The 128,584-nt window shown below is 42.9% G+C and overlaps 3 protein-coding genes and 1 pseudogene across 4 annotated transcripts; 3 read left to right on the forward strand and 1 right to left on the reverse strand.

Moving 5' to 3' along the window:
• The first annotated feature begins 3,639 nt into the window (after positions 1 to 3,639).
• On the forward strand, positions 3,640 to 21,981 carry LOC125880898 (uncharacterized). Its single transcript, XM_049563721.1, has 13 exons — positions 3,640 to 3,787; positions 9,721 to 9,923; positions 11,529 to 11,666; positions 12,606 to 12,723; positions 12,985 to 13,171; positions 15,060 to 15,201; positions 15,358 to 15,513; positions 15,840 to 15,895; positions 17,575 to 17,750; positions 17,884 to 18,284; positions 20,223 to 20,319; positions 20,556 to 20,793; positions 21,064 to 21,981. Exons 1-13 carry the CDS (start codon positions 3,665 to 3,667, stop codon positions 21,300 to 21,302), a joined length of 2,274 nt encoding a protein of 757 aa, XP_049419678.1. The 5' UTR covers positions 3,640 to 3,664; the 3' UTR covers positions 21,303 to 21,981.
• A 45,056-nt stretch (positions 21,982 to 67,037) lies between these two features.
• Positions 67,038 to 79,645, forward strand: LOC125880816 (uncharacterized). The gene is made up of 13 exons (XM_049563563.1): positions 67,038 to 67,194; positions 67,959 to 68,149; positions 68,313 to 68,477; positions 71,495 to 71,630; positions 73,153 to 74,395; positions 74,497 to 74,641; positions 75,014 to 75,157; positions 75,339 to 75,397; positions 75,539 to 75,726; positions 77,002 to 77,396; positions 77,495 to 77,591; positions 77,857 to 78,031; positions 78,981 to 79,645. Exons 1-13 carry the CDS (start codon positions 67,054 to 67,056, stop codon positions 79,115 to 79,117), a joined length of 3,216 nt encoding a protein of 1,071 aa, XP_049419520.1. The 5' UTR covers positions 67,038 to 67,053; the 3' UTR covers positions 79,118 to 79,645.
• Positions 79,646 to 90,325: 10,680 nt separating this feature from the next.
• Positions 90,326 to 99,241, forward strand: LOC125880889 (NLR family CARD domain-containing protein 3-like; annotated as a pseudogene).
• A 1,864-nt stretch (positions 99,242 to 101,105) lies between these two features.
• Positions 101,106 to 120,698, reverse strand: LOC125881149 (annexin A2-like). Of its 2 annotated transcripts, none has more exons than XM_049564178.1 (13): positions 120,525 to 120,698; positions 114,547 to 114,608; positions 112,582 to 112,675; positions 110,437 to 110,531; positions 110,148 to 110,261; positions 109,919 to 110,009; positions 107,897 to 107,976; positions 107,357 to 107,416; positions 107,025 to 107,118; positions 106,617 to 106,712; positions 104,664 to 104,722; positions 103,847 to 103,969; positions 101,106 to 101,339 (listed from the first exon to the last, which is right to left on the reverse strand). In XM_049564178.1, exons 2-13 carry the CDS (start codon positions 114,595 to 114,597, stop codon positions 101,280 to 101,282), a joined length of 1,017 nt encoding a protein of 338 aa, XP_049420135.1. In that variant the 5' UTR covers positions 114,598 to 114,608; positions 120,525 to 120,698; the 3' UTR covers positions 101,106 to 101,279. The 2 variants fall into 2 exon arrangements, with proteins under 2 accessions (XP_049420135.1, XP_049420143.1); XM_049564186.1 differs by lacking the exon at positions 120,525 to 120,698 and adding an exon at positions 117,295 to 117,398.
• Between the last annotated feature and the right edge of the window lie 7,886 nt (positions 120,699 to 128,584).

The following is a 128,584-nucleotide window of genomic DNA, read 5'->3' on the forward strand; positions in this document are numbered from 1 at the left end:
TGCAGATTAAATAGTCAACTGAACCCATTAAGAAGAGCAATGTATTCAGACAGAGTGTTTGTGAAGTTGATAGTACGATTGCTTTATTGAAAGTACAGTAGATTGACCACGTCAGTGAGTAGAAAAACGTGGGACAGACAGAATGACTGACTGACAGAATGACACACTGACAGTTTCCGTGATTATGTACAGCATACCATACCATGACTTAGTCATACCAAACATTAGAAACAACACCAACATTGGTCCACAGGGGGAGCCACAGCGATCGGTCGCATTTTAGCCATTTGGAAGCATTTTTCTGTTGTTATAGCGCCACCCAGTTGCCAATTAGAGTTAAATTTCTCCAGTCACCTTGAGGCGTCCTGTTCTACATATCTACCAAGTTTAGTAAAAATCCATATGGCGGTTAGGCCTAGATAAGAAATGAGCTCTCTAGCGCCCCCATTTTGTTTGATGGGCTCAATAATGGAGGGGTCCCCTCAGATTATGTGTGGTCATATGCCTACAAAGTTGCGTGGTGATGGGTGAAACCCTTGAGATGTTCTACACCTTTATGTGATGAGCCACGCCCTCCGCAATATTCATTGCCTTATAGAAGCTCAGTTTTAGGAAGTTTTCCAACTTTTGCCAAGAGGGAACTTTAGATATTGCTCCCTAGATTATGTTCACCCAGTTTCATGCAGATCGCTCAAACTTCCTAGGAAGAGATCCATTTGAAGTGTTTTTCAAAAAAATCAAAATGGTGGAAAATCTATATAAGCGGAAGTTATGGGTTCTTGAGGCAAATGTGTTCCTCATGAGGAGAGGCATCTCTGTGCAAAGTTTCATGTCTCTACCACATATGGGGCATGAGATATGCCCATTCAAAGTTTGACATTTCAATGGGTTGCTATAGCGCCCCCCTTTGGCCAGTTGATGTAATATTGCTTCATTGGCATCCTCCCATGACCCTCTACCACTGTGCCAAATTTCACATGGATTGACCAAGTCAGGAGAGAAACCTGGAACACACACAGACAGACACAGTTTTCGTCATAGTAAGATATTTTTTACATTTATACATTTTTAAGACATTTTTCTTTTGAAGGTAATAAGAACTTTTTTTTCTTGGACATTTAATATTTATCATTGGAAACATTCCACATTCACAAGAGGAGATGGGTGGACTCCAAAGCAACAATATGGCATCAGAAATAAGAGGCCTTAAGGAAAGGAGCAATTGAAATTAATTTTGTGTTTGATCATTTTTTATGGATGTTTACAGCTACATTTAATTATTGAGTTTGTTATATTTAATCATTGTTTTATGTTTTTCAATTTTCTTAAATTAAGTAATTTATTGATCTAATATTTTGACTTTGCCTCTGTGTCATCAGGACTGTGTTGGTGCGGTTTGATCAGATTTGATTGACAGTAACATTTCCCCTTCAGGCAACAGTTGAGCTCAGTTGTCATCACAGCGCACCAAATCTGTCACGTTGAACCGACAAAAACTCCTTCATAGATAATATTTTGTTTCTGTAGGAACACGTCTCCCCTATAGACAGAGAGAGAGAACAGATTCTCAGGTTCTTCAAGAGAATTCACAGAAATCAATACATTATATTAACATTAATACATGTTATTTTTGTCCCGTCTTCTGCAACCAGTGGAGGCACCATTTACTCAAATGCAATTCTTTAGGTGAAATGGTAAAGGTAAAAAAGGTAAAAGGTAAAATGCTGATAATACATTTATATATCAGTGATAATATGAATGCATATTGACAGTTTAACTGATTTGGGTCTCTCTCCTGCGTAACACTTAATGTACAGAGCATTATTACAGTGTGTGTGTGTGTGTGTGTGTGTGTGTGTGTGTTGGTGTAATGTGCCTTCACTGCACGGGCTGTAAACTGTACAAGGCACATGTTGGAGACAGGATGAGTAGCTGTGATATGTTTCTATACATGTGACTTTCTGACAGGTGCCGTCACTGTCATGGCTTTGACTGGGTTTTGTTTTCTAGAGGAGGAGATCAGCCCGGTTTAATTATGCTTAATACATTTTGTGTGTTTGGTGCAGCGTCTTTGTGCTGTTCTCCCCGAGTATATAAAAATGTAAATATTATAAAAAGCCATTTATTTAGTTCTGGTTGGTGTGGTAGTGTCTCTGGTTCTCCTACAGTCATTAGCACAAAAAGACCACAAAGAAAAGAAGGGAAGTGCAAAGAGACACAAAACAACCATGAAATGACCAAAGAAGAAAAGTAAAACAAACAAACAAACAAACAAACAAACAAACAAAAGAAACAACAAAGAACAGACAACAATACCAAACATACACGTTCAGCATCTGTATCTCTCTCACGTTAAACTCCAAAACAAAACACTCATTTCGACTGTAACCAGTAATCATACCCAACGTGTCACCGCAGTCCACCTGACCCTCTGTAACAGAACGGGACAGAACCTCAATTCATTTTTCCTCTTTTCTTCATAGAGTCTCTCCCCATATGTTTTCAAACTGAGCTAATTTGTTCTTTTCCGAGGTTTGTTGTTTTCTCCATATTCAAATAATAGCACGTTTCTTTTTTCCAACGAATGAGTGTAGGAGGGTGAGTGGATCTCTGATCCTGGAGTCAAAGTTTCTTTAATACAACTGAAGAAAAAAGAGCAATCCATACCTCACAGTGTCATGTAACATGTCTTGTAATATACAGATTGAGAGATTGAAGTTAAACTTTACACCCAATATATCTCAGAATCAGAATATCTTTATTGTCATTGCACAAGTCCAACCAAAATGAGGTAGAGCTCAGTGCTATTTGACAAACAGCAAATGAGAACAAACAAGATAAACAACAGGCACAATGTCAGTTAAATAAATACAAAAGAAAAAGTTTAAAGCTGTACACTCACACACACACACACACACACACACACACACACACACACACACACACACACACACACACACACACACACACACACACGATAGATATTGCACAACAGGATTGATTGCACCAGCTAGCAGAAGAATTAAATGTTCAAGTTATTTCAGGTTTGTGCATAGTTCAGTGCGATGACAGCTCTGGGGTAGAAGCTGCTTTTCAGTCTATTAGTTTTTGATTTGATTGTCCTGTAACGTGAATCAAAGGTGAGTTGCAGATACTTTTTACTCTTTAACACAAAGCTCCATCTCTGTAGGGATCCTTTCATCATGTTGTCAGACACTTAGAATAACAACCTGAGCCTGTCAGTGACAGAAACAAACACTGTTAGTGGACGGACACTGACAGCACAAAATTGTCCGTTGCAGCCTGTTTTCACTGCTGCCGGCTGCAGCGCTCTCTCTCAGCACTGGACCAGTTTCAAACTGTTGTTCCCATCAGTCACTGGGACACAGAAACATGACAAAATAGAATTCAGGTGGAAAATACTTTCACTATCCTCGTCCTAAACTGAAAGCTGATCCGACTCTGATAAAGTTCTTCACAAACAAATGTAAACTTATCTCATAATAAGATCTCAACGATGCCTGCTGCTTTTTAAAATAGCGTCAGAAGTTGTTGTGGATCCGGTTGGTCCTGTTGGGTGAATTCTTCAGGAGCCGCCTCTCACATCTGTGAGACTGAAACTGACTGAACGAGCGTCTGTAGCAGCAGATAAACTCGAGACATCATGGAGGCAGGTGCAGTCGCCCTGCTGCTCTTCGCACTGTTGGGGAGTTCAGCGACTCTCAGCTTTTATGGAGACAGCATCACGTTCATGCCTCCACACAGGAATAAGGATGGGACGTATGGGGTGAGCCATGTTTATCATCTCCTTCAAATGTTCATGAATGTTTTATCAAAGAGAGCAGCAACACTGGAAGCACACCAGACGACTGACAGTAAACCAGTGTGATACGTTCACTGGACCAACAAGGATTTAACTCATTTTTATTTCAGAATCAAGTCACACTGTTTGACAAACAAACAAACAATCAGCCTTATTAAACTTTGTCAGAATCAGCACTTTTCCTGACTTAGTATATTTATATTTACTCATGTGCTGTACTGAAGTACAACTTTTACCAGCACTTTTACTTTGCTCGAGTATTATTTTGTTTAGATTATTTTTGTGGGCTTTTGCCTTTAATGACAGGACAGAGAGTGAAATGGGGAGACAGAGAGAGACTGGGGACTGGCATGCAGCATGGGGCCCCATGTACAGAGGCAGTGCCTCTGTACATGGGGCCCCGACACTATCCACTACGCTACTGACGCCCTGCTCGAGTATTTTAATCTCCACTTTATACAATTACTCCACTTCACAGGGAAACATTGTTCTTCAACACAATCTGATAAATTTACTACTTACAAATTAAGGTTTTTGTTCACAAACTATAGAAATATGAAAGTGCAGCTGAAACGATTTGTTGATTGATTAGAAAATTAACTGGCAGCTATTTTTATAATCATTTGTCATTTTCATGCAGTACATCATCACGTGTTGCAGACAGCTGACAGCAACCATCATGTTCTGCATGTTTCTCCCTGTTAAAGGGTTTTTTGGGGAGTTTCCCCTGATCAGCTGTGAGGGTCCACAGGACAGAGGGATGCCGTGTGCTGTAAAGCCTCTGAGGCAAACTGTGATTTGTGATTTGGGCTTTATAAAGAAAACTGGACTGAGCTGAAACCTGAGCTCCAGCCTCATCAATATGAGGATTTTCTGCTTTTCCTTTAAATTTGTACGTTTTCACTTTTGAATCATTGAATTAATTTTTTTTTCTGCACTGAGAACTTTTAGATTTAATACTTAAATACATTTTCCTGGTGAAACTTATAAACTTTTAGTAACATTTTCAACGCAGGACTTTCACTAGTAACAGAGCATTTTTTACAGTGTGGTATTGGTACCTTTACTTAACTGGAGGATCTGAACATTTGAATAACTGAATAACCATTCACACAGTCTTTGGGCTGTGGGAGGAAGCTGGAGCACTTGGAGGAAACCCACGCTGACACAGGGAGAACATGCAGACTCTGCACAGAAGGGGTTTGGACCCCCCACCCCAGGTCTCAACTAGAAACCCTCTTGCTTTGAGGCAACAGTGCTAACCACAACACTTCATGCCAGCGTCATCTTAAAGTAGAATAACGACACATAAACCCAGCGTCTGCAAAATATGATCATTTTAACGTCCTCACACCGTGAACTTCTGACGTCACCAGACATTTAAAGTATCCTCACTGCGATTTTCATTCCAACCAAAGTTTCACGTCTGTCCCACCCAAGAGTCCAACGTCTCACTGACGCCGTATTGACATCCGTTGTGTCAGCTGGGTATAAATCTCATGGGATAAGGGCAGTGAAGACATGAACACAAGCGGTACTCACAGATCCTTCACTCTCTGCTGAACAGCCTCGTCCTGCAGTTAAAACAGCCACAGAGCTGACAGAACAATGAGCGAGGTTCAGGAGGAAGAAACCATTCAACCAGTCTAAAATGAAGCCTATTAAGTACTGTAAAACTTCACTTTAACACTCAGTCAGTTTTACCAGCCTGGTGTGGCTCCACATTTTGACAATTAAACGCCTGTCTCTATTAGAATCCTGGTCTGGTTGCCAAATGGTTTGTTACCTCCGCCAAGGAGGTCATGTTTTCACCAGCGTTGATCTGTTTGTCTGCAAAATAACTCAAAAAGTTCTGAATGGATTTTGATGACATTTTCAGGAAAGGTTGATAATGGGTCAAGGAACAGATGATGGTGGTGATCGGTTGAAGCGAAGTGGATAAAATAATAAAATGGCGGGAAATCCGAGCTGCTTGGCGGAGGTCTGCGCTCTCCGAGCGCTCTAGTTTTTATAGAAATTCTTCAGATGTGCAAAAGCAGGTTGTTGTCAGTTCCTCGTTCCTAAAAATATTCATATAAATTAATCCTAAAAATTAATCCAAGTTGTGAGGATTGTTTAAACAGGATAAAGTGGGGTTGTGTTGGTATGTCGGGTGCCGTAACTCTCTCTCTGTAAGGCTCTGATGCTCCGTCAATTGAATGATTTATAACTGATATATTATCTGAAGTCTAATTTTTACACAAGTAATATTCATACTGGTTTAAATATACAATTTAACTGTATTTCCTGATCTTTGCTGAGCAACAGTTTTGTGTGAAAGGAATTAAAGGCCTGTCCCAAATATAGGCCTGTTGATATAAATAATATATATTATATTAATATATAATATTATATTAATAGATATGAAATAATAAAAAATGCAGAATACAGATGGAAAATTGTATGAAAACTCTCTGTCTCTGAAAATATCAGGTTAACTCATCTGTAAAGTGACATTTACAGGAAATAATCTGATACAAATTCACTTCCTGCAGTTGTTGCATTGACTACTTAACTGGCGAGGCAGCTTTATTTGTGTAGCACACAAAGAGCTTTACAGAGCAGTGGAACATAAAACATAATAAAGGATCCAGATTTACAATAAAAGACTGAAGAGGAAAGGTACAAAAGGTGAAATGAATAGTTAAATGATTTACAATTTTTAAACAATCATTATTTAAATCATTAAAATGATTTAAAAATTAGTTTAAAAATTAATTGCAGTCATTCCAGGGTGGAGCAGGTGGTGTTAGAAAGGAACGTTTTCAGCTTTGGCCTTGGTGTGTTCAGAGTCGGGGCTGTCTGACATCACCTGGAGGTTATTCCAGGTTTGTGCTGCTTCAACATGTTTTGTTTGGACTCTTGGGACGGTCAGTCAGCTGACCACAGATGTCCTCAGATGTCCTCGGGGTCCGAGAAGGTTTATATGCATGTCAGAGATATATTTGGGTGCTGAGCCACAGAGTGATTATGAAATCAGTTCTCTGAGTGACAGGTAGTCAGTGTAAGGATTTTAGATCTGGAGTAATGTGGTTATATTTCTCAGCTGTCGTCAGGACCTGAGCAGCAGCATCCTGAAAAAGCTGAAGTTCATGAACAACTCATTTAAAAGGCAGTCGCAGTAATCTGATCTACTGGGGCCTTGTCTCTTTGACATTATTCCACTTCAGTTCACTAAGCTTTGTTTGGCACGACATTTCACGATTACAATTTAAGACAGTGAATCCAGAAACAATTAACAACAATGTATTAATACAAAACGATAGAAAACTCATCAGCTCAAGGAATACATGAGATGGAAGAGTGTGAGCTGTGAGGAGACGCTGTGGCTGTGACATCACTGACATATCTTGCTGATGTGACATCATGTCAGTCTGGTCAGAGAGTGAATCAAAATTTCATCAAAATCTTGTGAAGAACTTTGTTGTGATGTCTTCATATGTGCTGCACTGTGGCAGGAAGTGTTGCTCTGTCTCCACCTGTCTCTGAGGACAGAGAGGACACAGCCTGTCCTCTGCCTGTGTCTGTCTGTCTCTACGTCCAGGCTGTGACATCACTGAGTCTGTGCATAGTCAGAGTCTTTCTCAGTTTCTGATGTGTCACAGCGGTCAGATAGTTTGCCATTGTGTTCTGTCTGTTTAGGGACAAACAGCATTGAAGTGTGTTTGGGTTTTTGTGGTAGATGTCCAACAGCTGATGGAGTTTTCTTTTTCTGTAGCGATAGTTTAGTTGGGCTGGATTGTGTGAGGGTTGTCCTGATGTGCTGACAGAGGAGGTGAGCCTTAGGACCAGCTGACTGAGAGGACTCCTCTCTGTGATCCTCCGACTCTAACAGTTGCACAGTTTATCAGTTGTTCTGTTATTGTTGAATATAATATGAACGATTATAAACAAAATGCATCAGTTAGTCAGGGGTCGTCAGTTTACGTAAGGAAACATGTCTCTGCTGTAGAACACGTACATGTTAAACCATGACGGCTGGATGAAAACATGCTTCTTGGCGTTTGAAAAACCTGCGTGTCGCTCATTCCTGCAGACTGATTCATGACATGCCTTTACAAAACTTTGTGGAATTTTTCCAACCTGCCAAGACAAACACACCAAAACAAAAATCCAGACGGACGAACACGATGTTCTTTTTCATCCTGTTTTCTAAAAACAATAAACTGGTGCAACCAAAAAAAAAAAAAAAATGAAGGCAACATTTTGCATGCATCTTTTTAAATATGTAACTGTCATTATTTACACTTGAACTATTATTTCATTTACATATCTTCATCTGCACCTTTAAGCTGCTGTTTTATGTCCCCTTCACCTCAAGTGGGAGTAACTATAGTTCCTACACGACATTGTTTTGCGGGGACACGTGTTAGTGTAACAGACTCAGGGTAACTTGTGCTGCAGTCAGGAGTGAAGCTGGATGTTCATAATCTTTTGGGGTAAATTAAAAACAAGAGAAACTGCAGCCTGTTTATGACCCACGAGTCACAGGGATTGGAGAACAAGAACACAGGCTGACAAATAGCTCCAACTCTGGCATCATTGTGAGTCTTTTAAACTCTGACACACTCGTTTAGTTTAGTGCAACCACCTAGAAAAGACTGAGCAGCTGAAACACTTTGTTGTGGTGATAGTTGGTGGTCAAATTATTTTATTCAGTCTCATCTAACTTATTTATTTTCACTCCATCCAACTCAAAAAAGTGCATAAAAACTGTTACCTTATTTCAATCAGGACAGACTTGTTCTGAGAGAAAAGAATATTTATTTAAACGTGCACATACGTGTGAGAAATGCACTGCATTACACGCTGGTCACAAGCTGGGAGAAAACACTTGCCCCACTGCAAATACTTATAAACTAACAATACAATGCAAACACTCAGGGGATAAACAAAAACCATCATGCAATCACCACTGTGACATCATTCAGAGACATAATCCCCTGAGCTCTGACAGCTCTGTGTGTCTCACTGATGCTGGTCAAGTGTTCAAAGTGTCCTTCACTAAAAGAGTTCGTACAGCTGAGCTCAGACAGTGGGAGGACATCTTGGACGACCAGCAGCGGCGACGGTGCAGCACAGCTCAGATCTGCTGAGTCTGGTGGTTCAGTCTCTGTTAGAGATACTAACTGTTGGAGCTCGGTGCCAGGTGAGATCAGTTGGTTTTGAATTGAAGATGAAATCATGGCTTAAATCAACCCCATCATGTCCCGTCACACATGAACTCACACACTAACATCTAACAGCATGAAATCTTGTGTTATCTTACTGTTGTAGTTTTATTGTTGATGCTGTGTTTATGTTTCGATAACTTGATGTTGTGTTGTCTTGCTGTTGTTACTGCTGAAGCCGTTGTGTCATGAATATGTTCGTTTTTGCAATAGAGAAATTATTCTCTGTTTCCTGCCCAGGGACGACAGGTGAAGATGAGCTCATAGCTCATAAACTGTGCACTGTCCCTGTTGAATAAATAAAATAAATAAATGTGAAAGTCTTTGGCGATTAGACCCCAGAGACAGAACTGTGAATGGATACAGCATGAAGAAGTCTCCCCGGTTTAACTGAAGGCTGAGCTTCATTGTTTTTTAAGTATTATTAAGGAATAAATAACACATTTCAGTCACTTTTGTCCAATGAGGATCTTTTAACCACAAACACTTTGTTTACCACCGTCTGTGCACAAACAAACATGCACACGTCTGTTCCTCGTCCCCAGATGACATGGTCCAATTGCAGAATAACCAAAAACAGAACATTTGGGACTTACTTTAAGTTCTTTGGGGCAATTTTTAGACAATAGAAATACTATTTTTGCACAATTTTAATGTTTTTTTTAAAATGTTCTTTAAACCCTGCAGGTGACTTTTTATCACAGACAGAACGGCAGACGCAGCTGTGGAGACCAGTCATCCTTCACATGTGGCAGTGGAGTGTGCACGAGCTTTGACAAGTCCAGCGTCCTGCAAACAGACCACGATACCACCGGCAAGGGCAGGTGGTGCCAGTCTGAAGGTCACACCACAGCGACCATCTTAACCAATAAGAGCTCCTTTTCTCTGAGGTCAGTCACATCACAGGAGGCTGATGACAAAATGACATCAGATATATGCAGACGTATCTACAGAGTGTAATTCAGTAAAGCAAACCTCAGTACAAACATGAAACATGGAGCCTCAGGCAGTGCAGCGGCGCTGGGGCCTGTAGAGAGAGCGGATCCTCCATCAGTGTGTTGCACAGAGAGCGGGCCAGTGCGACTGATTCAGATTTCCTCTGTTCAAAGAAAAACCCACGTTAAGTTAAAAGTGATGCCATTTGCTGTACACGCCCTCGAACAGTCAAAGTCATCTCCAGTGTGGCTTTCATCTTTTCTGTAAAATAGTAGCAACCTATAAAAAATGATTTGCTTATTCTGCATACACTGTAAAAACTTTTCTATATGTTCTTTGAATGAAGCGAAGCTGCTGATCCAACACATTGTTGGTAAAATATATATGTGTGCCTAATGGTGTGTGTGTGTGTGTGTGTGTGTGTGTGTGTGTGTGTGTGTGTGTGTGTGCTTCATAACCAACAGTGTGCACTGGGGCCCGTCATATTAGTGTCATATTAGCCCACATGAGGGCCCCTAACATTAGGCTCGTTGGAGATGAGCAAGGCCTGCGCAGATTCCATCACCAATGGGTCTGATAATATTTCAATAATCAATCGGACAAGATGTGAGTGTTTCTGTGACTTCCTGTACGGCCTGAAGGCTGCTGGAAACTGTCCAACCTGACAGCAGCTTTTTGTCACCGTCTCCTGCTGCAGCCGCCTGATCTCGTCCACTTGCAGGCGAGGCGCAGTTCATCTCCAACGAGCCTATTAGCGCGCACCGGAGCCCGTCGTACTAGCATCATATTAGCCAACACTGGGGCCCGTCGTATTAGCGTCATATTGCCGTGCAATGGTGCACCTAACATTAGCGTGCACTGGCGCCCGTCATAATAGCGTGCACTGGCGCCCGTCATAATAGCGTGCACTGGCGCCCGTCATAATAGCGTGCACTGGTGCCCGTCATAATAGCGTGCATTGACGCCTGTGGTAATCCCACGCCACAGTGGAGCCTAACTGTGTTGTTGAAATGGCTGTAAAAACACTGAGAAGAGACTACGAGACTTAACGCTGAATTAAACAGAGGTCACAACACAATAACATGATCCACATCTGAAACACACAGCAGGTTAAACCGGTGTGATAACCTTTATTCATACAGCACTTTTCAAAAAGTTACAAAGCTCATGACCGTGGGTGAACTGTGTTGTTGTTGTTTTGTTTTCTCCTACGGTCCTGAGCTCTGGGTAGTGACTGAAAGAATGAGACCAAACAGCTGAAATGAATTTCCTCCGTAGGGCTCAGCCTTAGAGGTAGGGGGAGGAGCTCGGACATCTGGAGGGAGCTCGGAGTAGAGCCGCTGCTCCTTCGCATCAAAAGGGTCCAGTTTGGTTTGTGTATCTGATTAGCTGAAGGCTTGAGTGGAATGATGGCTGAGGTGGGCTGGGAATGGTGAAGCAGAGCAGGCTGAGGGGCTGGAGACAGAGGCAGAAGATGAGGATGAAGCTGGACGTGGGGGGGCATGTTGGGGTCAGTATATTAATGAGTGATAATAACACCTTCATCTTCCTCCTCTCAGTGATTCGGGCTGCTGCTGGGGGTCAAATGTCGACGGGAAAACAAACTGGACGGCTCACGCAGAGTTGGACCTGGGAAGCCGATCTGACTCACACGCCCTCAACGGCTGTCCTGTGACGACCACAGTGTCCTCTTTACGGTACAAACGGCTTCTTTTCACACTAGGATAAAGATGTGACGTCACATATCGGAGCACAAACGGTCAGTCGGTGCACATGAAGGAACACTGAAGATGATATTTAACTCTTGCTGTTTCTTAATTCAACACTCTGTTCTGTTTGCAGATCATTAATAGACTGATAACATTATACAGATCTGGAAATAACATAAACGTCACCTCTGAGAAGTTGAACTCAAGTTACATTATAAATATTTAAAGGGTTAGTTCAGAATTTTTGAAGTGGTGTCATATGAGGTACTTAAATATAGTCAGTGTATTACCTTCAGGCGGTTGGTGAGGCTCCAGTTCAGAATAGCAGGGAAGCTCAGCATTACTTTGCTGTGGACGGGGTTGAGATCAGAGGAGTATTCCAGGTAGGAGGTTCAACAAACTCTGAGTCTAATCCTGAACTCTGACTTGACTTACCCTGAGCTGGGCAGCTCTGAGTATCCAGTTCCAGAACAGCTGATTTGAATTAGTTCAGTCAACTCTGAGTATGTTCACTCTGAGTTAAGCACGTGCACAAACACAATAAAAAGCCATCAACTTATTTTACACCTGTGGAATTGGACATGATCAGTGCAGAGGAAAAGCTTTTTTTGGTCAGAGACAGCCTCTGTAAATGAGTATTAAATTAAAAAAGCTTTTCTTCTGCACTGATGATTAGAACCTCAGTTTTGTCCCTGTTGAGTTGCAGGAAATTTTGGGACATCCATGTATTCATTTGGTCGATGCAGCGGGACAGTTTCTCAGTTGGGCTTTTATCATGTGATGAGAATAAGATATACAGCTGAGTATCATCAGCACAGGATTGGAAATTGATTTCATGCTCTCTGATGATATTTCCCAGAGGCAACATGTACAGATTATGTGTTTAGTTTTTATCTAATCCAAATATTAAACTGTGTTTTCACGCAGGGCGCCTCAGAACTGCTTTACAAGGCTTCATCTGCTGGCACACGATCCAGACGGAGATCACGTGAGATGTCGTTTTGCATCAGACGCCACACCTCCTGCAAACTTCACTGTGGACGAGGTAAAGACACAACAGGAGCTCGTGTTTGATTATATTGTGACTTTACTGTGCATGTTCACATTGTAGTGGTTATTCTGGGTATATTTACAGTAGGTATATATATCGACCTTCTTTTATAAAGACATAGCTCAAAAAGTCTTCTGTTTTTTTTACCTACTGATGTTCAGACACAATTCTCGCTGAGTCTTTCCCCTGTAGGTCAGACTGCAAACAGACAAAAGCATTTGACTCATCTTCACTACCCTCTCCGTGTCCTCTCAGACTACCTGCACACTGAGAACTTCAGGTCAAGTGGCCGTTGGCGTCCACGTGTTTGAGGTGATGCTGGAGGACTTTTCCAGGAAAAACATCACTTTGACCTACGCTGATGGAACATCAGTGTTTCGGGAGGCCTCCGACATGAATTCACCTCCTCTCTGCAAAGTGAAGCTGCAGTTCTCCATGGAGAGTGAGTGCATGTGCATCAGAGAGACACACCTGATCGTCTGACCCTGAATAACATGATCGATTTGTTACAGCAGAGGTCTATAAATGTTATCCTGGTCTTCTTTACATTTTCAGTTACACTTTAAAATGTTTAAAACCTGTCTGATAATAGAAGAATACATTTAGGATTTCATGAGGATAAAGGTCATTAAGTTGTGATAATAAGTAACTGAGCAGTTTATTTTATATTTTGGTCATTTAAAACACAGCGATACTGTAAAGTAACACAGTTACATCATCAGTGTCATTATATCCTGATATTCTTTCTCAAATGACGACATCATTCTCTCAATCATATTATTTTTTCACACAATGTTTCGTGTATAAATATGCACCCGACTGATGATGTTTCGCCCTTAACCTACAGTTATGTAATGAACGTAAGTAAAGTTACTGAGGTTAGGTTTGGGAACAGAAACATGGTGAGGACGAACCTTAAAATGACTCAAAGTTCACACAGATCTGATCACGTGACTCCAGGAGAAAGTCCCATCCACCTCCCCAACGTGCCTCCTTACAGGCGCCCAGGACTGCTTCCTGTTTACTGCCGTCAGCGGATTTTGGTGTGTTGCTTTTCATAGGAGAACAATGTAAAACAATTATGAGAACAGCCTGAAAATTAGACATATAATACGTATCTGACTGTCTCATCAGGAGGTGGAGGGGATGGTGGATAGTGTGACACCTGCCAAGCTTCAGAGCACTGTTCAGCACCAACAAACAGCAGAACTGTTTTAGTGACTCATCGCTGTGTTTCCAGCAGCTTTTTAAGCACCAGACGTGGCTGTCTTTTAGGGACCGTTGCTGCTTTTCCTGCTGTGATAGTGCCACAAAAACTAATTGTTTTTTACTGAGACATTACTGTTTTTCCAGCTGGGATTGTGCACCCATAACCAGGTATTTTAAGGCAAAACATGATCTTGTGCCTAAACATAACCACACATTAACCACGGCGTTGTTAAAGGGATAGTGCACCCAAAAATGAAAATTCAGCCATTATCTACTCACCCATATGCCGAGGGAGGCTCAGGTGAAGTTTTAGAGTCCTCACATCACTTGCAGAGATCCAAGGGGAGAGGAGGTAGCAACACAACTCCACCTAATGGAGGCTGATGGCGCCCCAGATTCAAACGTCCAAAAACACATCATTGAAACCACAAAATATCTCCATACTGCTCGTCCGTAGTGATCCAAGTGTCCTGAAGCCCCGACATAAAAAGTTGTTTGGAAAAACCTCATTTGGACTCTGTTTTTAGCCTCATTGTAGCCTGTAGCTCTGACTGCCTCTCTGGGCACGTCGTCGCGCTTGGAATCTAAAACTTCACCTGAGCCTCCCTCGGCATATGGGTGAGTAGATAATGGCTGAATTTTCATTTTTGGGAGCACTATCCCTTTAACACAGAAATTTTCGTAATAACGTGCAAATGTAACGGATCCTTGGTTTGCAGAAACATTAATGCCAACATTTACTCTGGTGACTGGTAGGTTGAAAAGACTTGAAGACTTGACAGACAGTCATTACAATTTAGGGTATTGAGACAAATTCTTGTTTCCTAATATCCCAATCAAACCTGGTGACAGTTGTTTGTGGCAGATTAAACATGATAAAGTGCCATTTATGGCGGCCTTAACATTTAGGAAAACACGATTCAGTGCTACATAGGCTGCTCTACATGCTAGAAACCTGTGCCCTATTTATTTTCCTGTCCCCTGTCGCTCAGTTCGCTGGAGTCCACCGCTGCCTCGATGGCATGAATGCCTTTAAAAAAGGCAGACATGTTGTTTTTCTGGAGACATGCGGTGATGACTGAGCGCTGGTTAAAAACTGACCTCTTGTTTCTGTGTCACAGTCCTTCCTCCTATACCGAGCTGTGAGGCTGGTCACGTCCAGCCCATGTTCTTGTCCAGGACTCCGTCACATGGCGCTGTTCTTTACGCCTCTGTGGGTCAGAACTTCCAGCTTCATGCCCAAGCACAGGCTCACCATGCCAGGTAGGGACTGCTTACATGTGTTAACCATGTCACTAACTAAAGAAAGACCCTGAGAACTCTTCACCTCTGATTGCCTCGAAGGAGACGGCGATACTTTGGTGCCCACGGAGGATAATTATTTCACATTTCTTCCCTTTTGTCTTTATTTTCCTGAAGCATACACGACTTCCAGGTCAGCGGGCCGCAGAACATGAGCAAAGAGTTCAGAGATGAGAAGTTTGGAAAAGCTGAAGTGATTCTGAGCTGGACGCCACAGCACAGCGACGTGTACAGATTTGTGCCAGTCTGCTTCACCGCAGAGACAAATGAAAGGTGAACGCTTTTATTTAACTGGAAGAATGTGAGTTATAACTTCCTGTTTACTGCTTTGTGTGATGTCAGCGGAGCGTAGATCTGTTGTCTCTGTGGATATGGTGGAGGACTAACAAAGAGGGAGATTATATGTGTCTGTGTCTTATATGTTTCTGTCTCGTCTTCTCTGTTAAATCTAAATATTAAAATAAAAGCACATGCACAATAAACAGTTAATGTTCTACAGTTTATCGCTGCATCAGATGTTATCAGTAACGTTATGTTCTTCTTCTTCTTCTTTTAGCATTTTGCACTGAAACTTTTTTATTTTTTATTTTGTCATTCAGCCAATCAGACATGAGGTGTGTTGTCGTCATGGTGACCCAAGCTGCTCTCGTTCAAGGTTTGTAGATCGTCAGTTATCTCTGATGAAGACTCTCGTTGGGAAAAGATCATGGTCAAAAGAGATGTTGACTGTTGCTAGGAGACGGGATGTGAGCCATATCAAATCAGTGCATTTCAACAAATAAGTGTCGTTTAACTCTAACACATAAATTCGTCAGCAATTCGTGCCGACAGCGCCGACCTCTGAGGGGCCAGAGTCAGAAACTGAGGGAGCTGTCACAGGTTGTTACAGAGAGGCAGGTAATCCTAACAGCAGCACATCAGGGCTGTTTATATGTGACACATGTTAATACCTAAATCTCTGTCTGTTTTGTGTCTGCAGCCGATCCTGTTGATCAAATGCAGAGACGTTAAAGTCTTGTTGTTTGTGCTAACAGCTGTCTGAAGCCACGATGACAGACATTCAACTGACTGGCAGTTCAAGTGAACAAAATAATCACAAAGATAAACAAGTTGTTGTCCTGCTGCATTTCCCCAGTGCTGCTGCGACTGGCTGCACATCATGCTGACATGAAAGGATGGCTTTTGTCTTCTGTGCCTGATGCGGGAAGTCACCGCCCAAGCACCAGTATTCAGCGACTTCAGAGTGCGACTAGGTTGCACCAATTGAGTATCTGACCAAATGTCTCCCCGTCTGTTCCTGAGATATGATGCTGAATAATGGCCAAAAAGCAGAACTTAATGAGATTGATCTTGATATTGATATTTGAACGTGTAAAAAAGCAGACAGACAGACAGACAGACAGACAGACACATTTACAGATAATTTAAAGCAACTGTCAAGTTCATTTAATTTACATATTCAAAAAGGAGTGGGAGGAAGGATACACTTATTAAACCTCACCCCTTCTCCATAAGTCAAAGACATTGAGTGAAATTAAACAGACAGCTTCCTTATTAAACCTTTGTAAACATAGCATTATTATTATCTTTTAACTTTATATGTGTATATGATATTATTACCAAATATCTATCTTACAAAAACCTGTCATAGTATATGATATAAATGACCAATTATCTGTGACAGACATATTTAGAGCAGTCTTAATGTATGATATATACATATACCAATTATAACAGTGAAGCTGACCTTTGAACTTTTGGATATAAAATGTCTTATCTTATGTTTAGTGTACGAATCCTTGAGGCCAAAATAACTGAGAATGAGATGGATGCAAGGTCACAGTGACTTCTGACCTTTAACCACCTACATCTATTCAGTGTATTGTTGAGTCCAAGAAGACGTTTGTGCCAAATTTGAAGAAACTCCCTCAAGGCATTCTTGAGATTGTGCACAAGACTGGGATGGACAGACGCCCTGAAAACATATCGCCTCTATGAATATTGCCGGCGTGGAGACAGAAGAAGTCTGTGATTCGAAATGTAGCTGTAGTTTCATTGCCCTGTGTACTGCACTGTAAACAGACGGATGATGATGAAGTCTCTCTTATCTCCTCTACATGATCATGCAGATGTAAATACATGCAGAACACAACGCCATCAGTACACGATCCTCCTCAGGGTTGTATGTAGCTAATTTATCTAATTCAGCAACGACATCAACCAAAGTTGTTTCACTTATTCCTCAAAGTTTAACATTTGTTCTGTGAGATAATAAAGAAAACAGTCTGCGCTGTCTTTGTTGATGAAGAAGTTAACACAGATTGTGATTTACAGGTAAGGCCACAGTCAAATGCTCCCCCAACAAGATGATGGTGATCCTCGACGAAGCTTCCATGCCCGGCATTGACGTGAACTTCCTGAAGCTGAGAGACCCGACGTGCTCTCTCACCTCCAATGGCACCCACATCACGGGCACCATGTCGTTCAGCACCTGCGGCACAAGACTGGAGGTGTGGCGAAACATTTACATGATCCTCCATTATCCTCCGGTGTTTTCTGACTCATCAAATCACAGCTGGTTATAGCGGGGTTAAAAAATCTGCATCTCAGCCTCTAACGGGTTTGTATGTCTCTTAAACACAGGACAAAGGGGACGTTTTGTCTTTCACCAATGAGATCATCTCCTTTGAGCTGCCCAACGAGGTCATAGTCCGAAGGAAGTCTGTTAAGATCGACATCGCCTGCCAGTTTCCCAAAACCATCAGCATCTCCAGCTACTACAATCTCCACAAGTCTGACTACATTTTCACCGAGTCCAGCTTCGGCAGCTTCGGCTACACTTTTGAGGTCTACTCCGACGGCAACTTCACCAACAAGGTGCCGGCCAGCGCCTATCCGGTGGAGGTCATGCTGCTGGAGACCATTTATATGGGCATTCAGGCTGAATCAGATCTACCGAATGTGAATCTGTTTGTGGAGTCATGCAAAGCCACTCCTGATGACAACCCTGAAAACACCCTCAACTATGACCTCATCAAGAACGGGTGAGTGCTGATGTTTGCAGGGATCACAAACATTTTTGGCTTTTAGTTTGAAAACGTTAAAATTATCAGCACAATGTACGTGTCTGGATTTGTCGCATTTGTACGTTATTCTGTAGTGCTGAGACTTTCAACAACACTGTGGTTAACGCGTGGTTATGGTTCTGAAAAGATCGTGTGTTAGCTTCAAATACCTGTTTTTGTGGGCGCAATCCTCGCTGGGAGACGCAGCGATGACTCACCAAAAAACAATCAGTTTTGTTGTTTGGTCTGAAGATTGGCAGGCATCATCCACCATCCACCGTCCCCCTCCACCTCCTGAAGTCAGCTCAGACACTACGTCACTTTAGAAATGTAGATATGATACGCACTTGGGCAGAGACTTGCAGCGCCAGAAACCAATGAAAAAAGGCGTCCTTTAACGTTGGCATGATACGGGGCCGGTTGCTGTTATAGTTTAACACCACCTGGCAGCGTCCGGGGGAAACGCGGCGGGACAAGGACGAAAGTTTTCCTCCAGGTGCTCTGACATGTTCTCCCTGTGTCAGCATGGGTTTCCTCCAGGTGCTCTGACATGTTCTCCCTGTGTCAGCATGGGTTTCCTCCAGGTGCTCTGACATGTTCTCCCTGTGTCAGCGTGGGTTTCCTCCAGGTGCTCTGACATGTTCTCCCTGTGTCAGCGTGGGTTTCCTCCAGGTGCTCTGACATGTTCTCCCTGTGTCAGCATGGGTTTCCTCCAGGTGCTCTGACATGTTCTCCCTGTGTCAGCGTGGGTTTCCTCCAGGTGCTCCCACATGTTCTCCCTATGTCAGCGTGGGTTTCCTCCAGGTGCTCTGACATGTTCTCCCTGTGTCAGCGTGGGTTTCCTCCAGGTGCTCTGACATGTTCTCCCTGTGTCAGCGTGGGTTTCCTCCAGGTGCTCCGACATGTTCTCCCTGTGTCAGTGTGGGTTTCCTCCAGGTGCTCCCACATGTTCTCCCTGTGTCAGCGTGGGTTTCCTCCAGGTGCTCTGACATGTTCTCCCTGTGTCAGCGTGGGTTTCCTCCAGGTGCTCCGACATGTTCTCCCTGTGTCAGCGTGGGTTTCCTCCAGGTGCTCTGACATGTTCTCCCTGTGTCAGTGTGGGTTTCCTCCAGGTGCTCTGACATGTTCTCCCTGTGTCAGCGTGGGTTTCCTCCAGGTGCTCTGACATGTTCTCCCTGTGTCAGTGTGGGTTTCCTCCAGGTGCTCTGACATGTTCTCCCTGTGTCAGCGTGGGTTTCCTCCAGGTGCTCTGACATGTTCTCCCTGTGTCAGCGTGGGTTTCCTCCAGGTGCTCTGACATGTTCTCCCTGTGTCAGCGTGGGTTTCCTCCAGGTGCTCTGACATGTTCTCCCTGTGTCAGTGTGGGTTTCCTCCAGGTGCTCCAGCTTCCTCCCACAGTCCAAAGACATGCAGGTTAATTGGTGACTCTAAATTGTCCGTAGGTGTGAATGTGAATGTGAATGGTTGTCTGTGTGTCTGTGTCAGTCCTGTGATAGTCTGGCGACCTGTCCAGGGTGAACTCTCCGGCCCAGTGAAAATGAATGAACGAATGAATGAATGAACACAGGATAAAAGAACAGGGTTTGGCTTTGAAATCTCACAGGAAGTGAACACCAGCCTCCTGGGTGAAAGTCAGCGGTTGTTGGACCCATCCACCCCTCACAGCCGCCCCACTCAGACTTTTGCCGCCTTAACTTTAGTTGTTGTCCCGCCACGTTTCCCCCTGACGGCCACGTGTCATGCCAACGTGAAAAGATGACGTTCGTTCGTTGGTGTCTGACACATGAAGTCACTGCACCAGAGGAAGCTTGCCTCCACCGCTGAGTGTGCTCGGCCCGGCACTGATAATAACCGTCATACTTGTCATAAACAGTTCCCTGATCATGTGTGTGAGACGTGTTAATATTTCCCTCACAGGTGTCTGCAGGATGAAACGATTAAAGTCCATCCATCCGATCCAACTTCTTACAACTTTGAGGTTCAAGCCTTTAAATTTACGGGAAACTATGACCAGGTATTGATTAAATCATACTAATACACACACACACACACACACACACACACACACACACACACAGGGGCACCTGACTGTAACACATCACGTGTCACCAGCTCGTCACACACACACGCCATCAGATGCCTCTGTTGTTGTTTCTACCTGCTGTTCACTCACCTGGCAGCCAATCAGAAAAGGTCTCCTGTTATAAAAGGGTCACATGACGTCCCTGTGACCTACCTGTCCCCTTCCAGGTGTACATCACCTGCTCCGTCATCCTGTGCGAGCCTGGCAGTGCGTTCTCCAGATGTGCTCAGGGTTGTCTGCAGAGTCCGTCCCGCAGACGCAGACGATCGCTGAGCAGGGAGACCAGCGGGCACTACATTACCCAGGGTCCTTTGCAGTTTGTCAAGCCACCTGTTCCCGTCGCAGCTGCGGACGACAACGAGCTCGATGCTGTGATGAAGAACATTGACCCGCCCACTGCTGCAGGTGCACACGTGATTTCATATGTGCTTTCTTGTCCTTCCTTCTCTCTGTCTTCTTTCCTTTCTTTCTTCGTTTGTCAGTTTGTTTGTTATGTTGTTTGTTCCCTTTTTCTTTCCTTCTTTGTTTATTTGTTTGTTTCTTCCTTTCTGTCTTTCTGCCTTTTTTCTCTCTCCTTCCTTCATTTGTTTCCTTCCTCCCTTCCTTCCTTCCTTCATTTGTTTCCTTCCTTCCTTCCTTCCTTCTAAACTAAGAACCTGTCCCATTGTCTTCCAGTCGACCCTCCACCAGTGATTCCAGTCACCAAAGCCGGAGGAGGAGGAGGAGGAGGAGGAGGAGGAGGAGGAGAAAGGTGGGGGGTGGTGGAGGTCCTGAGCACCAACATGAGCACTGTGGGATTTTGCAGCGCCTTCATCGTGTCGCTGGTGCTGATGGCCGTGGCCGTTCGTCACTTCAGCAGGAAGAGAAAAGCTGAAGACCAGAGTTCGCTCCTGGTGTCAGGCTGGGAGAACTAAACACACAGCGTCAGCACTTATCACCCTCCTCTTCCTCCTCCTCCTCCTCCTCCTCCTCCTGCTCTCACCAGGAGTTCAAAGTTTCCTTATTAACATGTTTTCCACCTCCACGACCCAGCCACTGAAATAAATACACCTTTCTGCAAACCACAACATGTTACGTTTATATGTTTCATATTTAATATTCCATTTTATGTTACAGCTCTGTGGTTAACGTAACGAACAGTCATGTTCTGGTGAAAAGAACATCATGTGTTGGCTTGAAACATCTAACACAACTGGAAATGTCCCGCCATCCACCGTCCTCTCCTCCTGATGACACACTCAGCTCAGACACGAGATCTGAAATATATGAAATGTAAAAATGAAACATATCTGTGGTTTGCAGAAACGTACAGTGCAAACGTTTTGTTCAGGTGACTGGGCTGTTGGAGCTGCAGTGGGAGGACGGCAACACAGAGAGGACATTTAGCATTAAAAATGACATTCAGTAACGCTGAAAGATGCTCGTATGATATGATTATGGGGTCACATGTCATTATCTGTCTACGCTCTTGTTTCTGGCCTCTCCAGTAGAATAAAGGCACAGGCCATCAGGATCAGCTTAACCTTTAAATGAAGTACATCGTTTGAGCTCTGTTTCGTACATATAAAAGCTTTTGTTGAATGCTTCTCTGAACTTTGGTCTCTATTTGTGGCTGTTGGCTCACCTAACACGTTTCAGACGAGTTATAAGAACACAAAGAGTTATAGCTGCTGCTGTCTAAACGTCTCTGTCTGGTTCTGCAGGATTTTTTTCGATGCTTTTGTTCTGCTGTGAACATGTAAAAGGTTCCCGGCAATCGGCTTCAGTTTGTTTGGTTAAAGGAGCAACATGAAGAATTAAGAGGAATTCAAATTACCGCCTAATAAAATAGCTGTCCTCCTCTCACCGCTCCCTTTACTAACGTGTTAGCGAAAACAAAACAAAAACAGAAAACTGAAGTAAAATATTCTGTTTCAAATAAAGTGGAAAAATAATACATTTCAAATCCAACAAAAATCTAATTTTATAGAAATTTTCATTAAAGTGAAAAACTGTTAATGGCTTCTAAACAAAGCTGTGATATCAAAGTAAAATACTCTCAAATTCACAGAAAGTTTAATTAAAGGTTTTCTCCTTAAATATTGGGCTCAAACACTTTGGATGAGGTGCAACAGTCCAATGACTGACAGCAGCAGCTTGTAAACAAAACTGTGACATTAAAGTAAAATTATCTTAATTTATAGTGGAAAAATAAATTTGACGCATTTTCTACAACGACTCAACAAGAAGCAGCTCAACAGATTTACTTCTTTTTAGATTTAATAAGAGTTCAGTCGGCAAAAATACTGTTTGATATTTGGCTGCAGGACGGACAAACTCCCAGCATCTCTGAAACTGAGTGAAGCAGAGAAAACCTTTATTCAAGCTTTAAAGAAGTGTGGAGCAAATCGTCTTTTAGAGAAGTGACCTCACACAAACTGTTGTCCTCTTCATGTCTGCTATCTCTCTGTGGAATTAAACATATATCATATTTGTTGGTCTTACCAAACTTGGCATCTTAAAAAAGTTTTTAAATTCTGTCCTGCCTGAATTCTTCACAGTGCTCCTTTAAGTAAGTAAAGTAACAGTAATTGGACAGCGGGTGAGTTTTGGATTTTTATTTTCAGCCCTTTAAGGACCCAACATGTCATTTTAGAACATATAAAATCAGGTGTATTCATATATGTAACTGAGGAGCCAGATGTTTAACCTCTGGACTTAAAACTGATGTAAACAGACATTTAATTTGACCAGATCAGTTTCAGCTGTCGTGTAGACTTCAGGTTCATTTATTTAAAGGCAGCAGCTCTACATGTTTAAACATGTGCTGGAGTGGAGACTCTGGTTCAAAACATGAACCCAAATACGTTTCATCTGTTACGGGTCAAAACGCTGCAGTTAGACGCACAGCTCAGGGCCCAGTGTTCTGAAGTTATGATTTTAGCAGCGGGAAAAAGGATTCTGAAATCAGAAAAGATCATGTAGCCCGGTGTCAGTTTTGATCTGGATCAAACCTTCAGTTTTTGGGATGCCTTTGATCCAAAACATCTGATGACCCTGACCCCGGCAGACGGCTCGACGATCCAGGCTGGATTTCAGGAACAAAATATAATAAAAATAGATATTTAAGACTTCCTGTAAAGTGTAGGTTTTTTTTTTGTTTTTTTTTTAAATGATGTCCCAAATAGCTGTCAAAATGATTTAAAGTTATGATCTCAAAGACGTGTGTTTTGTTTCCTTTGGCAGCAGCTACAGTGATCAGCAGGAGGTGCAGAGTGTCTGTTGGCACACTGACCACTCTCTGATGCGTCGTCTCATTTACAGCTCTGACTATACAGATCTTGTTATCTTATCTTTTATGTGATTCAGCTTTGAAAAACAGGTAGCAAAGTGAAATCCTGAACAGGAAAACATGGGAATTCCAAACCTGGATTACATGTTTTTGAGCAGCTGTGCCCTGATGAGATGAACGAGTCAAACTTTTCACAGACTGTTTGAAACTCAGCGATCGATCCTGATCAACAGAACAATATCTGTAATGGTGAAATAATATATATATATATGTGTGTCATTTAGTAAATGGGATTTTATTTACAATACAATGGGGAAATTATATCAACTTTATTAACCACATAAGCACAAAGCTGTGTGTGGTTTGTCTCTGACTTTATTTCTTTCTCTGACTGGCTGGTTCTGAGGATGATCGGCTCAGGTCACACACACAGTCACAGTCTTCAGAGAGGCGTCTTGTCTTGTCTTTTGTTGTTCTGCTGAGTTTTTATTTTGTTGTAAATATTGTTTTGTTATTGTATTATTATTTTTCCAATAGCTCTTAATTGTATGGCAATAATACTAGGTGAGAGGGAAACAGCATTTCAGTTCTCTGTATGTCGTGCACATAGCTGTAGCAGATTGACAATAAAAAACTCTTGCACTTGAACTCAACATGGGGGGACTATTTTAATAACACCTTCTGTAACCCCGCCGTCTGAGGGAACTCCCACCACGTGACACTTCTGGAAACTGACATTTTGAAACAAAAATCTCAGGCAGGTTTTTTTAAGTTGACCAAAAGGCATTTTAAGGAGGCAGCGTGTGAGTGAGGGCGAACACTTTACAAAAACAGATGACGGTGCTAAAGGCCACGTAACACTCATACAACACTCTGGTTTCCCACTGTGCCTCCTGAACACAGTGTGCAGGTGTGACGTGTTACCTGCTGGAGGCACCGCAGCCACATGACACCTGTAAATAACCATGACTCAGAGTCACGAGTCTGACCCACTTTGAATTATTATTCTTTTCTTTCTTCTTTTTATGAAGACAAATAACACACACAACATATGGCAACACACAGCACAGTACACACATGTCTGGGGGTCATGTAGTGTTGGCTGCTGACTTGCTATTAGCACTTTATTCTCCAAAACAAGTATCATAACATACACACATGTACAATACACACACTCACGTTTAAAGAGGTGGGTGAGCGGCCAAAACAAGTCACAGCATCAAGTTTAGGAAATTAAAATTATGACGTTAATAGTTCATAGTTTTAATGATTGCAACAGTGATGGAAGGTAAAATTCATATCAATGTATGATGCATCATTTTTCATCAGTTAAAAGACACAAACAATCAACAGAGACAAAGCTACAGAGACAATGCAGAGTGAAAGACTGGAGCGCAGTAAAATGGGATATGAGCTTTAAATCAGTGGTTGCAGTGTGTCCTTCCATCAGATTAAGTAAATAAACTAAGTAACTAAGTTATTTATTTCATTATGGTAAATCAAATGACTGCAGGTCGGAGGGATGTCAGTGAGTCCAAAGCAGAGCTGAGAGGAGAGTGAGTATTGAACTTCAGTGCCGTGCTCAGACATTTTATGGAGCAGGTGCTCAAATGAAACTAAAGGGCATCACCTCCACAGAGGTTTCTGTGTGTCAGCCGGCACCAGAGGAGCTACTGAGGCCTCAGCGCATGGTAGACATGGTACATTTGTGCACAGTAATGAGCAGGGAAATGTCTGTCTGAGGCGTCTAATGATCTATACTATCGACACCCACAAGCTGCTACACACACACACACACACTCTACATTGATCATTTATTCATAACAGGCAACAACAAAGGAAACAGTGCAACATTAATAATAAATAAATAAAATAATAAACCAAACCATCTTCCCTCCTAATGACACACAGGACCCAACTCCGAGACGGTGTGATTTTACACCAGACTAACTTGCTTGTTGTTAATTAATGATGGGTTATTATAAGTTAGTCTGGCTGTATTGAGGTGTTTTAATAGTGATTCAGTTTCACAGCAGTCACAAACATATTGTCCATGACGGCAGACGAGGGAGACGTGATGCTGCTCTGCAGGGCGCTCGAGCTGTGTTGGTTAACTGTGGTGACTGTGACGGGGGAAGTCAAAGAGAGGAGGGGAAGGTTCGGTCATACAGCTCATGTTCAAATGAGAATTGATGCCATGTGCCTGTGGAGCTGTGCCGCCCCCTGGTGGCCTAAACAAAACTGTTGCAGCTTTAAACTGAATTTAGAGCGTCTGCAGTTTGTTTGTGGTATCAAAAGTTTTATTTGTGAAACATTCTGTCATAACTGTAAAATACTTCTGTTTTAATGACGGACATGAGGAGCTAAATGAAACCAGTGTTAAAAAGAATATCTTAAATGTGAGAATAAGGTTGGTGTTGTGTCAAAGACTGTTTCCTCCCACCTAAACCTAAACCAAACTTTACCTTTGACCCTGTCTACATTAGCAGGACGGGGAACAGACAGTGCTGTTTTTTGATCCCAGTTCATCACCGGTTGTGTTTCCACTTTGAAAACATGCTGACAGAGCTGAGTGCTTCACAAACAGTGACGATTTTGATACGTGTGTCCTGCTTCCCTTCATGTCAATCACCTGACACACGACGAGGAAACTATTTACCGTAACACGTGTCAGCCAAAGTGCAAAATATCCTGTCGCGTGCTCAGATATCTGCTTGAAACTTGAGACTTCCTGCTCGAAGAATCAGATCTTCAGCTACGTGACACCTGACTGCTCCAAGATGGGTTTTTGTTTTCTATCTTCTATCTTTGAATCGACCACAGTTTGAGGCAGCGAAGGTTCCTGACCTTGTACATCTCAGCCTCCTGAATCTGCAGACATTCACTTGTAACGACAGTAAATAGTGACAACCTTCTCATTAAGTGAAATCATGCTATTTTTATTCTCTCTTTGGCCGAGAAACTCCAGCCCTGCCTGCACAAGGTCGCACAAGACATTCAGGTTGTATGATCACAGAAAAATCTGTGTGTTAGTAAATCAAAAGACATTTCTGACCACATCCAACACACTGTTTTACACATGAGCATCCAAGAGTGCAATGAAAGTTTCGTGTGACTCGTGTGAGAGAATCCTGATCTCAGTTCTTAGGGAGAAAATGTAATTTAGCAGGAGTGGTGCAACCCTGGTTTAGCTCCGCCCTTTTTGGCCCCAAACAGTGTTAAATCTTTTGTTTTATAATGAATAACTCCAGTGTTACGGTTTGTAGTAATATGTGGAACCCAAACGCAGACTCAAAAGGCAGAATAAGAGCTCAGTGAGTTTATTGTAGGGCTCAGTGCTGGCAGGAGGCTGAATGGTCAGGGCTGAGCTGATGGAGACTGTAGACGGGCAGGTTGGAGCAGAATGGCAGAGTGCAGGCAGACTGAGGAGACAGGGTGGTTTCTTCCTCTCTGAATTGGTCGTTGGAGCGTGCCGACATGAAGAGTAGACGCTGGTGAAATCTGAGCAAAAGAAAGACCCACACTATACTCTAATGAGTGGAGGTGAAGCTTGGGTTGTTGCACTGAGGATGATGAGGAGGAGATGAGTTGCAGGTGTGAAGCTCAGACAGGTGCTTGATTGCAGTAGCCACGCCCTCCGGAGACAGAAGAGTGAGGGGGAGCAAAGGAACACTGAGGCTGAAACCAAATCAAGATTCTCCACGCTGAATCCTCTGACACTCTGTATGGCAGGTAAAGAGTGCCACATGTCAAACATTTGTGTGGTTCACAAGCCGTTTGTTCCAGAGACTTTGTTTGTAATCAGCTGTGTAGATCTGGATGTAACTGATGATTTCCACACAGTCGCTTGTTATTAAAGGGATACTCTGCAGATTTTCAACCTGCTGTGCATCATAACAATGTGGGTCTATGTGTAAAAATACAGTTAACTTCCCTCTGTACCTTGCGAGCACCCAGATCTGTCTGCAGAAACTTTTGCTGGCTCCAGGGCTTCAGCTCGAACTACCAGTCGTTCTCACACTTCTCTCAGACTGAGACAGAATCCAACTGTAAAACTCAGCAGTGTTGATCTCATTTTACACAAGATTTTGTTACTATATATAAACATGTTTAAGTGCACTGTTTAGCTGTATTGCAAGAGTTTGTGAACAGGAAGTTGGCACCACGCTGTTTCCTGTATTGTGAAAACGAAGGCTGAATCCAGACGTCCACCTGCTGGACGTGGGGACTGAGCCCTCACAGACTTAAGTCGTATGTACTGTGACGAGTTCGCCGTCATGATGTAAAGGGCAGAGACTGCGAGCTGCTGACAGACTGTTTCACTTGTTGCCATGGAAACGTTTGTACGATAATTACAGTCATTTACATGGTGAACGCTGCCGTCATATTCTGTCTGCTGTCTCTGCAGATAACAAGATATGAATCTCATGTACAGGGTCGTTTTATGAGTGAACAAAATACAGGTCTGTCTCACATACAGAGATGTTTGTGACTAAATAAATCAGGTCGGCATCAGAAAATCTGTTGTCGTCGTTTATAGGTCAAGACTTTCTATTTGACATTTCACAGCACCACCTACAGGTGCAATAACACACTGCATCTTGATTCCTATCTATAGTCTAAATTTCTACATATTTCTGTATCATGGTGTTGTTAAATATTATTTCTGGCCGACACCATTCACGTATCATTTTAATAAGCCACAGTAACTGTTTTACATAAAAACCCATAACATCTGTATTGCAATGAATTGTGAACAATTAAACCAGTGAAGTCAGCTGAGGTCTGCACCCCAAGCAGACTCTGGAAGTCTGCAGAGAGTCTGCTTCAGGATTCCCTCAGCATTCCCAGACTTTTCGGGAACACACCTGCAAAGTCCACAAGTCTGCGAGTGCGATGACGTCCACACACTTGGTTTCAGCTTTACTTCACAGTCAGAGCTGTGACATCTGGATTAGTTCAGAATTCACAGGTGCTCCTTTGGCTGCAGAAAGAGCTCATCAAGAGCTTTCACTTACTCATTTTCACCCACAGTGTCACATCTACAGCCATGTTAGCAGCTCTGTCAGGCTCTACTTAAGTACACGTGGTTTGAACTAAATCCTAACGTCATAATGCTAACCTCCCCGCAAGCGGTCATCACAACGTTCACAGTGTCCTTTGTCTTCTCTCTTGAGATAAACTACTGTAAGAGCTCTGCAGTTTAACCTGCACAAACAGGAAGGCAGATGTGACGGTTGAAATGCAGTTTGAGTGGTAAAAATGTGATGAAGAGCTGAGGGATCATCCTGAGGGGAACATGAACCATATTTAATGACATCCATCAGTGTGTACTCTAAGGTTTTTGACTGACCCACTGACTGACATCGTCAGCTCGTCCTCACTAACAGGTGTGACAGGAAACACTGACCTGCTGAACTCATTCACAGCAGAATAAATGCTAATAAAAAGCGCCACTGTCAGAATGATGATTTCATTAATAAGTTTTTGACCTTTGTAGCAAAGCATCTCTTCACTTCACTGCTCTGTGCAGGTTAACACTCAGCTTCCCTCCAGCTCCACCTCAGAACCAGTAATGTAATCTCATATTTTTTGAACATGCTGATCATTTGTTCAGAACAATGTGTCTTTGTCTAACGCTGATTTAAGGTTCCTGCTCGTCCACATGCTTTTAGCTCACTCGCAACAAAGAACAACTGCAACAATGGAATTAGACAATATAAATCTTGGCTGCAGTCGTATTCAAACTCCATCCCAGAACACACCTTCTTCCTGCTCACTTCATCAGTGTGAAGTGTCTCAGAGTAGAGGAGAGAGTAACCCAGTTCAAGCTGTGCCTAGTTCACAGGATTATTAACAAATCAGTTCCAAAATATTTGTGGGACTATTTTGTTAGGGTTGGGGACGCTCATGGGTGTTCCACTAGGGGCAGCTCTACTGATTTGGTGCCTTGGCGTCTTCTATACCCTCCTAGACTCAGCAGCAGTCGTTGTGGAATGAGTTACCTACAAATATCAAATTAGCCAGTTCCTTGGCAAGTTTTAAACCAAACTAAAAAGCTGGATGATGAATAATCTGTCCTGACTACAAATCAGCCATGATAGTCTAGAGTTTAGCTAAATCATGAATTTTTGATGTGCTGTTCCTTAATATGTCTTCTCTCTATGCTGTGATGTTTATGTCTTGTCTGTCTTATGTATTGGCTGTTGTACTGTCACTGTTTCCTGCCCATACATGTTCTATGTCCAAAGGACCACAATGGAAACAAGCCTTCGGGCTTTATTGTGTTTTATCCTTTTGGTTTTACCAATAAAAATTTCAATCAATCAATCAGAAAAAAAAGTCGAGCAGTTTGACAACTTGATTGTATGTTTCCACCATGACATAGTAAATGCGAGATGTCTAACTGCTGTTGGAGACAAACAAACAGCAATACCACCAATGTTTGTACAGCTGGGATTGTTCCCCTAAAACTGTGTTTTTTTTAAGTCAAAATGTTTTTTTTCCAGACCATAACCAAGTGGTTTTTGTGCCTAACCCTGACCACGTGTGAACCACAGCCTTGTTGAAACATTTAAGTTTCAGCATAACGTCTCACTGTATCTGCTACATGTGCAAATGGTTTGCAGAAACTTGCAATGCCAACATTTTTGTTTTGATTGATTTGATTGGGTTGTGAAAATGAATCATCCTCGCATTCATCATCATCCTCACTGTGACCTCGTCACATGTCCACGTTTGCTCATGGACTTCCCATGTCCACATATGACGTCCAAGGTACCCTGGGTGTGTTGGTTGTTGACGTTCTGGGACGCCGTGTCAACTTCAGCCTGTTACATGCATTGTCTGTTTTCAAAATACACTTCTGTTTTCACAGGAAATGTACAGTTTGATACAGTCTCTTTCAAAATAAAAGCACTACGTCGGTACAACACCACCAACTGATGTTTTTCTACTTCAACAACAAACACACCTGGTTACGTTTGGCCAACACACCCACGTGGTTGGGTCGGTGGTTGTTGTCCCATATCACCCTCCTCGGACTTGCGGCCCCTTAAATTTAGTTGTTGTCCTGCTGTGTTTCTCCCGATGCTGTTTTACAATAATGCTGACCAGCAGCGTGTCATGCCGACGTCTTTTTTCATGTGTCTGACACTGGAAGTCACTGACCAAGCGGTGGTGTTCGATGACTTCGGGTTGTTGCAAAAGACGTCAGTGTTGCCCATAAAATCAGCAAACCTTTCCTTTTGGTAGCTTTCGTGCGAGTCCCTTTCTATCATTCTGTGGTCTCTCTTTAAATTTTGAGTTTTTTTCAGGTCCGTAAATGCAGCGCAGTCAGTCTTCTTGTTTTCCCTCAGCAGCAGTTTGTGGAGTTTTGAATCCCAGAGTGGATAATCGATCACATCAGAGCTGATCAGATCAAATCGATAGATGAGAGGTGCAGCCGCTGCAGAGGCGAGTGAAACTTCTAGACTAAGTATAATGAACGTTAAAGTTTCACTCTCACTGCGCCTGGCGTTCTGGTGCGCTCCAACAGTGTGGTGCAATGAATAACGAACAGTATAATGATTCCAACAGCGCTCCTAAAGATCGGTCCAGCTTCAAAAATAGATTAAAGAAAGTGCTGTATGACTTTACTGACAGGTAAACTCTGCAGAAACTGTTTGAGAACAGTTTTAACAGCAGAAGTGACCTCGGCTCTGTCCGCTCAGAGTTTAGCCCTCTATATTTGCTTTTTGTTTTGTTTCTTTGACCCTGTGTCTATGATTTCATAACTTCCTCTTGGATGTGAGCTAGTGAGTCAGGATGAGTCTGTATTTTGTTCTTTAGGAAAATGCTGCACAGTGTATCTTTAATTACTCCCTGTGGAAAATGAGAGGGTGTAGGGGTGGTGAAGAAAGGCCCAATGTGAAGTTTCCATGTTGTTGATGGCGGCTGATATCACAGCTCTCCCACACTGCTTGTAGACTTTTGCCCTCGCTGCACCTGGAGGAGCTCGATCAGCACCAAACTGTGGGAGCGTCAGACAGTGACAGTGAGACAAATATCTGCAAACCAGCTGCAGTCGATGGAGATCTGTAACATCTCTTCTCTCAGTGCCTGACTGTAACCTAAATTCTGTCAGTGGAGGTGCAGTTTGATATAAAGATAAGGAGACATTTCCTCATTGACTTGCCCGTCTCTCTTATCTGCAGATCAACATCAGACCAAAGCTGCACCCATCACACGAGCATGACCTGCTTTCCAGAGCCAAACCTTTCTTGTGACAAGAATGTGACAAGCAGGAATGTCACAGCGGGCACTGATAGCCTCGGATTTACAAGAAGATGAATCTGAAAGTGTTTCAGTGTGTGTCCCGTACTGCCAGTGAGGTTACACAATATCAACTGGTTCAAACTGACTGTTGAACAGAGGCTACAGGATCATGCAAAAGTGGCAAAGTGAGCTCAGAAGTTTGACATCATGTGACACATATATCAAAATTAAAGAGTTTAAATTGGATGAGAATCTGTTGCATAAAAAACACAAGTAGAGACAGGCTGTTTGTCATTTCAAAGTGAACAACAGCAGAAGTCCTGCAGTCAGTGGGAGACATAAAGAGCTGGACAGAAACCAGAGGATCTGCAGCCTCTGTGATGATGATGATGATGATGATGATGATGGTGTGGGAGATATTTAAACTCTCCATCTATGTTTAAATTAATTTACAGATATCAGATAAGCGTCTAAACTCTGCGAGCAATAACCCTAAAACTTTCTGACTGGCTGTTAGTTCATGGCACTCTGCCTGACTCCATCCTGTCTGTTTTATTAGTGCCTGTTATTAAGGACCAGCTACCAACATAGTTGGTCCTTAAGTGGATAATCAGAATTCTTGTTCACTGGTCTGCTCATCAGTCTGTGCAGGTTAGATGGAGGGGCTCTGTAGCAGAATCATTTCCTGTTAGTAACGGAGTCCTTATAAAAATACTTATGATACTTATGAAATGTGCAAATGTGTTTGCAGAAATGTAAGATGCCAACATTGTCTTCAGACGACTGGGCTGACTTTACAGTTCCTAATTCTAACATGCATCTCACTGGAAAGGTGCTGCAGCAGGTGTTAACAGTAAACAGTGTGCCAGCAAATATTTCCTTGCACAGTCTCAGTAATACACTGGGTGGGTCACTTGTCACAGAAGTGCCAAACATTTGTGAACAAACACTAGATGAACAATAGACCGATGCGGACGTGAAGTGATGGAGCGTGCATGCATCAGTCTGTGGCAGTAATCTGAAGGATCCTGGCTTCATTTTGTGGGTCTGGATTTAGAGGATGAGAAAACTTCTGAGATTAAAATATATTTTATTTTGTAGGTCTTTTTTTTTTTTTTTTTTTAAACCTTTGTATGGTGACAACATGTGGGACGACACGCCTGTCACCTGAGCCGATGAAACTTCCCACTCCTGGCACAAGTATGTGACAACGTGCGTCTCGGCATCAACTCAGTGTGGTGGAGGATGATGGGAGAACAACGTCTTCACACATAATCACTTACAGTATCATAACAAAGCAGAACAAACAGTGTTAGCACACAAACTCATTCATCTCTGGAGGACAGACTGACACACAGCCTGATCCAGTACATAAGAAATATACCTGCACACCTATATGCACAGCTAACACACACTACAGACCCTTTTATGGTCGACGTCATGATGACATCATGTTATCAGCTGGAGGTGCAGCTGCCTCTCCCCCACAGGGCTGTAGGCTCCATAGGAGTGTTAAATGTGATAAGACCAAAGGACTGGACGGAGGCCATCATCAAAAATGCTCACGTGTGCAGCGCACACTTCATATCAGGTTAGGGAAAGAGTATTTCCTGTTGTAGGGATGAGTAACAGTTCAGTATTTCTGAACGCACCACTCACATCATCTTCCTCCATCGTCTAAAACAAGACAACAGAACTTGTTAGCTAGCGCTAGCTAATGTCTGTGGAGAACTGTTTTGCCTCCAGCTAAGCCCCGCCCACCCCATAAAAACCATCATACTGTTCACTCACAGTAAAAGAGTCTAGTGATAGACACCATCATGACACTGCACATGCCTTCATGGGAAGCTTTACGCTGCCCTCACCTGAGACCAGAGCTTTAAAGAAAACTGTAATGTACAGAGCCACGTCAACCTGGAATAAACCGTTTTATAAATAGTTTTAAAAAGAAACCAAGAACAGAAATTATTAAAAAAGAAATTGATCTTACCAACATATGATGTCATGTTTGTGAAGGTTATTTGTATCTGTGGTGTTCACTTGGATGATACCTCAGTGTACCAGCAGGTTCTGTACAGTCACATTTAACTCTTTGAGCCTAGTTCCTGGGCTCTGTTGGTTTATCTTGATGATCTACTGATGTGGTGACACTGTAAATGAACCCGCCGTCTCTTGTTTAGGTTTTATTTAATGTTGTCAATGTTGTTAATTGTCTACAATGTGATCATTTGATGTTTTGTTTTCGTGTTGTGTGTTGTGTGTGGACCCCAGGGAGAGCAGTCGTTACTGTGCTAACAGATAACAGATCCTGAATACAGAATAAAGACTCTCTCAGGTGATCGTGATCTTCCAGCAACACTGGTATGTTCTGGTGTCTTCTCCATGCATGTTTTTTTAAACGTGCTCCAAACATTCGTGACCTCATAGTCTGAGCCGACCTACCACCAGAACGACCTGCTCATTTTTTATTAGCCGTCTCAGATGGCAGTTACAAATGTGCACAGTGTAATGTCACTTTTAAACGCTGTTCGTTTACTCGTCTGGTCTGTAACACAACATTAAAAGTGTCATTGCCTGTCACACAAAAACTGTCACATATGTGATCAGAAGTCAGCGTAGCCTACACAGGACAAACAACACATGCGCTCTCAAGACCCGTATTTCAGGACTCACAGACCAGAGCTGCACTCATCACTGGAGCATGACCTGCTCTCCAGAGTCAAACCTTTTCTTGTGACATGAATGTGACAAAAAGGAATGTCACAGCGGGCACTGATAACCTCACATTTATGAGAAGATGAATCTGAAAGTGTTTTACTCAGCATCACAGTGTGTGTCTCTTACTGTCAGTGACACTGTCTGGCCAAACGCCAGAAAAAATGTCAGCATTGTACATTTCTGAAAAAGAATTTTTTTGTTTACTCGTCTGCATTCTGGTAAAAACCACAACATTAAAAGTGGCATTAGTTTTAACACAAAACATGTCACATATGATCAAATGTCCTCGCAGCATAGCCCATGCCTGTGACACCAGGGGTCAGCACGCCCAGGGCCCCGCCCCTTCCTGCTGCCTGGCACACGATGCATTGGGCCCCGATGTCAGTCCGTTCAGGTGGAGGGACACAGAGTGGTGGCTCCTTGTGTTCATTCGGGCTGAGCCAGATGCCCGCTGGTCTTCAGGGAGAATAACGTTTCATTGTTTTCTATTCTTCTATTTTTTATCTACTTTTTTCATGTATTTTTCGACAGCAGTTTTTTATGACTAGTGTTTTTATCTTTTTGGATGGTTCGTGACATATTTTTGATGTAACTTCTGATGTGTTGTTTCAGTTTATCCTTGTATAGTACATGTGGCGTCCCCCACGTGGGCGTGTCAGAGAGCGCTGTTCAGCTCTGGTTAACCCAATCTGATTGTTTCCGCCTGAGAGCAGACTGACTCTTAATCCATCAGATCACAATCACCTGAGAGATAAATGTGTTTGTCTCTTAACGCTTTGCGATGAAGATCTCTGTTCGATCGAAACGTTGCACAGTTAAAACTTCTGGGACCTTTCCAACAGCTGCTGACAGCTGCTGACAGCTGGCTTTTCAATAGAAAGGCTTTAACTGGCATTCACATTCACAGTGGGCCAAAGACTCAGCAGTAGTCACACATATTTATCACCTGAGCTCTGATCGGCACTGAACACAACAACCAGGCGAACGTGCTAATTATAGCACATTTACTGGCAAGATGCAACAACAAGCCATCACAAATTACCGTCTGTCCTTGCCCAAGCATCACTCTAAATCAGTCTGCACTGAGTTTGAGAGAGAGACTAAATACGTTAGATATGTCTAAAAAGAAGTTGCCACCTCAACATTTCCACAGGCCTCCAGCCTCCTCTCTGTTTTCTTTTTCATAATTCTTTATTCAACAAGCCCGGACCGGCTACATGGGCTCGTCCCCCTGCAGGCCCACCACCCGCAGAGGGATCCGGAAGGGTTCGGTGCACTGTGGATCAGGCAGCAGATCTTGGCGGTCCGATCCTTGGCTACGGAAGTTGGCTCTTGGGACATGGAATGTCACCTCTCTGGCGGGGAAGGAGCCGGAGCTTGTGGAAGAGGTTGAGCGCTACCGGCTAGATATAGTCGGCCTCACCTTGACACATAGTTCCGGCTCTGGAACCCAAGTCTTTGAGAGAGGTTGGACTCTCTCCTTTGCTGGAGTTGCTCCGGGTGAGAGGCGGAGGGCTGGGGTGGGCTTTCTGATAGCCCCCAGACTCTCTGCCTGTACGTTGGGGTTTACCCCAGTAGACGAAAGGGTTGCTTCCCTGCACCTTCGGGTCGGGAAACAAGTCCTGACTGTTGTCTGCGCTTATGCGCCGAACAGCAGTTCAGAGTACCCGCCTTTTTTGGAGTCCCCGGGACGGGTGCTGGACAGTGCCCCGACCGGAGACTCCATTGTTCTGCTGGGGGACTTCAATGCTCACATGGGCAATGACAGCGGGACCTGGAGGGCGTGACTGGGAGGAACGGCCTGCCCGATCTGAACCCAAGCGGTGTTCAGTTATTGGACTTCTGTGCAGGTCGCAGTTTGGCCATAACTAACACCATGTTCGAACATAAGGATGCCCATCGGTGCACGTGGCACCAGGACAGCCTAGGTCGCTGGTCAGTGACTGACTTTGTAATCGTATCATTTGACCTGTGGCCATATGTTCTGGACACTCGGGTGAAGAGAGGAGCAGAGCTGTCAACTGATCACCACCTGGTGGTGAGTTGGATCAGGTGGCAGGGGAGGATGCCGCGCAGACCTGGCAGGCCCAAATGACCAGTGAGGGCCTGCTGGGAACACCTGGCAGAAGAACCTGTCAAGGAGGTGAGGGGAGCTGTCAGGCTGAAGAAGGAGGCCTACAAGGCATGGTTGGTCTGTGGGTCTCCCGAGGCAGCTGACAGGTACCGGCGGGCCAAGCGGAGCGCAGCAACGGCAGTCGCAGAGGCAAAAACTCGGGCGTGGGAGGAGTTCAGTGAGGCCATGGAGAAAGACTATCGATCGGCTCCAGAGAGGTTCTGGCAAACCGTCTGGCGCCTCAGGGGGGGAAGGCGGCAATTTGCTCACATTTACAGTGAGGACAGGGAGCTGCTGACGTCAACTGGGGACATTGTTGGGCGGTAGAAGGAATACTTTGAGGAGCTCCTCAATCCCACCAACACGTCGTCCAATTTCTGGGGCAGAAGTCGCCGAGGTAGTGAAGCAACTCCGAGGCGGCGGAGCCCCGGGGGTGGATGAGATTTTCCCTGGTTATCTCAAGGCTCTGGATGTTGTAGGGCTGTCCTGGCTGACACGCCTCTGCAACATTGCGTGGACATCGGGGGCAGTGCCTCTGGAGTGGCAGACCGGGGTGATGGTCTCCATCTTCAAGAAAGGGGACCAGAGGGTGTGTTCCAACTACAGGGGGATCACACTCCTCAGCCTACCTGGTAAGGTCTACTCCAGGGTGCTGGAGAAGAGGGTCCGGTCGATAGTTGAACCTCGGATCGAGGAGGAGCAATGTGGTTTTCGTCCTGGACGCGGAACCGTGGACCAGCTCTTTACCGTCGCCAGGGTGCTGGAGGGGGCATGGGAGTTCGCCCAACCAGTCCACATGTGTTTTGTGGATTTGGAGAAGGCATACGATGGTGTCCCCAGGGGCATCCTGTGGGGGGTGCTCCGGGAGTATGGGATTGGTGGCCCCTTGCTAGGGGCCGTCCAGTCCCTGTACCGGAGGAGCATGAGTCTGGTTCACGTGGCCAGCAGTAAGTTAGACCTGTTCCTGGTGAAAGTTGGACTCCGCCAGGGCTGCCCTTTGTCACCGGTTCTGTTCATAACTTTCATGGACAGAATTTCTAGGTGCAGTCGAGTGGTGGAGGGTGTCAGGTTCGGTGACGAGAGGGTCTCATCCCTGCTTTTTGCGGATGACGTGGTCCTCCTAGCTCCATCGAACAGTGACCTCCAGCTCTCGCTGGGACAGTTCGCAGCAGAGTATGAAGCGGCTGGGATGAGAATCAGCATCTTCAAGTCTGAGGCCATGGTCCTCAGCTGGGAAAGGCTGGATTTCCCACTCCAGGTCGGGGGGGAGGTCCTGCCTCAGGTGGAGGAGTTTAAGTATCTCGGGATCTTGTTCACGAGTGAGGGTAGGATGGAGCGGGAGATTGACAGGAGGATTGGGGCGGCGTCAGCAGTGATGCGGGCGCTTAACTGGTCTGTTGTGGTGAAAAGGGAGCTTAGCCAGAAAGCTAGGCTCTTGATTTACCGGTCGATCTACGTTCCAACCCTCACCTATGGTCACGAGCTCTGGGTAGTGACCGAAAGAATTAGATCGCGAGTACAAGCGGCCGAAATGAGTTTCCTCCGCAGGGTGGCTGGGCTCAGCCTTAGGGATAGGGTGAGGAGCTCGGACATCCGGGAGGGACTCGGAGTAGAGCCGCTGCTCCTCCACATCAAGAGGAGCCAGTTGAGGTGGTTCGGGCATCTGGTAAGGATGCCTCCCGGACGCCTCCCTTGGGAGGTATTACAGGCATGACCAACTGGGAGGAGACCTCGGGGCCGCCCCAGGACACGCTGGAGGGATTACATCACCCGGCTGGCCTGGGAACGCCTTGGGGTTCCCTCGGAAGAGCTGAAGGAAGTGGCTGGGGAGAGGACTGTCTGGGCTTCTTTGTTGAGGCTGCTGCGCCCACGACCCGGACCCAGATAAGTGGAGGACGACGAGTACGTGTACGAGTATGAGTATTCAAGAAAACAATGTACAAAAAACAGCAAAAAAAAACAGCACCACATCACATTTTTGTTGTTCGTAAGAGCAAAATCAAAATTGCTCCTCTCTGCTGTTCACCTGTTCTCCAGCCTGTCCATGACCTCCAGTGTGGCACACCGGAAAAAAAATAAACCTCAGCCACAGAGAGTTTGAACCCAAACGTCCGGTCTTAACCACACTTCCAGACTTCCAGACTTTGCATTCCCAGGAAGTCTGGGAGTGCTGAGGGCTTCAAATCCACAATTCATCCAGACTACAAGGGGCCTCAGGAGGACTTTCTGCAGACCTGTAGAGAGCCTGCTTGGGGTGCAGACTTCAGCAGACTTCAGCAGACTTCACTGATTTAACAACCCACAGTTCATTGCAATACAGACACGGTGATGTGGGTTTTTCATCGGCTGAAAAAAAAAATCTTATGAATGTGCGAAATAGATATTGATAGTTAGCTCTATTAAAATGCTACTTGAATTGTGAAGACCAGATATAATATTCAACCACGTCATGATACAGAAATATGTGTAATTATGGGCTCGTGAGGGACTGAAAATACATTTTATTATTGGAGCCTATCAGGCTGTGCAGGGTGATAGGGACAGATGAGTAGGCACTGTTCATCAACTTATGACGTATTTCCTCCTGAGACATGAACTTTCGTTTGATATGCTTTTTCAATTTCTCTGGACTATCTGGGATCAGTGAGAGTAAGAATAAAAAAACTAAACACTATCAACAATAATAAAGTCCTAATGTCCTCAAACGAGTACTTCCTAATCAACAGCGTCTTATCTTGTTACTGTTGCTAAAATTAGTCAAATTCGTTGTCATATCAAACTATAAATGTTATTATAATTAATAAATAAACTGGAGCTGGAGAGCCAGTGGCCCCAGATGGGTCCAACAAACACTGACTTTTACCCAAAGAGCAAAAGCCAAACCTGTTCTTTTTTTTATCTAAACCCAACCATGTGTGTGTTTTTGAAGAAAAAAAACCCATAAATTTGCGATGTACTGACGCAGTGCTTTTATTTTGAAAGAGACTGTATCAAACTGTACATTTCCTGTGAAAACAGAAGTGTATTTTGAAAACAGACAATGCATGTAACAGGCTGAAGTTGACACGGCGTCCCAGAACGTCAACAACCAACACACCCAGGGTACCTTGGACGTTATATGTGGACGTGGGAAGTCCATGACCAAACGTGGACATGTGACGAGGTCACAGTGAGGATGATGATGAATGCGAGGATGATTCATTTTCACAACCCAATCAAATCAATCAAAACAAAAATGTTGGCATTGCAAGTTTCTGCAAACCATTTGCACATGTAGCAGATACAGTGAGACGTTATGCTGAAACTTAAATGTTTCAACAAGGCTGTGGTTCACACGTGGTCAGGGTTAGGCACAAAAACCACTTGGTTATGGTCTGGAAAAAAAACATTTTGACTTAAAAAAAACACAGTTTTAGGGGAACAATCCCAGCTGTACAAACATTGGTGGTATTGCTGTTTGTTTGTCTCCAACAGCAGTTAGACATCTCGCATTTACTATGTCATGGTGGAAACATACAATCAAGTTGTCAAACTGCTCGACTTTTTTTTCTGATTGATTGATTGAAATTTTTATTGGTAAAACCAAAAGGATAAAACACAATAAAGCCCGAAGGCTTGTTTCCATTGTGGTCCTTTGGACATAGAACATGTATGGGCAGGAAACAGTGACAGTACAACAGCCAATACATAAGACAGACAAGACATAAACATCACAGCATAGAGAGAAGACATATTAAGGAACAGCACATCAAAAATTCATGATCTAGCTAAACTCTAGACTATCATGGCTGATTTGTAGTCAGGACAGATTATTCATCATTCAGCTTTTTAGTTTGGTGTCCCAGAACGTCAACAACCAACACACCCAGGGTACCTTGGACGTCATATGTGGACGTGGAAAGTCCATGACCAAACGTGGACATGTGACGAGGTCACAGTGAGGATGTGTTGAGAAATTTAGTTTCACAGACTCTTTCCACATTAACATTATCAATCATCATCTGTACTTCTGTGTCTGTGCTGCAGTTTCCAAACAACATAAATTTAGTTTTGTTCAAATTAAAAGACAATTTATTTATTTATGCTGAACCATTGTTTGAATTTATTCATTTCTGTCGTGACCTCCTCCAAAAGCTGCAGCAGATTTTCCCCAGAACACTTTGATGTCATCTGCAAATAAAACAAATTTTATTTTTTGGACATCATACATATACCATTTATGTACAAAACAAACAGTTTTGGACCTAATACTGACCCCTGTGGGACCCCAACAGAAATGTCTAGGCATAATGATATGTAGTTACCTCTTTGCACAAACTGCTGCCCGTGTCCCATACAGTTTTTCACCAGTTTTTCCAGCCCAACCCCTCTTATACCATATCTTTCCAGTTGTTTTAAGGTGGGATTTATACTTCTGTGTTGAATCAAAGCCTGACATGCACCTCCCCAGAAATGTAACTACATGTGGCAACACAGACCTCCTGTTTAATTTTATTAGCTGAAACCATTTCCCTCGGTGGAAAAGAAGTTTTTATCTACTTTAATTTCACAGATAAGAAACAGTAAATTGTGAAGACAATAAAGCCTCCACTAAAATAGAATTTTATGTCTTGTATGTGATTTATCCTGGCTTCATATGAGCAGAGGAAAAGTCCACAAGCCGCTAGGCTAATTTATATCATATTAAATGCCATAGTCTTGTCCTAGAAACATTAGCATGCTAGAATGTGTGTTTAATGTGTGTTTAATGTGTTTATTGTGTTTAATTTGTGTTTAATGTGTGTTTGATGTGTGTTTGATGTGCGTTTAATGTGTGTTTAATGTGTGTTTAATGTGTTCAATGTGTGTTTAATGTGCGTTTAATGTGTTTAATGTATGTTTAATGTGTGTTTAATGTGTTTACTGTGTGTTTAATGTGCATTTAATGTGTGTTTAATGTGCGTTTAATGTGTAATGTGCGTTTATTGTGTGTTTAATGTGTTTAATGTGTGTTTGATGTGTGTTTAATGTGTGTTTAATGTGTGTTTAATGTGCGTTTAATGTGCACTTGATGTGCGTTTAATGTGTGTTTAATGTGTAATGTGCGTTTATTGTGTGTTTAATGTGTTTAATGTGTGTTTGATGTGTGTTTGATGTGTGTTTAATGTGTGTTTGATGTGTGTTTAATGTGTGTTTAATGCGCATTTAATGTGTGTTTAATGTGTGTTTAATGTGCGTTTATTGTGTGTTTAATGTGTTTAATGTGCGTTTAATGTGTGTTTAATGTGTGTTTGATGTGCGTTTAATGTGTGTTTAATGTGCGTTTAATGTGTGTTTGATGTGCGTTTCATGTGCGTTTCATGTGCGTTTAATGTGTGTTTGATGTGTGTTTATTGTGTGTTTGATGTGCGTTTAATGTGCGTTTAATGTGTGTTTAATGTGTTTATTGTGTGTTTAATGTGCGTTTATTGTGTGTTTGATGTGTGTTTAATGTGCGTTTAATGTGCGTTTAATGTGTGTTTGATGTGTGTTTAATGTGCGTTTAATGTGTGTTTAACGTGTGTTTGATGTGTGTTTAATGTGTGTTTAATGTGCGTTTAATGTGTGTTTAATGTGTGTTTAATGTGTTTTTGATGTGCGTTTAATGTGTGTTTAATGTGTAATGTGCGTTTAATGTGTGTTTAACGTGTGTTTGATGTGTGTTTAATGTGCGTTTAATGTGTGTTTAATGTGTTTTTGATGTGCGTTTAATGTGTGTTTAATGTGTAATGTGCGTTTAATGTGTGTTTGATGTGCGTTTAATGTGCGTTTCATGTGCGTTTAATGTGCGTTTAATGTGTGTTTAATGTGTGTTTGATGTGTGTTTATTGTGTGTTTGATGTGCGTTTAATGTGCGTTTAATGTGTGTTTATTGTGTGTTTAATGTGTGTTTAATGTGTGTTTATTGTGTGTTTGATGTGCGTTTAATGTGTGTTTAATGTGTGTTTAATGTGCGTTTAATGTGTGTTTAATGTGTGTTTGATGTGTGTTTAATGTGCGTTTAATGTGCGTTTAATGTGTGTTTGATGTGTGTTTAATGTGCGTTTAATGTGTGTTTAACGTGTGTTTGATGTGTGTTTAATGTGTTTTTGATGTGCGTTTAATGTGTGTTTAATGTGTGTTTTGAATCAACTACACTTTACAGCACTTCACAGAAACCTCTGCCGCTGACTAGTGTGTTGGAGGTGTAACTGCAGAGTGACACAGACACACCACTGCACAGAAAGGCTAAGAACTCCGACTACATATCAGTTCATCAATTTCATATTTCATCAAACTTTTTTTGGAAGGTTGCAAAATAGGAACAATGACACAAAGAACCATGTTGAAAGATGGGTGAGGTTAAGGAACTGACGTGACAACGTGTTCACTTTACTGATGATGTGTCCACCACAATGATCCTTTCACCAGTCACTGCGGGAATCAGTATTTTTCCTCCTCATAATAAGTAAGTATTCATTACACTCAGTGTTTCTCCATACGACCCGTCAAACAGGCCACTCGTCACATCCTGATGAGAAGTGGTGTAATTTAATAAGCACGTCTTCCTTCTTGTTGGCGTGTCATCGCAGTAACTTTACTCCCCAAACCTTATTTCCTTGTCATAAAGTATATAAGAATCATAGTTTATCATCAGTGAGCAGACAGGAGGAGGCAGCACCTAAAGGACCATGGCCACTCTCACGCTGCGGCTGCTGGTTCTGGTCTCAAGCGTATCCGCATGGCGTCGTTATTACGATTTCTACGGTGGATCAGTGACCTTCACCCCAAAGGGCCAGAATTCAGACGGGACATATGCGGTAAGCTGAGCTGAAGAGGCAGGTAGAGCTTCAACAATTAGTCAATAAATTGATTGAAAGATAATTGAAAGAAAATACATTGCAGATTATTTTGATACTTGATCCTTCCACTCATTTTGGAAGCAAATGTGTCAAATATTTTCTGGTTCCAGGTTTTTAAATGTGATTTGCTGCTTTTCTTTGTCATTTATGATAGAAAACGAAAAACTTTGGGTTTTGGACTGTTGGTTGGATAAAAGAAGCAATTTGAAGATGTCACTTTGGGCTCTGGAAAATTGTAATGAGCATTTCTTACAATTTTGTTTTTTACATTTTATAGACTGAACAATTAGTCGATTAATTGTGAAAATAATCGTCAGATTATTAGATAATGAAAATAATTAATTGCAGCCCCAGTGGCAGGTGAAGTCACGTGTTTTTTCAGGTAAAAGTCATGATTTTGATGACGACTTTATGTGCTGCATATTTTATACACTAAGGTAAAATAATAACAGGAAAAACTGTAATTACAATGTGAGGTTTTTAAGTCAAATATTTATGTTTTTAATACAGATTTAAAGCCTAAAGCCCCGTCTCCACCAAACCCTTTCAGTCCAGTCCCTCTGGAACCAGCAGTAAGCCTTCAGACATGGTACCTAGACCCTGGGTGTGTTCAGACAGTCCTCTTAAATGTGGGCGGGGTTGTTGTCACTCACTGCTCCGTCCAGCACTCGCTGTATTTCCTCATCAGCGGTGACACAGATGGAAGTCTGCACCTGGTTTATCGTCCACAGAACGAGGCTGCACGCCCACATTTTCACAACAAAATAGAACAGGCTGCAGTGAGAGTCTCTCTCCATGGGATATTTCAAAATAGCAGCTTTGTGCATTTAGTCCTTCTCAGGCAAGCTCAGGGGTTTAGTGTTGCTGTAGCCCACAGGAAGTGAGGATTAGAATATATGACCTTCACATAATCCGCTCCAAATGAATCTATATTCTCAAAGTCATCACTAAAAGTGTGTGTCATCCAAGAGAGACAATAAAAACTAATGGAGCACCCTGAAATAACTTCAACTCAGAGCATAAGAGCGCCCCACATCATCTCTGCTTTTTCCCCATTGTCCAATGGGATGATGTGAGAGGCGGGGCTTCTGTGGTGGTCATGACAACAAGTGTACAGTTGGTAAACAATGGAGGAGAACTAGAACTAAGAGCTATACGACTTTACAAAGCACAGTTAGCACCATCTGAATAGAAAACAGCAGATAAGTGCAGTACTGTAAACGTCCATGATGGAGGAGAAGCTCCTGGACCAACTGGTGGTACTCCCCATGATCCAGCCTCTTTTTTAGGGTCTCATGTACCCACACAGATCTCTGTTTATCTGCTGACAGCCTCTCACCCTCAACCAGAGCTACAGACAGCACCCTCTGCCTCAACATGGCAGCAGCTACACACTGATTACTGCAGGATACACACAATAAAATAAAGGATAGACTGATTACACAGGGAGGTTAGGGTGACGAGGTGATGGGGGTGGTTGCCTGGCAACAATAAAAAGGTGCAGCAAGCGTTTTTTACTGATAGTATTCAATAAAAAAAGGCAGTGTTTCACATCCTGCAAAATGCTTTCTGTGCAATCAGGGCCTTAACATTGTTAGCTCTGTTAGCACCACTAGCTGCGCTGACGGTGCTAACAGAGCTAACAATGACATTAACAACGCTGAAGGGGGTTTTTCAGCTCAAAATTGAGTTGCTTACCCACAGGGGTGACCTGGGAAGGAGGGTGGGCACAACAGGGTGGTGTTATTTGCAGTAAAGTTAATCACAGAATCATCGGCCCTGCTAGTTAGCTCCCATCTGACCCCGTTGGCGCACAGTGCAGAGCAGCTGGCTAATCAGTGGAGACCGAAGGTTGGGCAGAGGGGACTGTGTTTCTGCAGGTCAGATCCAGACGTGCAGCGCAGGAAACTGAAGAGTAGCTGGTCAAAAATATTCTCAGCTGTTAAGCGGTATGACGGTGAACCGTTGACAACCCTAGCCGGTACTAAAGAGATACTCTGACCTTTGGGAAAATATGCATTTTTACTCTGTTACAGATCGTAACATGACAAACAAGATCTGTATCAATTTCTTCTGCAGTTTAAAACGGCTGCCATAGCTCCATCAACTGGAAACGACAACAATGACAAGTTGAAGAGCTCCATGATGCATCAGGACTGTAAATAGAAATGAATGTACTCTGATTTTAATTAAGTATACAGGTGTTTTCTGTCTGACTTGTGTACAGGTGGAGCTTCGCAACAAACAGACCAATTATTACTGCACCCAGAATAACTTCGGATGTCACAGTGGGAACTGTGGTACTCAAACCCACAGCAGCATTACCACCATTTCTCAAAACTCCTACGGCTACACCTGGTGCCATCGTGAGGTAGTGACGCAGCGGAATATCTATGGTAACCAGCCCTTTGAGATTCGGTGAGATATAAATGTCACACACACACACACACACACACACACACACACACACATTAGAATTAGTTTTGTGTAGCGCTAACATCACCTTCAAAATGTTTTTCCAACAGGTACCCCACCAGCGTTGGTAGGTACTATGGTCAGGGATACTGGATTTCAAACACTTACTCTGCACGAGCTCGTTGGAGTATGGTGGCTCATTTTGACCTGGGAACCCGATCTGATACTGGTGAATCTAACAGATCTCCCACCATAACCAGTACTCCTCCTCTCCGGTAAGGACCAATGACGTGCATCTGTCTTCTGAGCTGTTTTCAAAGTGACACCTTAAATCTGAGTTTTGCTACTCACAGTGTCGCTCCAAGCAGAGATGTGCCATGTCATCTCCATCACAATAATACCAGTATAGTTTTGGTGGTGTGGTGGTTAGCATTGTCGTCTCACAGCAACAGGGTTCAAACCCAGGGTGGGGGAGCACACAGAGATCAAGTATTACATATAAGATGAATGACTAATGAAAGTAAAACACCCTGAAGAGGACAGAGTCATGTCAGTGAATCCAGTCATTACACGGCTAATGTAAAACAAATTTGATATGTATGGTACTATGGTACTATTACCAAAACCTTCATTGCTTCATATCGTTCAGCTCTCCTTGCTTCATGCATTTTTAAAAAGCCAAGTCAAAAACCAAACAAACAGATATAAGCATGTCAGTATTTTACTGTACCTGTACGGAGTAGAAAGAAGTTAGAAACACTTCACAACGTGTAGAGTAAAATATTTGTTTTTGTTAAAATATTTGTTTTACCTAAACATTGATCAACACCTGCCACAAACTCAATAAACTATTTGAATATTTACTATTTAAATCAGCTGACAGCATTTGAGCTGACCTCAAGAACGTGTGGAGTTTCGTTGGTTTCATTTATTGTTTGTCCTGTCCTGGTGCAAACAGCGTTTTTTGACGTCCGTGGTCCAGTTGTGGAAAAATCAAACGTCCCAGTACAAAAAATCAAATGCACCCCAACCACTGGGTTTCAGAAGTAGACGCGCATGCGCAGTCACGTACTGCTGAGAGTGAAATCCCTGATGGTTAGCTCGCACTCAGCTTGTTCAAGCTGTTCTCAGTGTTGTCAGAAACAAGTTCTGCCCTGGTGTGCAAACTTCCATAAGAACCCATGAAATCAACTTTTATATTTTTCCGCGAGAATAATCCGCGCGGATATTCGCCCTCAGTGAGAATGGACTTTAACATGGAACATATCTGCTTATTATGCTACTGATTTTAATTGGGATATTTTTTGATGAGCTGAATGACATTTAACGGAGCGTTGCACGTCTCGAAGGCTGGGCTCATAGGAGACCACTAGACTCTCTCCCAGGGGAGGGGCTGGGGGAGAGAGAGAGAGATGTCCGGAGTCCAGACAAAGCTCTGCACGGAGCACGGACGGTTCAGAAGCAATTCGGAACGAGTTAAAAGCAATTAATAAACAGACAAAGTGGTGTTTAAAACTGCATATATTGCTAGCAGATCTATTTTCTGGCCTAAAGTACGGACGTGACTGGTTCTGAATGTGGGCTTTAGCAGACAGCTGCTCTCTCCTCTTCCTGGTACTGCTGCATAGTGAGGTCACCATTTTGTCGTGATGTACAATGTGTAGTGGGAATTATTATACCCCATCTCATGGACTCCCACAGTGTACCTTCTAAAGTAGTGTACAACCATCCATCCATCCATCCATCCATCCATCCATCCATCCATCCATCCGCTTAACCAGGGCCAGGTCTCGGGGGCAGCAGGCCAAGCAAAGCACCCCAGACGTCCCTCTCCCCAGCAACACTTGCCAGCTCCTCCTGGAGGATCCTGAGGTGTTTCCAGATCAAATCAAATCAAATCAAACTTTATTTTCATACATTAAAAATGCAACACAAAGGACACAAAGTGCTTCACAAAATAAAAACATACAACAAAAATACTACAAATATTGAAAACCCACCCCTCCCACCCCCACATATAAACACACACACACACACACACACACACACACACACACACACACACACACACACACACACCGGTCAATATAGTAACATGGCTGGGCACTGAGGAACCAGGTGAGGAAATAACCACCTATGGGGAGCTCATCCACACTGAGAGCTGTCACAGCCTACAGCCACACACTGGAGCTAAAAACTAAAAGACTAAACGGCAATAGGAGAGGTTAAAACAAGTATGAGATAAAATAATGATAAAATGCATAAAAAATTAAGGATTTAGAAAAATTAAAGATTTAAAGATTAAAAACTGAAGATTTAGAAATTTAAAAATAGTATAATGCATAAAGATTTAAAAATAAATCATTTAAAGGCAGAGAGATTAAAATAACATATAACAGAGTTAAAAGTCAAATTAAAAAGGTGAGTCTTGAGCCTCCTTTTAAAAACATCAACAGTCTCTGCAGTCCTGATGCTCTCCAGCAAGCTGTTCCATAAGTGAGGGCCATAATGGCTGAATGCAGCCTCCCCGTGGGTTTATTTTGTTGTAACTCTTGGAATGATTAAAAGGCCGGTGCCGGAGGACCTCAGGATCCACGGAGGTTGATATGATAAAAGCAGGTCAGATAAATAAGATGGCCCAAGACCGTTAAGACATTTAAAAACTAATAAAAGAACCTTAAAATAGATCCTGAAACACACGGGGAGCCAATGCAGCCATTTTAAAACCGGTGAGATACAGATAGATGAGATATATAATCCCTCCAGTGTGTTCTCAGCACCACTGAGCGCCACAGGAAGTCATTCTTACCTGTGGCCATTAAACTGTACAACTCCTTCCTCTGATGATCGGACTCATTTGGCTATCTATAAAACAAAACACACGATATAATTACTCATTCTTATTTCATTTATAACGCTATATTGTATATATTTCAGATTGTCTACTTTACTATTTTATTATTTATTTTATTTTATTGTCTACTTTAATATTTTATTTTATTTTAATTTATTTTAATGTCTACTTTAATATTTTATTTTAATTATTTCATTGTCTATTTTAGCATTTTATTTATATCTTCATCTTTATCTCTTGTTTCCATTCATGCTGTATTTCTATTTCTACTTTGCACGGAGCATTGGAACAAAAACAATTTCCTCTCGGGGATTAATAAAGTATTCTGAATCTGAATCTGAATCTGAATCTGAATCTGAATTCTGGGTCTGCCCCGGGGCCTCCTACCAGTGGGACGTGTCTGTAACACCTCTAACAGGAGGTGCGCAGGTGGATCTGATCAGATGTTGAACCACCTCAACTGAGGTGGTGGCGATTCTCCCAGAATATATGCCACCACCTTAACATGGTGGAGGGGTTTGCGTGTCCCTGTGGTCCTGGGAGCTGCGTTGTCCAGGGTTAATAGCTCCTGGCAGGACCTCCCAAGGCAAAGCGGTCTCAGGAGAGGGGCCAGACTAAGATCGGTTCAAGAAGACCTTGATGAGCCAGACCTGGGCTGGGGTGGTAGTGGGAGTATTTGTTATGGGTGATTCACCAGCTGACGTTGATATGACATGTTTTAATTGTGTGACAGCGATGTTGAATTAATGGCGCAGAGAAAATGACCTGAGTAGAGGCTGAAAGTGTTTGTCCATGTCACAGATGAGCTCACTGTTCAGTCCTCTACGTACAGCTCCCTAGATAGTGAGTAGTGATATATCAGTCGTATCATCGTGCTCGTACACAGAGGTGTCCTGTCCACAGTTTTACAGACGTCCCTTTCACAGTTCTGCTCAGAGGGGAAAATTCTTTTTGGGCTGCAGGGGATTTTTTTTTTTGATGCAATACCAAGTGACCACTGGGAAAAAATGGAAGCAAGGCTGAGTGGTCGTGCTGCGTCCAGTTCTGTTATACATCCATGTATGTTTGATGCACACAATGATATAACTGCATTCCAACATGTTCTGTTGTAATGCCTGATTCAGCTTCTTCCTCACAGGATAACCCAGAACTGTGCGAGGAGATACAGACTGCCGGTGTTTGATCATGATGGCGACCAGGTCAGGTGCAGGTTTGGAACATCTGCGGCATCTGAGTGTAGTTTGTGCTACCAACCTGACGGTTTCTCCTTAGACCAGGTGAGAAATCTGCTGTAAACAAGTATCAGTGAGAGCGTCACATGAGCTGACGAAGGTAAAGCTGACTCTGTCTGGGGAACAGGATGTGGGCAGCATGAAAGTAACATGACACAGAACATAAATAAATTCAGTTCTTATGGACCGTCAGATCACAACTGTGTTCTGGTATTTTAAGATAATCGACTGGACGGAGTGTTTAGTGTGTTTCTCCAGAGAGTCTGTGATCAGTCAGTCTCGGGCCATTTGAGAAACTTCTTTCAAAGACACAGACTTTACAGCACTGTCGAGTTCAGCCAGAGATTCTTTAGCCGTGACAGCCGTGTGTGTGTCAGAGATAATGGTCCTTATTTTGTCTCCAGGACTCCTGCACCCTGTCATATTCTTACACTCGTCACGCTGGAACCAGTTCGTTTGAACTCATAGTGGAGGACTTCCCCCAAAACCACATCACTGTCTCCTACTCAGACGGATCCTACACATCCAAAAGTCCCTTTGCAGGACGGCGCAGACGTGATGTCACAACCAACACGACTCTGCCCTCGCTGCCTTCGAGCGGCACGTCAACTGTAACAACAACCACAGCAACAACAACCAGAGCTGCAACAACAACTGATGCAACAACAACAACTGATGCAACAACAACAGTAGCAACAACCAAAGCTGCAACAACAACTGATGCAACAACCACAGCGACAACAACCAGAGCTGCAACAACAACTGATGCAACAACCAGAGCTGCAACAACAACTGATGCAACAACAACAGCGACAACAACCAGAGCTGCAACAACAACTGATGCAACAACAGCAACAACAACCAGAGCTGCAACAACAACTGATGCAACAACAACAACAACTGATGCAACAACAACAGTAGCAACAACCAAAGCTGCAACAACAACTGATGCAACAACCACAGCGACAACAACCAGAGCTGCAACAACAACTGATGCAACAACCAGAGCTGCATCAACAACTGATGCAACAACAACAGCAGCAACAACCAGAGCTGCAACAACAACTGATGCAACAACAACAGCAGCAACAACCAGAGCTGCAACAACAACTGATGCAACAACTGCAACAACCAGAGCTGCAACAACAACTACAGATGCAACAACCACAGCGAGAACAACCAGAGCTGCAACAACAACTGAAGCAACAACCGCAACAACAACTGATGCAACAACCACAGCGGCAACAACGACAGATGCAACAACCAGAGCTGCAACAACAACTGAAACAACAACCCCAGCGACAACAACCAGAGCTGCAACAACAAGTGATGCAACAACTACAACGACTGATACAACAATAATAGTGGCAACAACAACAACTGATGCAGCAACAACAACGACAACAACCACAGCTGCACCAACAACAACAACTGATGCAGCAACAACAACGACAACAACAACTGATGCAGCAACAACAACAACAACAACCACAGCCCAGCCTACAACCTCCGCCCTGAGGACCACCACCAGGCTCTTCCGTCCGTCGATTGCTCCACTGAGCAAACTTCCTCTACAGTTTTCAGTTAATGGTTCGAGCTGTTTGATTTCTTGTCGGCAGGATTGATTATGTTTCACTAACTTTTCTCAGCGTGCATTCACAGTCTCCTCCTTTTTTTCCTCCACCAGTCGATACACACCACGCCCCTTCATGTCTCGATGGTGATTACTTCCCCATTTTTCTGGCACCAACTCCACGTCACGGAGTCAATCTGCCGGCATTTGTCAACCACACTCTTGAAATCCGAGTCAAAGCCACTGCAAAGTACACCAGGTGAGGAAGCTCCTGTCACAGCCTGATGTGTTTCTATCTACAGTGTGTTGTTACAGAGTGAAGACTGCTGTCCCATTAGTTTCAAAATGATTCTGTCTTTTGCTTTTAATGGAATAAAGTTCCTGAAAACGCTGGTGTTCCTCTTGTAGCATCTACGGCCTCATTGTCAGTGGACCTGCGGGCACCTCAAAGGAGCGGACCTCCACAGAAGAATTCACCATTAAATGGACTCCCACTGAAAATGAAGTGAATGATCATTTTTCCTTTTGCTTTTATTTTGAGGCGAGAGATCGGTGAGCTCACACGTAAACTTTCCATCATTCATAAAACCACTTCATTTCCCCCTGATGTGCTTTTATTAAGTTCTCAGATTAAATATCAACATATGAGCTTTAAATAATCTGATACTGTGCTGTGTTGACCAGTTTATTGTTGCTTTTGATAATTATTATATTCTTTATATCTAAGGAACCTTTTCTTCAGTTTGTCTGTAAAATTGGTCTTTGTTCTTTTCATTGTGTTTCAGACACAACAGAGTCTATCAGTCAGAGCTGCGCTGTGTGACGGCCGATGTTGGACACCATGGTTAGTGGAGTGTTTTCTACGAATATTCCTTATTGACCAACAGTCCTCATCAGGGTCCATCGGTGGACCAGCAGTCCTCATCAGGGTCCATCGGTGGACCAGCAGTCCTCATCAGGGTCCTTCAGTGGACTAGTCTCCTGCATGTTTCTGATATGAATGTAATGATGAAATGATATATTTTGGTGGTTTGAGTTGAAGGTGTGAGAAAGAATAGTATCAGTAACATTGTTAACACTGTGCTACATTACAGAGAAATACAAACCGTACTAATGAACCTTCATTAATATAGGCCTATATTTTATCTCCAAGTGCACGTCACACACTGAGCGAGCCGCCTGTTAATGACGCTGTGGGCTAATGGGCATGTAGCTACTTCCATGTTTCAGATGATACGTCATGTTTGTAGTCGACCAATGAAGATGAGTTTACATATCACCTTGGGTTCGTCCTTCACCTTCTCAAAATGATCCCACACTTTGGATTTCCTGCCCGACATGTTATTAACTAGCCTGTGGAATAACCGCAGGTACCAGCCCTGGAGATTAGAGGTTGTACACATGCTTCATCTTTAACCAGCTGCAAAAATGTGAGGTCAGGCTCTGGGAGCTACTCTCGTGCCTTTTTTTGTGCCATCTTATGGTGGCAGGTTGCGTCTGAGGTTGCTAAGCAACCTTATCTACATATTCTCACTGCGACCTCCTCACATGTCCATGTTTGGTCATGGACTTTCCACATATAACATCCATGGTACCCTGGGTGTAGGGCTGGGGCGACGTGTCATCATCGTCGACATCGTCAGCATCATCGACTGCATAAATACGTCGATGCGAATTATTTACGTGACAACGCCTGAGCGCAACGCGGGCTCCGTGACTGTGTGCACAGTGCCATGCTGCGGGTTTGGGCCGGGCTCGGTTATAATTGTCTCACTCGAGTCGGAAAATGCAGCAGCTCACCTGTGTGTGAGTTTGTTTAATAAAAAGAGAAGGTATAGACCTGTTCTATAGGAAAGGGAACCTTAAATGACTTCTGTTGTGATCTGGTGCTATATAGAAAATACAATTATAGTACAATTAAAATGAAATAATTATAATATAATGGTAGGGGAAACACTGATGTTTCAATAAACGTTAATGTTAAAAAGAAATGTTTTGGTATTCATATTGTTTAAATTGTCTCATTAATCAAATAATGGAAAAATAATGGATAATTAAGATAAGATTTACTTTATTGCACTGGCCTATCTCAAAGTGCAAGTGTGTGCATATAAAACAAATAAATACAGCGGTCAAATAATAATAATTGAAAAGATAATCGTTGAACTAATCGGAAAATGAATCTTTAAATTAGTCGATTAATCTAAAAAAAAATTGTTAGAAGAATAATCGTTTGGGACAGCTCTACCTGGGTGTGTTGGTTGTTGACGTTCTGGGATGCTGTGTCAACTTCAGCCTAGGAAATGTACAGTTTGCATACAGTCTCTTTCAAAATAAAAGCACCACGTCGATACAGCACAGCGAATTAAACTTTTCTTTCCTCACACGTGGTTTAGCCCCGCTGTCTTTACAGTTTTATGGAACGCAAACACCGCTCTCTCGAGGTGAAACTCAGGGTCCGTTGGGGTCTTTTTTCTTTCCTTCTGAGAAGGTTGTGGTGCAAGTGGAAGAAATATGAGTCTGATTAATTTCCTGTGACTCTTTGGCCCAAATATTCTCTGCAGTGTTTTGGGATGGACATATGAACCAGTTTGTTCTGTAGATGTGATTGATTGTCAGACACAATGTGATCAACTGTTGTAAAGCTACATCAGCTTCACGGCTTATAGCGCGAGTCTCACATCCATTAACTCCACCGCCCAGAGTGAACTAGAAACCAACAATCAGTGTTGTAATTAACCTTCATCTCAGACTGACCGAACACCAGCAGCTGATGTTCTGATGCTCCTGGTCGTTCTGAAGTTAATGTTGCATTTCTTAGATACCATCGTCCACTGCAACGAGACCTCAATGACGGTGGAGGTGGAGAAGTCCTACCTCATCAGACGCAACGAGAGGAGCTTACACCTGAGGGACTTCAGTGACGCCGCCTGCAGCCTCAGAAGATACTCCAACAGAACCCACCTGGTCGCAATCATATCACTCAACACCTGTGGGACCATACTGGAGGTACAACATGCTCACCTGTAACACAAGATCAACTCAGTTTAATTCAATTAATTTATATTTATAAAGCCCAATATCACAAATCACAATTTGCCTCACAGGGCTTTACAGCATACGACATCCCTCTGTCCTTATGACCCTCACAGCTGATCAGGAAAAACTCCCCAAAAAACCCTTTAACGGGGGAAAAAACAGTAGAAACCTCAGGAAGAGCAACTGAGGAGGGATCCCTCTTCCAGGACGGACAGACGTGCAATAGATGTCGTACAGAACAGATCAGCATGATAAATTAACAGTAATCCGTATGACACAATGAGACAGAGAGAGAGAGAGAGAGAGAGAGAGACAAAGGGTTTACTTCTGATCAGCTGTTTTATTGTCAAGACAGTCTCAGTTCATGGACTGAGTTTATATGCATGACATATTATTGATTTGATTCATTTATTAACAACCAAAATATCTGTATTTTTGACAGGTTAAAATTGTCATATATGAAAGAGTATAAATGGTCTTTAATTTGAAGTATGTTCAGCATTCTTGTGTCCAAAAGTAAGTGCGTATTTAAGATGGCAACTAAGAAAAAAACCTGCTTTCAAATCATATTTGGTGCATGATTTTTGGGCCACAATTATGAACGAAAAAATGATAATTAAGAAGAGAATTAAGTTATGAAAATAAAGTGACAATATCTTGTGAGAAAGGTCAAAGGTTTTCATTTGACAGCAAATATTTGCTGAAAGTTTGCCTCATGGAGCTTCAGGAAAAGATGTCACGTGTACAGAATCGACCACTAAAATCACTACTAACATGTAAACATATGTAAAGAATCATGCAACAACTGGTGATTCTGGAGCTCAGGCCAGTGTGGACTGGTAAAAAAATGAAAACTGTAAAGGAACAGGACTTTTGACTGCTGCTTTGAAAATAACCAGCAGGTTTTGTGACGACCACACGCTCATTAATTTACAATTAAATTCTAGTCTGGTCTTGGTCGTCTTTGACGATGCCTTCGCCCCTTATTGATTAATTGCAAATTAATTAATCGGGGACATGTTTCGACAGCTTTATTAAAGATATCCTTTGAGTTTGGAGATGTTTGGACAAACTGTCATTAATTTATGGACAAATTTTGGATCTGGTTTATAGTCTTATTTGTGTTATTTGTGCAGTTTTTTTCAGGATATGTTTTGGGCACTTATGTGAACATTTGTCATGAGTTTCGTGATGATTGGCTCAATGGGTACGGAGTCAGGTCTGTTCATATGCTGAGCCACGCCCCCTTTGAATTTATTTGGTTGATATCTTTTAAATGCAGTGAGATATCAACAAGCTCTTGATAACCTTTGATAAGCTCGGTCCAATAAAGATTCATAGAAAAATGGGTACAAACCAGATGTAGGGTTCATGAGGTGAAAAATAAAAATAGAAATGGCAGAAAATCCAGTCAGGCGGACCTTAGTGGACCCTTTTTTGTAGAGCACATTGAGTTTGAATTGTTTGTTGAATTTCAAGTCAATCAGACTTGACACGTGAGCGGCATGGCCTTTACAAAATTGCTTTTTTGGGCCTTAATTATAACGCCCCCATCTGGCACCATTTGCACACAACTTCCAACTTTTTCACTTTCAGGAGGAAGGAGATAACCTCATCTTCAAGAACGAGATCACGTCCGCCGACCCGAACGCTACAATCTCCAGGCAACACGATGTGGAGATCATCTTTTCCTGTGTCTTTCCGAAGCGAACCAACCTGACGCTGGGATTCACCCACAAGAACCCATATGCCTTCACAGAGAGGGGCTTTGGTGCTTTCACCTTCCAGTTTGAATTCTTCGAGAGCCAGCGCTTCAGACAACAAGTCAATGCCAGCACTTACCCAGTGGAGGTGAACCTCAAACAGATGATGTTCATGCAGATCGAGGCGACCACCTCCATCCCCAACACAGAGCTGTTTGTGGAGTCCTGCAGGGCGACTCCGTACGACAACCCAAACTCTCGCATCAGCTTCACCATCATCCAAAATGGGTACATGTGCACAATGACAACACATCCAGTTTGTCTCATATCAATTCCTTAAATAACTATGATAAATATTATCTGGTCACAGGTGTGTAAAGGACAACACAGTGCAGATTTACCCCGGCTCAAACCTTCAGTTCAGATTTGGAATGGAGGCTTTTGAATTCATTGGTGCTTATGCCGAGGTAAGGTCATGAAGTTTTTAATGTTTCAGCCATGAGTTTTAATTATTACCTCGTAATTAACACAGTGTGCGTTTGTAATGTGGTGAAGTCCATATCCATGGTAACAGTGAAGTGTAGCCACAGTCCCAGCTGGACGAGGACATCTAACTGGCCTACTGTCCTTGTCCCAGTATACAAGCACGGGAGGGGAATCCATTTATTGAGCCAAGTATGTGCGACTCCTCTACGATAGGTGGAGATATGCCCCCTTTCAGCTTGTTAGTATTGGACCTTTTTCCTGTTGACCTATTACGTCACAGACCAAACAATGGACAAACAAGTTAGCTACGGTTAGCTAGCAGCTAACTGCTACCATGGTGGACAACTTTACAGCTCTGTACATTTGGTCCGTCCAAAAAGTCACGGCTCTGGATGTAGATTTCTCCATGTTGTTACCGGCTTCTTCTTCTCTTACACATTTAATGCTATTGGACTTCCGGGTCAAAGCCCGGGGCGGAAACTGTGGAGCATGCTCAGAGCGCCTCGGCCAGTTTGGATCTGACTGACTGTATACATGCAGGAGTCACATGATCTGGGTGTGTTAAGGCCTTTGCACATTGAGTCAGTTTTTTTCAGATGCATTTTTTAATCCGTTATCTGAAACAAACTGTTGCACACAGACACCTTACACACTGATTCTGATGCTTTTTATTGTTCTTTTCATTGTGAAAATTTGCAACACATGACAAAATGTAAAGACACATTTCCTCCTCTGCCTCTCTCCAATGGAGTTCCCTATCTGACTGATATCACTTCCTCCGTGTCTTTCATTTGGCACCACAGCTGCATGAGGGGGTGGAGCTGTCCACACCCTCCTCTTCATCATCATCCACCTGAATATTACTATCTGACCTGCTGACAGTGAGCTGAGTTATGAATTGATTCTGTGCGCCCCGCCTCATATTGTCTTCACTGATTCTTGGTCAAACATCTCTAAAGGCTCTGATGGATGTGAAAGATACAGGAAGTCGAACCTGTTCCAAAAATTTTAATGACAGACAAAAGTTTTGGACTGAGTGTGAGAACATGATTGACACAATGTGAGGTCATATTTATTTTTAGACGTGCAACAATTCTGGATGAAAAAAAAACACATTCAGTGTGCGAAGGCCTTTAGTTCGACTCTGAGAAATTCACTTTAGTACGATTTCAGTTGGACTAACATGATTCCTTGGATTTTAAAAGTCTGGTTTTAGTCAGGCTGACACAAGAAATCCATTTTCTCTCATGTCATGTAAACGCTCTGAGTGACTTTACCTCCACGTGTCTGCAGGTGTACATCACATGTTCGGTCATCCTGTGTGAGACTGGCGTTCCCAGCACCCGGTGCTCTCAGGGATGCACCAGATCCGACTCAGGGAACCATCGCAGCAAAAGAGAAGTTGCAGGCCAGACTTCTAGACACTCCATTTCCCAGGGACCTTTGCACCTGGTGAAAACGTCTGACAGCCAAGGTGAGTGTGCTCATACACTCAGTATGTATGTTAGCACCCAGTATCATTTGGCTTTTGTATTTAATGCAAAGGTTACAGCCAGCAGTCACTCCAGGGACAAATGACTCTGCAGTAGTCACAGACATTTATTCCCTCCAGCTTGTAGTGATGATAATGTGACGCCTGGATGGATGCACTAATTTATGCCTCTGTTCAGGTGTGATGCAATGACGCACTGCCACATATTCCATCCATCTCTGCCTGAGCAGTGCTTGAAAATCGTTCCAAATTATTCAGCACCAAGGTTGAAAGAGAGACTGAATTCACTTCTGCTGTTTACTAACCCCGGTGGTTCATGACACCGAACGTGACGCACCAGTCATCCATATCTGTTTACCTGAGACCGGGTCTCAGGGGCAGCAGGCTGAGCAAAGCACCCAGGCGTCCCTCTCCCCAGCAACACTTTCCAGCTCCTCCTGGAGGACCCCGAGGTGTTCCCAGACCAGATGAAATATGTAATCCCTCCAGTGTGTTCTGGGTCTGCCCCGGGGCCTCCTACCAGCTGGACATACCCAGAACACTTCCAACAGGAGGCGCAGGAGGATCCTGATCAGATGTCTGAACCACATCAACTGACCCCTTCTGACGTGAAGGAGCAGCGGCTCTACTCCGAGCTCCCTCCAGATGTCTGAGCTCTTCAGCCCACCTCTAGGCTCTACAATCTCGTTCTGTCGGTCGAGAGCTTTGCCCTCTCATTCAGCTCCCTCTTCATGTGCCCTTCAGTGCCATCATCACTGCACATGCACACTATCTCATGCTCCATTTTACCCTCACAGGTGAACGAAACCCACAGATACCTGAACTCCTTCGCTCGGGGCAGCAACTCTCTCCCAACCCATGACACACCAATGTGTTTAACAACACACACATACCTTAAAACTTCAGTCAGCCCGGGCTGTTATTTACTTGAATCAACAAACTCAACAGGCCTATATTTGGGACAGGCCTTTAATTCCTTTCACATTAAACTGTTGCTCAGCAAAGATCAGGAAATATGGTCAAACTGTTTATTTAAACCAGTACGAATATTACTTGTATAAAAACTAGGCTTCAGATAAAAATTATTAATCATTTATTTGATGTAACTCCGACAGACGCAGCATCACAGACAGAGAGTTGCGGCACTCAGAGATCATGGCCCCCGGCATACAGACACATCCCCACTTTATCCTGTTAAAACAATCCTCACAACTTGGATTCATTTTTATTAAAAACCCTTTTGATTCTTTTGATCTGAGGACCCTTACAGACTGAAGGAATATGAATAACTTACAGGGTAATCAAGCAATGGCCACATATTCTGACTTTGTGACAGCTTTTGCCTCATGCTGGTGAATCTGAATGAATTTTTCTCTGGTGTTAATGGTTCCAATAAAATAAACTGAACGATTAAATCGTGGAGAATCTAACTGAGCTAATGATGTGTAGCATCTCCATACTGACCAAAGCTTAAACATTAATATTCATATGCACGTCACGTTCTAAGCAGCTAACTAATGTTAGCTCAAGTGGGAAGCCAACAAACTGGTTTAATACATCCAAATATGTGCTATAAAAAAATGAAGTGCTGAACAACCCAACAGCCACCCTCCACGTTCCATGTGATAGACGACAAACCAGATGTCATTTTAGTGGACGAGAGCAGGATGGTAAAATTAGGTGAGGCTAGCAGAGAGTGCCGACAGTGGTAAGAGGAGACAGCGTTGCCATCTGGACCCCCAAATCCCCCTTTTCATATGTGCCCGCCCAAATGTTTAGACCAATCTTCACAGCTGGATACAGATGTGTGACTGGTCAGTATTTGAATCTCCGTCCAGTCTGACTCATTTCTTTGTGTTTCTCTTTCAGTGTCAGTCCCGAGTCTGAATCTGAGCGTGAACCTTGCGCTCTTTGCTGCCTGCCTCCTGGCGTGTGGAGGCGTGGTCTACCGCTCGAGGAGGTCCAGAGCTAAATACCAACTGTTGCCGAGCAATGAGACGTACTGAGGCCGGGAACTGAATTTCATCCAATCAAATCATTCAGGAGGCGGGAGAGCTCCACAGCTAAAATCTCATTCATCCTTTATGTCTTCTTGTATTTTAGACTTTCACATCTCAGACCTCCAACAGGTCGGTTTCCTTCATTTTGTTTGACCTGCACCTGCTGCGATCATGAAGTACTCGGAGTGTGGATGAAGGAAGATTGCTTTTTATTGCAGTCACTGGACTGCAGGGTTTCAATGGGCACTAATCAGCATCAGCTAATCACCTTACTGATTAAATAGAAAGCGGGTCATGGATCAAATGGATAGAATTAAAAGCTGATTGTGAACATTTCTTTTGTCTCATCTGCGTCATTAATGCATGGAGTTCATATATGGTGATATACTGTATGTGCCCTGATGAAGACTGAGTTGAAACATGCAGTTTATTAAAGGCTCCTCAATATTTGCAAAGCAGCACCAGAGTGGAACGTAATTCCATTTCACACCAGAGAACTAAACACTTGTAGATCTGTCAGTAACCAGTTAGAACAACAGATGATTAGCACACACACACACACACACACACACACACACACACACACACACACACGTAAACACTAAACTCTTTTTTGCTGCTTCTATTTGTTTGTCCTGCTTGTTTGTCGCTACTGCTTCTAGTTCCCCATTTAACCCTTTGAAACCTGAGCAAGTTGGCTTGGTTTCTTTCAGGAACACGTGAAGAGAAGAAATCACAAGAGAAAATTAATAACAAGAAAATTAATAAAAAAAAAAAAACAGAAAAGAAAGTTAAAAACAAACAAACAAGGGAATGACCTGTAAAAGAGCTTAAAAAATACAATAATTCTGTAACATAATTATATGATAATTATAATTATAGATATAGTTTTTCCCTAGCTTTTTAAGAATAATTTTCTAATCCATTATTTTTTGTTGCAATTTGTGGACCATTTCTCACCAAGTTGCTTATTGCCTTTTTTTTGCCATGTTTTTTTGTTCATTGCATTCGAACAAAACAACACAAAGAGTGAAAACAGAGGTGAAGACAGGCCAGGTAATTAATCACTGTCAGGTGATAAAGGGACAAAGTTGTGTGTGTGCGTATGTGTGTGTTTGTGTCTGCGTGGCTTTACAGGTTTGACAGGTGAAAGGACAGGGGAGAAAGAATAAATAGAAACAATAGCAATTATAATAATTATGATGAAGGGAAATTAAGTCTATTAAAACTAATCCTACATTTACTTATTACAATGATAATTAAAAATAATAAAGCCAGTGGGAAGGTCCCCACGTCTGCTGGCAGCAAAGCAGCGCCAACAGGTTGTGTTTCTTTGTTTCCACTGCTCTGTCCAGCGTTGGGTCGCCTCCAGACCCTTAAAGGAGGAGCTGGCCCGATGTGGACTTGATCCCTTAAGAAAAACTGCTCCCCCACTTTCCTCCATGTTTTTGAAAGATATTGCACCAGTTTGCTCCACGTTCAGGGGTTTGAATACTTAAGAAAGAGCAGCACAAGATAAGTGATGTCACTCCAGGTTTCAAAGGGATAAAAATGTTGCGCAATGTCCTTTTACGGTCTTAAGGTTGCATGTCCTGTTCTTGTTTTGTTTCTTTGTCTTGTTGGTGTGTTTAAAGAAGCTTTGTAGCCTTGAGAATGTTGGCACATCACAGATAGAGGTGACCTGTTTACTGTAAACCTGCAGGTGCAAAGACAAGGAGTGGCAACGTGAAACTTTTTCCTGACTTGAACCAATAATACATTCCACACACTGAGGCGATGACTAACAAAGCACCCCACGCTGGAGTTGGCTCAGCAGCAGCCCTGCACATGACAGCTGTAACACAACAGATCACCAGTAATCAGAGTCCTGAGGGCCTTAACATGAAGCCAGCTCAACAGAGCCGGGCGCTCTTTACCTGAGCTGGCTCGACAAACCCTGCAGCCTCAGTCAGAGATAACATCAACTGTCTCTGCTAACTCAGATGTTCTACTCATAAAACAACAAAATCAATTGTGTGCCGCCTGCCTCTGCCCTCGAAGAATATTAAAAAGTATCCCATTAAAAGGCAACACTGTGGCCTCAATAATAATGATGATAATGATAGGACAGTCAAGCATGAAAGAGGGAGAGAGAGAGGGAGTGACACGCAGCAAAGGGCCACAGGCTGGAGTCGAACCCAGGCCGCTGCAGCAACAGCCTAACTCACAGGCTTTTGTTTTACTCTGTGGTGGTTTAATAAATGTGTAAAACAGAGTTTATGCTGCATTCCCGAGCACTGGGAGGTGGGACCTGGAGTTAACTAGAGCCCATCTCAAAGCATTCCAGACGATCGATGTACAACAAACATGGAGGACTGCAGACCCAATTACCTTCCATAGCCTTAACGAGTTGTGTTAACATTACAGTGTGTAATACAACCACATACATGCAGAGAATTATAGCGTCTTGTCCATTCACTGAAGTTTTATCTCTCACGATGTGCATCTCTGTGTGCGCCGCCATTGTTGTGTTGAGTCACGTTGTTGATTCGCGGTGAGGTCTTGGTAGCTCAATCTGGCCCGACTCTGCAACTCGGACCTCCAGCTTCGACGGGCCTTTCAATGCATTTTTCCTAGTTGGATGTCTGAAACTTCCTACCTCCCAGCACCATTACTTAGCAGAGTTCACGAAAAGGATCAGACCTGGCAACCCTGGAGAGACGTCCAGGGTCTGGCCCACTTGACATGCTGCTGCTGTGTTGTGCTATGGCCTGTTGAAGTTTCTGGAATTTGTTATTTACGTGACAACACCTGAATGCAACAAAGGCTCCGCTATAATTGTCACGGACTCGGGTCGGGTTCGGTTAGGAAAATGCGACACGAGGTAATGGTAGGGGAAACGCTATAGTCACTCTAGTGTTTCCTTTCTCGTCATAGAGAAACCGTATTCATGAGAACTGACAAGAAAATAAAGAGTAATCTGGCTTCACTTAGTCTCGTCTAGTCTACGTCTCGTGGGGCGAGCCCAGCTGACCATTCAGCCATTCATGCTTGTTGTTCTGAGACAAACGTCACTCATATCCCTAATTGACTGGAAACATGTCACATGGGAACAGATGCCTTCAGGGTTCACAAAAAAACTCCAGCATACTGATGACAACCACACATTCACATATTGTAGGCTGACCAAACGTCCTCTTTTGCCCGGACATGTCCACTTTTCACGTCCTGTCCGGGGCGTCCGGGGGGGTTTTATAAACTGATGATAATGTCCGGTTTTCTGTGTGTTTGTGTGTGTGTGTGTTAGAGTGCGGCACAGGCAGCATATTTCTGTCCGAACCCGAACCGAGCCCGACATTATTTAATGACCAAAGCACTGAGTTTGTGTCACACAGTGGTTACAGGCTATTTAACAGGCCGGGCGTACTCAGCGGAGAGGGAGACCTCCATGTTTGAGGCGGGAGCGGGAGGCGGGAGGTCTGATGCTTCCAGCGAGAGGAGAGGGAGAAATAAAACAAAATAAGATAAAATAGGAAAAACCTGTCTCCCTCTTTTATTTTATTTTCAGCATTTAATCAAGGCGGAGGCGGGCGGCTGGAGGTCCGAGGCTTCCAGAGAGGAGAGAGGTAGAAACAAACAGCCAGTGTGTGTGTGTGTGTGTGTGTGTGTGTGTTATGTTCAGGTGTTGTTACGTAAATAACAGTGCCCAAGCAATAAACAGGACAGACATAGGATTTTATTTATTTTTACACTACATTTTCACTGAAAGCTGACTGAATCCGACCCGAGCCCGAATACAATTTATAGCTATAACGGGTACCGTCGGGTACCGTCGGGCTCGGATCGCCACACTCTAGTGTGTGTGTGTGTCCCCTATAGAGGCCTATCTGAATTTCTGTCTTTGAGAGATATTATTTTGTAATAAAACTGAATTTTCTATCCATACATATAAACGTTAAATATATTAAAATGATGAGGCATCTTTGAGTAAACTGCGAGTATCATTTAAGTAGGCTATGTCGTGGCCGGGCGAGTGTCCTCTTTTTTGGGAATCAAAATATGGTCACCCTAACATATTGGCCAAATTATTGTAGATTTGGCCTTTTTTGGGATTATTGATTGTACGTCATACAGAGGGCCAAATTATCGTACAAATACGAATATTATCGTACACCTGGCAACGCTGGACTGTCATACACTGTAACAGTCACACAACTGTGGGCCCAACTGGTTTATTGTTCAGTGAGTTATGAAGTTATTTGTGTGTCAGGTTACTTTACAGTGATTGTGAATATTATCTTCACACAGCAGTATCAGCTTATCGTACTGTATTGTAAGTCCTTTTGAACCAAAAAGTTAGTAACCACATCATAAGCACTTAGTGTAGTCTTTGCTAAGTGGGCCTTTCATCGTCATGTACAAGCATACACCAGTTATCTCTTCTGCTTGTTGCTCTGCTGGTCTTTAACACAGTATGAGCAGACTGTGGAATATATCACATATTTATTTTATCTCTGTTCATCTGTTTTCATTTTTGTCCTTTTCATTCTTCACACGCACTTGTGCACACGTATATCCTTCAGATGTGTTGTTTTATTACCCGTGCTGTGTCCGTCATGTTCTCTGTGTCATTAAAGAAAATCTGACTCTGTCTATAAACTGCAGTGTAAAACAGACTAGCAAATCAGAACCAAGCATAAAAACATAACCCAAAGTGGTAAGATTATGGTTTGCAGATGAAAAACACCGACACATCAGCGACAGCGTGATTATAACATCCAAAACACCTGTTTCACCCTCATGCTACAATGTAGCATCAACAAAAATAATAAAGTGCGTCCCTGGAATGCATCGATTGTGGGAATTACTGCGTCCTTTCAGATGTGTCAGCAATGCAGGGCGTGAACCAAATAACATCAACATTCAACAATGTTGTGCCACCTGCCATCAAGTACACCCAAACAAATGGACACTACGTGACCGTACGATTAGCTGCAAGGCTCCTGCAGGTGAAGAGAAGGACTGGGTGTGGTTTACCACAGCGAGCAGCAGTGTTCTGCATACTTCCTGTTGATTGATTTATTGTTATTACAGACAGAGATAATTACCAGAGCCAGTGCCAGGTGATGTTTTAAGCTCGGCCACAGCCCTCTCCATGAGAGCCTGATGCAGGACACGTTTGTTCACTCTCTCTGGAGAGAATTCATTTTTTATATTGTGTATTTTGTGTTTGTCATCCTGTTTTGCAGGACAGTTAATTACTGTAATAACAGTTTTAACATTAATGCAACATGTCCCTTAACCTGCTATAAACACACGTCCCACAGGCGGGGGTTCTTGTTTCCATGATCCTGTTAAAAATGAATCTAAAATAAAAACTAACCTCAGCAGAAAGCTATCACATTGTCTGTGTGCAGCAGTGTCATTACATTATGCTGCTCCAAGATACGCTGCAAACACACAGTGACGCCGCCGTACTGTCCCGTCATGGCTGCAGGAGATGGCTGTTTGAATAATCCTTTTATAAACTGACCAAAAATAAAAACTATAACAGCCAGAGCATTCTTTTGACTTCTTCTGGGTCCTTAAAGGGTTATTTTACCTGATAAATGTAATAATAATGATTTTCTATTATGCTATACACTGAAAGTGTGATATATATTCTGAGGTGGTTATATCACTTTGAAAATCTCATATTGTTGCAGCTCTATTTGGCTTTAAAGGAGAGACTCGGTGGAGTGTCACCATCGTAACAATGACATCAGTGGGATTTTTAGCAGTGTAGCGTGAAGGCAGCTAGTTTAGCTTAAGCAGCTTAAGATAAAAAAGCAGGACTGTGGAGATGATAAAATATATCACTAAATGCCATGACAGTTTTTCTTCATAGTTCAGATGCAATGTTTCAATGCACTGTGGAGAATAGGTGACACCAAAACTGTGTTCCACTTTGCAAAGAAACTGCAAATGCACGCTCGAAGGTGTGTTGTGTTCTCTCCATGTGATCAAAACATTTCAGAAGAGCTTCCCACTTGAGACACCACAGGTTATCCAAACGTTCCTGTAATTTCCCTCTGACAGTCATGGAAATACAGTAAAACATGGAAATAAACAAAATCCTTCAGGCTTTCATTGAGGACTGGTCAGTGTGGTGGACCTCTGACACTTTATTCTTGTATTCACTGGGCCTGAACCTCTGCACTACGCTACATTATCCAGCACAACACCTCTGAATGTGACATCAGTCTGATTACCCTTCGCTCAATCTCAGATGGTGAATGAACCTTTGAAGCAAAAACAGATGACTCTTACCTGGCAAGTCCCTGTGTGATTGATGTGTGAGGAGAACCAGAGCCAATTAAATCACAAGTGGATGCTTTAGAAGTTTTGATTTCTGTTTTCATTGTTCCACCCGCAGTTGGCAGCAGTGCATCTAAAAACACAGCTCCACCTCTTCTCAGAAGTTAGCCTTGTGTTTAAATACCAACAGAGAGAATTGCTCCACTCAGGTAAGAAATATTAATTGTGGTCACCTATAATACACAGACAGGTGAAACAAGTTCTGCTTCATGCTTTACACTTCCAGTAAATGATGTGAATGATAAGAAAAAAGTTTCATTTCCTTGTGGTAGAGTATTTAAGATGCAGATCACGCTGCAGAGGGCACACTCAGGAGGATGGCTTCTCTCACCCTGCTGCATCTGCTGCTCATGATCTCAGCTGTAACTGCATGGGGCTATGATCCCAACAGGTACAGGTTCTTCAGCGGCTCACAGACCTTCACCCCAAAAGGACAGAATCCAGACGGGACTTATGGGGTAAGTTACATTTTGGGTGTCAAGCAAATCTCATTAATGTGTTATTTCTGTTGTCAGATAAAATGTTCTGTATCTTAACTTCATTTAATAAAAAAAGCAGTGTTATAAGGTGTCATCAGTGAAAGCTGGCTGAACTCTGCCATAAGAAGAAGGATGCTTTCTTATCAAATCTATTTTGGATGAATGATGATAACATGATTTCTGCCAGATGAAGATAAATGCACAGTTTGGTTGTAAAATGCAATATCCAACCCCCACTCTTCCATGGCTTTTCTGGCTCCAGAGTTCAACAGATTGCAGGTCAACTGCTACAAGTTTAACAGAAAATGTTGGCATCTCTGTAAACCACAAATACGTTAAATTGGTATGTTTCATCATATCAGCATTTCTAAAGTGCTGGAGTATATGAGTTGACTTGGTCATTTGAAGGTGGAGGGGATGTTGGATGGCGTGACGCTGAGGCAAGACTCCTGCAAAGCTTCAGACCACTGTTAGAGACCGAGACATTGCTCAGTTTCTTGCAGGGATAGTGCCCCGTTAACCGGGTATTTTGAGCTATAACATGATCCTGTCAGAGCCATAACTGAGTGGTTTTTGTGCTTAAACATAACCACACATTTACCACAACCTTGTTGAAACTTAATGTTTAACGTAGTCGCTACATAATAATGTGCGACCGTAACGTATCCGAGGTTTGCAGAAATGTACAATACCAACATTTTGCTCTGGCGACTGGGCTGAGTGTATTGAATGATTCTTCACAGGTGGAACTTCGCAGCAAACAAACGACAGTCTCCTGCTATGTGAATAACTACCAATGCATCTCTGGTAACTGCGGGTACCCGACCCAGACGACCAGCGCAACTGTTGCCTGGGATTCCTATGGTCTCAGATGGTGTCAACAGGAGGTGGTGAAAACACTAAAACTCAACAGCAACCTCCCGTTTCAGATTGGGTGAGATTTTACTTATACAATTTATTGATCAAAATCCACCTTAGTTTACATAAAACATTTTATAAATACATCCTGTCTGTGTACTATTTAATTCAGAAGTCACATGATTGTAACACCTTGTAACTCCCCACTGCGCCTTTTGTTTGAATGTTTCTTTGAAAAGGTACCCCTCTTACTACAATTATCGCTTTGGTAACGGCTACTGGGTATCAAACGTCAGAAGCTCGTCGGCTGTCTTGAGAATGATGGCGCATGTGGACCTGGGAACCCGATCTGATACTGGTGACTCTAACAGATCTCCCATCATGACTGTGGTGCCAATTCTCAGGTAATGACCATCATTCCCTCTTTAACTGACACACTTAAACTAGTTGGGGGGTGGTAGCCAGATGATTGAGGAGATTGTTTATAAGGCAGGAATGAGTTTTACTCTCGTCACAATACACACAGAGAACAGCTGAGCCTGATGGGAATGTCATTATTGTTGCAAGTCAAAACCAAAACACCATGGGCTCACTGAAGTATTATCAAATTCATCCTGCAGGGAATTAACTTTTTACCAAAGTTCATGGCGATCCATCCAATAGTTATCGAGATATTTCATTAAAACCCCAAAATGTGAACCTTGTGTCAGTTATAGAGCAAAGTCAGAGAATCACTAAAGTCATAAGGCTTCGTCCTCTGGGGACCATGAAGGATAATAATATAACATAAAATAAAATAAAAATAAATTTAGGAAAAGTTTAATGACTACATACAGAACATATCAATCAATCAATCAATCAATCAATCAATTTTATTTATAAAGCCCAATATCACAAATCACAATTTGCCTCACAGGGCTTTACAGCATACGACATCCCTCTGTCCTTAAGACCCTCACAGCTGATCAGGAAAAACTCCCCAAAAAACCCTTTAACGGGGACAAAACGGTAGAAACCTCAGGAAGAGCAACTGAGGAGGGATCCCTCTTCCAGGACGGACAGATGTGCAATAGATGTCGTACAGAACAGATCAACATGATAAATTAACAGTAATCCGTATGACACAATGAGACAGAGAGAGAGAGAGAGAGAGAGAGAGAGAGATGCAGGTAATGACAGTATCTTACAACAACATTATTGAAAGTAATAATATTATAGTCATAGTTCTGGCTACTGTGGTACAATATGTTGAAAGTATGTATTAATATCTGGCAGTATACATGTGTGACAATAGTCATATGTGTATAATAACAGTAGAAGTATGACTAATGACTAATGATGGCAGCAGCAGCAGCAGGAGGCATCTGGCAGGACCACGGCAGCAGCACAACCACACACGTCACGCTGTCCAGGCACCGCTGTGATATGAGTTAATCTGAGAGACAGTGGAGCACAAAGGCTCCGGAGAAGAAGTCGAGTTAGTGACATGCAGAATGGCCGAGTTAGCTAGATGCAGTAATAGAATACGAGAGAGCGAGAGAGAGAGAGAGAGAGAGAGAGAGAGAGAGAGAGAGAGAGAGAGAGAGAGAGAAGGAGAGAAGGTGCCCGGTGTATTATAGGGGGGTCCTCCGGCAGACTAGGCCTAAGTCAGCCTAACTAGGGGCTGGTACAGGGCAAGCCTGAGCCAGCCCTAACTATAAGCTTTATCAAAGAGGAAAGTCTTAAGTCTAGTCTTAAATGTGGAGACGGTGTCTGCCTCCCGGACCGTAACAGGAAGATGATTCCACAGGAGAGGAGCCTGATAGCTGAAGGCTCTGGCTCCTGATCTACTTTGGAGACTTTAGGGACCACGAGTAACCCTGCGTTCTCAGAGCGCAGTGTTCTGGTGGGATAATATGGCACTATGAGCTCTCTAAGATATGACGGAGCTTGACCATTTAGAGCTTTATAAGTTAACAGTAGGATTTTAAATTCAATTCTGGATTTTACAGGGAGCCAGTGCAGAGAAGCTAAAACAGGAGAAATATGATCTCGTTTCTTAGTTCCTGTTAGTACACGTGCTGCTGCATTCTGAATTAGCTGGAGAGTTTTTAAGGACTTACTAGAGCTACCTGATAATAGAGAGTTACAGTAATCCAGCCTTGAGGTAACAAAAGCGTGGACCAATTTTTCTGCATCTTTTCGGAGGATAGGCCTAATTTTCGCAATATTACGCAGATGAAAAAATGCAGTCCGTGAGGTTTGTTTTAAATGAGAATTAAAAGACAAATCTTGATCAAATATTACTCCGAGGTTTCTTACGGTAGTGCTAGAGGCCAGAGCAATGCCATCTAGAGAAACTATGTCATCAGATAAAGAGTCTCTGAGTTGTTTGGGGCCAAGAACAATAACTTCAGTTTTGTCTGAATTTAACATCAGGAAATTGGTGCTCATCCAGGTTTTTATGTCTTTAAGGCAGTTATGGAGTTTAGTTAATTGATTACTTTCTTCTGGCTTTATCGATAAATACAGCATCCGCATAACAATGGAAATTTATAGAGTGATTTCTAATGATGTTACCTAAAGGAAGCATATATAGAGTAAATAGGATTGGTCCGAGCACAGAACCTTGCGGAACTCCAAAACAAACTTTGGTACATAAGGACGATTCATTATGAACGTCAATGAACTGAAAACGATCAGATAAATAAGATTTAAACCAGCTCACTGCAGAACCTTTTAGGCCAATTAAGTGATCCAGTCTCTGCAGTAGAATTTGATGGTCAATTGTGTCAAACGCCGCACTAAGATCTAATAAAACAAGTACAGAGACGAGTCCTTTGTCTGAAGCAATCAGAAGATCATTTGTAATTTTAACTAGAGCTGTCTCAGTGCTATGATGCACTGTAAATCCTGACTGAAATTCCTCAAATAAATTATTATCATGGAGAAAATCACACAGCTGGTCTGCGACTACTTTCTCAAGGATCTTTGACATAAAGGGAAGATTAGATATTGGTCTATAGTTGGCTAACACCTCTGGATCCAGGGAGGGCTTTTTTAGGAGAGGTTTAATTACAGCTACCTTAAAAGACTGTGGTACATAGCCTGTTAATAAGGATATATTGATCATATCTAATATATGAGTGTTAACTAAAGGAAAGACCTCCTTAAGTAGCCTAGTTGGGATGGGGTCTAAGACATAAGTGCCATAAACGTATGTACTTTGTGTAGTTAGGTACAGTTTGTACGGTCATGTAACTACGCTGACTTTTGGTTTCACACTGGACCTGAACAGCATGTCCTGATTTAAAGTCCATGTTTGTTGTTGCTGTCTTATAATGTTGTGTCTTATAATGTTGTGCTCTGCAAAGGTATAGTCAAAGACAAATCTCCACTACAGTGGACAATAATGCTGATTCAGCTGATTCTTATGTTACAGAGTACCCAGGAACTGTCCACGATCATTCAATCTGACTGTGTTTGACCCTGATGGTGACCACGTCAGATGCAGGACGACATCATCCTATCCTGAGTGTGGGCTGTGTGGCCTGTCCCCAGGTTTCTCACTGGATCAGGTATCTATCTATCTATCTATCTATCTATCTATCTATCTATCTATCTATCTAGCGTTGGTTTAAGTCTGCATCTCCTGACAGAACAGCTCTGTTGAATTTCAGACTGCGTGCAGGTTTTTTCAGCCAAACACTGTTGAAGCAGCAGCTGATGTTGTTGTAGTGAGAAGTTAGCGGAGTGAGATGCTCAGCCAGGCAGGTGCGTCGTGTTTTATCTCATAACAGCGTTGTTAATATACACCATGCTCTCTGTCTGCTGACTCGTATTTTCTCTGAAATCAAAAATATTCCCACTCTGCTGATTTATTCCTGAGTAAAGAACGTTATCCTCTCCGTCGTTCTCTTGACTGCTTGTCACCTGCCTGCCGCCATTTGGTGGTGACACAGAGTTTGAAAATAAAAGCATATCCTAAAGATGATGATATGGATCAATGTTTTCACTTTGAATCGATGACATTGGATCGTTGATCAATAAATCAATGAATCCATCCAGATCGATGGATCATGACGCCCCTGTTTGAAAGTAGGGGAGTTGAAGTGTGGGCTTTTCTTTTGGGCATGCATCTCCACTCAGCCTTATACACTGGCGGTGAGTTGGTTTGTGTGCAACATCTCCATGACAACGCACAAAGCTGAACAGACAAGAGGCCGTGTGCCGCAAACAAACAAAAACCCAGCTGAGACGCATATTCTGAATGTGCTGTATACATGCACAAAGAATGCTCCTCAGACATGATGAACGCCGATATATCCCACATGACTTAATCTGAATGTGCTGAAATCCAAATGGAATATGCTGTTCACGTCACCAGCATCAAATTCAGGATATTAGTGTGAATGTGAACGTTCTGAATGACACTGATAGAAAAAACAACATGCGTCACTGATATAAAGAAAATCTCACCCAAGTCGTGAAATTAACTTTGAGACACGCTCAACTCTCTGCAGAGCCCTGAAGCCCCGCTGATCGTGTCATGTACACTCAGCAAGTGTGAGGGAGATCGGATGAACGATGATTTTTCCAAATCTGATTTTACACCAATTTGCTCTCATTAAAATAAAAGCCAGCAGATCGTCTCCTGAAGCTGACTGAAAAGTTCATTTCAGAGAACGCCGATATGAGAGCGATGAAAACGAAACTTTGGTATTTTTATTCTGTTTTACAGAGACCATTCAACAATTCAATTATTCATTCAACTATTCAGTGGATCATTCATTGGTCATACATACATGTGAATATTATATGGAGGATTCATCTGTCCTGCTGCCACTGAACTCTATATAAAGTTTCAGAACTGTTCTCCGTGTGTCTGCGTCCACTCTTTGACCGGAGTTGTGCCGTACTGGATAAAGTGGCTCCAGCAACATAACACAAGCAATCTGCAATAGACTGAAAAGTTCATTTCAGAGAACGCCGATATGAGAGCGATGAAAACGAAACTAAACCCAGAGATGTTAACATATAACTCACAAAGTTACTGCAGTCGTTGTTTATTGTACGATCAAATTCTCTGCTCTCTGTCAGGAGTCCTGCTCCCTACAGTATTCATACAGCGGTCGAACTGGTTACCATCCCATTGAGCTAGTGGTGGAGGACTTCCCCAACACACGCATCACTCTGTCCTACTCTGATGGATCCCGCAGAGCAAAGACACCGCCTTCAGGAGTAAGGCGTAGACGTGACACTGTATTACGTGCTCCAACTACAGCTGCTCCAACCACAGCTGCTCCAACTACAGCTGCACCAACTACAGCTGCACCAACTACAGCTGCTCCAACCACAGCTGCTCCAACCACAGCTGCACCAACCACAGCTGCTCCAACCACAGCTGCTCCAACCACAGCTGCACCAACCACAGCTGCACCAACTACAGCTGCTCCAACCACAGCTGCTCCAACTACAGCTGCACCAACCACAGCTGCTCCAACTACAGCTGCTCCAACCACAGCTGCACCAACCACAGCTGCTCCAACCACAGCTGCTCCAACTACAGCTGCTCCAACCGCAGCTGCTCCAACCACAGCTGCTCCAACCACAGCTGCACCAACTACAGCTGCTCCAACTACAGCTGCACCAACCACAGCTGCTCCAACCACAGCTGCTCCAACTACAGCTGCTCCAACCACAGCTGCTCCAACCACAGCTGCTCCAACCACAGCTGCTCCAACCACAGCTGCTCCAACCACAGCTGCACCAACCACAGCTGCTCCAACCACAGCTGCTCCAACCACAGCTGCACCAACCACAGCTGCTCCAACCACAGCTGCACCAACCACAGCTGCTCCAACCACAGCTGCTCCAACCACAGCTGCTCCAACCACAGCTGCACCGACCACAGTTGCTCCAACCACAGCTGCTCCAACCACAGCTGCACCGACCACAGTTGCTCCAACCACAGTTGCACCAACCACAACTGCACCAACCACAGCTGCTCCAACCACAGCTGCTCCAACCACAGCAGCACCGACCACAGCTGCTCCAACCACAGCTGCTCCAACCACAGCTGCACCGACCACAGTTGTTCCAACTACAGCTGCACCAACCACAACTGCACCGACCACAGTTGCTCCAACCACAGCTGCTCCAACCACAGCTGCACCAACCACAGCTGCTACAACCACAGTTGCTCCAACCACAGCTGCTCCAACCACAGTTGCTCCAACCACAGCTGCTCCAACCACAGCTGCACCAACCACAGCTGCACCAACCACAGCTGCACCAACTACAGCTGCTCTAAGTGCACTTCCTCTGCAGTTTACTGTTCGGGGTAGGGTCATGTTTATTTCTCTGCATATTAACGCCACTGATTTGAATATTAACATTTGATCAGTGTCTTAAAGTCTGTCTCTCCTCTCCTCTGATTTTCAGTGGACTCACACTTTGCCCCTTCATGCCTTGATGGTGATTACTTTCCCATTTTCGTGTCACCAACTCCGAGAAATGGAGTGAATCTTCCTGCGTTTGTCAACCAAACCCTCGAAATCAAAGTCAGATCCAAAGCGCAGCACACCACGTAAGGAAATGCTACGTTAAAATCATCGTATCATGTTGTGAACAAAACAGAGATTTGTACAAAAGAAACATTTCCAGGGTCGACTGCCATGGTAACAAACAAACCTTAAACATGATGGGAAAACAGGACTGACTCAATAAGCAGGTTCTGATGATTGAACAAAGTGTTTTGGTTCAGTTATTTCTTTTAAGTTGAGACAACTGCACTGAGTTTAGAGATGTTAAAGACTGTTTGAAAAATGAGTCAGAGTGATAAATACTGTGCACCTATATTACACTTTAAACAGTTTCATTTTGTTAAACAGACTTACTGCACTGTTTAGTGATAACTCTCCCCATTTTTAAAGTTAAGAAAATGATGTTTCTCTTATAGGATTAATGGTCTGATTGTGACTGGACCAAAGGGAATTTCAAAGCGGAGAGTCTCCACAGGAGAATATATCATAACATGGACACCAAGTGAAAATGAACTGTATGATCATTTTCCTATTTGCTTTGTGTCTGAAGCAACAGACAGGTGAGTTTTAAATAAACCATCTGGTTTGATTTCACAAGTTAAATGAGAAAACTTCTTACACTTTGAACACATCAGATTTTTATTAATTTCTTCTTCTATGTTTTTGTGTTTTCACATCAAACATTCCCCTGTGAAACATTTCATATCATGTCGATCTCTCATATCTCATGTTGTATTCCAGATATGGCAGAGTCTATCAGTCAGAGCTACGCTGTGTGACTGCTGACGTTGCACACCATGGTTAGTTGGCTCCATTTCAATTCTAAGCGTATAGTTTATAATATAGACCACAAATGTGTTGAATAATAACATATAACGTAGATACCCCGACCTCATCATCACAGTGACTGATGACTGTTATATATCTCACTCTGTTTGAAGAGACCATCGTGACATGCAATGAAACAACAATAACGGTGGAAGTGGAGAAGTCCTACCTCATCAGACGCAACGAGGACAACTTACATCTCATGGACTTCAACGACGCTTCCTGCGACCTGACAACACACTCCAACAGTACCCACCTGGTGGCTGTCATGTCGCTGAACACATGTGGAACCCTCATAGAGGTACAGCACCAGAACTGTATCACAGTGTGCGCAGTGTGGCGGTTAAACCTTTTTAGCTTCACGTGCCACCGAGCAACTTTACAAGGAATGAACAGGGCCCCGCCGCCACTGCTGTATCCAGTTCTCCAAATTACATCCATGAAAATAACCCAAACCTCCAAAACAGAAAATAACTGATGCAACAAAATGGCAGTCGCTCTGATTATCGCACTATATTAGCATCATTAACAAAGTTTCACTAAAGATTGGTACACTTGTTTTAGCTAGTAGTCCTTCCTTGTCACTCAGTAGTTTAAGATAAAGACAAAAGCTAAACATCATTTCTCAGTTAGCTTAATGGATGTATAAAGAGAACTGGATACAGCGTAGGAGGCGGGGCCCGTCCCAGAAGCTGTCGTTCGAGGTTTGGTAATTCTGTCAAAGTGGTTTCAAAGTTCGATCCACTTCCTGGGGCCCTGGATAGCACAACTAGCTGCTTTTCGGCTAGTCACATTTTTGTTGTTGGGGGTAAGCCCCGACAGCTAAAATGTCTTTTCCCAATTTAAGTTCAGCATGCCTGGTGGCCAGACTTCTTACCTGTGATAACTGGCACACCAGAATTAGACTGCTGATTTTGACACTGACATCACAAGTGCTACTAGCTGAAGCTGCTTGTCTTAGAATATTTTATGTTTCTAAAAAAAGTTATAAATTAATTTTTCTGAATCAATAATTAGACCCACTAAATTGTACATGTCACTATTTAACTATTGGAGTGTCTGTTTGCAGCTGGGTGAGAATAGAGAGGTTATGAGGCAAAGACGTCATGGTTAAGGCTACAACTAGCCAATCTCAGATATTCTCTGAGATTAAAGTGATAAATGAGAAAGAGAAAACTCATAAATGAAGCGCCAAACAGTCATGTGACGCACGTGTGAAGAGCGACACTTTATGGAGGGAGTAGGATGTGGTGGATGAATGGATGAATCACAGGACTTTCACACAGGAGACTGGGGTGTGAGTCAGTGTCGGTTTATTACTTTTAGATTTAGTTGACTTATTATTTTCAGTTTGTAGGGTGTGTACAGCTGCTGAGTAGACCTGTTTGTGTTAATGTTACGCCCAGGAACATTCACACCCAGGTGGAAGTTGGCTCTTTACACCTGGCTGTAAATAGCATGGTTGGTACGGACACCTGGGTGCTCACAGCATCTGTCTTTAGCTGGTGACTTGCAGTAGTAACAACTGTTCAACTGCTTCCTTTCCAAAGTTAATCAGCCCATCTTTTATTTTTAGGAGGATGAAGAAAACATCATCTTCAAGAACGAGATCACATCTGCTGATCCAAATGAAATCATTTCGAGGCAACACGACGTGGAGATCGCCTTTGTCTGCGCCTATCCAAAGCAGACCAACCTGACGCTGGGATTCACCCACAAGAACCCATATGCCTTCACAGAGAGGGGCTTTGGTGCTTTCACCTTCCAGTTTGAATTCTTCGAGAGCCAGCGCTTCAGAACAAAAGTTGATAGCAGCACTTACCCAGTGGAGGTGTACCTCAAACAGATGATGTTCATGCAGATCGAGGCGACCACCTCCATCCCCAACACAGAGCTGTTTGTGGAGTCCTGCAGGGCGACTCCGTATGACAACCCAAACTCTCGCATCAGCTACACCATCATCGAACATGGGTAGGTGTACGTGATGAAAAGACTTTTGTGGTTCTTGATTATGAAGAGAGATGCCTCTGTCTCTAGTTACTAACCTTTGTGTCTGCATAATGTCACAGGTGTGTGAGGGACAACACAGTGCAGGTCTACCCCAGCTCCAACTATCAGTTCAGATTTGGAATGGAGGCTTTTGAGTTCATTGGTGCTCATGAACAGGTAAGGTTACTTTATAAAAACTCAGTGTAAAATTTTATTTGATCAAACCTTTTCACTGCCTGAACATTTAAAAATCATCGAGTATGAATATTTAAAAAAAGCACTAAACCCTGGCATCTCTTTGGTGTGAAGCGTCCCACCGATGTTAAAGACAGGAAACACGGAACATTAAAACCCTAATGTATGGGAGTTTAAATAACCAGAGTTCTTATTACGTACACACTTTGAGAGTACAGTGTCTGACTTTACCTCCACGTGTCTGCAGGTGTACATCACATGTTCGGTCATCCTGTGTGAGACTGGCCTTCCCAACACCAGGTGCTCTCAGGGATGCATCAGTTCAGGGAGCCATCGCAGCAAAAGGGACGTTGCAGGCCAGACTGCCAGACACTCCATTTCCCAGGGACCTTTGCACCTGGTGAAAACGTCTGACAGCCAAGGTGAGTGTGCTCATACACTCTGTTCAGATCACAGAAACACCTGCAGGTGTATCAACATCTCTCTGAAACAGCTTCAACAAAAACTTAAGATTGCAACTTTCATGAAGAAATATTGTTGCAGGACTGTTGTTGGACTGAATTAGCTTCAGTTTGGTGTACCTAATAAACTGGCAACTCAGTGTGTACACATGTAGCACATGTTATCAGATTACCAGTTACACTGCAACACAGCCTCACAGTAATATGTGAAATGGACACGACCTTGTAACAACACAGTGCGTGGGCACAGAATGTGTTAGAATGACGTGGTGGCGACACAAAAACAACAACAGTGAAAAATCTGTAACGAACAGTCGCAGTTTCAACCACGTCGTTAACGTTGTGAAAACCCGCTGTGAGCCCCAGTGGATCGTTTTGTAACTTTTCAAGCAAAAGACTTTGACACGCCGTCCACCTCAGAAACCACAGGTAAAGGTGCGGTGGGTGAGGCTAATGCACCTAGCGATGCTACAACTGCTGCTGCCGACCCGTAGCGTTTAATAACAACTAGGTAACAGTCCACAAGATGGCGCCTCTTGATTCCAATGGAGTTGCTCACCTGGCGTGTACACCAAAGAAGTTCTTTAGCTTCTGGATTTACTCCTGCAGTATGCAGCCCACTGAATATGCACAGTAGTGTTTCACCCGTCAGCCCCGCCCATGAGTTCCTGCTCGGCTCATAGACTTGACATAGTGATGACATCACAGATTTTTAGATGAGAGAAGCCCAAAAAACTGTTGAGAGAATTATCTGAGGAGCAGCTGGAGACAGTTTGATGCAGTGTGTGTGTCCCTGCTGCGTCTCTCTGGGAGCTGAGGGCTCCTCGGCCTGAAACACGCTGAAGACTCCTGTATTATAATATCACAGGTTATTGTTCCTGAGTTTGACTCTGGTTTTTCTCCTTGTCAGTGTCTGGCCCGAGCCTGAGTCTGGGCACGAACCTGGTCTTCATCGTTGGCTGCCTCCTGGTGTGCGGAGCGGCGATCTACCAATCCAGGAGGTCCAGAGCTAAATACCAACTCCTGCCAACTTCTGAGACAGACTGAAGACAGAGAGGCCATTTTGATCCCCTCTGATGATGAGAAAGATTCTCAGCTACTGTGTAAAGCTTTCATAGTCAGAGTTTTTTATATGTTTTTATGAAGAACTGCTGCTTTGAATCATCGTCGCCTGTCACTGCACCAGCACAGCGTCTGAATGAAAGGTTTTTGGGTGTCTTTGCCTGAACACACGAAGACTTATGAATTTATACTTTCAGGGGTTAAAGGGAACATTTTAGTCACTTGATGTGTCAGTTTACTGATGAAGTATTATTCAAATGTCTCTGCTCTTACTGATAGTCTGTTATTAGCTGTTAGTGTGTGTTGTGTGTCATTAGCTGTGTCTCCATTCACCTCTTTGTATGCACATTTTCAGTTTGTAATGTGTTCATAATCAAGAACCACACAAAAGTCAAAAAGGTTTTATGCCTGGTGGAGGTGGAAAAGTTGGTGTATGGATTAAAGGTAAATGTGACTAAGTGCAATGGAAACAGATTCAGTGAATAAATGATGACGTAGAGTCACCACACAGACCACTGCTGCTCTCTTTGTCGTCTCTGCAGGATTTGAACAGCTTCTGTCTGCACACAGGGCTGTTAGCACAACTCTTCCAACAGCACACAGCTGTAACATCACCTCTTTAAATGATCCACTGTGTCTCTACATTAGAAATCCATTGATTTCCTTTGTTTGAGGTCTTTTAATCACATCAACTCATTGCACCAGAGTCCTTATTAATGGTAATCGATCACAGCTGGCTGTACTAAAATGTGGTGTTCCACAGGGATTCATTCTAGGACCCTTGTTGTTTTTGATATATGTTAATGATCTTGCCAATGCATCAAGTTTATTGTCACCTATATTATTCGCTGATGACACAAATCTCTTTGTCACTGACAAGAATTTTGATTCCCTTTTTGCCAAAGCAAATGCTGGACTTCATTTTTCCCATTGGTTTAAGTTTAAGTTATCAGTCAATGTCAAGAAATCTAACTTCATTATTTTCAGAAATAAGAACAAGAATTACAATGCAGACAGAGCCAAAATTTATATCAATAACAATGCACTTGCACAAGTTTCATCAGCGAAGTTCTTAGGTGTCAACATTGATGAGCAACTCTGCTGTAACAATCATTGTGAATTTGTTTGTAAGACAGTTTCAAAATCGTTGGGCATTATAAAAAGGGTGAAACAGCATTTGAAAAAGAGCACACTTCTAACTTTGTATTACTACTATTACGATTTAATTTATTCTTACATCTCTTACTGTTATATAATTTGGGCCAGCACTTACCCTTCTCATTTACAAGCAATCCATAGATTTCAGAAATCCACCAACTCTTCTTATTTAGCCCCAACTAAACCATTATTTAAACAACTGCAACTACTCACAATTTATGAAGTCAACAAGTACCAAACAGGGGTTCTTATGTATAAAGTCATTTGCCTTCCTGCATCTCTACCTATTTTTTTTTTCTAACTCTTATTATCATGCTCATCTTACAAGAAGAAAGAATGACTTACGCATTCCTTTCTGTAGGACCTCTGTTGCTAAATTCTCATTTGTCTATCAAGGTGCAGTGCTGTGGAATGATATAAAAAAAATCTAACAGAATCATGTTCCTCTTTAAATACATTTAAGACCAAGCTTAAAAAATCCCTACAGATGTTCTAGTCACCTGTGTATCATTGTGTTTTGTAAGCATTTTTATTTGATTTCATTCAGCTTTGTAATTATTGTTTAATGCTGTATTGTATATATCTGTGTGTATGAGAGGAAGATATGCACATGTGTGTTTGTGTATGTGTGTGTGGGGAGGAGTGGTATGGGGTGGGGGTTAAGTATAGTTATTTATAGGTTTCAGAAGGGAGGGTCGCTTATAAGTCCTTTGGGCTTTATGATCTTTCCTGCACATTTTAACTTTTCTTTTACTGCTCTTTCTTCCTGGATGTGTGTTTGTAAGTGCAAACAACAATAAAAAATAAAAATAAAAGTCCATATTTGAGAACCCGCCCATACCTGTAAAGCTCAGTACCAGAGCCGACCTGTTACCCATCATTGTGTCGAAGTCGAAGCTGCTCCCGCCCACACCTGTTTATAAAAGTCCCACGACCCAACCCACACCCTCATGGCTCCAGTCCCTCACATGAAGCTGGTTCTCAGTTCTTGAATTGGACGTCTCTTTGACTGGATGGTGAAAACATTCAATCACTGCCAGGTTAGGAAACATGTTAGCATGCTCCTTCCTTCCTGGGCTACCTGTCCTGGTGCAGGGCTCTGTGTTGCACTCTCTTCTTCTGAAGTGGCACCTGGCTGAAGAATTAGCACCACCTGCTGATTATCTTGATGAACCAACTCCCAATATTCACGTAACAGAAGTTGATGGAAAAAGACACAAGTCCACATTTGGATGGAAGCCAAACTACTGTGACCTGAGCTGTTCAGCTCTGAACCTTCACATCATCATTTACATGTGAGCATGCTTTGACTTTCATATTCACAGACACTCAATCTCATTGCACTACAAACAGCACTAATCTGTGCTTAAACCGTGCGTACAAACATTTTATGCACAAATCAGGTATTCATTGATACTTTCCTACTTGAATTTGTTCGTACTGTGCAACCTACCTCAGACCATACGTACGGACAAATGATGAAGCCTTTAACCACATTGCACAGCGTATTAAAACCACATTCATGTCCAAGTATTATCAACTAAAGTTCTTAAAGTGCTCATTCTGCAGTAAAATGTCTCCTGTGAGTGCTGAACTCAAAAACATGACATGAAGAGATTATTCTTACTGATGCGTTCAGGTGTAAGCTGCTCTTTACTGCTGATTATGTTCTTGGTTAATCAATGAATTGATCGGACAGTTTAAAGACAGAATAAAGTGAAAAATGCCCGACACAGTGTCCCAGAGCCCAAAATGGTACCAAGCTTGTTTTGTGCGGTCGAAACTCCAAACCCAAAAATTCTAACCGCTTCATCCTCTTGAGGGTCGCGGGGGGGCTGGAGCCTATCCCAGCTGACACTGGGTGAGAGGCAGGGTTCACCCTGGACAGGTCACCAGACTATCACAGGGCTGACACATAGAGACAGACAACCATTCACACTCACATTCACACCTACGGACAATTTAGAGTCACCAATTAACCTGCATGTCTTTGGACTGTGGGAGGAAGCTGGAGCACCTGGAGGAAACCCACACTGACACGGGGAGAACATGCAAACTCCGCACAGAAGGGTTCCCACACCCGGGATCGAACCGGCAACCCCTTGCTGTGAGGCGACAGTGCTAACCACCACACCACCGTGCCGCCCACCCAGAAACTCCGTGTTTATTATTTGCAACACTTTGAGCCCGCTGAATCTCTAATGTCTGACGTCTCATCTGTTTTATAGGTCTGTGTATGTGTGTGTGTGTGTGTGTGTTAGTCTCTTCTGTAGCAGTGTGTTATAAAGTGTTGTAAGATGTCCTGATAAGAGAGGTTAGAAGTCGGAGTGTCTCTGGTTCCTTCACTTTGTCCCTGGCTGAGACGCAGATGTTTCCTCCCTGTTAAGCCTTTGGTAAGTGACAGTTTTCAGTGTAGAGTGATTCTCAGCTGATCTCTGATCTGTTAATTTAAGGAAACTAAAATCATAAATTCAGCTGTTCAACAAGCTGCAGTTTGTGTTGAGAGGAGCTAACGTTAGCCTCCATGTTCAGCAGCCTCTCTAACAACAAGTGAAGTTCTGCTTTGAAAATATTACTAAGGTAAAAGTACATAAGTGTTATCAGCTAAATGTACCTGAAGTATCAAAAGTGAAAGTACTCATACTGCAGTAATATGTCTCCTGTGAGTGTTGTACCATGATGTGATGAGATTATTCATATTTAAGCAGCATTTTACTGTTTGTTGAAGTGAAGCCGAGTTTGATCAGTTTTATTTGGAGCTTCGATGAATGTTTTTTTTTTTATCATTAATCAATAAGCATTTAAAAGTTCACCAGAGAAAGCGATGTTAGTGTCCCGTAAGATTATAAAGCCAAACCCTGTTCATTTTTTGTAACCCCAACCAGGTGTGTGTGTTATTGAAGAAAAAAACATCAGTTGGTGGTGTTGTACCGACGTAGTGCTTTTATTTTGAAAGAGACTGTATGCAAACTGTACATTTCCTGTGAAAACAGAAGTGTATTTTGAAAACAGACAATGCATGTAACAGGCTGAAGTTGACACGGCATCCCAGAACGTCAACAACCAACACACCCAGGGTACCTTGGACGTCATATGTGGACGTGGAAAGTCCATGAGCAAACGTGGACATGTGACGAGGTCACAGTGAGGACGTGATGCCTTGCAGGGCTGCAGGAGGGATCATTGCCCAGTCTACATGTGTTTTGCAGACTTGGAGAAGGCTTATGATCACACAACCCAGGAAGTCCTTTGGGGAGCACTGTGAGAATATGGGCCACTGAGGTTGATGCTATGACCCATATGGTCCCTGTATAACCAAAGTTAGAGCTGTGTACGTGCACTTGGCACAAAGTCAAACACACTTTCAGTGGGTGTGGCCTCCACCAGGGTCGTCCGCTGTCACCGACTGTTAGTTACAGTCTTGTTACATCGGTGAGCAAATTTTTTAACAGTGGACTAATGTGAACGTCAAACAGGGAAGAAGTATTATTTGAATTTTAGAGAGTTTCAGTGTGTGTGTGTGAATTTTAAGTTTAAGTTGCAGCTTTACAGTTGTTGTGAGAACAGCACCGTGTAAATAAAGCAGGTTTTTTATCAGTTAATGAGCTCAAAGTCTGAGCCAACAGTCCTGCAGTAAATCCTCCCTTTATAAAACTTGATTGATCCTCAGAGAGTAAATTAAGGTCAGGTGTGTGTCCTGGGATTGCATGGCTCAAATATGGGTTCATCCCAATACCTGAGGTCTGTACTACGAAGCAGGAAGTGGAGTTAGCGAAGTAACTTCAGGGTTAACTCTGGGTTTTCAGTGCTATGAAGCTGTTTCTCTTTTTCCCCGCAATAAATCACCATGGTTACTGATGCTGAGCAGCTGACCTGCTCTGGAGCAGGTTAACTTCAGGGTTTTGGATCACAGCCTGTCAACAGCCTGACCTCTGACCAATCAGATCACTGAAGAGAAAAAGTCTGTGGACAAAAGTCTGTAGTCTCAGGTAAAAAGAGTAACCCATATATTGTCAGCAGTAACAGGAGGTCATATCATTGTTCCAGTCCTGAACTCCTCTTTACTTCAGAAACAGTCTGGTGTTTCTTTAAAGTGTTTTATGTCACATACCTACACTTAATATAAGTCTCAGCCGATGGTGAATATTTGGTGTTTTTCAGTATTTCTGTTATAAGAGAACAGAGTGCTGTTTACATCCTGCATCACTGACATTTCAGTGTCTCACAGTCGCAGGAACTTTTAGTCCTGTTTCATGTCATATGAAGCTGCAGTAATTCAGCAGCTGAGCGGCTTCCACAGGCCTGCACTACGAAGCCAGTTCAACTTACTCAGGATATCTTGTCATTATCTGGCCTGACTAACCGTCACATCAGCTGTCTGGTTAACCCGTACTACAAAGCTGGATAAAACTACTTAGGTCAGCTCTGGGTTTTCCTGTCGGGGCTGTTACTGATGAGTGAACCACGAACCATGAATGAAGGAGGCTGCTTCATATCACATGTGATGAAACGGTACAAAAAGTGTCTGTGACTGCGAGACAGTAAAATGTTAAAGGCATGTGAAATAAACGAAAGAAATATTTAGAAATATTGAAAATACTATCCAGAAAGTCACCGATGGCCGAGTCTTAAATTACGTGTATCACTACAAGTGACATTAGTATAGTAGAGTACTGCTCTGACTGTGTCACATTAAACACTTAGTGTAACACCAGACTGTTTCTGAAGTAAAGAGTAGAAACATAATTCACGTCTGATGACGTCTGTCTGACCAAAATGTTGCATTTATAATAACGGGAGCCAGTTTCATTGTTTATCTTTTTATGTATTTATGACAGAGACTACAGAAGAAGAGAAACAGCTTCGTAGTACTCGAGTTAACCCTGAAGTTACCTCGCTAACTCCACATCCTGTTTTGTAGTACAGACCTCTGGGGACGCTGTCGTGTTATTGTTGTAGTGACAGAGTAAATTTCTCCCAGCAGGTGTGGACACTGCTATGGATCAGTGTGGGGACACAGAGGAGGGGGTCCGTCCCTCTAAAACCAGCCAGGCTGAAGCTCAGAGGTGAGACGAAGAGGATCTCGAACTGTCCACAACTCTATTTCATGTCAGAGCTCAGCACTCACCTCACTCCACAATCATTATTCACCCTCACTGTCACTCCAGCCTCTGAAGTACGCTTTGTAATTCTAACTAATTTTCTTGAAGCCCCTCCCACTGTCATGGAGGATGTTCCAGCCAGCCCCCTTCAGGCAGCTGGCTGACATGGGAGGGTCGTTGCCTTGATTAAGCTCACCTGGGCCTTCAGGCTGTAAAACCAGCCTCATGCTTTCACTCACGCTGTCCCTTCCTGCAGCTGACGTCCACCCTGCATCACTGCACCTCTGCAGCACACCTGACGCACATCCATGCATGGCTGTCGTTACTGACTCTGCTGAACGACACGCTTCATTGTTCATTTAAGTCAACCAATCTTTTGTTTGGACGCTGTACGTGTCACATTCACTGAGCCAGGTTGTGACAAACCCGACGACTGATTAATCAATGATCCACTGAGATGAAAACATCATTCAACTGGTGACAGTCTGATCAAAATTCATCTTTTTTTAAGTTTAAACTCTTTTATGTGTTAATTGTTCCTATCAGGATTCAGCAGCAGAGACGAGACTGTCCTGAACCTGGAGCTGGACCTGAACCTGAACCTGAACCCAGCTGTGTGTCCATGAAGAGTGACTGGTCTATGGGCAGCCCCATTCACTTTAAAGTCAGACGACCTGCGGATGAACGGTAAGACTTTAAACTGGGGAGTGTTATTGTCTGACTCTGCTGAGAAGATAAATCACATCTTGGTCCTTCACAGTGGAGGTGGGCGATGCCACAAAATGATCTGATGCATAGTAACACCAGGACCAGAACCACCGGTCACATTTCAGTACTGACGGTCTTCATTACTGATAATAGCTAATGTGTGGACATATAGGAGACAGACGTGTGTCATGATTTCTGAGGTGAAAACATCAGGGGCTACATCTGAATTTTCATCCTCACGGAGTGATTTGCCAAACATCAAGCGTTTCTTCATACTATTGTCTGTTAATGATTTGATCACATGCATAAAACCACTTGTGTACTGGTGTCCAGGTGGGTGGACACTGGTAGGTGGACACACACACACACATGTACAGAGCAGTGAGCTTGGTGGCATTAATCAAAACCAGCGTTGTAACTGAATATGTCGACTAAAGTTCTTTGCTTACGTGCTTATTTTGATGGCTTATAAATAACATCTCATGTGTTAATTGTTCCTATCAGGATTCAGCAGCAGAGACGAGACTGTCCTGAACCTGGACCTGGACCTGGACCTGGACCTGAACCCAGCGGTGTGTCCATGAAGAGTGACTGGTCTATGGGCAGCCCCATTCACTTTAAAGTCAGACGACCTGCAGATGATCGGTAAGACTTTAAACTGGGGAGTGTTATTGTCTGACTCTGCTGAGAAGATAAATCACATCTTGGTCCACAGCTTGGTAGTTTGTTGTAGGACTGAACAGTATTTAGTGTTTCAGTAGTGACGTCACAGAACACACCTGTTCTCTCAGAGAAGATGGTGTTTTAAGGAAATCAGGCCCAACATGTTGAACTGTATCAACATGTTTGTGGTGCTTTGGTGAACTGATGTTACCGTGTAAAGCTCAAAGGTTGGATGGACTGAGCAGCACATATGTTGGAACAGGAAGCGGTTGCAGTCATCTTCTTCTTATCAGATGTCAGACCATGAGAACTTTCACTGCAGTACACTGTCGATCCTATTCCCTGCATCCTGCTGCTGCTTACTCACCTTCTGAAGCAGCAGCAGGGACCCTGTCCAGGTAATAAGAAAACCCAGTTTGATCCACCTGCTACACAGGACTGATCAGGAACTATCTGACTAGGGGGGGGTCAATCAATCAATCAATCAATCAATCAATCAGTTTTATTTATAAAGCCCAATATCACAAATCACAATTTGCCTCACAGGGCTTTACAGCATACGACATCCCTCTGTCCTTATGACCCTCACAGCTGATCAGGAAAAACTCCCCAAAAAACCCTTTAACGGGGAAAAAATGGTAGAAACCTCAGGAAGAGCAACTGAGGAGGGATCCCTCTTCCAGGACGGACAGACGTGCAATAGATGTCGTACAGAACAGATCAACATGATAAATTAACAGTAATCCACATGACACAATGAGACAGAGAGAGAGAGAGATGCAGGTAATGACAGTAGCTTACAACAACATTAATGAAAGTAATAATATTATAGTTATAGTTCTGGCTACTGTGGTACAATATGTTGAAAGTATGTATTAATACCTGGCAGTATACATGTGTGACAATAGTCATATGTGTATAATAACAGTAGAAGTATGACTAATGACTAATGATGGCAGCAGCAGCAGCAGGAGGCATCTGGCAGGACCACGACAGCAGCACAACCACACACGTCACGCTGTCCAGGCACCGCTGTGATATGAGTTAATCTGAGAGACAGTGGAGCACAAAGGCTCCGGAGAAGAAGCCGAGTTAATGACATCCAGAATGGCTGAGTTAGCAAGATGCAGTAATAGAATATGAGAGAGAAGGAGAGAAGGGGCCCGGTGTATTATAGGGGGGTCCTCTGGCAGACTAGGCCTAAGTCAGCCTAACTAGGGGCTGGTACAGGGCAAGCCTGAGCCAGCCCTAACTATAAGCTTTATCAAAGAGGAAAGTCTTAAGTCTAGTCTTAAATGTGGAGACGGTGTCTGCCTCCCGGACCGTAACAGGAAGATGATTCCACAGGAGAGGAGCCTGATAGCTGAAGGCTCTGGCTCCTGATCTACGGGTGGAGACTTTAGGGACCACGAGTAACCCTGCGTTCTCAGAGCGCAGTGTTCTGGTGGGATAATATGGCACTATGAGCTCTCTAAGATATGACGGAGCTTGACCATTTAGAGCTTTATAAGTTAACAGTAGGATTTTAAATTCAATTCTGGATTTTACAGGGAGCCAGTGCTGCTGCATTCTGAATTAGCTGGAGAGTTTTTAAGGACTTACTAGAGCTACCTGATAATAGAGAGTTACAGTAATCCAGCCTTGAGGTAACAAAAGCGTGGACCAATTTTTCTGCATCTTTTCGGGTCAGGATAGGCCTAATTTTCGCAATATTACGCAGATGAAAAACTGCAGTCCGTGAGGTTTGTTTTAAATGAGAATTAAAAGACAAATCTTGATCAAATGTTACTCCGAGGTTTCTTACGGTAGTGCTAGAGGCCAGAGCAATGCCATCTAGAGAAACTATGTCATCAGATAAAGAGTCTCTGAGTTGTTTGGGGCCAAGAACAATAACTTCAGTTTTGTCTGAATTTAACATCAGGAAATTGGTGCTCATCCAAGTTTTTAAATCTGTTGCACATCATTGTTGGTGACTGGGTCTCTCCTTGTCCCGGTTTTAAAGATGTTTTCCCAGAAGTGCCTCTCCTTTATCTTTCCTGAATAATGGCCAGCAAAGTGTTTTATGCAGAACAACATGATGTCACAGTCAAGCTGACCTTTGACCTTTTGACCTTCATTATTTTATCCTGTTAGACATTTGTGTCAAGTTTTCTCCTAATTAATGTAAGAATTCTTCAGTTATGGACAAAAACATTTTTGTGAGGTCACACTGACCTTTGACCTTCGACCACAAAATTCCAATCAGTTGGGGCGGCTGTGGCTCAGAGGTAGAGCAGGTCGTCCACCAATCGAAAGATCAGCAGTTCGATCCCCGGCTCCTCCAGTCTGCATGTCGAAGTACCCTTGAGCAAGATACTAAACCTCAAATTGCTCCCGATGGCTGTTCCATCAGTGTGTGAGTGTGTTAAAACTGAGTAGCAGGTGGCACCTTGTATGGTAGCCTTAGCCACCAGTGTATGAATGTGTGTGTGAATGGGTGAACGTGACTCGTAGTGTAAAAAGTGCTTTGAGTGGTCACTAGATGACTAGAAAGCTGCTGTACAAATGCAGGTCCACTATACAAATGCAATTTGCTCTTCAGTCTGAGTGGATGTTTGTGCCAAATTTAGAGAAGTTCCCTATCAGTGTTCTTGAGATATCGTGTTCACGAGAATGAGACAGACAAGGTCATGGTGACCTTGAACTTTGACCTGTGACCACATAAAAACTAATCAGCTCATCCTGCTCAAATTTGGCACAAACATCCACTTGGACTCAACTATAAACTGATTAGTTTTTGGTGGTCAAAGGTGATGGTCACTGTGACCTTGTCTTTCTCATTCTTTTGAACAAAATATCTCAGGAACACCTTGAGGGAATTTCTTACAATTTGGTCCAAAGGTTGACGTGGACATGGAATGAACTGAGTATGTTTTGGTGGTCAAGGGTCGAGGCTCAAGATCACTATGACCTTGCATCTGTCCCATTCTCTTGATTGCAATACCTCAAGAACACCATGAAGTAGTTCCTTCAAATTTGGCACGAAGGTCCATTTGGACTCAGTAATGAACCGATTAGAATTTGGTGGTTGAAGGTCAAAGGTCAAAGGTCACTGTGACCTCACAAAACATGTTTTTAGCCATAACTAAAGAATTCATACACTAATTATGAAAAAAATTGACACAAATGTCTAACAGGATAAAATAATGAAGGTCAAAAGGTCAAAGGTCAGCTTGACTGTGACATCATCATGTTTTAACGTCATATCTCAGGAACAGAAGGGGAGACATTTGGTCAGATACCGAATTGGTGACTCTAATCTTGAAACTATGCTGATTGGCCACATCTTTGTTTCATCTGAGGGTTCTCAGTACATTTGAGATTATCATCACAGCACAAATCTTTTCTGGCTTGAAGTCTGAGATGTGAGCAAACTCAGAAAACTACAGCTTTTGTTAACATGAAAAAAAGACCTCTATATTAGACATGTGTTGAGTCATTAAATGTCCTTAAACTGTTTCTCTGCAGTGTTCAGAGCTCAGAGGTTCTCAGTGATCAATCTGCCCAGCAGCTTCAAACAGACCTGGACTCCATATTTATGGTGCATACATGAACAACACACATCAACTACATCAACCGCAGGGAAAATGTTAAACTGTCATTCAGGTCTTAAAGTCCAGTTCAGACCAAAGATTCACGACAAGACGGGGTGAAACAGGCGACTACTTGCTATGTGGCGTTCTGCAATGTTGTAAGAAGCTGCTGGTTGACAGGAAGTGACCACCGTGAGACGGCGTATCATCTCTAGTCAACAACTCTCTGTGCTTCTGATCCGTAACGTTGACAGGAAGTGACCACCATGAGACGGAGTATCATCTCTAGTCAACAACTCTCTGTGCTTCTGATCTGTAACGTTGACAGGAAGTGACCACCATGAGATGGAGTATCATCTCTAGTCAACGACTCTCTGTGCTTCTGATCTGTAACGTTGACAGGAAGTGACCGCCATGAGACGGCATATCATCTCTAGTCAACAACTCTCTGTGCTTCTGATCTGTAACGTTGACAGGAAGTGACCGCCATGAGACGGCGTATCATCTCTAGTCAACAACTCTCTGCGCATCTGATCTGTAACGTTGACAGGAAGTGACCGCCATGAGACGGCGTATCATCTCTAGTCAACAACTCTCTGTGCTTCTGATCTGTAACGTTGACAGGAAGTGACCGCCATGAGACGGCGTATCATCTCTAGTCAACAACTCTCTGCGCATCTGATCTGTAACGTTGACAGGAAGTGACCGCCATGAGACGGCGTATCATCTCTAGTCAACGACTCTCTGCGCTTCTGATCTGTAACGTTGACAGGAAGTGACCGCCATGAGACGGCGTATCATCTCTAGTCAACGACTCTCTGCGCTTCTGATCTGTAACGTTGACAGGAAGTGACCACCATGAGACGGCGTATCATCTCTAGTCAACAACTCTCTGCGCTTCTGATCGCGTTGACAGGAAGTGACCGCCATGAGTGTCTCTAGTCAACGACGGGCTGCTTAGGTCAGGATGCTCTCTATAGCGGACCGGTAGAAGTGAGCAGGTGGTGAGGGAGGTGAGCATGTTTTAACTTTCTGAGGAAATACAGTCTTGGGTTTTCCTCATCTGGTGAGAGATGTGCGTGGTCCAGGTGAGGTCGGTCGAGATGTGAACTCCAAGGAACTTAATGCTCTCTGCCCTGTCAACCTCCTCCCAGTGGATAAAGAGGGCAGAGTGCTCAGTGTGGTTGGATTTCCTGAAGTCCACTATGATTTCCTTAGTTATTTTGTGGCCGAATATAATTTGTAGCTTCTTAAAATCTGAATGAGGATAGTGATAGTGAGATACTGGCTACAGTGATGAAACAAAACCAGAATCAGATGGACTGTATTCATAATCAATACGCCACAATAATATAAATAACCAGCACCAATCCATCAGTCAATGAGAATGTGTGTGTGGGCGGGGCTTAAGCACATACAGCCAGCAGCAGCAGCAGCAGCAGTGACCCACCGTCTGACACCGGCACACCGTGAGGACGGAAACAGAGGAGCACCTGCTGCAGCAAGCCAACACGCCGTCTGCGGTCATTTTGACTTGACCAGCTGACTTCACTACAAGCTGATTGGCTGTTAAAACAGGTGACGTGCTTTAAAACCAGCCGCCGGCCATTTGACCAGCTGAGTGTCAGGTGACATCATCAGCCAGCTTGAGTCGAGCTCAGACCGGCCAGTTCACACTGCTGACACTTTTCTCTGTGACGTTGTAAATGGTTTCTACTGGTTCCCAATCTTTGGTCTGAGCTGGACTTTACAGTCACCGTGCTGCTGTGTTCAGACCAGCAGGCCTTCAGACTGACAGATGAATCTTGTGTTGTGTTCTTTATATGAAATGTTAAGTCTATGAATCTGTTGCAGCTGCTTGAAGAGAACATCCTCACTTTTGTGAAGAATGAGCTGAAGAAGATCCAGAAGGCTCTGAGTTCACATTACCCAGAATACTTAGAGGGTCAGAGTGAGGATGAAGAGGTGCTGGGTGGTGAGGATGATGAGCAGAGGAGGAGCAGCAGAGAGGCGTTTCTGAGGATCACACTGAACTTCCTGAGGAGAATGAAGCAGGAGGAGCTGGCCGACTGTCTGCAGAGCAGTAAGAGGATCTCTATAAAGATTTAACATGATAAAGAGAGGAAACAGAGGGAACGTGGGAGACATTTATATTTAAAACTTTCCTGTTAATGAGCGGCCGAAATCTGCATAAGATCAGAGTCTGTGTGTCCTCCACTGATGGGCTGAATTAAACTGCTATAGGGTAAAAAATTTAATGTTTAGATTACCTGTGGGATCATCTCACCAGTTTAATTTGTTGTGTGTTAATTCAGGAACGTATGCTGCAGCGTGTCGACATAAACTAAAGTGTAACCTGAAGGAGAAGTTCCAGTGTGTATTTGAGGGGATCGCTAAAGCAGGAAACCCGACGCTCCTGAATCAGATCTACACAGAGCTCTACATCACAGAGGGAGGGACTGCAGAGGTCAATGATGAACATGAGGTCAGACAGATTGAAACAGCATCCAGGAAAGCAGACAGACCAGAAACAACCATCAGACAAGAAGACATCTTTAAAGCCTCACCTGGAAGAGATGAACCAATCAGAACAGTGATGACAAAGGGAGTGGCTGGCATTGGGAAAACAGTCTTAACACAGAAGTTCACTCTGGACTGGGCTGAAGACAAAGCCAACCAGGACATACAGTTCACATTTCCATTCACTTTCAGAGAGCTGAATGTGCTGAAAGAGAAAAAGTACAGCTTGGTGGAACTTGTTCATCACTTCTTTACTGAAACCAAAGAAGCAGGAATCTGCAGGTTTGAAGAGTTCCAGGTTGTGTTCATCTTTGATGGTCTGGATGAGTGTCGACTTCCTCTGGACTTCCACAACAATGAGATCCTGACTGATGTTACAGAGTCCACCTCAGTGGATGTGCTGCTGACAAACCTCATCAGGGGGAAACTGCTTCCCTCTGCTCGCCTCTGGATAACCACACGACCTGCAGCACCAATCAGATCCTCCTGACTGTGTTGACATGGTGACAGAGGTCAGAGGGTTCACTGACCCACAGAAGGAGGAGTACTTCAGGAAGAGATTCAGAGATGAGGAGCAGGCCAGCAGAATCATCTCCCACATCAAGACATCACGAAGCCTCCACATCATGTGCCACATCCCAGTCTTCTGCTGGATCACTGCTACAGTTCTGGAGGATGTGATGAAGAGCAGAGAGGAAGGAGAGCTGCCCAAGACCCTGACTGAGATGTACATCCACTTCCTGGTGGTTCAGACCAAAGTGAAGAACATCAAGTATGATGGAGGAGCTGAGACAGATCATCACTGGAGTCCAGAGAGCAGGAAGATGATTGAGTCTCTGGGAAAACTGGCTTTTGATCAGCTGCAGAAAGGCAACCTGATCTTCTATGAATCAGACCTGACAGAGTGTGGCATCGATATCAGAGCAGCCTCAGTGTACTCAGGAGTGTTCACACAGATCTTTAAAGAGGAGAGAGGACTGTACCAGGACAAGGTGTTCTGCTTCGTCCATCTGAGTGTTCAGGAGTTTCTGGCTGCTCTTCATGTCCATCTGACCTTCATCAACTCTGGAGTCAACCTGATGGCAGAAGAACAAACAACACCCCTCCGGTCTAAATTATTTAGAGACAAACAGAATCAAGAATATCTCCACCAAAGTGCTGTGGACAAGGCCTTACAGAGTCCAAATGGACACCTGGACTTGTTCCTTCGTTTCCTCCTGGGTCTCTCACTGCAGACCAATCAGAGACACCTACAAGGTCTGCTGACACAGACAGGAAGTAGCTCACAGACCAAAACAGTCCAGTACATCAAGAAGAAGATAAGTGAGACTTTGTCTGCAGAGAGAAGCATCAACCTGTTCCACTGTCTGAATGAACTGAACGATCGTTCTCTGGTGGAGGAGATCCAACAGTCCCTGAGATCAGGAAATCTCTCCAGATATCTTCTCTCTCCCGCTCAGTGGTCGGCTCTTGTCTTCATCTTACAGTCGTCAGATAAAGACCTGGACGTGTTTGACCTGAAGAAATACTCTGCTTCAGAGGAGGCTTTTCTGAGGCTGCTGCCAGTGGTCAAAACTTCCAACAAAGCTGTGTAGGTGCACACATAACTATACAGATCAGAAGTAGCTTTTGCATTTTGTCATTTTGTTTGTATTGCTGGTTCCTCTTCAGGCTGAGCGGCTGTAACCTCTCAGAGAGAAGCTGTGAAGCTCTGTCCTCAGCTCTCAGCTCCCAGTCCTGCAGTCTGAAAGAGCTGGACCTGAGTGACAACAACCTGACAGACTCAGGAGTGAAACTTCTGTCTGCTGGACTGCAGAGTCCAAACTGTACCCTGGAAACTCTCAGGTTTGTGTTAAAGCTCTGTCCTCAGTTCTCACCTCCCAGCCCTCGAGTTTACTCCAAGGTTATATCTCTCATCTTATATTGCATGTCCTCTTTGTCATCTCACCTGCAGCTTTCTGTGTGTACGCTGGTCTGTGCATGAGGTGCACACACTCTCACTACACACTTTTATAAATACAAGATTATGTGTGGGAAATGACGTATGTAGTTTTTGTGTGTACATATCATTCCCAGTTAACCCTTAATACTTGTTTGGGTTTAGTTTAGGTCTGTCCAGGAGCCTTCCCTGCCACCTGATCCAGCTCATCACCAGGTGTTGATTCATTTAAAATTCAGGGACCAGTTGCATAAAACATCTTAAGTTTTCTCCTCAAGTATGACACTTAAGGCTTAATTTCTCCTGAACTGAGGGTCTTACACAGTTGCACAGAAAAAACACATTAACTCATTTACTGCACTGAAAGAAATTTTACAGCAGTAAAAGTTTCCATGGAGACTGTTTGTTTGCTTGGACTCACGCTTAGTAGAACTAGTAGAAAAAACGGCAGAAGAAGAGAAGACAAGAAAACCGTGCTGGTCAGAGGAGGAAAAGATTAAACTTCTGGAGGAATACTATCATAGAAAGCACAAACTACAAAGTAAATCTGGTCACAGAATATCAAAAATGATTGTAGGAAGAAGCAAATTTAATTCAATCGAATCTAAAGCATAAAATCAAATTTTATCAAATTGCGAATCTGTTGGAGAGTCGGTGACCGTCCCTCGTCACCGACTCTGTTAGTGTCAGTGACAGTTAAGCCCCGTTTCCACCAAGCAGTTCAGTTCAGTGCTCTATTTTTCTGTTCCCACAGTGAAAGTTGTGGATGGTCCCAACAGAAGCGTTCCTTAGCGTCCCCATGTTTGGTCCCCCCTCTGTTGGGGTACCTAGCACACAGATCTGGTACTAAAAGGTGGAGCTAGAAACCCTGCAGTCTGATTGGTCAGTAGAGGACGCTCACTCTGGTTTTATGTAACCTCTGTTCATACATCAGTAAACTACAACTATAAAATGAAAGAGAAAAAAATCACTTCATTCACTGGGCCGACTGCCGGCAACTTTTAAGGTGGAACGTTAACTTGTAATGTTACTCAATGCATGAGTTGATGACGTGAATCCATCAGCACACCTTAAATTTCACTGTGACAGCTTTGACCATCACTTTAGTTTTTATATGACACACACTTTTAGTAATGACTTTAAAAATATAGATTCATTTGGAGCGGATTATGTGAAGGTCATATATTCTAATCCTCACTTCCTGTGGGCTACAGCAACACTAAACCCCTGAGCTTGCCTGAGAAGGACTAAATGCACAAAGCTGCTATTTTGAAATATCCCATGGAGAGAGACTCTCACTGCAGCCTGTTCTATTTTGTTGTGAAAATGTGGGCGTGCAGCCTCGTTCTGTGGACGATAAACCAGGTGCAGACTTCCATCTGTGTCACCGCTGATGAGGAAATACAGCGAGTGCTGGACGGAGCAGTGAGTGACAACAACCCCGCCCACATTTAAGAGGACTGTCTGAACAGACCCAGGGTCTAGGTACCATGTCTGAAGGCTTACTGCTGGTTCCAAAGGGACTGGACTGAAAGGGTTTGGTGGAGACGGGGTTTACAGTCTTGTTACAGCGGTGAGCATCTAATGCAAAGTTTTGAACAGCTGACTAATGTGAACGTCTAACAGGGAATAAGTATCATTTGTGTGTGTGTGTGTGTGTGTGTGTGTGTGTGTGTGTTCAGTCTGTCAGGCTGTCTGATCACAGAGGAAGGCTGTGTTTCTCTGGCCTCAGCTCTGAGCTTTAACCCCTCCCATCTGAGAGAGCTGGACCTGAGCTACAATCATCCAGGAGACTCAGGACTGAAGCTGCTGTCCGATGGGCTGCAGGATCCACGCTGGAGACTGGACACTCTCAGGTTATGGACAGACAACATTATTTTATTTAGGAACTATAATGGAGTCCAAATTGACATGGAATTTGAACACGGATGCTTTTTATAAGAAATGTTTGCAGCGTCTGTATCTCTTGGGTAGACTGAGACAGTTTAAACTGGACAGAAGTATATTGGTTTTCTGTCGCTCGTTTGTAGAAAGCGTTTTTTCTGTTCTGTTGCCTGGCATTTTTCATTGTCCATGAACGATAATAACAAACAGCATAAGATAGTCAGCAGCTCTCACACTGTGTCTCTGTAACTGAGGAGCTGTGTTTTATTGGGGATTTAAGTGACGGTGTATGATGACTTTGTTTCTCCCTGCAGGATGGACCATGGTGGAGCGCACAGACTGAGACCTGGTGTGAGGAAGTGTGAGTGTCTTTTAAGTTTTAACCAGTCGAGAATTACATGTCATTATGTTCCAAACACACACAAAGAAAAAAAAGAACTACAAAATGAAATTCTATTTTCAATGCACTCATGAATTTTTACCAATGGAATTACATATTCGGATTCTTATGTGTTATTTTTTCCGTAAAAAATGATTAATTTTTCATGAGTATTTAACTCATATCATGAATAAAGTGATGCTTTAAAACACATTAAACACATAAATTGTATGTGTGAAAGCTCCTGAGTTAAATATTATATATACATAATCAGTATGATGCATTATAGGTATCATTACAAACTCAAATCTGAACAGTATTCAGTGTCCGCCGACCTTTAAAACCAGCAACCACTGACATGGACAGATTTAAAGAAATGACTCCGCCCACCAGTCCACCCTGTGGTTGTATGACTCCGCCCACCAGTCCAGTGTCTCTGACAGTCTCCATCCATGTCAGTGAAAACATGGATGCTTCACACACAGAAGATCTATACAATCAGCACAGTTTCAAGATTAGAGTCACCAATTCAGTATCTGACCAAATGTCTCCCCTTCTGTTCCTGAGATATGACGTTAAAACATGATGATGTCACAGTCAAGCTGACCTTTGACCTTTTGACCTTCATCAGTTTATCCTGTTAGACATTTGTGTCAAGTTTGGTCACAATTAGTGAAAGAATTCATCAGTTATGGACAAAAACATGTTTTGTGAGGTCACACTGACCTTTGACCTTTGACCACAAAATTCTAATCAGTTCATTCTTCAGTCCAGGTGGACGTTTGTGCCAAATTTAAATAAATCCCCTTAAGGTGTTTTTGAGATATCATGTTTACAAGAATGAGATGGATGCAAGATCACAGTGACCTTTGACCACCAAAAACTAATCAGCTCAAGTCGGTGTTTGTGCTGAATCTGAAGAAAGTCCCCTGAGGCGTTCACAAGGATGGGATGTACAGACATACAGACGATCAGCCAAATACATAATGGCTCTGGCCACAGCGGTCAGCAGCATGGAGCAATAAAAATGATCTTTTGACACATGTACGTAGTGTAACATCTTTCTCATGTTTGATGGATAGAAGCTGTTGTGTTCAAAAAGACATCTGTTTTCTTCTTTGGATGCGTTTTAGTAAATCAGTGTTAAGTCATAAACATCCATCCAGTTTCTGGGTCTGGGTCACAGGGGATGTAGGATAAATATGGCGTTACAAACCTTCCTCACTCCAGCAACGCTTTCCAGCTCCTCCCGGAGGATCCCCGAGGTGTTCCCAGGCCCAGTAAGATATATAATCCCTTCAGCGTGGTCTGGGTCTGCTCCGGGGCCTCCTAGCACTTAGACGTGCCTGGGGAAGCTGTGCTGCAGTGACAGATGATGTTCCAGTTTTATTAGTGACACTTTATTGAGTACAGGTGCTGATCCATTCAGGTCTGCACTAGCTGTCGTCCTGTGGGTTCACGTGAGGACAGAATCACCTCCATGTTGACTCTAACATTAATTATAAATGTTTTTATAAACACTATTCACAGCTGAATATGAAGTGTCACTTTAAAGTTGTAAATAAACCCAGAGGTGATAACCTGCAGCTGTGCCGTGTCTCTCTGTCTGTCCGTCCATCAGATGGATGTAAACTGGAGCTGGACACAAACACAGTGAACAGATTCCTCAGACTGTTGGACGACAGCACGACGGTGAGACATGTCAGAGAGGATCAGTCGTATCCTGATCACCCACACAGATTTGACTTGTGTCCCCAGCTGCTGTGTAGGACTGGTCTGACTGGTCGCTGTTACTGGGAGGTGGAGTGCAGAGGGTACGTTTATATATCAGTGAGTTACAGAGGAATCGGGCGAAGTGGGGACGGTGAGGACTGTGTGTTTGGATGGAACGATCAGTCGTGGAGTCTGAGCTGCACCAGGGGACGTTACTCTGTCCTGCACAAGAAGAAACTAACAAACGTCTCTTCCTCCTCTTCCTCTTCCTCCTCTGCCTCAAGGAGAATAGCAGTGTATGTGGACTGTCCTGCTGGCACTCTGTCCTTCTACAGAGTCGTCTCTGACTTACTGGTCCACCTCCACACCTTCAACAGCACCTTCACGAGACCTCTTTATCCTGGCTTTACAGTCTGGCCCGGTTCCTCAGTGTCTCTGTGTCCTCTGCAAATCTGACAGTCTCTCCTGTGGACAGAGACTCTGCTGCTCAAGTCAAAGTTCACTCTGCTCACCGTCACACACTCTGACCTTTGAAGCAGGTATCTGATTTCATCTCTTGGATTTTCAACATTTTAATGAGCGATGTCCTGATCAAGGTTAGCAAGGACGCATGGCCCAACACAGAAGGGCTGACTCGTCAGGGCAAGACTCAGCTGTCTATCTACACCTCAGGGAGAAAGCACACTCCTTCAAAGACAGCAATGTGCACATTTTGGACAGGGAAGACAGATGGTTTGAAAGAGGTGTAAAAGAAGCCATCTATGCGAAATTGGAAAATCCATCTGTCAATAGAGGAGGAGGTCTGCGACACCACCTATCCTCCACCTATAACGCTGTCCTTTCATCCTTGCCCAGGAGGCTTAACAACTTAACCTCTAAAAACAATGGTCGTTCACAAATGGCCTCATGTGACAGGAGTTTCAACAACTGTCACTGACACACTAACCAACCAGTGACATCATTGGCCTCGTGAAGACCTCCCCAGAGGTTAAATACCTGGGTGTTTCCACACCAGTTTGTCAGACTAGTTCCAGCCTGGTCAGACAAGCATGAACTGATGAAGCCTCTTGGATAAGAGCTGAAACGTCTTCTAAGACAAAACCAAGTCCAGTTGTGTTCGATTCAATTGCCTTGAGAGAATCCACTGTATATACATGAGAGCTGAACATCTCTGTAATGCATTACAAAACAACCCCTGCAGCCCAGCCAGGCCGTGAGGAGATACGAGCACTGGCTTACAACATTTTCTAAAGTGGGCCCCTGACCCACACTCATCGACATGGGTCGGGGGGCAAAATCACTGTACATGCAACATGTTCTACTGCCTGTGAAAATGATCCAATTAATCATATGTCCACATGTATTTTGTCTCTTCACTGTATTTAGATCTTTAGTCCTGAAAAAATGCCTTTCAAAGAACAATTAGACAAAAGTTAAATCAAACACTGAAGAAATCTCTGCAGGGTATTAAATCATCAGATCAAATCATCTGCGAACAAATAGGCCGAATATGTTTCCTTCGTTTATTCATTCAGTCCTGAGGCTGCTTCAGTCGAATATTGTGTGCAGACCTGAAACAGTATAAAGATTATATGTCTGTCAGCTCTGAGTCAAAGCTCAGATTATTCAGAGACAGTTTAGGAACCCCAGCCTGCAGAAATATTTAAATAAACCCTTTTAACAACAGGCAGTGTTCCTTTTTCCCTCGCCAACATTTAGTGTAACTTTGATGCCTCAGGTCCTCTGGTTTAATATGATCCCGTGTCTTCACTAAGACTGAGCTGATACAGCTGGTTGTGAGACCTTTTTTACACAATCCTGAAGAGTTCACTGTTTTTTTGAATGTTTTTTGTAGATGTCATTGATAAAATCTATATTTTTTACCTTGAAGGCAAACATCTCTTCATTTCAACATTTTCAGAATTTTTATGATCCTTAAGAAAACAAAATAAAATCGTATTCATCGTAATCACCATTAATGGACTCATGGTTTCAGATGGACTTGTTGAAACTGTTAGGGGCTTTAATTTATGATTTTTCCATGTTTCGGTTGTAAAAATAATAATAAATAACTTCTAAAGTAACTGCAGCGGTCAGAGAAATGCAGTGAAGTAAAAAAAAGTATAATATTACCATCTGAATCTCAGTGAAGTAAAAGTAGAAAATAAAAACCTGAGATTGTTCTGAAGCAAAGTAACTGAGTATGTGTACTTGAATACTGTCTGTAAACCTGTAGTAAATACTGACACAGTGAGTAAATCCTGTATGAACACAGCAGAGACAACAGTCTTTATTTCCTCTGCTGGTCGCTTTATCAAACACACACACACACACACACAGCTGAGAAGGTTTTATTTCAGACACTGAAGCTGCTCAGAAAGATGGAGGTGATCTGTTTAACATGGACATAAAAACAAAAAGGCTCTAATACTGTAAGAAGATCTGCAGTCAACTGACATTTCAAACCCAGCAGCCTTCTGGGAAACTGAGTCCAGACGGAGTCGAGGGCTCAGTCGTCTCCTCCGCACAGACTGAGCAGAGCCTTCTGGTAGTCTCCTTTAGTGTGCTCCTGAAACACACAGAGACAGAAACATTATTATTATTATTAATATTATTAATAACATTTTATTTATCAATTAATTAATTTATTATTATTATTATTATACAAAGAACTCTTTGTTATGCGGTGGTGGAACAAGTATTCACATCAGTCACTGAAGTAAAACCAAGTAAGTTTCCTGCATTCAAAACTTTAGTAAAGTTACAGCACAAGAACTACCAGCAAAATGTACTTGTTATATAAAAAATAATCATGATAGCAAAACTAAAATGATAAAAACACAAACACTTTCTGTGAGTTTTGTTGATTAAATGTCTTGAAGTACAAATTGATAATATTGATTTCTCTCATCGTCTCCTCCTGAACAAGATAAATAAACTTCCTTTTATCTGTTATTAAATGTGACTTATGAAGAGTCTCAGGGTGTCGGACAGATTGTAACGTTCTTTGAGGCAAATCTGTGACTTTATAAATAAAAATGATTTGACTCAACTTATTTTTACTTCACTGTTTATTCTCATTTATAATATTCTTTTTTTTGAAAGAATATTTTAGCTCTGGGGAACTGAAACAGATGATTATAAATAAAATGAGAATTTTGTTTTTGTATTTATTTCATTATCGTTTTTCAGGTCAGTCTTAGTGAACGCAGAAGCAGATTTATATCTGCTTGTCTGTCAGATACGTATTCAAAAAAAAAAGAAATTAAATAGAATAAAATTAAATTAAATAAAAAATAACATAAATAAAACATATAAAAGAACAAAATAAAATAAAATAAAACAAAAAATAGAATAAATAAAAAATAACAAAGAATAAAATAAAATGAAAAATGAAATCAAATAAAATAAATAAAAAATAAAATAAAAATGAGACTGTAATCCATTGAGATTTCCCACAGTGTCTGTGTAACTGAGACACGTTCATTTTCTTTTTAGTGAAACCTGTGTGAATATTTTCTGCCATAAAGTCAGATTTCCGTGTGTCTTCATAGATTCTGGTCTGACATTAAAAACTGGCGCTCCAACATTTGATGACTCTCACATTCTTTATTAAAGGATCATATCTGTTTCTGACATGATTAAAATAATCTTACTTATGGATAAACATCATATTCATTTTAGCAAGCAGAGGAATAATCAGCTCTTTAACTGGTTTATAAATGACTTTAAGTTGTTTTTATCATCACTGAAAAAAAGCAGCAGGACTGAGAGAAAAATAATGAATTATGATCCTCATTTTGGATCTCCATGTTTTTGCTCCATTTTGTCACATTTTGTTTGCCTGGTATTTTAATTCATTCATTAACTTACATTTTACAATTCTTATTTATTGATATATAAATCCCCCCCTCATCAATTTTAAAATCAGAAACACTTTATTGATACTGAGCAATAAATATAAATAAAAATGTGTGTTAAAATAAAAATAGATTGTGCATTATGCTACAGTGCTTAACACTAGTACTTCAGATATTGAAATACTAAAAATAAAATAAAATATAAATCTCACTGTGCTGAGGCTGTAAGTGTGAAATGTAACTACAATATAAACATCAATGGGATAAAACAAAGAATAGAATAAGAGTAAACATAATAAATATGTTCAGTTATGTGCATGATAAAGTCATATACTGAAAGAAAAAATGCACAGTTGAATAACTGCACAGAATATTTATAATTTATCATTTTAATATAGAAATAATTACTATTTTTTACTTATTTATATTTTTTATTTTTCTTCGTCCTCATCGAGGTTGAGTATTATATTGTTGTGTATTTTTACAGCAGGAGCCTCCTCCCGTGTTGTTTGTTTTTATTTGTTCTACAAATGTTCCATTTAAATTAAAAAAAAACAAACAAAAGAAGAGTGTCATCATAGTTCCGGGTCACCTGTTGTATCCAGGGGGGCTTTAATTAATGAAACACAGAGGAAGCCTGAGTGACGTAGCTTCAGACTCCCGGCAGATGGTTGACAGCCGCAGGTGAGACCAGGTGAGACCAGGTGAGCCCAGGTGAGACACTGTTTGGTTTAAAGTCATTTATTCTGATTCAGATTAACAGAGACGGGACGACTGATCGTTAAGCGTGTCTGTCGGGTTAAATCGGATGTTAGTTCAGTTAAACGTGTCGCAGAGTTTCTGTCAGGTGTGTTTGTTTCCTGTGTGTGTGCAGGTGGAGAGTCTGACTGCTGCTCTTCATATTCATGTGCTCCTGTTGAAGGACGGTGTTGAACCAGGAGAGGACTGTTGTGGAAATAAGTTTAATGTAATCTAATTTAATTTACTTTATTTTATGAATCAGTTTTAAAGGTCCAGTGCGGAATTTTTCAGCAGAAACAGGATGAAACATAATCAATATGTTTTCTTTAGTGTAGAACAGTGACACTCAACTTACGGCCCGTGGGCCAAATCTGGCCCCTAGAATGTTTTCTACTTCACAGGAAAAATAAAGTGATTCACACTGGGATGTTTTTGAACTTTAAATACACACACACACACACGGTCAGGCACTCACAGCGATGGTCTGGTACAGTGATCTTTTGTGCTGCCTCTTGAACTCTGTTCTGATCTTCATCAGGTCGACTTCACAGCGAGAGACCATGATCCTCGTCACCACCTTCTCCTTCGCTCCTTTACTCTGCAGACAGACACACAAAACAATATGGAGGACAGATGGACGTCAGAGCAGACTGACAGACGGAGGACAGTGGGTATTATGACAGAAATCAAAAGACAAAACATTTTACTTTTTAAAGTGTAGAAATACTGTTTTCCAACTGAGAGTCAGCGTTTAAAATGTTAATAAAATAAAAGTCCTCACTATGCAAAATAACTGGTGTTACTGTACTATAAATATTGATGCATTAATGTGTTCATCACTTTAATGTTGCCACTGGTGGAGGTGGAGCTCATTTTAATGACTTCAGATGCTGCTGGGTGGTTCATGACTTTCCTCTCAGGGATCAATAAAGTGTTATTGATTTAATAATATAATTATTTGTTCATGATATTTTAAGAGAGGATAATTGATTGTCTGAGTGCAAATTAGCTGCTGCAGCAGCACAAAGGGCAGAAACATGTACAGGTAGATAGTGTATATCAGAAAAGTATAAAAAAATAAAACAGTATAAAACAATAAAAAGAAGAAAATAAAATAAGATCAACAGAAATAAAAGCAGAAGCTACAGAAAAACAATTACACTTTCCAACTCATCTCAAACTAGTAACTGAAGTCATCAAATAAATGTAGTGCAGAATGAAAAAAATGATCATATTATTATTAATATATAAAGTGATCGCAGCACCTGTGTGAATAAACTGTCAAACTTTACCTTCATGGCTTCACTGAGTCTGTTGGCGAAGTACAGCTGCCTGTTTTCAAAGCACTCCACTGTGAAGAGAGGACAGACGGACATTTAGGAAACCATATGGCATCACCACCTGTGATGACATCATTACCTGTGATGACATCATTACCTGTGATCACATCATCTTAAAGGACAGATCCACTGTTTTTTGATTTTTGGATCAGCTCATGTACAGACTCAACCCAACACTGAGTGTGTTTACATGGACAGTTTAATTCCCTTTTCATTCAGAATGAAAGTTCATTCCTATTAAAAGTGATCTTGTAAACACCTAATTCAGAATGAAAATGGCCAATGCGATTGAAAATTCAATCCGATGTAAGGGGCTGGAATATTCCGTTTCTAATTCCCAATGAAAGAATTTCTGGCACTTGTAGACACTCATTCCTCTTTAAGTTCATTCCGGTCTTTCTGCACATGCTCGTTTCCTTGGCCTTCTGGCGCCATGACGTATATAGCGTGCACAGCAATGGGCTGAGATAGAGCAGTCGGACTCGTTGCGCTCACCAGTTTCCATTCTCCACAGCACGGTCTTCTATCTCCCTTCTTCGACCTTCTGCCTCCCTTCTCCTCCTCAACAGACGAAGCATTAGCAGAACAAGGTTGTTGTCGTACTGCTGCTTCAAGAATATCAGCAAAACAAGCCCGAAAAAGGCACTAAGAACGGCGTCGTCAAGCATCTTGTTATCTGGAGCGAGGACTACAGTGTTTTCTTCCAGTAAACGTAAACACGTAACATCCGCCCCGCCCCCTATCCAATCAGAAACCTTCCCTGCCCCAAACCTTGTGCAGACCTGAATAAAGGCGATTAAACTGATCTCCCTGTAAACCCTCATTCAGAATGAATATTTCCCATGTAAACTACCTGGAAAGACTTTAATTCATGATGATTTCATAATGAGAAGCCATCATGTAACCGCACCCACTATTGTGTCTATAGGCTCGTTGGAGATGAACTGCGCCTGCAAGTGGACGAGAGCAGCGGCTGCAGCAGGAGACCGTGACAAAGAGCTGCTGTCAGGTCGGACAGTTTCCAGCAGCCTTCAGTCCGTACAGGAAGTCACAGAAACACTCACATCCTGTCCGATATGATGTTGATTATTAAAATATTATCAGACTCATATATCGGTTTGTTTTCAGTCTCCAGTTGTTTTAATTATGAAAGATTAATTTATTAAAATGCTTTACAGGCGATCTGTAGTTTATGTTCATGGTTCATGAACTCTGCTGTGAGTCAGCATCAGTTTGACCTGTGGCCTCAGCTACACAGGCTGAACACACTATGTCTGACTTATTTTAAGAATCCTTACATTTCACTGAGCACCAGTCTCTGTGATGATAAATACCTCAATAACTAAAACAGTCCAGTGTTAATACACAGTAGACTCTGTGCAGTTTATGATGAATGTGTTCAGTCTGTGACGACTAAACTTCACCATCAGTCACACACGTTTTCTGTCACACGATAAACCTTCAAATCAGACAAATACAGTCCTAATCTTTGAAATTCAACTAAAATGAAAAACATCTTGTTGAGTCAACATCTGAACCAATCAGCTGTTAGATCAGGTGAGAGCCAGGTGTTTCCCATCATGCCCTGGGTGCTGCAGTCGGTGGAGAGCAGCAGCTCTACAAACTGCGGCCGCCTCTCTCTCACCTCATCATCACTGTCCACTTTTGTACGACGTCAGAGCAAGTCAGGATGAAGTCAGACTCAAAACTAACCAGCATGCATTGTGCGGTGACGCTGGTGATCGAATCTGTGCAGGCCTGGCTCAGCTCCAACGAGCCTAATCTGTCAGTGCTCTCTGACTTCCTGTCTGCAGCTCACTGATGTGTTTCTAATAGTTTTTGCAGAACAGTGGAGCTCGATGTCACAAAGGAGTAAGACGCCTGGTGCTGGTGTGTGTTTGTTACCCAGAGTGAGGAAGGATTTCTCCAGATCTCCCTTCACCTCCTTCCTGATGCTCTCCTTCATGTCGTACGGGCTGTAGCTCTTATACCTGTCAAACACTGACCAAACACAAACACATGCACAGAGACAACATGTAAAACATGAAGCACACACAGTGTTATGAAAAGTCTATTGATACTGAAAAGTTTCCTTCTATGACATATTTAAATTCTGTCGTTAAAATGACTGTACATTTAGTGACGAGTGCACTAGGACTCGTTTAAGACTCGAAACTCAAACTTTAGGAATCTGAACTTGCCTTTTTGACTTGAAAACAAAGACTTGAGACTTGTGACGTGCAAAACAACGAGTTGGTCACACATGTCGTCGGTATTTAATGGTGTGTGTGTGTGTGTGTGTGTGTAGTTCACCTTTCTGCAGGTGGGGGACGCTCCTCTGAGCCATGATGGAGATCCAGGTCGCCACATCAGTCCCCTTCCTCTTCACGCCGGCTTCATACAGACACTGAAAGGTTCACACAGGAGGACAGACGGCGGTTTAAAGTCACTGCTCGGAGCGGAGGTATGAAGGAACACTGAGGGATCTCTGAGTGCGTTTGATTTATCAGTTAATGGATTCCTCGTTAAACAACGATATCACACTGAACAGATTCACACCCAGGAGAACAGCTTATTCAGAGATCACACATCTTTTAAAGTGTTGAAAGAAAACTTTGTGTAAATATCTGCATGGTTGGACTCACTCTGGCGTCCTCGTCAATCTTCTCGTAGTCGACCACATTGGACGGCTCGTCTCTCTTCGTCTGGAGATCAACAAACATGTCAGTGTTAAAAACAGTAAAGCTGTTGTTTAGCAGCAAACTGGCAGAGCTCTGCTGCTTCCACCAGTGATGGAGGAAGTATTCAATTTTTTTACTGCAGCAAAAGTGCTAATACCAAACTGTGAAAGTAATCTGATACAAGTAAAAGTCCTGCACTGACAATCTTACGTGAGAGAAAGTATGTGTGGGTGATCAAAAAATGTAAAGTTTTAAACTGTAGAAAGATGTTGATTCAAATTACTATTATTTTTCATCATAGATGAATCTGCTGATTATTAATCTGTAAAGTTTTAAACTGTAGAAAGATGTTGATTCAAATTACTATTATTTTTCATCATAGATGAATCTGCTGATTATTAATCCAAATGCTGTCACAGTTACCCACGGCCCAAAGAGATAATTAAAGAAAGATAACAGCAGATGTATGTTTAGCAGTTAGCATCTGAGCTAACGTGAACCTACCTGAACCAGAGCCAGCAGGAGTTTGGCGAAGTCTCCTGATGTGTCTCCTGCTACGTCTTTGTCCAGCTCCTTCTTAAACACTGCACGCAGAAATAAAAGATTTGAACACCATGAAAAACTTAAATCACCGCTCTGAGGTTGCATGTTTCCGCAAATCAGCCATGTAGAGTTTACACCCATGTCTGTCCAGATTAATATGGAGCCATGTAACGATGCTTCAGATGTGTCCGTGACGAAGCTTCAAAGCCTAAAACATGGAGAAGATCTATACAATCAGCACAGTTTCCAATTCAGTATCTGACCAAATGTCTCTCCTTCTGTTCCTGAGATATGACGTTAAAACATGATGATGTCACAGTCAAGATGACCTTTGACCTTTTGACCTTCATTATTTTATCCTGTTAGACATTTGTGTCAAGTTTGGACAGAATTAGTGAATGAATTCTTCAGTTATGGACAAAAACATATTTTGTGAGGTCACAGTGACCTTTGACCTTTGACCTGAAATGTCAGCTAGCTAAAATGCTAGTAATGTCAAAGATACTGTATTATGCAGTGACAAGATGGCCCACCTACAATATACCCCCATTGTATGAAATGGTATACATTTCCAGTCTCCTAAGTAGGTGTTGTCCCCCGTAGCCCAATCAAAGACGATGGAGAACCGCCAATCAAAGACGAGTATCCCCAACCTCACTTGGTTATCGTAGATTAGCTGAGCTAACTGTTAGCCGTTAGCGGTGTCTGTAATAACTCAGTAACTCAATAAAAGGTCCATGAAAAAAATATTTTTTTCCAGCGGATGTCTTAGTTACAACATGATTGAGCTAGCAAAGCAGTTTTGTGTTGCTATGTGTGGTATTTATTCAGTTTTGGGAAATCACGATGTCTAGACAGCATCAGTGGCTGCAGCTGACAGGGACAGTTAGCAAAGCTAACATCAGGACGTGAAGCCTCCTGTTGTCGAATACGACATGAAACTACTCCAGTTAGCTCAATCATGTTGTAATCCAGTATCTTTGGTGAAACTGCACTGATTTCAGCACCAGAGAGGAGATATCTGCTGCCAGATCTCACGAGAGTGTGTTGTTGAGACAGAGACAGGTCTTGAACAAAGTAAATTTTCTCCTGATTTGTCCGTCTGAAATTTGACATTTTGGTGTTGGAATGTTCTGAAGATATGTGGCTTGTGATAAATGGGTCCAATATCTGCTTCCGTCACTATGGGGCGAAAGAGTCGGCCATAATCTGTAATCACGTTCATTTCTCCCACTGACGTCAATGGACTCAGGACCTGCTGTTAGTCTCCTAAAGGGGCGTGGTGGTCGCGAACCCCACGTGACACTGATACAGGAAGCTGACTCGCAGTGGACCGTCTTGGTTTATCCACCATCATTGGTAATGTCCAGCAGTTTTCAAACAGCGCCTGTATCAGTTTATGCTAGGGCTGCCCACATTAACTGTTAGCATGCTAACTTTAGCTTTACTAACTGAGTCACTTTGTCAGTAGAGGTGGGAGACGTGGATAACATCTTCCATCATGATGTGTATAATATCATATTGTGATATTAATATATACTGTGATACACGAGGGTCATTTATTGATGGAATTATCAGATGAATTATTAATATCACTGGTTAATCCTGTAAATAAATAAATATGAAGGTACGGGCGACGCCGGCGCCATCTAATGAGTTCTGTTCTCTCTGTTACCAAAGTGTGTGCACTCCGTCTGAAGATGAGCTAGCTAACACTGTTCAGGGTCACTCAGTACGTTTACATGACATGAGAGAAGATGGATCTCTGTTAGACTAAAACGGGACTTTTGATGCAGTGAGAGAAAACGCCAAACGAGTGAATCTGGGGTCGGCTCTGATTTTCAGTTTCACTGGTGAGCGCGTTCACAAACAGTAACCAACATCCTGCAGAGTAAACTTTTACATTGACATGTTACTGAGGATTTAATTCTTCTATTCTTTATTCTTCAGTGAGCATTAGAGGAAGAAGATTTCCAGACGTACTCTCTTTGTAAACCTTCTTGATCTCCACCAGTTCCTCGTTGCTTCTGGAGCAGACGATCTCTATGAGAGTCTCCTCGTCTGTTCCCAGTCCCTGGAAACACAGAAACCAGCAGGTAAGACTCCTCATTTTACACATTAACATCAGTTACATATAAAAATGATTCTGTCAGAGCCGTCTGATGTTTTTCATCAAAAGTAAAAGTGCTCGTTTTGCAGTGGTGACTCTGACCTTCATGGAGGCTCTGAGCTCAGAGGCGTCGTACTGAGAGGTGCTCTTCATCAGACCCAACATCAGAGCCTCCAGAGAGCCGGACAGCGCCCCCTTCAGGGCTGTGATCAGATCCTGGAGAAGAGACAGAGGCACACAAACCAAACGTCTCTTAAAAAAACACTGGAAACAATCATCTGACACTAAAGCAGGAAGCAGCAGGATAGTTTAGTCTCTGAAGCCAAGTGATATCGTCTACCGACAGGTCAAAGGTCGTGACTTTGTTTACTAAAGCAGAAACATTTTAAACCTTTTTGGCGAGGCGTTCATATTCGAAGGCGATCTCTCTGCGCTGCTCGTAGCTACGTCTGGTCAGGATGTCGATGATGGTCTGTTCGTCCACACCTGCAACACGCAGATTTATTTGTTGTCAGTACGTTCAACTTTAAAAGAGTCCAGTGGAATATATTCAGACCAGACAAACAAGATTCTGGTGGAGAAATGTGGAACTTTTGTCGAGATTAAACATTCTGAGACAAACATTGCTGCAGTCCACCTTTAAAATATCCAACATAAGTTTTTAATTGTTGCTTAAAGCCCAGAATTCCCAGAGAATATTCAGAGGAGCTACAGCCGTGGTGATAACATCATACTCCCTCAGTGAGTACTTTACATTTGATACTTGGATTACATTTTACTGATAAAACTTTCCTTAAGTATTTTGTCTGTCTTTCCCTCGTGATGAAGTCCTCTCAGTGTGGTATCAGTACTTTTACTGCAGTAAAGGATCTGAATATTTCCTCCACCGCTGTCCTCTCTCCACCTTCTCTGAACTGCTTTAACAACAGAGTCGAGCTGTGTTGGTGTCGGTGTGATCGTTGGGACCGTTTAATGGCTCAGTGTCGGATGTTAGCCGCTGCTGCAGTGTTAGCTCGTGCTAACCTGGCAGTGAGAGCAGGAGGAGGTTCACAGAGATGGTGACTGATGCATGATGCATGTTAAAAATCTTTCTGTGAGCTGGTGCCCTTATTTTCTGCCCCTGCATCTCTGACAGTCTGAGTGCACCACTGAGCAGATGTTTTGGCTTTTCACTTCCCCACAGCCTCCATGTTTGCTGTTTCATAAAGTAACGGATGAAATCAAAGCCCTCATGTCATCAGTAATGTGACTAAATACTGTCAGCTGTCTATGAGCTGGTGAAACACTTCGTCGTCTGAACTCTGCTTCAACATCTGTCTGTGTTCATATTTAACTTCTGTGTGTTAAACTGCGCTGATCCTCTGATCATCAGCAGCTGTCTCTGTGTCTTTGTTTCAGCTTCAGAAAAACATGACAATGGAAAATCTTGAGTCTGTTGAGGGACATCCTGTTTTTACTGCAGCTCACACACGCATACACACAGGAAGCTGAGTCGGAAAACCCTGCAGCTCTCCACACAAACAGAGAGGACCTGAAGTGTACGATCCGCCTCACAGGTTTGACTCCCTCAGCAGAGATCTTCATATGAATTCCAACAACTGTCGTCAGTTTCCAATCTGACCAGAAAACATGCAGTTAGAGTTTGAACAGCTCACACATGGACAGACGGCAGGCAGTAAACTGATATCTGACTGTAACTGGATGGAGTCAGACGTCAGGCTGAAACACTGCAGGAGTGAGACTCCAAAACAAACCGAGTCACCACGATAACAACAGAAATCTAACAGGTGAAGCAGTCATTAAAATCTGAAGGGTTCATCCTCTGGAGAGCAGGAATATGTTGCATGTCACGGCCTCATGACCAGGACTCTGTAGTTGAATTTCCACCCAAATGAATGTTCAGAAAATCCACCTCAGCTCATCAAGATGAGCAGCAGGTGGTGCTAATTCTGCAGTCGAGTGTTGAAAGCTGTAGAAGTATGATTTAAAAAATCAAATAGGAACAGGAAGGAAGCTTGGAGAGCACAGATCTCTGCCAGGCCAGATGCTCCATCACACAGTGTCAACAGCGTATCCACCCCCTGATTTGGATCCACGTCAGTGTGTAAGGGCTTCTTCCTCGGCCGCGGTTCACCTTTCCACCATGCTTAATGAAAAACCAGGCAAACACTTTTCTCTTAAACCGCTGACAGACAGACAGACAGACACACTGTACCAAAGACGTACCCTTGATGGAGGTAATGATAGGAAACACTCAGGGTGAAACCACAACGATTTGCCTTGATGAAACACGGCCTGTTCCACCGTCATGACCCGAGACAGTTGCCTACAGGTTGAAGCCTCAGGTTTGTCTCTGCAGACTGTGCAGTAGTTCCTGAGAGCAGCGATCCAGACTCTGATCTCATGTAACCCTTCGTTTGTGGCTGACGTCCACCCAGTTATTTGTGATGGAACAGGCAGACCACAGTTACATAACTCTGAGAAATGTGTGGAAACTTCCAGGCAGCAGACGAGGTGAGCTGTTGGACCCTCTCACCTTTAGTTTTGATGGCCGTCTCAATCCTGGCGGCGTCTTTGGCCGGGTCGAAGTCTCGTACCGGCACCACGGTGGGGAATTTGGGTTCGGCTTCCTACAGAGGACAGAGAGAGACGAGTTACCTCACAGTCCGCTGCAGCTCAGAACAGCATGAGGGTCTCTGATGGAGGGGGTCTAATGTCATTGATTGGAGACGAGGTGGTGCAGTCAGACCCGCCATCAACTAGCTGTCTCACACTGATAGTGCTGTCGTCATGACAACAGGTACAGCAGGTTTGTGTTTGGCTGAATAACACATGAAAGAATAGGTTTGTAATTTCTGTACTTTGACTTGTAAATTGTTTTTCTAGTCTTCTGGCTTTTATACTACGAGTCACATTCACACATTCACACACTGATGGCCGAGGCTGCCGCTCATGGTGCTTCAACATGGGCGTTGTCAGTTAGTCAGCAGGACACCTGTATGTGAAGTTTTTGTCTCAGGTCTTAATCTGTCCTCTCAGAGGGTGTTAAATCTGCCCACAGTTCAGTCTGTCAGGTGTATGCAGCACTTCTGACAGGTGTTATGATGCTGTTGGTCAGTCTGTCTGCTCTGTGTCACATTTAGCTGCAATAAAAATGATTAAAGTCGATGAACAGACTGAAAACTTTATCTTAGGAGGTAAAACTGAAGCTGACAAAGTTTTCCTTTGGAGAAATAATTTGCAGTTGGATAAAAAGGTGATAAATCGCAGTGAATCTAAATATCATGTCCTGGGTCCTCTGGTGATTCCCACCCCCAGTTGTAGGTGGACAAGTGGCCAGAAAGTCCAGCTTTAGTTCCTGAGGACAAGAGTACCTTCTTTTGTGTGTTTGACAAGTCTCCACACGCCTTTTGGCGAGCTCCTCATGTTCTTATCTCTTTAAGCAATGGCTTTTTTGTGTACAGCTCAAAGTGTCCTGTGGACAGATACTCCAGCTCCTCCCTTTGTCGTCTCTCTGATTAATGCCCTTCTTGTCTGGTCTGGAGTTTTGGTGGGCGGCCCTCTCTTGGCAGGTTTGTTGTGATACGATCTTCTTACCATTTTGTAATAATGGATTTAATGGTGCTCAGTGAGGTGTTCAAACTTTCAGATATTTTTGAGAACCCAACCCTGATCTGTCCCTATGCAGACCTTTGTCCCTGACTTGTTTGGAGAGTTCCTTCGTCTTCATTTCAGAACAGGTATATATATACTGACATCATGTGACACTCTGACTGCACACAGGTAGGTTTTATTTAATTAGTGATGTGACTTGTGAAGCTAGTTGGCAGCACCAGGTCTTATTTAGGGGCGTCACAGCAGAGGGGGTGAATCGATATGCACACACCACTTTTCAGTTTATTATTTTTTACTCTCTTTACTCTTTACAAATATTTTTTTTTATTTATTTCACTTTACCAATTTTGAATTTATGTGCAGGTCCATTCCAGAAATATCCAAACAAAAATGCATTTAAATTTCTGGTTGTAATACAACAGAATGTGGAGGATACAGAGGGAGGCGAAAACCTTTACAAGGCGCTGTGTCCACTCTGGAGAGTCTGTGCTGGAGGGAGATCAGACCTGACCTGTATCTGCTGTGACTGTGTAAATAATCTGTAATTCTTCACAGTGTCTGAACGACTCATCGATCAGTCTTCAGTCTCGTCTTCACTTTATCAGTTTTCTGATTATTCAGGTGGGTGGAGAGCGAACCACACCTGTACCTGCTTTATGAGGGCAGTAAAACACTGTGGATCCTCTCAGAGCAGTAAAGATATGAAAATCTGTGCAGATGTACAGTTGTGTAATCTAAAGATTCAAACCTGAGCAGCGTCAACAGATGTTGCAAACAGGACGTTAGAGGTGGTTACATTTTGTAATAATGACCACAGAATAATTCTGATAGATATCGTTGTCGTCGTGCAGAACTGTTTCCTGTGTGATGTCAGCAGGTGACTCACCCCTCCGTACGACAGTGTCAGTTGGCCCAGAAACTCAGACACCAGTGCCATGTTGAGTCGACCTGCAGGGAGACGACAGACCGTTAGAACGACTATTTCATCACTCGTCATCTTTTTCACTTCAGCAGATTCTGCAGCTCTCTCTTATGTTCACATGCGGCGGCAAAAGGTCCAGTGATTGCCCCCTCCCACATTTGCTTTGCTTATATCAACACGTACATGTAAAATGAGACTTTCTCAGTGATTGGGCTGCATAGGTGCTATAAGCAGGGTTCACATAATCAAATCTGGAAAAGTCATGGAATTTAAGATTAGCCATCCCCAGGTCTGGAGAGGTTGTGAAAAATTAATAAACCCAGACAGTTTGAGAAAAGTGACTGCTTCATGAATACTTGTATAATAAACTTTATATACTAGGGATGCAAGATAATGGATTTTTTTTTGCAGATATTCTTTATGTCTATTTGTAACGACTCATTTGACCGATAGATTTTTCAACTTTTTCCCCACTTAATTTTAGTGATGGCTTACGTGAGATGTTGTTGCTACAGATTAGCAGGAGAGTTGAAAAGAGAGCCAATCACAAGATGCCGAGCCCCTACAGAAGAGTCGACCTTTGCTTTGTGCCGACTTTGATTTATGTTGTTAAGTGTTCAGATCGACCCTCTCGCCTGCCTTCCTACTTTATCAGCCATCGCCATGCAGTTTTCGAGGGTGAGGTCGGCGCCTGCTGCACAGATTTCACAGGAGATCGTCAGATAAGAAATCCCTTCACAGCTCTACTCACGACTCTTACTCATGTTAAAAAGCAGTCTACTTCTGTGATTTGGTGCCGTTGGTCGTCAAACTTTATGTGAACCATGTGCAAATTTGTGAATCTGTGAATCCGGCCAGTTCTCGTTGCCTTTGTTAGTTGGATTGGTTAGGTTTAGGAGAGAGGTGACCTTTACGACCAGAAGAGCCATGTTTGTTCCAAAAAAGATGATTTACATCTGTCTAAAGCCACAAAATTATGTGTTTCTTATGATGAAGGTAACCCAACCTTATTAAGTGTATCAACATTACAAATAGGTCTAATCATTAATATGTTTTACCATTAGGAGGCGACTCTGCTATCACGTATTTATGAATAATCTGGTGCCTTGCAGCCAAAGTAAACAAATCTGTTTTCCTCCAAGACTTTCCCTTTCTGGATTTGAAATCCACGGCTAGCTTTACTAAGGAAACTCAAGACAATCCACTGCTCTTGATGTTCGGCAAAATAGAGAGAGAAGGCGACAGGCCGTCGACATCGCTATGACTCACAGATTAGTTAACTTTTTTAAAAATGTGTTGTAGGCCCATAGGTTACACATTGTTACAACTGGATAATGTAAGAATCACTTCAGGCTGACAACAATGATGAATGAAACTTAAAATGTTCAAAAATAACAGTGGTTCATTTCAGTGTTTGGTCACAGCCACAGGGAGCCGTTGAAGAGGGGCTAAAGAGCTGCATGCGACTGCCGCCCCCTCTGTTAGAGTAACAATGTAAAGGTAAGCCAATCAGAGGCAGAGTAAGGTGTGTCATCCCAGTATTTGCAAATTCGTGAGCTGTACTAAGAACCTATGAACCGTCCTGGAGACCACTTTGTCACGTGGACTGTCGTACTGTCCCTGGGTACGTGTCACAGTGTTCACATTAATCAGACAAACTGGACTTTGTGGTCAGCTGCACTCAGATCCAGGCTCACGTCCCTGATGTGAAAGCCTCCTAACTTTCCTTTAGTCGACAGCTTGATTGACTGATTGTTTCAGCACCAAATTTATTCAGAGATTTCAGGAATTTATTGTCATTTGCGTTAAAATCTGACCAGTGTTGTACTGTATTGCAGTGATTAGTGTTGCATCCTAGTATTTACAGTAATCATATGTTTACATCAGCCTCCATCACAGTTTCTCTTTTTTTAATATTCACACACTTCAGCTGAGAATTTTTTTTTTGTGATGTTCACTCTTTTTACGGTTGTATGGTATGTTTAGGTCTTTTCTGCACAAATTAAACACTCACATATAAAACGTGAGAGAGAGGGAGACTTTCCTGTTAACACCAGAGGAGAAATAATAAAGTCGCATCAGTTTTAGATTCGTTCTCAGAAACTGTCCTAAACTAACAAACTACAGATTTACTCCCAGTGCAAACATTTGTTTTGCCTTCTTTAGATTTATTTCTAAAAGGCTGCAGTCTGTTAAAGGGAGAGAAGTGGGGGTGTATGATGCATTTACCCACAGTCAGTGTGTTAGCTACACTGGATGTCAGTCAGCTCGCCTCTAGTTTGGAGAAACAGGCTGGAGTTTGACATGAAAGCTCAGCGATGCACTGCTTTGGACGGGGTCAGGAACAAAACGTACTTTAGCCACCTAAAAAAATCTGTATCAGTTTGAATGCTATATTTAGAGTATTCTCACTGCTTTACCTGAATGTCAGACAATGATTTTTAAGAGGTAAATAAAGCCATAATATCACTCTCTTCACAGCCAGACTCCACTGAGAAAACCAGTGATTTAACATCAGTGAACACTGATGGTCGACTGCTGCTGTATTTCTTAATGGAGTCTGGTGGATTTGGCGAGAGCGCAGATAGGTAACTGAAGCCGTTAGCGGCTCTCTCGACAGAACAGACTGTCTGATAGAAAGGTACAGTGGTGGAAATGACATCGACTCAAGGTAACGCACTGTCTATAGATAAGCACATCACACAACCACACCTCAAACTATCACTTTAACATTCGGAGCCTCAGAATCCAGCAGGCTGTAAACGCTTCAGATAGGTGTGTTTGATTTATGGACCAGGACGTTCCAACAGGTGTGTCAGCGGGAGAGGCCGGGGCTGCAGATAAGGAATATGGATCACAAAGCAAACACATCAGAGACTCTTATGTAATACACACACACACACACACACACACACACACACACACAGTCACACACACAAACACAGAGTCACACACACACACACACACACACACACACACACACACACGGAGTCACACACACACACACACACAGTCACACACACTCTGTAAAGCATCCAAAGTTAATATTAACCCATCAACAATGACTTTATGTTTATTTCTTATTTCTGAGGAGAACTGGAAATCTCTCTTGACCTTTCACCTTCTTACAAAACATTAACAGGAAGTGTGAGGGTCAGCGTTTCATCGCCTAGCAACAGCAGACACAAACAGTCCTGAAGTCTCGGCCCAACAGACTGAATCATCCCTCTGTTTGTTGGAGTTTAAAGGGAAACACCACCATTTTATTATTCCTGTAAAACATGTATTTTTATTCTCTGTTAGTTTATTAACACAGTTCAGACACAGAGCTTATTTGATCCTGAGCTGAGCCTCAGCTAACGTTTATATCGTTATTGATTAACTTCCCAGAGAATGAGGTGACGGCTTCACAAAGGAATATTTGTGGAGCTGAAAGCGGAGATGTTTGACTTTTTTCTTTTAAATAACAAAACAATTAATGAATTGGAAGAACACCAGTGTCTAAACTATTGTCCCATCAGTAAATACCACACTGTGAATTTAGAAACTTTTGTGTGTCTTAGAAAAGACGGTTACTAACAAGTGTCTGAATGAGACTGCAGGACATCAATACGCCAAACATGACTTTGCATCCTCGTTGTGGAGGTGGTTAAGTCATGTGACTGTGGTGTAGTTTGCTTACGGCCTAATGTTAGCTTTTGACCTCTGGGGACTGAATTTAGGCTTCAAAAGAAGTCTTGGTGATCTTCATTATGAAGACTATCTTGATGAATCAAACCTGGAAGGATCACAAACCTTTGTTTTGTCACAGAGTTTATTTTCTGTAATAATCCAAAATCCAATGGAACATTCTCATTGGCTTTTTGACGAGGGAACCAGGGTGACACCGACTTCACCATCAGCCTACAAAGACTACATCCCTCTCAGTTACAGGGGATCAACAGAGTGTTGCACTCTGGGCACAAGAATGTTAGCAATGTTGCTTGTGAGAACCTTAAGCCCCATTTCCACCGAGCAGTTCAGTTCAGTTCAGTTTATTGTTTCTGTTTGTTTGGTCCCCCCTCTGTTGGGGTACCTAGCACACAGATCTGGTACTAAAAGGTGGAGCTAGAAACCCTGCAGTCTGATTGGTCAGTAGAGGACGCTCACTCTGGTTTTATGTAACCTCTGTTCATACATCAGTAAACTACAACTATAAAATGAAAGAGAAAAAAATCACTTCATTCACTGGGCCGACTGCCGGCAACTTTTAAGGTGGAACGTTAACTTGTAATGTTACTCAATGCATGAGTTGATGACGTGAATCCATCAGCACACCTTAAATTTCACTGTGACAACTTTGAGCATCACTTTAGTTTTTATATGACACACACTTTTAGTAATGACTTTAAAAATATAGATTCATTTGGAGCGGATTATGTGAAGGTCATATATTCTAATCCTCACTTCCTGTGGGCTACAGCAACACTAAACCCCTGAGCTTGCCTGAGAAGGACTAAATGCACAAAGCTGCTATTTTGAAATATCCCATGGAGAGAGACTCTCACTGCAGCCTGTTCTATTTTGTTGTGAAAATGTGGGCGTGCAGCCTCGTTCTGTGGACGATAAACCAGGTGCAGACTTCCATCTGTGTCACCGCTGATAAGGAAATACAGCGAGTGCTGGACGGAGCAGTGAGTGACAACAACCCCGCCCACATTTAAGAGGACTGTCTGAACACACCCAGGGTCTAGGTACCATGTCTGAAGGCTTTCTGCTGGTTCCAAAGGGACTGGACTGAAAGAGTTTGGTGGAGACGGGGCTGTAGAGTGCCAGGGCATGAATCTCTGTCCCAGATGTTGGAGCAGAGTTTCAGTCCTGATGATGTACTGAATGTGTGCAGAAATGATTCATGATCTCGACAGAGTCTTGTTGTTTGTTTTTACTGCTGAAAGTATAAGTTAAAAAATCATTTTGTTCCCAGGTGAATCTGATTGTTAAATGTTTTCCAGATCTGACATTGTCATTGCAGGAAAAACACTAGTAAAATTAACGATGGCTGCGCTCCAGCAATAATCATGTAGTGACATTAGTTACTTCCCTTCTCCAGTTTTCAAACTAAAGTCCCAGAGTTTTGGTTCCCCGTTGAGATTCGACACTTAATCTTAAAGTTTTGAGGAACCTTGAGCTTCAGATTTGAGTATCAAATGTGACGTTTGTTGCTAAAACTGTACGACTGCATGCTTTAATGAACAATGTTTGATTAGGAGCAGATAACAAAATCCTCCTCAGTGAATCACCTCCCTGCATCCAGCTGGTTTCAAAATAAAAGCCTTCAGTCAGTGAGTCAGGAAACTGCTCAGGTCTCTTTTTCTGATTCCTGCATGTTCATGAGTGAGGGTTTCTGATTTGTTGACCCAACAACACGTGGTCCTTGTCTTTAATGTCTTTAATGTCTTTAATGTCTTTGCTGAGGAGCAGCAGCAGCTGGCAGGTGTCCAGATAAAGACACAGAGAAAGGAGGAGATAAATGTCTGGCTGTCTCTCATAATTTCTGTGTGTGTGCCTCCAGATAACAGCGCTCCATCCCCCCTCTGTGATCCTCCCTCTGTATATGACATGAACATGATACTCTGGTAATTACAGGAAGGCAGAGAGCAGAGCGAGTCTGCAGGGAAGACTTTACCCAGCCGCACCCACCGACCGGTTGGCTGTTAGCACGTCTGGAACATTTCACACGAGTCTCCTGAGACAGATTTTAGCTCTTTATAGATTCTTCACAGAGACTGAATGAGCTGTTGGACAGATGTTTGCTGCAGTTTAAAGAACCAAAAAACACCTAATACTTTGTGTTGTGTTCAAGTTCTGTCTGTAGAGTTCTGATCCGTCTCTCCTGTGGTGTTTGAGTTCAGCTGAAATCTGAGCTAACAAACATCTGTAGGTTATAAGCCATGTTTCCTTACCTTCAGCAGCAGCAGCAGCAGCAGTGAGGCAGCGAGCAGCAGCTCTGTTATGACCCAGGACAGGACAGGGTGTGGTGTTTAAATACCAGCTGACTCACACACACACACATACACACACACACACACACACACACACACACACACACGCACAGAGCAGACTCTATCTGAGTGCCTGGATGACTCAGTGGACGAAACTTTTTCACATGGACATAAATTCCTCACCGAGGTTCAGACCGCCTCGCCCGCTCTGTCTCTACTCAAGGTCAGACACATTGCTGGTTTCTGATTGGTTGGCAGGTGTCCATTAAGTAGTAACACAGGGAGCTCAATGTACAACTAACTCCAGGTGTCCATGGCAACTGATTCAATACTTTACTCTGCATGTAATTGATAATTAATGACAAGATGTGCTGATTGTGGAGACCTGGCAGCTCAGCACGACGTGATTTAATGAACAGCAGTAGGAAATGCTCCTGGATCGACATTGCAATCAACCAATCACAGCCCTCTGACATCATCAGTGTGCTGCTCATATGCTTAGTTTTCCAAATTGAAGTTAATACAACTGAACAAAATCCTCAGTAACTGTTCTTCTTTGAGTTCGCTGCTAACTGCTAACAGCTACCATTTAAGTCTCCCGCAGTGGGTCGCACACATAACACATTGTCAAAACATCACACCCATCCCGTCCTGCAGGCTGTTCCTTTATACAGACACCTCCCATGGCAGCTTAAAGGTGAAACCCCTCTGTCCCCCCATTCCACGATTGTACCAGAACAGCAAGGCGGCATATTCCAGCCTTGAACGAGCACATTCACCTGAGGCTGTGGGTGTAGAGCAGGTGAGGCTTGTTCACCTGAAATTCCTGTGAATTAATGACTCTGATCCATAAAACACCACCACCCTCCATCCCACCCACACCCACTCTGTCATTACTGTGTAGATAAGCTCTGGGAGAACTGGTTGACCAGTAATTAAAACACCTCCTCCAGTCCACCATCACCTCCCTGTGATCCTCGGGCGGGGCAATATGAAGATATTATATCTGTATCAGGATATAGGACTATATATCGTCTTAGAATTTTTATATCGTTGAATCGTTATGTGGTATAAATGGTGTTTTTACCCTCGCTGAATAACAGTAAGGTGATGTAACTTACCAGACCTTTCTATTGGTTTTAATCTTTGTGTCATGTTTGATTTTGTTTCCTAGTCCAAACATTGATGCGCGTTTGAGGAGATTAAAAAATATTGAGATTTATTACACGGCTCTATTAAATGCTGTATTCTGATTGGTCAGTCGCGGCATTCTGCGGTCTGATATTACTGTGTAATGACTGCTGCTAGTAGCAACGGTCATTACACACAGTTGCTATGTAGCCCAGCGTTGCTAGGGATGCTGCCCTGCAACACTGCAGCTGTCAAACAACTTCCGAGGGAAAAAACAAACAGAAGTGGCTGATTTTAACGGATGCTGCTGAAGAAAAAGAATACCTACGGACTTTCTCTGCCAAAAACAAAAGAAGACGGATGTGAATACACACTCGGCAGTCATGCTTAATGACATTTTACGCGAGTTTTATAATAATCCGCTCCAAATGAATCTATATTTTTAAAGTCATTACTAAAAGTGTGTGTCATATAAAAACTAAAGTGATGGTCAAAGTTGTCACAGTGAAATTTAAGGTGTGCTGATGGATTCACGTCATCAACTCATGCATTGAGTAACATTACAAGTTAACGTTCCACCTTAAAAGTTGCCGGCAGTCGGCCCAGTGAATGAAGTGATTTTTTTCTCTTTCATTTTATAGTTGTAGTTTACTGATGTATGAACAGAGGTTACATAAAACCAGAGTGAGCATCCTCTACTGACCAATCAGACTGCAGGGTTTCTAGCTCCACCTTTTAGTACCAGATCTGTGTGCTAGGTACCCCAACAGAGGGGGGACCAAACATGGGGACGCTAAGGAACGCTTCTGTTGGGACCATCCACAACTTTACACTGTGGAGACAGAAACAATAAACTGAACTGAACTGCTCGGTGGAAACGGGGCTGAAGTGATCCCTTTAACGATGGAGAAAAATGACTAATTAATGTGAGACAACAAAGATCACTGTGATATTTCGGCCGTCTGAAGGTGAGACAGTAAAAACCAGCTGCACTGAATCAGCCAGCAGACCTGAAGCTGCTAATGAACTTCAGTACAAATATTTCAGAGCAAAACAGGAAGTCGGTGCTTCAACACACCTTTGGCAGAGTGTCAGGGACACACAGGCGTCAGAGCTGCTGGTGGAAAATCAGCCTGACAGCTTTTACATTTCCCCCTCTCAGGTCACTCAACTGTCTGTCCACACGGCACAGCCGCCACGAGGAAATATTGGCATCGTACATTTTGGAAAACCACAGTTTTGTTACGTTCATACGTTATTATGTAGCGGATACGTTGAAACTTTACATTTAATAATGTTATTGTGTGAGTAGGATTAGGCATAATAAACACTTGTTGTAGTTAGGAAAAGATCATGTTTTGGGAGCACAGCTCTGACAGGAAACAGGAACAGGTCGCTACAAAATACCCACGTTTGGTGCCTAAAGAGTTATTGGAAACACAAAGATGTCAATGTAAAAAAAACACCCACTTTTTGTGGCACTGTCCCCGGTGGATAAATAGTGAGTAGAGCAGCTGCTCCTTCATGTTGAGGTGGTTCAACATCTGATCAGGATCCTCCTGGTCCAGCTGGTAGGAGGCCCCGGGGCAGACCCAGAACACACTGGAGGGATTATAGATCTCATCTGGTCTGGGAACACCTCGGGGTCCTCCAGGAGGAGCTGGAGGAAGGAGCTGAGGAGACACCGTCCATCATCCCTCCACCTCCTGATGAGTCAGCTCAGACACTACGTCACTGTTTTCAGTCCTCATTTCCTCTCTCCTTTCAGGTCCATGTATTTCTCATGAACTCTCTGGACTTGTCATTCTCCATCCTTCCACCAGATGTCCTCAGACTTTACCTTCAGTCCCAGTCACCTGACTCTACATCCACCTGCTCACCTGTCCCTCATTACCTGACTACCCCCCCCACAGTATTTACACCATCCCACCTCCACCTGCTCCAGGGCAGGTCGTCAGTGATGCCTGTGCCTTTATTTTCCAGCCACCTCAACCTGAACCTGACTCTGATCCATCTTCCTGAAGTCTGACCTCCTGACCTGCTCACCAGCCGTGCCCTCCTGGAGAAGCTAGACTGCCTCGGTGTCGTCCGACTGCATCCAGACAGTTAACAGAAATGGGGATGATGGGGGGATCTTCCACAGTATGTTTAAGAGAGATACGACTGTAACAACGACGTTTAAAAACAGAACAAATCGATAATATAAAGAAAAAAATTCTCCCTCCACATCATGTGACGTATTTAATGACCTCACGGATCACCTACAACACTGCCTCTGTTGAAAGGTATGTTAGTACGACCTCCTCCACCGTCGCCTGTGTGTCTGAAACTTTTGACTCCGCCCTTTGGTGCCATCTATTGGCTGTATCTACGTCATGATAGAGGACATATGAAAGTAAGAGGGCAGGGATGTTTACAACACGTGAAACACACGTAGCTATTTATAGAGAGCGTGCACGCTGCTCTGGCTCTGGAGCTGCGCATCAGCACTGAAAACAATGAATCTGAGGGCACAGAAACACGTCATGAGTCTCGGCCTCTTCAAGGCTTCAGCTCCAGGAAACACTTCTCTCTGTGAGGAGCAGCTGTGGTGGTCTGAGTTTGGTTTCAGCTGCATCTCTCCGGCCGCGGCTCATGAGTCAGAGCAGGTCGTTGGCCACCCAGGCTCCTGCAGTCCTTCAGCAAGATACTGAAGCCCAAATCTCTCCTGCTGACCGTGCTGTTGGTCTGTGAATGCAAATGAATGCTACCTGTAACTGAGCAGCAGGTGGCACCATGTACGCCTCGGCCATCAGTCTGTGACACTGTGTGTGAATGGGTGAATGTGACGTGCTGTAACGAGTGGTCAGAAGACCAGAAAGGTGTTTTACAGGTGCAGTTCTCAGTGTGTGCGATGGGAGTCCAGGCTGCAGTCAGAAACACTGTTTGGCTCCGATCAGCTGAACTCTGCATTCTTTCCTCTGTTACGTAACATAAACCTCCTCAACTCACAGAGGAAACTCTGCCAACAGCAGCAGAGTTAACAGACAGAGGAAAGCTCTATTGTTTTCTGACCTCCTCCTGCAGCCACACCTGACCACACACTGAAACCCTGACGTGAACTTCACTGTGGATATTCATCGTCCTCAGAGACTGACTCCTGTCTCAGCTCAGCTCAGGATTTTTTCATTTTCAGAGGATTCCTTGATTTGTTTTCCTGCACTTTTTCCTTCTTCTGCCCGTGGACATATGTAATCCTAATAGTAATTATCTTTATTAATTAAGCACGTTTCAGAACAGAGTTACAAAGTGTTTAACAGGGCAACAAAACAGACGAGTCATAAAAACAACAGGTTTTAAAACAAAAGTGATAAAACACTGCGGTGTACAAAAACTAAGGAAACAAAAGACACTTAAAGGAACTTAAAACTCCAGTAAAAACAGGAGAGACTTTGAGTTAAATCACCGGCTCGAGCAGATCGTTCAGAGCCTCGGGGCGCCGACTGCAGACGCTCTGCCCTCTTTAGTTTTCAGTGTCTGGAACAGACAGACCTCTGCTGCCCGAGGATCTCAGAGGACGTACCGGGGATATAATATGTAGATGGGAGGAGTCTGCAGAGGAACTCATTAATGAGATGTGTGATTAAAGTTTGGCAGCAGATTTTGGCACTGTAATCAGAGATGAGCTCTGGTTTCTGGACAGTGTTCGTGTGTCATATCATCTCAGTCATGATCATGGAATCATCATGGTATCATTATTAATATGAAATGAAAAATTCATATTGTGATACTCGCAATGTTTCGACTTGACATATTGACGTCATACTGTTGCCCACGGCAACAACAAGCATGTCTGAAAATTAAAGTAATGAAGGACTCTAAAACTGTTCAGTTATTTATTATAGTGTAGATTTCTGTGTTTCCTTGGAACAAAAGAAGAATAAATAACAAAAAGCAAAAGAAGCAACAATATGAAAACACTGGTATCTGCTGCTGGTGTCCAACAAACACCGACTTTCACCCGAGGGAGCGGTGTTCACTTCCTGTAAGACTGTAAAGCCAAACCCTGTTCTTTTTTCCTAAACGTAACCACGTGTGTGTGTGTTGGCTAAACGTAACCACATGTGTGTGTTGGCTAAACGTAACTACGTGTATGTGTTGGCTAAACGTAACTACGTGTATGTGTTGGCTAAACGTAACCACGTGTGTGTGTGTTGGCTAAACGTAACTACGTGTATGTGTTGGCTAAACGTAACCACATGTGTGTGTTGGCTAAACGTAACCACATGTGTGTGTTGGCTAAACGTAACCACATGTGTGTGTTGGCTAAACGTAACCACATGTGTGTGTTGGCTAAACGTAACTACGTGTATGTGTTGGCTAAACGTAACTACGTGTATGTGTTGGCTAAACGTAACCACGTGTGTATGTGTTGGCTAAACGTAACTACGTGTATGTGTTGGCTAAATGTAACCACGTGTGTGTGTGTTGGCTAAACGTAACCATGTGTATGTGTTGGCTAAACGTAACTACGTGTATGTGTTGGCTAAACGTAACCATGTGTATGTGTTGGCTAAACGTAACTACGTGTATGTGTTGGCTAAACGTAACTACGTGTGTGTGTTGGCTAAACGTAACTACGTGTATGTGTTGGCTAAACGTAACCATGTGTATGTGTTGGCTAAACGTAACTACGTGTGTGTGTTGGCTAAACGTAACTACGTGTGTGTGTTGGCTAAACGTAACTACGTGTATGTGTTGGCTAAACGTAACTACGTGTGTGTGTTGGCTAAACGTAACCAGGTGTGTGTGTGTTGGCTAAACGTAACTACGTGTGTGTGTTGGCTAAACGTAACCGTGTGTGTGTGTGTGTGTGTGTGTGTTGGCTAAACATAACCGTGTGTGTGTGTGTGTGTGTATGTGTGTGTGTGTGTGTGTGTGTTGGCTAAACGTAACTACGTGTGTGTGTGTATCGGCTAAACGTAACCACGTGTGTGTGTGTGTGTTGGCTAAACGTAACCACGTGTGTGTGTGTTGGCTAAACATAACCACGTGTGTGTATCGGCTAAACGTAACCACGTGTGTGTGTGTGTTGGCTAAACGTAACCACGTGTGTGTATCGGCTAAACGTAACCACGTGTGTGTATCGGCTAAACGTAACCACGTGTGTGTGTGTGTTGGCTAAACGTAACCACGTGTGTGTATCGGCTAAACGTAACCACGTGTGTGTGTGTTGGCTAAACGTAACCACGTGTGTATCGGCTAAACATAACCACGTGTGTGTGTGTGTTGGATAAACGTAACCACGTGTGTTGTTGAAGGAAAAAAACATCAGCTGGCAGGAAGACTCAGGAAGACTGAGCGGAGCAGATTCGTCTGTTCAGACGTCTCTACTGACTCAGGGTCAAAGGGCCTTAAAGTCATGGAAAGAAATGGCCGCCACATCAGGGGCTGAAGAGGCTGTTTGCTGCAGAGTGTGAAAGCAAACATGCGAGATGCTGTTAAAGGTAAAAACAGGCTCATGGAAAAAGCGGCGCCCCGAGGAGAAAAACCGTGGTATAAATTCCAGAGTACACAGACGCAGTGTTTGGCAGTATGCCGGTGTTTACTGCAGTTGCCAGGCAGCGTCCTTTTCATCCTTTTTTTTTCAAGATTATTTGGGGCTTTTTTTGTCTTTAACTCTTTGAAAGCGGAGCAAGTTGGCTGTTCTTTTGTTTGTTTTTCAGAAACATGGAGAGAAGGCAGTTAGAGATTCATGAAATGGCCCAAAAATTAACAAAATACGTTAATAAGCAAGGAATGACCCCAAAATTAGACAAAACAACAAGAAAATTACTTGAAAGTAAAAAGACCAAAACCCCAACAACCTGACAGAGACTGCTAAAAGTTAAATTAAATAATGTCTACATCTAACTTCTGTAACATCAATTAATTATATTTTTAGAACTTGACATTTCCCTGTTTTTTAATTTATTTTATAATTTTCTAACAACACTTTTCAGATTACGCTCGTTGAGCATAAACACGTCTGTGCTTGTAGCTCGCGCACCATCTATGGAGGCCGGCGCCGTGGTCTCTCGTCGTGTCTCTAAACAAGCAGAAGAGAAACACACAAGAAAATGATGACTGTTGAAAGTGTCACTGATCGTCTCACTGACAGAAACAGATCAGAGGTCTCATCTGTGCTCACAGACGTTCAGGAGGAAACCTTCTGACTGAGGATCAGTTTCAGGGTAGAAAGACACGAAGCTGCGTTCAGAGCGCCGTTATCGCTCAGTCACAAAGGTTGTGTTCATCTGTGAGTCCTATCTGCGTGAGATAACCTGACCTCAGTTCTCAGAGTTCAGAAACAGTTCAGTAACTCCAGTCAGTTTATTGAAAAACACACGTGGAGAATATTTAATATACACTGTAAAAAACAAGAATATAAAAGGTGCACTATAAAAAAAACCCAATATTTTCATGTGCACTTTAAAAAACAGGACAATATTTTAATGAACACTGTAAAAAAAGAGACAAGGAGAATATTTTAATGTGCACTGTAAAAAACAAACAAGGGGAATATTTGAATGTACACTGTAAAAAAAACGGGAATATTTGAATACACTGTAAAAAACGACAATATTTTAATGTATACTGTAAAAAACAAACAAGGGGAATATTTGAATGTACACTGTAAAAAAAGACAAGGAGAATATTTGAATGTACACTGTAAAAAACAAACAAGGGGAATATTTGAATGTACACTGTAAAAAAGGAATATTTGAATGTACACTGTAAAAAACAAGGGGAATATTTGAATGACACTGTAAAAAAAAAGGGAATATTTGAATGTACACTGTAAAAAAACAAACAAGGGGAATATTTGAATGTACACTGTAAAAAACAAGGAATATTTGAATACACTGTAA

Source organism: Epinephelus fuscoguttatus, linkage group LG2 (assembly GCF_011397635.1).
Source record: "Epinephelus fuscoguttatus linkage group LG2, E.fuscoguttatus.final_Chr_v1".
Taxonomy (NCBI): Eukaryota; Metazoa; Chordata; class Actinopteri; order Perciformes; family Serranidae; genus Epinephelus; species Epinephelus fuscoguttatus.

Excerpts from the sequence above, each read along its gene's own strand:
- LOC125880898 (XM_049563721.1), top strand. The coding sequence starts at position 3,665 with ATGGAGGCAGGTGCAGTCGCCCTGCTGCTCTTCGCACTGTTGGGGAGT. Across the intron at positions 9,924-11,528 it reads AAGAGCTCCTTTTCTCTGAG|TGATTCGGGCTGCTGCTGGG; the intron begins GTCAGTCACATC and ends TCCTCCTCTCAG. Across the intron at positions 11,667-12,605 it reads ACCACAGTGTCCTCTTTACG|GGCGCCTCAGAACTGCTTTA; the intron begins GTACAAACGGCT and ends GTTTTCACGCAG.
- LOC125880816 (XM_049563563.1), top strand. The coding sequence starts at position 67,054 with ATGGCTTCTCTCACCCTGCTGCATCTGCTGCTCATGATCTCAGCTGTA. Across the intron at positions 74,642-75,013 it reads TCCAAAGCGCAGCACACCAC|GATTAATGGTCTGATTGTGA; the intron begins GTAAGGAAATGC and ends TTTCTCTTATAG. Across the intron at positions 75,158-75,338 it reads GTGTCTGAAGCAACAGACAG|ATATGGCAGAGTCTATCAGT; the intron begins GTGAGTTTTAAA and ends GTTGTATTCCAG.
- LOC125881149 (XM_049564178.1), bottom strand. The coding sequence starts at position 114,597 with ATGGCACTGGTGTCTGAGTTTCTGGGCCAACTGACACTGTCGTACGGA. Across the intron at positions 110,262-110,436 it reads ATGAACGCCTCGCCAAAAAG|GATCTGATCACAGCCCTGAA; the intron begins GTTTAAAATGTT and ends TCTCTTCTCCAG. Across the intron at positions 107,977-109,918 it reads CAAGAAGGTTTACAAAGAGA|TGTTTAAGAAGGAGCTGGAC; the intron begins GTACGTCTGGAA and ends TTCTGCGTGCAG.